Genomic DNA, 133683 nt, shown 5'->3' with positions numbered 1-133683 from the left:
AGCTGTGGTATGAGTTGGTCTGACCCAGTGTATTATTGGGTTGCTGGGCCTGTCTCCAGTATTTCAGCAGGCCCACACACCCATGGGAAGCTGCACTAGGAGAGCTGCCCAGCTAGACATCTCTGCTGGAGGAATTAAACAGATTTCCATGTGCCTTTTCTTTTTTTTTTTTTTTTTTTCACTCTTTCAAAAGTAATCCTTCTCCCCAGCAGCTACTTTTTCTCATCGGAGCCCACCATAACTGATCTTAACTGGAATTGTACTGATTTTAAGCCTATGTAAGACCTGGCAGTTTTTCAGTTATATGTTAACAAGCAAGCATGAAGTAGATTTTCCTTGCACATTATTCACTCACACTATATCTCTGTAGTGAATTTTCTTAGTTTGATTTTTTTCTGAAAGCACTCACTGATGTCTGTATACATTGACTCATGTTTTTGAAGAAGTACTTTAGACTCAAAGCCAAGCAATGCCATGTATACTAATGTTTAGGGTTTCTATTACAGGTTTATCAGTTCAAAAAGTCACAAATATTTTACAGTTTAATTTTGAGCCCACAGAATTATTATCATGCACCCATCATTTAATGCCAAAAGGCAACGAATCTCAAATTCAAACTCCAGATAATACCTTTACAAGGACGATATCCTATGCAGTAATTTTAATCTGAAGAAATAGCTGGGGACTTGCCCACCAAGTTGTCCAGTTAACATTTTGAAGATCTAACTGGTCTCTCAAAATCTATTCCTCAATTCACAGTGATGTCTTTTAAAGCAGATAGCTTAAAACAAAAAACTATGTCTCCCATGTCTCTAATCCCATGGCCAGGAAAAGATATTCCCTCTGTTCAAGTGTAGCAGTTAAGTATTTAAGCCTATAGCAGCATCTTTATTTTGTGCAGTGATCTCCAGTTGTTTCTTGCCAGCTTTCTTGAGTGGATGGAGTGCACACAAGATAGCGATTTCAAGACATAATTATCACTGGCCTTGCAAACGTTGTCTTTCCAACTAAAGAGGAACCCATCTTTGCAAGGGTGGACAGGATCAAAGGCAGAGCTCCCATTCATGGTGGAGGCCTCATCCTAGAGGAATAACATCCTTCGGGGCTTGGCTCTGGATTACCTGCTGATGGAGGGGAACTTGTGTTTTAGCCATCCATGTGTAAACCAATTCACAGGAGTTCTTTGTCATCTACATTCCAGTCCTGTCTTTCCCATCTGGTTTGTCCCAGCAATATACTGCATTAGTCCTGTAAATGGCAACTCCAGGATGCTCCATCCCTTGTTGCCACAGTTTCAGAAGATTGCTACAGATTTCCTCACCTTTCATCTGAATCTGAGAATAAGAAGTTGTTAAATATGTTGCATCCTGAATTTCTAAATGTATCTGACAGCAGGAATCAAGCTACCATTTGTACTGAGATGCAATTTGAAGTGGAAATTGAATGTTATATACCAAAGTGGATTAATGGCACTATTAGCTTTGCCATTAAGTGCTAAAAATAGTGGGCTAGAGACTCATGTATCTGATTTCAAACTTGAACTGACTAAGGACTTTGTAAAAATAGGAAGAAGCTGTGTTTGCACAAAAGACGGCAACGTGTTAGGCCTTATTTTCAGAAAATGTAAGGGGATTTCTCTGCTCAGCATTGGAAAACCTACGTGATCTGAAATTTCACAATATATTTTACAATAGCATATAGTAAGTTGCTGCCCCTCAGCTGTCAGTTGCTGCTTCATTTCCACAGATACAATTAGTGATTGTGTCCATTGCAGTGCAAAATGGACAGGTTGCTCTAAAATCCACCACAGTGTTGCAGTGGATTTGCACCCTGGTAATTGCTACATTACATCTGAGGAGCAGCAATTTATTAAAATGTACTGAAATAACAGAAGATGTTCATATCCTCAGTCTCCTAGATAGTGAAGTCCACTTGTCTTGGGTAGGGGAGCAGAGCTGTGGCAATTGTTGCAACCCAGGGCATATAAAATGAAATGTTATTTGGCTGAGGTCCTCCCTCCACTGGAACCTGGTGAAGAGAAGATTGGAAAGTTAGAGATATGTCTGTGTGTAATCCCTAACACTTGCCTTGTGCATAGCTGTTCCTACCTCTTGTGCCAAAGGCCTCAAGGGAAAGCTTCAAACTGGGATGCCTGGGATATACTCAGGACTGTCATTCAGAGGAGATCCATGATGGCAGTTGTGCAGGTTGAGTGGGACCAGTCAAGGTTTTGGATCCTTGAGCTTTGCTGTGAGTCATGGTGAGCCAGAAAGTTTGTGGCACATCTGAATGTATCATTGGAACTCTGTTAGTGTACAGAAAGTGCCATCTTCTGTTTTAAATCAGTGGGTAAATTACCCTTCTCACCTCTTGTCTTGGGCTCTGCAGTCCATGATTAATGTTACATTTCATAACGTTTTCTGAAAGTGTTGTGAGAGTATGTTTATTTGACACCCAGGGAGCAGTGTCATCTTTCTGCAGTGTTCTCAATTATTCCCTAGACTCAAAAAACCCCAAATCACTGTTGAAAATATTGACATTGTTTTTTTAATCTTATGGTGTGCTGAATGAGAGAAGTCCTTGGTTTCTGTCCCTGTAGTTGCTATGCAACTCTCACCTACTCGCTGTAGTTCCTGATGCCATGTTTAAATCAGAGAGCAGCTGGGGCCATAGGTCAGAGGAGAATAGGTGCACAGGAAGGAAAAACATCTCTTGCAGCATTAAGTTCAGTCCCTTGCTGTATCAGCAATCACTGATAATTATATCACCTCCTTCTTGTATTTTAATATTTCAGCTTCCAGTTCCAAATCTCCAAACTGTATTGTTCCTCATAGATCGAGAGGAATCTTTGTGTTTCACCAATTTGGCATGACTTTGATTCAGTTAGGCTATCATATTTTTCATGATCAAATAGGTAGTAAGAAATCTCTGTGGTTTTGGTCTCCATAATTACCCTTATCTTTCTAAAATTTTGTTAATATATTTCTTATGATGAGCCTTCACACACCCAAAAGTTTATAGAGGCAAGGGGTGATTTTTATGCTTGTTTTAGTGTTTTTACTATAAGAACTTAACCTTCTGTACTCTGATTCTGAATACAGCACTGCTCTTCATCCTTCAGAGTATTTACTAGAGGTGTATTGTGGAAATGCTCTTCAGGGTCTTGCTTAGCCAAGCAATATAAATCTTCTTAAATGCACTTAGAGTGGAAACCTTGTATTGGTTCTGTATACAGATACCAGCACTTGGATAGACTGCTACAGTTAAAACCAGTTCTTTAAACAAATATGACCTAAGACAGTTTTTACTGAGGGAAACACCCTTCTGTGCTTCCATAAACGATAATTTAAAAACCCTTAAAAATGAAAAATTTTAGCAGCTTGAATGCCAGATTGCAAAAATTAACATTGAATTTTATTATGAAAATATTTCCCTAGCTGTGGAGGCATTTGAACTCAGCACCAGAATTTTGACCTTGAAGATTTCTAGTTACTAAATATTTCTGTGTCTCAACCTGTCTCAGGTTTGGCTGATGGAGCTCGCTGTGCCTAAGCCTGACCAGGATCTGTAAGCCAGCTGGACAGACACTGGCAGACACTCTCTCCTCCTACTGCCTGTGACCAGATTCCAAATTTGACAATATTTAGCAGTGGCCACCTCCTTTTAGAAAGGTTTCAGAGGAAAATACATCTTTGCTATTTTGTATTCTGGGCTACTGATTAGAGCTTTTGCTCAGGATGTGCAAGACCTAATTTCCATTCTTTTCTTTGCCTGGAAAGATAAGACATTTTATCTTCAGGTTCATGTTTTCACATATTGCCAGCATAAGACTTGATTTGTCAGGATTTTGCCCTGTACTTTGAGAGCAGCATAGAGCTCTGTGAAGTAGCAGACCATTTCTTTAACAGTATCATCTAATGCACACTTGCCATCATCTTTGCTTATCTGCCAATACTAAGGCTGCCCTTCACTGTCTGAGGCTTCCAAACTTACAGATTCATGGACTAGATCGTAATTTTAATATCGGTAATTAATGTTATGTATGCTTCATTTCAAGCAGATGAATCCTTAGAAGGATCATGAATTCCCCTTCTCAAATGTGAGGGTAACCCACCCCAAGCCCACAAAGATGCAATGGGTAAAATGTGGAAATGAGATCTAACAGGATGTCTCTTACCGAGGAGGCCTTCATTCATGTTCTTTCTCTCATCAATTTACCCTAAAATAACTCCCTTTCTAAGAAAAAAAAAATATGTAAATGAGCGGATATCAACACAATGAAATATTGAATGTGATGAAGTCAAAGAAAAAGATTTATCTGTTTTAACTACCAGCAAAAATAAACTATTTTATTTAGTAAAAACCTCAGTCATATTTTACGAAGTATATAGTATTGGAAGGTTTCTTTTCTTTTAATGTTGTTATTACTCAGTTGTTTCTTCACTAGTTAAACTATTTAGTCTTCAGGGAAAAGTAAAGAGAAAGTAACATCTATTGCTAAATGTGTTGAATGAAAAAACTTGTTTAACATTTGTCATGAGATTCAAGTTGATAAATGCATATAATTTTGCTTTATTTTCCCTATTTTTCAACGATAGTTTGTGCTAGACAAAATTGGAAATTTTAAAGGGAGTTAGAGGGTAATAAACAGATGGTTGTTCCCATGCAGCAGGTAATTACTACTCTCCGGTGGTTCCAAGTAGCCAAAATAGTGAGTGAAATACTCTTGAAGACTTCTCAGTTTTGTTCTTTATAGGAAAGGACTTAACAGAAAAAATATTTTATCTTAGCAAAACAAAGTACACTGTTTTTTAATTCTGTGCTCATTTCTGCAGTGCTCATTACTTTACAGGCTTTGATTTGGAAATATCTGTAAACATGTGCTTGAATTCATCATCTGGTCGCTTCATGACGGTTACTCAGCTCTCTGCTGTCATGCAGAGTTATTCTACTGTGAAGAGCTGCCTTAGTAGAGCTTTAGTTTTTGATAATAGACAAATTACAATACATTAAATTTCATATATTATTCACCAAATGACTTATAGATCATGAGCATCTTGAGTATTGGCTTATTTCAATAAAAAAACTGGTATTTTTCATTGAAATTATGAAGATATCACTAGTCACAATAAAAAGTGGAAAAGGAGTTTGGGCTGTTTTTTACTTGGGGATTATTAAACTGCAACAAAACTGGAAGTAGGAGCCTCACAAGAATATGGCAAAGAGGACATACAATGACACTGCTGTAAACACATGGGTGATTAAGAGCTATATAACTAAAATGCTGTATTATTCTTGAATGTCTTAGGGTAATAGCTTTCCTAAGAGCATTTTTAGTACTGTCACATTCACAGACTGAAGAATCACTTTCAATATTAGATATCAGCTGCAATATTGGAAAGATTTCAGTTGTATTCTCCCAAGAAGTTGTAGTTTGCACACTTCACAGTTATGTCCATAGCTAATAATGTTATTTTATAGTCTGAGGCTTACTATGATCTGAGGCAAGAGGGATTTTGACACCAGCTGAGGTCAGTGGACATTGCATATGTCTGTACCAGATTACTGGCAGAGATTTTAAAATTGGAAGAGTAGATCCTCACCTGATAGAATCAACTGAAACCATGTTGAAGCAGAGCACTAGCAGTTTGAATCATTTAGGATGTGACCCACTGAATTTTCTTTCATCCCTGGCTGGAGCAAAAAGTACTAGTACTGCAAATGAAGAAGTGGCCTGCCAACCCCTGTGATTAGCGAGGAAAAGGAACATGTAATAGTGATTGTGATGAGGTGGCTTTCAGATGAGTGTTTCTATAATTTCAGCCAGTTAGCAGGTTAATTTAAACAGACTCAACTTCTGGACATTATATACAATTTTCCTTCTCATCCAAGGGTAAAAGGAGACAAAGGAGACCTGATTGCAAAACACTTATGAGCACCTGCAGGTGCTTTGTCATATTCAAGGGATTTTAAGTGTTTTAGATTAATAATACTCAGTATCAGTTTTGTCCTCTCATTTACAGAGTAAAAGACAAGCAGATGTGATTGAGCCAGCTGCATTCTGCTGTTCAGCTTCATCAGTGCCACGAATCCCTGGAATATCTTCCTCATCTCCCTGGAAGCTCTTGTCTACACAAATCTCATTACCCTGCGGTGCTGGGGCTGAGCAGTGGGTGCATTTGGCCTTTTAAAGCCTAATAACCTAATGCTGCTGACTGACCTCATTCCTGGCACTATAGATGACTGTAAGACTTTGGAGACTGGCAAGCTTTAAAGATAATTTTACTGAGCCATAAGACGCTGTGGGTGGATGGATATTGCGACAGATTTTTCTGCTGATGCTTAGGTCGCCTCAATTTGCTGCTGTACTTGGAGTTCAGTGTTTCTTCCTTGCAGACAAAATACTCATACAAAAAGGACAGACAACCCCCCACAACCAGAAAATGGAAGCTTTTTCCCCCTTATGCTGCCACACTTTACATGCTAGAGACTGTATGCTGTGCCTCTCACCAGCCACTCCTAGACCTGCAGAAGTAATGGTTTCAGGTTGTTTAACATTATGTCTATTTGTGTGTGTGGCCCCATGTGAAGGCTGCAAAAGGAACATTCTTGTCTGACTAACCCATCTTGCCAAAAAAAAAAAAAAAGAGGAAAAAGAAGGTGGGGGAAAAAATGTCTCACAAGTGTTTACTTGGTTGTTAGCTCACGTTTCAGCATATGGGATTTTCTTGAAACCAGTGGGAAAGGCTATGGGATGGGTGATTTTCTCTTTGTAGCTGCAGAAGAGTGTTCCTGTAAGACTGCTTCTCTCACAAAGACAGTGATAAGAGCTATTAGAATTTATAGTTTAAATTTAGTTCCCTGTGAAAACTAACTTTTATACTGTTAATTTGGTCTATGGATTTCCTTTCATGGTTGGAAGATGCTGTCCTATGGTTGTAAAGAATTCAGCTTCAGTGCTTTTATCTGCACTGCTTTTTGAAAATAACTTCTAGAACAGAGTGAGGTAATCTTAAGGTTTGGGGGTAACTAAGACTAGCAAAAGCCCGTGTCCATCTATTAAACACACTTCACATGCAAAATCATACTGCTGCCCTTGGAGATGTTGCCCTTCAACAGTAAAATGAGACTTAAACACACTTCAGGGTTAGAGATTCCCTTTTCTAGATTCTGAAATTTGCAATATGAGCCAGTTTTTTTCCATCATGCCAAACTACAGTATGAATATAGAATATTTTCTGTTAGAAACAGAATCTTCTTGATTTGGAAAGCAAAATATATTTGAAAGCAAATATGGTTAATTAAACCTTCTATCTATTTATTATGGAAAATAGAAGTGTCAAGTAGTTAGTCTCATATTTCTTCTTGTTCCTTTTTTTTTTTTTTTTTTCTAGTTCAAGTGCATAAGGTTATTTATGCATCCTTGTATTTAATAATGAATATTCAGGTGTTTCTGAATAGCACATTTTCCCATTTAACACAAGAAAACAAGCTGATGTTTAAGTTTTTGTTTGTACTGAATATTGTCTTGACAAGAAAAGGTGTTGTCATTAAAAGGTTACATGTATTGCTCATCCTACACAACTTCTGATGGCAGGAGTAATTAAATTTCAACAGAATTCACCAAGGGCACTTCTGTTGACTTCTTAGAAACTTCTCAAAACATTCTGTAACCTTGCTCTTCTAGGACAGTGCCTTGGAGGACGCAGGTGCCAGAATCCTAAACCAATGAAGCCTGACCTCAGGAGCTCCCTCATTCACAGTTATCTGAAGGATATTGTGTCACTGCCTAACAAACTTTTTCAGAGGGACAGAGTGAACCTTCAGACCCCCTTATGCTTCCCCTGACTCCAGTCACTTCAAATCTGGGCTCTATTATTCCCTTTGTCTTCTGGACTGGTTGTTAATTATTTTTTATATGAATACTTAATAAATGTGTCTACAATATATTAACAATATATAGGCATAATATTACTAAGGATTTTCTTTATGTGAGCCAATGCTGCCTTTCCTCCTCTGATCAATGCCAGCTTGAAAGGCTTGTGTGGACTGTCTGGAGAGACTATGTGCTAACAGCATGTCCAGAGCTCTGTCACTGCTATAAATATATACCCCAGCCTAGTGGGTTATTGTTCTTTCACTAGCTAATTAAATGTCAGAGAAGGAAGGGGAATAAAATACTGCCTTTACCATTTTGCAGTGGAGATATGAGATTCAATGTCAGGGTCCCTCATTCTTGCATCTTAACCACAAGATTTTTTTCTTTTTTTTTTTTTTCCCCCAATATAGTTCTTCTTTCCCTCTGACTTCATGAAAAGCAGAGAAGTAAGCTCATTCAGTCTGTGAGTCTGAGCTTCATGTTTTCTCCTCTATAGCTAGGCAGGTATTTTTCTTGAAATCTCTTTCTTCATTTTCTGTATTAAGTGGGAAGCTATGACTGAATACTACCAAGTTCTGCAGACTTCCCCTTGCTCTTTCCATTGCCCAGCAAATAGCCTTATGATGAATAACTCGGTGGCACTAAGGCTGGAATTTCAAAAAGCTCTTAGTAATAACCTGCCACTGGCAAACATTGGTGGCTAAGGTTTCTAAATAACAGCTATGGCTAAAAATATAGAAGAGAGTGCAGCTGAGTGCTCCCTACATTGTAAAATAGCGGATAATGATGAATACTTCCTGGAGGGAAAATTGGCAGGGCAGGGTCTTGCTTTAGCCCATTTCAATTTTCTGTTGCTGCTGCCACCCAGGACTATGACTGCAGGCCTATTTTCTTGGGGATGCTCTTTCAGATACCATGCCAAAAGAGACTGCTCAAAGGCAAGTTTTATTTCAGTGAAATCCCTCATTCAAATACTAATTTTGTCAATAATTTTTAAAGTCAACAGCTAGGAATCTGGATTGTGTTTGCTGAGTTTAGTGATGTATAATAGGCCCCTCTTCAGAAAAGCTGGGCTTGAAGATGTGCTTGCTAAAGTTTTGGTGGCCTTACTTGAGCTTAAAATTACACCACTGCATGTATAAAGAAGGGTGAGGATTTTAGTGAATGCTTGGTCATTATGTTTGCAACACTCCTGTCTAAAGCCTGCAATGGGATTAATTGTATGTACAGCACAGATGGACAACTGCATGCATAGATTCAGCCAACAATATCACTTATTCGAGACATAGCAGCTGTGTGTGGAAGCCTTTTACTTTGTTCTTACCCTGTGATTTGCTGACCAAGACTGAAAACAGAGGAGGTGAATGCATTAGAGCTATCCTAGTACATGGTGCAGTGGCCAGTATGAAATGGTGGGAAGTGAGGAGACAGCTGCAATCTTCTGTCATATTTTTTTAATATTTGCGTTGGTCAAAAACAAATGATCTGTTTTGATTGATGAAAGGACCACAGTTTCAAAAGGAGATTGCAGGAAAAGAGGCATTCTTTTGTCATAGAGCTGTTTCCAGGATGGAAAGGCCATCCATCCTGGCATATGGAGGACCCTGACTCTTCTACCTGCCCTGCACCTCGTTAAAGGGGTGGTGCAGCCGTGTTCCACAGCCTTCAGAAGAGTGATCTGACTTGCCATTCGAGGCTTTTGAGAGCCAGAATTGCTTTAGCTGTCTCTTTGATTCCACAGGCAATTTCTTGATGTTTCAAATCTTTCAGTATCTACCACTTGCCCCTGCTGTGTCCCAGCCATTCCCATGAGCTGGTGGACACCCTGGACACAATCACTGGAGAGTCCATCCTATTCTGACTCATTTAAACCTGTATATATGGCTCTTCAATTTTAAACTGCTTTGATGATCCACTTTTTTGACAGCCTGAAATTCAGGTTGTGTCTGGTGCCATCTTGTGTCACAGAGGAGTAAATATATAGAGCTGTTATTTTTTAACTTGGAAAAATGTGGTTTTTTAACTTGCTTAGCTTCAGGATGCTTCACTGGATGCAGCATCAGTATTAAAAAGTGACATTCAGAGCTCTAGAATTCTGCATGAAATACATTGTAAGCAGTTGAAAAATCAGTTAAAATATGAATTGCTGTAGTGTCACCAACTTCAGCAAAGCTTTCTTGACTGTAACATGCAGGCTGCAGGGCAAGCAGGTGTGAGCAGTGCTGGCTAAAGGCCATCAAGCTCCAACTAAACTTGAGAGGGGCTTTTCACGGCAAGCACTGCTTGGTTTTATGTTACGTCATCACAGCTGTATGCAGATGGCCTTGCCAGGGCTAGCTCACCCCTTTCAGGCAAGTGATTTTGCCTCCATTCCCCCGTGGCCCTTCGGGGCTGCGGGAGGCGGAGGGGACCCCGGGTGAGGTGGCCCCTCTCCCCTCTCCCCTCTCCCCTCTCCCCTCTCCCTCTCCCTCCTCTCCCTCTCCCTCCTCTCCCTCTCCCTCTCCCTCTCCCTCTCCCTCTCCCTCTCCCTCTCCCTCCTCTCCCTCTCCCTCTCCCTCTCCCTCCTCTCCCTCTCCCTCCTCTCCCTCTCCCTCTCCCTCTCCCTCCTCTCCCTCTCCCTCCTCTCCCTCTCCCTCCTCTCCCTCTCCCTCCTCTCCCTCTCCCTCCTCTACCTCTCCCTCCTCTCCCTCTCCCTCCTCTCCCTCTCCCTCCTCTCCCTCTCCCTCCTCTCCCTCTCCCTCTCCCTCTCCCTCCTCTCCCTCTCCCTCCTCTCCCTCTCCCTCCTCTCCCTCTCCCTCCTCTCCCTCTCCCTCCTCTCCCTCTCCCTCCTCTACCTCTCCCTCCTCTCCCTCTCCCTCCTCTCCCTCTCCCTCTCCCTCTCCCTCTCCCTCCTCTCCCTCTCCCTCTCCCTCTCCCTCCTCTCCCTCTCCCTCCTCTCCCTCTCCCTCCTCTCCCTCTCCCTCCTCTACCTCTCCCTCCTCTCCCTCTCCCTCCTCTCCCTCTCCCTCTCCCCCCTCTCCCTTTCCCTCTCCCTCTCCCTCCTCTCCCTCTCCCCCCTCTCCCTCTCCCTCTCCCTCTCCCTCTCCCTCTCCCTCTCCCTCTCCCTCTCCCTCTCCCTCTCCCTCTCCCTCCACTCCCTCTCCCTCCTCTCCCTCTCCCTCCTCTCCCTCTCCCTCTCCCTCCTCTCCCTCTCCCTCTCCCTAGGTGAGGGGTTTGGGGTCAGTGTCATCATCCCATGGAGCTGAGCAGCCAGCTGGGGTGGCAGGTCCCCTCCTCCCCGCCCAGCAGAGCCTCCAGAAGGACCAGGCCACCACAGGGGTGCATCAGGAGCACTGCTCTGACATTTCCTTTATTAATGTTTGTTGCACACAGTGGGAAGCTCAAAGGAAATTGCTCAAGTAGATGAAGAACCATTATTTTTAGAAAGATGTGGGTTGTTCCTTTTCTTTTCTTTTCTTTTCTTAATGGTGACAATGAACCACTATCAAAGGCAGAAGACTGCTGCAAACATTTTGTTGTTCAAAATCCAGCAACTAAGTAGTTTTAATTATCAATTTACAAAGGAACAGCTAATAGCTCCACTGGTAATCACTGATTTGCTTTATTTGTATACCAAAATGCCTCTATGCTTTGCAGAACGTGTTGTACAAAACAATGAAGAATGAGAAAAGGATATTTGCTTTTACAAAAGAAGCCAAAAAATGACCCCCATCAATTGGATATTGTGTATCTACTTCTTCATTTTAATGAATAGATGTATTATCTCTATCTTCTAGTTCCTTTTTTTTTTTTTTTTTTTTTTTTTCTTTTCTGGATTCTCTAACTATTCATTCAAAATGTGCACATTCAATTAATTACAAATTTAGCTCAAATGATCTGAAAAAATGTAACTCCCACATTTCACAGGAAAATATGTGTTCTACAGTATTTCTGGTGAAACATATGGAAAATGTTTAACTTTGCCACATGTCCAGCCAGTGTGGCTAGCATGGGCTTCCACTGCACCACTCTGGTGCCTCCTTGCATGCTGATTGTCCTCAGGCATCCAAGTGTTCTGATGGGTTGGACATACTGCCACGCTGACTGTCCTGTCCAAGCCACCTCGTCCCTCCCAGCTATCTCCTCTCTCCCTTGGGCTTTATTTCAAAATCACAGTTATAAACTAAATAATAAAAATAAGATGAAATTGTTACGTTCTGGCTCTCTCAGATCTGGAGTGTGCTCTCTCTTGACCCTGCCAGGAAGGGCTGGACTGGGTTTTGGATATGAGTCTGATTTCAATAGGGATTGTTGAACATAAACTGTTAATTTTTCATATTGAAATATGTTATTTATGCTTACAGTTTAAGAAGAAATTTACAGAGACATAAAAGAATCTAAGATGTATGAAGCTGTGTACCTTCGGAAGGATTTATGGGTGAGAATACTGCAAAAATTGGGAGTTTGTGTGAGGATCATGTACTGAGCATCACTAGATGTCACTCTCGACCTGAATTCAGTTTCACAGACTCAATCGTTTGTCGGAAGTTTTAATTTTAATTTGTTCATCTTCTATTCACACTTCCCCCTTTTTTTCCTTGCATTTAATGCACAGAGGATCTTCCATTTCAGTGTAGCATAATCCATTTTGTATAAATATTTTTCTTGCTTAAAACCAAGATTAAAATTAGGTCAAACAGAAATACCTAAAATTTGTGATACCATCAATTTTAGTGTTAGATATTCACTGGGGGAGTGGAAAAGGCAAAACCCCCTGTCATGGGGTTTCCCTCTAACATGTTTGGTTGATTTCCAGTTTTATTTAGAACTTGTTGACAGAGTCATGTTATCCATCATGTGAAATGGAGTGTGTCCATTTCAGCCCAAAAGATCTCCTTTGTTTTAAAATACTGGATTTTTGCTTATGTTAAAAAGCAGAGGTGATATTTACATGATTTATGTGATTTGATTTAATAATGTTCTCTAAGGGTTTCTATTTTGATATTTCTTGGCTTCTTCATTGAGCCAAATTTCTTCAATGAATTTAAAGAACATTGAAAGGGCTCTACTAGTCCTGAAAATCTAAATAGTCCCTGCAATATAGCCCCAAATGTTTGCTGTCTCTTTAAAAATAAAGGTTCATGGAAGACAATTATCACTTTCAGGTGTGAGAAGGACCGGGCTGACCACTCCTCCCTTATCCCCTGTCCTATAAAGCGATTTCCAGTTTTTCTTGTTGGCATCACTGGCTTCAAAGGAGGCCCAGGGGGTCTGGCTGAGGGTGTCTTCAGATGTGGGTGTCTCAGCTGTGGGCTGGAGTATCCTGGCAGAGTAGCTTATGTAATAAATGGAAGATGTCGGACTCCCAGGGTTGCTAAACTGGTGGCCTTAAAATAGCAACTAAAATAAAATTATTGGATAGCCCCCAAACCATGAAATTTCCATGGGAGGAATAGTGAGTGCATGGGAGGATGGATGGATGGACAGACAGGTAGATGAATGGCTGAATGCCAGTGCTTAGCCAGCTAATGACTGCAAACATTTAATGTAAAGCTCAAGCCCAGAATCTTACAGGTTGGTTGCATTTCTGCTGCTCTCCTTTGCACTTAGGAGTGTCTCTCAACTTGCCGTCTCTTCTCACTGTGGAGATCCAGGCTGTGCTGAAGGTATCATTTTTCTCTTTTACTTTTGCAATATAAGGTACAGTCTTTCATTTGGTCACTGAGCAATATGTGTAGCCCTTTATCGTACCAACCTTTAATGTCAGGATGTTTTTTATCCAGTATCTCAGTTAGTTATTTCATGTGCCTATTAGCCTAGTCTAAGAAATGACACAATTGCTATATGCTTCCTTTTGAGTAGACACTCTACCCCTTCTGGTCCTTTCAGCCTTTTCTTCCTTTTTCCACTAGAAAAATGATCTGTTCTCTCCTCAGTTACTCATCTTTATTTCCCCCCCCTTAATTCTTATTTCTTGATTTTCCTTCAGCATGTCTTCCCCCACTACTTTCTGCTGATTAACACCCTTGGTATGCTCACTGTTGTACTAGGTCAAAACCCCACACTACACGATGGAGTCATTAGGAGCTCTGGCTTCCTCTCTTTTTCAGTACTGTTCCACAGAAAAAAGGAAGAACCCATTTATAAAACAGGCTTAGTCTCTAATTTTGTGGTGAAACGTTTCCAGTGTATGGCTTTGTTTTTCAACTCTAAGATATTTTGTGAGAGCATTCTAGCTCTGCTGAAATGTTTGTGCTTGAATGAGAGGCAAAAATATTTCCATGAAAGGAATGCTTTTATAAGCATTAAAAAAAAAAAAAAGTCATTCAAGCTCTCACTCTTTAACATGAAATGACTTATTTCATGATGTCCCTTTCTTGGGAATGAAAATGTTTAATAAAATTCTTTAATGGAATCAAAAAGGGACACACATTTTTTTTTTTTTCACTTTTGCCTATTAAACAAATATTCCATGCTTGTCATAGATTTTTTTTTTTTTAACTTCCACAAAAAGCACAAAATAATGACTTTACACAGGGTTATCCACAATACGCTGTTGCAAAACTCTTGGAGATTTAGCATTTTAAAAAGCAGGTAGGGAAATCTCTGATTTCTGGCATGTGAAGACACTCCGAGGGCTGGGAGGGCCCCAGTGAACAACAGAAGCAAGATAACACAAACCAGGAGGCTGACAAGGAGGTTCACACCTTGTGGTTGGATACAGAAGTGAAGGAAGTTTGGGAAAAAGCTGTTCAGAATTTCTGTCGGTAAATCTGAGTCACCCTAACTGTCTTTTTAGCCTAAAAACCCTCAGGAAAGCATGGTGGATGGGATGGTGGCCAGTGAGTGGGTTGGGCAGCAGCACTCTGAGAGGTGATGGTGTGGCAGGGCACAGTGATTCTCCAGGCAAAAGACCCCCTGCTTGGTAGTAAATACACCTGGTGCAAGTCCTAAAGAAGAGAGAAAAGTGGTTATGAAGTCATTTTTACACCAGCTGTAAAGTTTTCCATGTTGTTCTGAAGTAAAATACACATTGCTGGTACAACACATTTACCTTGTATATCAGTCAGACAATGGACAAATTGTTCTTGTTCTCGAACCATGTTGGTTCAAAACCTTTCTTCCCTGTTCTTTTCATCTTCACTGCAGAGTAGTTTAAGTACTGAATTTTCCCATGTGTTTGCTGCAGCACATGATTCTGGCATATATTTGAATCGATTAACTGAGAAGAAAAAAAGAAAATTACACCAGAGCCTTTATTAAAGGAAGGTGTAATTAACGACTTCAGATTAATTGAAAATGTTTGCTCTAAAAGTATCAATTGAGCTTCATCCTGATTAACTGCTTTCTCACAGACTTTGTAACCTTGCAAAACATGCTGTTCAGCAGGCACTGGATGGGAAAAGACCATCTGATATCTCTGCAGAACCTTTATAAAAGAAACCTGTCATTCTCCCGTTCTAAAGTATTCTGTGGTGCTATAACCACATTATAAAAAGAAGTTCCTCGGGATTCTTTAATTTAAAAAGAAAATCATATTTCCTCAAGGACTGAGGAATCTAAGGGGGAATAGGCCAATACTAGAAATTTGATTCTGAGTGAATTAATTGCTATTTTATTTCAACCAAATGACTTAAGAGAACTGTGAAAGAAACATGTTTTCCATGATTTTTTTTTCCAGTTTAGTGAATATTTTCCATCCTGTTATGTTGGACATAGAATAGATACAATTGAGAGCACTGACAGAAAGACAATCTTTTATTAAACATTTCTTTAGAAGTTGTGGACTTAGTCAGGCCCTGTTACATTATTGGCCTTTGTTAAGCTAACATTCTTTCAAAGAATAGGACTTTTAATCAGTTCAAATGATTAAAACCTGTTTATATTAGCATATATTGACCTTCCTTTTCATTTGTATTGCCTTAAGTAATCTTGAAAGAATTCATTCTTAATCCTTTCCCTCCCACACATTTGCTATTATGGTCTCTCTTGGGTCTATCTACAGAGTTTAACAAGTGTGAGCTTAAAGGCTCTTGACTATGAAGCTGGTGAATCCTGTATGGCTGTCAGAGCCTACTCTTAGGCACAAGTTTCAGATCTATTTCTGGCATGTTGAAGACCTGCCTACAAGGTGATTGGGTTGGCCAACTCTGCACCATGTCACTCTCCACAGCTTGTCTCTGTTTTCCAGCCTGAATTCTGGCTGTCTGTTCTTGCCTATTACTTTTGCAGTGCTGCCTTTGGCTGAGCTCTGGTAGATAAATCAGGTGAGCTCCTCAGCAAAAGGTCCATAACTACATCAGCAGGTGGGATGTATAGTCATGGGTATGTGGGGATGGGCCGGAGAGCCCTGCCCTTGTGCCCAGGGTGGACCACTGAAACCTCGTCTGCACTGAACTTCTCAGCTTCCTCTCCCTGCTTTGCTTCTATTAGAAAACTGCTTCTACATTAGTAGAGGAAGGAGACCTGTTACCAAAACAAGATGTTTCAATTCCTGTCACCTTTTAAAAAAACTATTTTTCAGGAGATATTCAGTGGCTTTTGGTTTTACCTTTTGCCTCTATTCAGAGAAGAAGAAATTTCGAAGTATGAAGAGTTACATCCATGTCTATTCAGAACTTTTAATCACCAAATTAATTTAGATATGTTTTTGTGTTATAATAGAAATCATCATATATAGGTCAGGAAACAGAGGTATATTTTCTCTGTTGTTGCTGAACAATATTTGTTAGAGCTGGAGTTAGATTTCAGGAATTCCGTCTTCTAATCACTAGACTCTTTTCTCCAATATAGGTAGCAAAGACAAAATTTAAAATGCTGCTTATCTTTACAAGAACCTTGTATATTAACCTGCAGGTGGGTGCCTTTGTGCTTTCATCCAATATGCACATATTCATGCTGGAGTTTGAAGACATATGTTAAAGATTGCTGCTGTGCATAAAAACATTGCTGTGAAAACTGAGCATTGTATTTGTAATTCCTCAGGCAAACTTTGTTACATTTAGTATGAAATTTGTTTTGGTAACTAGCATGGGTGTTCAGATAGATCCAATATACAGTAATAAATCATAATTTCAGCATTCATGGCTTGGTGGTTTCAGGAAGTCACTAGAACTTCACTTCAGGAAAAGCAAACAACTATTTTTTTTTTGGTTTTTCACAGAGCTGCCATAAGGAAGCAAAGCATCATTATTGTTTCTTTCAGTTCTCAGCATAAAAGGAAGTAACACTTAATAAAAACCATTGGCTGCAAGATTTCATAAGAGAGAGCAGCAGAGAGAAAGAACGAGAACCGTGCTGTGGAAAAGCAGGTGTGATTCATGAATAAACTATAGTTTGCAACCCTATGGGATACTGATGAAACAAATAGAATTTTCACAGACATGGATAGTACAAGAACACAAGACACCTTTTCACAGGTAAAGGCAGAAACTCTTATGGCTTGTGTGAAAGTGCTATTTGTTGTGTGTAACTGAAGAGATAGCATATCAGAAACTGAAAGTGACTTTGTATTTTATTGGTAAGGAATTTGCAGTAGATTGTTTAATGTAATTGATTATTATGCAATATGGGCTCAGATTGGTCTAATATATCAGAAAGTGTTTGCAGAAGATGTGTATGAAGCAATATTTTCCTTTGCTTTATTCTTAAGAAAGTTGAAATGTGTGAGGTTCTCCTGATACAAAGAAATGGACAAAGAAAGAAAATCAGTCTTTCTAGTGCTAGAGAAGATTTATTAATACTATATATTTTCTGTGTTAAAAATTTCCATAAGGTAATTGAAGGGGAAAAAAAAAGTGGTTTATATTATAGACAAATGCTGTCTTTTGATAATCATACCGGAATTTGAAGTGATTGATATGCCAGAATTGAATATACATCAGTTTGCAGCACTATTGAATTTGTCTGAGAATGCCTGCCAGATATATAGTCTTTGTAGCATTCAGCTTGTTTCAGTACTTACATGTTTGGAAGTGTGTTACCTGGATAATTAAGCAGTGGAAAACTCCTCTCTAACTAGGATAGCTGATGGCACGTATTGGTGGAGGTTCCCTGGTGTGTGACCTGGAGTAAAGAGCAGTTAGGAGAAAGAATGGCTGTGTAGGCTGAGAAGGTGTGATGGGGTGGTCTGAGTTAGTCCTGGGCAGCTACCGAGGGTGGCTGGGCTAGCAAAACATGAGAGCTGGGGAGAATCCAGCCCTGCCTGCATGATTCTGCTTTTTCACTGAGAAGTATGCAATGTTCATTGTAAAGATTTCCTAGGCAAAGCTCCAGACAAACCCAGAGCAATTGTATATACTAGGGTGAAACCTTTTAATTGCTCTTTGCTTCGTCAAAGAAAAAGCACAGGACAAATTGCTGCCTTTGGTTACCTCCATACAACATCAACCTCCCTGGCCTTTGAAGATTTTTGTGGAGGGCAGTGTAACAGGTGATTCAAAGACTGAGTCGTTTAGCTTGACAGATATTAATTGCTTCACCTGAAGTAATAGCACCTGAAATGTAATAAAATTGCAGGTCCTGTCTGGCACTATTCAGTGTAACAACATGCTGAGGTGCTGGGATCTGTTTGGAGAAGCTGTTGATGACAGTGGTGTTGAAAAGGCACAAATCCAGTCTGGAAGTGTTTTCCCTTTATCTGCTGTTTACAGATTGTATGTTTATTGCTTGGCACTGACGCGCAGGCCTGAGTTGCAGCTTATGAGTCATTGCTCTTATTTCTTACTTCAGGTACCTCTGGGGAGGTCAGGGGAAGCACAGATGTGGAAATAACCAAATGTTTGCTACCAGAAAAGGGCTTACATGAATGAGAATCAGAAAACAGGAAACCATAACCAGATGGTGCCACTTTTCCCTTTCTTTCATTCCCTAAGGCCTGCAATAAAGTATATGCACAAAGCTCAGGTTGTACAGTCACCAAAATATTTGCAGAACTAAACTGCACCTGAGAAAAATGTGTGCTAAACTTTTTGTGAATTTTTAAAACCTGACTGTATGGCTTCCTGAGGCTTTTCATCTAAGTATTCTGAGAGCTGATAAGATCACGGTGCAGGGTGGACTGGTTGTCAGACCTTTTGCTTTTCTACCCTGCTATACTTTAATCAACTACTTTGGAGTACTTTATCCCTATGGCTTTCCCATGCAATTTTCGTCAGACTTTTTTGTTAAAGGCCATCTCTCTTAGATGATTGACTTCCATACCACCCATACTCCCTTCCCCCCAGTCGTTTCCAAGATAGCTTAAAGCAGATTTTCACTGTATATTTACCAAGGGATCAATTCCATTTAAATGAGGCCAAATGATTCCATATCTTCTGATATATATATTCATGAACACGTACCCAGTCTCAGGAGCAGCTTTTGTAGCTTCTGAGATGGGCTATTGTTAAACTACAAATCAGAAATCTGATCTTCTGCTGCTCTGTTGGGGCTTCTAATGACTTGATTGTTGGTTGGTCAGTCCAGCGTAGATGTGGAGTCAGAACAATCTGCTCCTTGCAGTTAACGTCAAATGTCAGCCAGGGCAGAGGACTTGTGAAACAGTTCAGTTTCCTTGGTCCTGCTGGTGTTTTGAACCTGGGTGTTTATGGGTTCTGCAGAAGTGCTGGATGAGATATGCTATATTGGTGCTTATTACGTTGGGACTGCACCTATAGTTAAAGCCAGAATCACTTGTACGTATACTAAAGCATCAGTATAGAAACAGTCTGTGTGGGAATCAGAGCTCACCTTTCCCTGATCCATCTAAAACCACCTCAGAGCCTGGGAATGTGTTTCTTGTATAAGACACAATCAAAAGACCCAGGGAGGCTGAACTGGATTTTCATAAGTTTGCTACTTAGCAGGAAGTAGCCCATTGAACAGAGGATAAAAAATACCTGTGGGACAGGGATGAAGTATGTCCTGAGGTATATCTTCATCACCCATAGAAAGGTGATTTCCCTAAGCTAAATTTTCTGCTACTGAGCCATTTGGAGCTCCATCTATCATGTTTAATTCTCAATATTGTCCAAGTTCCTGAAACTGGGAGCACAGTGAATATTGGCAAGCCTCTTTTTGAAAGGAGATTATTTTCTTAGTTTAAGAAAGGACTTAAAGACCCAGCATAAATAAATGTCCAACTAACTGATCTCGAGGAAGCTGACCTTGTTTGGAAAATGTAGTGTACTTTTGTAGGGAAGTATTAAAAATGTAACAAAACATTTATACATACAAGGATTATATTCTCATAAATCTGTCATAGTTTAAGAGAAGTGGCAAGGAGAAATAGCCCCTTTTTAACTAAATATTTTGCTAGGATGATGTATTAGGAAACAAGAATCCTGGTGGAAAAAAAAAAAAGGTCAGAAATGATACAGCAGCAGATGGATGCTCATTGGGGTTTTTCCTAAAGCTCTCAGACCATGTTTTGATTAGAACATAATGAAGAGTTTGTTCATTAAATGTTCCAGCTAATTAATGAAAAATTAATGGAGACCCTGGATTCTCAGTTAAACATGCATGTAATCAGTGTTGCGTTCTCTATGTTGCGCTTCATACTTTTTGCTTAGCAGGTGTTAACTAATATGATCTAATAAACCTCAACTATAATGAAATGAGTCTTGTTCAGCATTTAATAATTTGAACAGCCCAATTCTTTCTTGATATGTATCTTTCCCTTTACAAGACGTTAGGGCACAAGATGAGGTTGTAAGCCTGTGAACAGGAAGATGCACACTTTTCTCCAAAATAATTAGATGTCACTGTTAAATAGTCTGGCAACTTTTTTTTCTTCACAAGATTAATTGGACTAACATGTTAATAAGAAAATATGATAATCCTCAATAGTTCTTATCACTGTGGGTTGTTTTAATTACTGTAACTAAAAGCATAGAACATTGTTATTTTAGTAACAAACTGAAACAATTATATATGAACCCTTCTTTATTCTATTTCAGTCCATTTAATAGTACAGTGGTTAAGTAATATCTCAATATACCAAGAAATGACTAGGTAAATTCGCACCTAAATATTGTTTTGAAATCAAATATAATTTAATATATTCAGGACATATACTGTGTGTTTCTGCAGTGGCATGTGTCATGGTTTGAGCCTGGTTGGCAGCCAAACACCACGCACTGAAATCAATGTGAGCTTTACTCTTGCACTGAATGTGTCTAGCGCAAAACTATCCCTGAGTGCTTTTGAAAGTCTTCCCATAGTAGCTTCTTCAAAGCTTAACTGCCTCTGTTTAGGTAGTTCAGATTGCACTCACTTAATTTCAACTGACAACAATGTTCAGAAAGTCAGTCTCTTATAATATAATTTTTTTTTTTAAAGATTCACTTTATTTACATTTATTAATGTAATTTGTTTTCCTGGAGGCCAATGTTTGGAGGAAAACAAAGTGACGGTAGAAGAACATATAAACCTGATTTAATAATGGCTTAAGCATGACACAAAAAAATGAAAACTGAACATGTTGGCCATTTATTCCACAAACTGTTAGTACAAGTTGGAAACTCATTCACACTGGGAAGTCCTGCACTTTTGTTGTGGTGTTTGCCTCCAGACTTTGTAATACTAATTACAGTGTAAAGCTTCCTATATATGTTTTCTCTACCCATTCACTGCAGCATTCCGATCAGGTGTACTTCTAGCATGAATGGGGCAGTTGACATCTTAATCATTTCAATTTATAGGAGAAATTGAAAGATTTCACTGTTCATTGTGTAGTGCATACATGGAGGTGTCTCCTTGTACATACATTCATATGTATACAGGAATCTCACAATGTGTCTCAGTGCATGACTGTAGCCATGTCATCACTTCAGTTGTGCACCTTTTAGACATGGAAGACTTACAATTATGACTAAAAATTTTGCAATCTCAATTTTTGAGTACTACTTGCAAAAATATTTTGGTAGTTATTTGGAAAAAATTACTAGCAGGTAATTAAAATACCATGTTAAGATTAATTCATTTAATATTGCACTTGCTTAACATGAAATAAGCAAAGCAGCAAAATCACAAAATCCATTAATTTTAGCAAAACATCATGCTTTTAGATAGCCAAAGTTCTCATTTATATTTGTAAGCAACTGGACTGAGAAATAAAGGAAGTGTGAGTGGAAAACCCATCAGAGACTGCTGTGAATTTTTATTTGAAGATGTAGAGTGTATAACTATGTCTTTGTACTCCAAGATCATCCCTTGGAAACATCCACCTTAGCTTTAGTTGTCTATTGAGTTTATTTAGTACTGACAATTGGCATCAAATGGGTGTGGAATGGAAATAAGAATAGCTGTCAATGTGCTGATCATATTTGATCTCCATCAGTATTGAAGAACTGAGCAGCGTAGGCTTGGCTCCGCACAGCTGACACCATCTCCTTTCCTGCCTCCGATTGCCCACACCATCAGTACAAGCCTGGCTGAAACAGCACCTAGGATGTGAGAGTTACGATTTGGAAGACATCATTGTATTTTGTATGAGGTCAGGCTTGTTGCAAAAGGTTTCTTTGTAGGTCTTACTCTTTGGTACTTCATCACAATGGTAATGCTGAGGCTGCGTGACATCCAACCAAGCACTGTCAGTTCTGATGAAGTAGCACGCAGCCTCCTGAAAGGAGGGGGCTTTAAGGAATATCTCTGCATTGGAAATAAACTCTCTCTGGATGAAGTTTTCTAAAATCTTTTACATCTATGCCTGCCACTTTCTCTGAAAGTGATGCTTTGAAAAGCAATGAAACGATCTGTTCTTTGCACTCAGGCTTGAACTTAATTAAAATGCAAAGCAAGTGTGGAAAATATGGGTCAAATAAGAAGGAGGTTAGGTTTGGCACAAACCTAGTAAGGCATCTATCAAAGCACAGTGCAAGAACTTTGCATCCCACAGTGTCCATAAAGATTTTTGTTTAATTCTTCTTAAAGATGCTCAGTAATGGGAGATTCCACAACCTTCCCTAGGCAGCCGAGTGCTCAGTGTTATCCTTGCTGTTTTCCAGATGACTAAGCAGAACCTCTTTTGTTGTAATTTAAATTGTATTTCCTCTTATCCCACCACACAGTGAGCAACCTGCTCCTTTCCTTTTTGCAGCACCTGTTTAGTACTATGATTCCCCCAGCCTTCTCTAGGCTGTGAAATCCCAGTCCTTTCTTTCCTTGTAAATTGTGTTTTTCCAAAGCTCTAGTTATTCTCATTGCCCTGATCTGGACTCCTCCAACATGTCCACTTCTTTTCTGGAGACGTGGAAAACTTCACCCACTATTCCAGTGGAAGCTTTTATCAGTGCCGAGTACTTGTGTTTTGCAGACTATGCTGCTGTCTGTAACCTCCCAGTGGGATGTTCTCTTTTATTGCAACATCATGACGGTATTAACTAGTGTCAGTTTGTAACTGCTACAAATTCTGGGTCTTTTTTTTTTCGGAAGAAAGTAAGTTCCTCAGCCAGTCCTTGTGAAGATGGTAACTCCTGCCGAACTTTTAAAAGATTTTTTTTTTTCCACTTGTTGAATTGCATATTGTTGCTATTCTCATTTGTCAAGCTTGTTTTGAATTTGAATTCCCTTTGCAACCCACTTTCAGTTCTTTCCCCTTTCTTGTCAAAATCTGAAAATTTAATAAGCAAAATCTCTAGTCCATCACCAGATCATTAATGAAAACAGTGAATAGTACAAAAAGTCAGCCTACTTCACAACACCACTCAAATTATTGTTTCAGTTTCCACAGTGAAACTCTGGTAATTACTTTCTGAGTGTTGTTTCTTGACAAGTTCTGCATGCTGTTAGAGCTAGAGTGTCCATGCTGGTCTGTTAAGTGTTGATCAAGGGGAAACTCTAGAGTATTTGCTTCATGTGAGACCTATAAATTGTTAGTTTTTCAAAGGGAACTTTAAGAAATGTTTAGGTATTATTCCTCAATATGATGATGTTTTAAAAACTGGAAGTAGGTGGACTAGCTTGTATTGTAATGCTGTACTATATACATGTCACTAGGCACCAGTTTATATTTTAGGTTCCTAAATGTTTCTGAGACTAGCTCTCTGAGATTTTTTTGTTGTTGTACTTAATCACTATGTAACTTTATATCAATAAAAAAATAAATTATAATAAAATAACTTTGGGCTCTTCCAGCTCCTACTGAAAGTGGCAGAATTTCCAGTATTTTCAAGGAAATCAAGCTACGGTTTGATGAATACCTTCTTCTTTGAATAAATGTTGACAGATATTATTCAGCCAGATATAGATCTGAACAAATAATGCAAAACATTATTACAGATGGATAATTTATTTGATGAATAGCAGCTCTGTTTGACAAATAATATTAGTCTCTCTCTGCGACTGGCTACAAAAGATGGCATTGCCACATAAAAATATCACATCAGTCATCTCTATTGATATTTCATGTAAATTACTAGTGAAGGGTTTTCAGATACCCCAATCATAGAAGACAACCACTCCCCTGTAAATATATGGGAGCACTTGGTACGCTTTGGGCCAAATGTAAACCTGGTATAAGTGAATATATTAGGAAGTGAAACTGGAACTTTTAAGGCAACCCACATTGCCTCTGCTGTCTTTAAAATCACTTAGATGACATGTTTGACATGCAGGCAGAGTGCAGCTTGGCATAATATTGTGAGGAAGACAAATATTCATAGTAAACTAAGCTGGTACCTTTCATTAAAAAAAAAAAAAAAAGAAAAAAGGTGTTTTATTTAAAAGCACACCTTGGAAAAGGGAGTTGATACTTGAAATTTCATCACAGGTCAATCACTGCATTATATCCCAGCACTTATTTTTAAGCTTCTACACTGTACTTTGCAGGAAGTGTTGTGCACTGTAGCTGGAAGGCACTGAGTCAATAGAAAATCCCCAGAAGGCTTTAACTCAAAGTCATTTTATCCTGCTGTTCTGGATAGAAAACAAAATCTTCTACTATTAAAAGATATATTTGAAAAACTGGACTCTGAAACGAATGAAAATGTGACCCAATGCCAGATAAAAATGTCAGGCATGTATATTAAAACAGCATATTTCTTTTTGTGTGGACAACACTAGCATTCAGTCAGATTTATGCCCAGAAATGCATGAGATTTCTGTAAAGCAATGTGTTGCCACTACTTGGCTCTTTCCTCTTGGCTTGAGCCCCCTTGTCCCTTGGAGCACTGATCCTAGCAGTGCTAAAAGGGAGATGCTGCTGTGGAGTGCAGAGGATGAGGAAGAAGCCCTCCTGGTCCAGTCTTCCCTTCTGGGCCCTGCAGCAGCCAGGAACTGGTTTGTCTCTTACTCTTTACAGCAAGCAGATGAGAATGTTTAACACTGTTAATGTTTAATAAGGACAAGTGTAAGGAATGCTTAACAGTGAAAAGCTTGACTAGACTTGAATAAAAATTTCTCCTCATTTGTTCCGGGAGCAGGATTTCTGCATGACTTGGTTTTGTTGTCACAGGAAATGATAGAGCTCGGTGCATATTAGCTTTGATCTTCACCTAAGTAAACCTGAAATAATGTCTCACTGAATCGTGCTAGTATTTGTAATAATTGAGATCATATATATAGCTGACTGACAGCCAGATTTCTTGCTCTACGTCTCCGTGGGTATACGTGCACACATTCCAGGAGTCTTTTTGCATTAGATTGCTGTCATATTATGATGATTCAGGTAGGATGGTCCACAGAATAAGAATAAGCCGAGCAAAAGCCATGTAGCTCAAATTCCTCTGTAGGTAATGGAGAGAAAGAGTTGCCAGATAATGAGAGGCAGGTCTTGCATGTGGTGAATTGCTATTTAGAGAAGACCAGGTATCTCCACTGACTGTGTAGGAGTCACAGCAACCCTGTGGTCACTTGGGGAAAGTGAACCAGTGCCCGTTAGAGGCTGAGAGTCAGAAAGAAGAGACACAGGAAGACAACCTGTCTTATCCTTGAATGGTTACCCAAGTTCTGCATATCTTCCACTGCTTTTCTTAATCAACTGTAAATGATTCAGATGACATGGCTTTAACCCCTCTTTCTTGGTTGATGCTCAGAAGGTCTGGGGGCTTTTCTGGAGTCATTAGAATAATATTTCCCCAGCGTGAAGACTACATGTAAAACCTTCCATGCTTCTTAGGGCCTTCTGTGAGAATGTGCTGGGTAAACAGAGGGTGGCAGGAAGCTCTGGAAGGGGTCATGTACAGTACGGTGTTGGCAGTTGGCCAAGAATAAGCCAGAAATCTCATATCTCACCATTAAACACTTTATATCGTGTCTAGGCCAAAAATACAAAAACCTCACCCTGCAGAGTAATGGATATATGGAGAATGCCTGGAGCCCCACACTCTTCCTTCAATTGTGAGCGTGATTTTTCTTTCAAATCACTTACGTGGCTATACTGAATTTTGGGTAGGTGAAGAAAATTTAATCTGTATTGAACAAGATTCTTTAACCTGGCAGGTAAACAAATGCATTATTAACACAATCTCATGTACTTCCTTAATGTGCATTCTTTATAATAGAATCATTTAATTTTTTCAAAGTTATGTTATCCAACCTTGTATAAAAACATTCTGTTTGGTTGCACCAGTCACATTCTATTAGGTAATACAACACAGTCTGTCTTAGTGGCATTTCAGTGGATAATATGACAAAAATGGTTTCTTTTTTAAGAAAAAAATATAACCAAACCAAACACAAGAATAAGCATTACAAAAATTGTGATGTGCTGAGAGAAAAGTCCCACAGATACAAAATGATAAAGGTCAAGGCATGTTACTCAAGTCTTGTTTGCAAGTAAAAATACCATGCTAACATGTGGCTGTCAAAAACCTAAGCGAACCAGACAGACTTCTGACAAATAATTCTGACAGTTCTCATAAGCTGAAAAGTGCCTTTTTTGCCTCTTTTGTCTTTTGAAATATTTTCCTTCTGCTTACAGATGTACAGAGAGAGAGTTAACAGAGACATTAAAACAACAGGGCACTGTTAAAAATAACCTGTACCAAGCACTGTCTTTTGTGTGCTCTCTGGGGAATGCAATAACTGTCAGTAGTCTAACTTACTAACTAACCTTCCTGAATTTGCAATATGCAAAATGATTTGCTTCTCTTTTGCAAACACTGTTCTTCATACATTATTAAGGAAATTAAGACATGTTCCCTGTTGTTTTCATGTCTTGGGCAGAATTTCATTCTAGTCTAAAGGAGACATTGGTGAAGTAAGCAGAATGAAGGGTTGAATACTTCATAGAGCCAAAAATGCATTCCCTTCTGTAATTTTCCGGTAAAAAGTTAAAAAAAAAAAACCAACCCAAAACCAAAACCAGTTTTGAAAATGTTCAGCAATGCAAAAGAGTAACACAGTGAATGACAAGAAAATGTCTTGATTTTGGTAGAGATGTTGTGACAAGGTTTCTTAGCCCTAGATAGAAAATTTGGCCAGAAAGACAGAACTTAAAATACACAGTACTTGGGGCACTGTAGAGTATGGAGCCTGAGTGCGTGAGAACAAGGCTGGTGACCCCAATCACATATATCCTAGAAAAAAATTCCAAGCTGATATTTTTCAAGTTGAAAGTCTTGTTTTCTTGGGTACTCTTTGGAAGCATCCCTGCAGATATGCATGATATATTGTGTAGCTGGAGAACACCATGAGATTCAAATGAGAACTGAGCTTGTTCATTGAGTTATATGTGTACTGAAGTGAAGGAAATAAATAATGCTTCTCTTGTTTATGTTAATCAGACTGTGTCTTCCACATAAGGCCATGATGTTACCATTATGTTATCATTGTTATCCTGCTGCAAAATCTTAGACACTTCTCATACAAAAGGGCTTAACAATTGCAAAAATACTGTGCAACTTCCTATCAAGAATTGCTATCCTGTATAAATAGGATCTTGCACTTTAAAGCTGGCAGAGTTTAGCCTTAAAGAAACTATATTTTTCAATTCAAACATATCCATATTCTTGTTTGCTTACACAGAGCCTGTTCAGTGGGGAATTATCTTGTTAAGATCTAATCGTATACAGTGTATGTGTGGTGTAAATATATGGCTATTTAAAATTCAAATACAGAGTGTGGAGGTCATTGTAGGAACCTTCTGTGCCTCAGCAAGTGTGAATGAATTATCAGACTGCTTTCATTCTTTCCTCACTGTTCACATTACTGTTTGCAGCTGGGAGCTATGCCATAAGTTACCTTTATATTAGCATTGAAAATTCCAAGGCTTTAAAAACAAAATATTTCTTCTTCTTTTACTCCCGGTTTTATTTGTAGGCTGTAAAAACATACAACGTGTCTGTTGATCAGAAACTGGTTGAGATGTTAGAAATTTGGTAAACTAAAGTGTGATCTCTATAGTGTGATTTGGAAAAAGAGAGAACCTGGGGATTTACCAGTCCCTGACCTCTGTGGTGTGACTGGTTATTTTTATGTTGCCCACCAGACTTGTGCCAGGTGACTGTGGTGCACGGATGGGTGAAGAGGATTTTTTTTTCTGTTGCAAGGCTGTGTTGCTGGGTTTTTTAGCAGAGAAGCTCTGTGGAGAGCTGCAGGCGTGGGCGAAGCGAGCGGTCGGTTAGGGCAGGAAGGGGCCGGGGGGAGCAGAGCAGCCGCAGCGCCGCTGCCCGCTCGGCCGGGCTCAGCAGCCGGGGCTGCGGTTTGGTGGGTGCTGCGGAGGGTAGCGATCACGAGTGTCCGCAGGCGGAAAAACTGGCATCTCTCAGGAGCCCCAATTTCTGCCCACCCTCGCCCGCCCCGGGGAGGCAGCCCTGGCTCTCTAGGGATACCCGTCTTTAGCTCTTCACCTTCTTTTTCCTACAGCAGGAACAGCAAAACCCACTCCAGGTCTTGGTGCCTCCTCCTTGGGGTAGCCAAGTTCAGGTTTGCTTGCGATGCTGAGATGCTTTGAGCTGCCTTGCTCTGCTGAATGTATTAGTCTGCCAGCAGCTCTAGCTACAGGGGTGCAGGGGAGGCCCCCTTCCCATGCCCCGACACAGCTCTCCTGCCCCTTCCCCTGGCTCCTGCCCCTTCCCCTGGCTCCTGCTCCGCCTGGGCAGCGCTCCTGGGCTCTTCGCCTGGGTGTCCACATGGAAGAGCTTGAAAAGGATGGTTGGAAAGAAAGATTTTACTGTAGTAACTTACCTCCTGGTGGTGAAGTGATTCTCCAGGAAGGGTAGGAAGTTCTATATTGTACCTAGTTAAATATTGTAACTAAGTTCTGGATAAAAAAAATCACAAGTTCCTGAGCTGTGGTGGTAAAACCTACACACTTCTTCCAAATTCCCAATTATGCCACTGTTGAGGAATGGATATCACACAAGGGAACTCTATGGTCTGTCTCAACGGGAGGTTGTTTATTCCTTTTACAAAGTCTGTGAAAGAGCTGTACCAACAGCATAAGCTGCTGTAGTTCTGTGTCCCTGGTTACTCCACTTGCCTTTTGTCTTTGCTTGATTCCTGTTTGGCATTGTAATCCCCACCTGGTTCACTTAAGAATGACATAAATTTTTGCGTAAGCTTATTGACAGTGCAACATCGTTTTTTTGAAGAAGAAAGTGGAAGTGTAATGCTGGCTTGTTAATGTGTTTAGGTAAGTTCATGTGACAGCGGTACTGGGTACCAATATCAATTTTTCCCCCTTCACCCTGAAAATTTCGAATGGTCCTGATTTTGCTTTCATGTTGTCTGTATGCAGTACTTTACACTAAGGGTAAGACACAAGCAAGCATGCAAAATTGATGTTTTCACTTCTTGCTAGATTTTCTAAATAAAAAAATTTCCTCTTGGCAGTTCTATCTCCAGATATTACCACCCCATCTTCTAAAAATGTAAAAGCACCTGTATATTTGATATCTTGTGGACTCTCAACAGGTTTCAAAGGGAGATTATACTTTCTGGGCATGTTGTCGATAGAACATAAAATAGGAATGAAATTATAATTTTATGGCAGATACCATAGCTGTAACTGTCCCAAGCACTCTGTATCCTTAATAGCCAGATGAAAAAAGTCTCTAAAAATATTTGATTGACTTTTTTTCCAGTTAAGCCAGGAAAAAATCCTCAAAATTATGAATATGGTGAAAAATAAAGAAGTGAGCATTGAAGGAGCTTTGCATTTGGCACAGAAAGAGGTGTATGCTGGAAAGGTAAGGTCACTCCTTTGATCTATTTTGCAAGACATTCAAATGTATGAGCGTGTTTTGGAAAGCCTGAATGAGCATTAGGAGCATGTCTGTATTTCTTTCAAAGATGCAGGTCCAACTTGTGCAACCATATATACTCCAGTTTATAACCAAATATGTTAGGTATTAATGGCTAATGTTACCCATATCCCATGTAGATGCTGTAGCTACATGGATGTCATTACCTGGATTAAATAATTTAAATCTAGAACATTTAGAATAACAAGTTTTGTTATTCTGAGTGCAGCATCAAGTACTGTAACAATAAATATAGGGCAAAATCCTTGGTCTGATACCATGAAGCACCTCAGGAAAATGATGGATGTAATCTGAGGTGTCTTCTAGTGTTGGGTTGTCCCCAGGGCATGACTGGTCAACATAAGAGGATCTGACAACTCGGTGTTATTCATGGCCACAGGAACGTCTGGCTGCAAGGTACAAAGCCTTGGCCAGTGTGACTTCAGGTCTGACATTGCCTATGGTTGCCTCTGACCTTCCATCAGGCAAAAGTAGAATCAGCGTAAAGATGGCTTAAAATTGTTTTTAGGTCCTACAACAACATAGCTTTGCTGAGCATAGATCAATGAGACCAAGAGGTCTAGTTCAGACATTTCATCAGGTTCAGATTGAGACACCAGAATTTAATTTCTCTGTTGTTAAAACCTTCATCTCTTCACTGACAAGCAGAGTGGATCATTAGCATTTTTCCATTTTATAGAAAGCATGGAACTTCTTTCCTGAGAAAAGTAGAAGTTGATAATGGTGGGTGAAAATGGTTTGGGAATGAGGAGTACATTAATTGTGTACATTAGTACATCAACCTTGTACTCCTCTTTGTAAGCCCTGTCCAGTATCTCTGTCATTGCAGTCTCTGTCCATCATCACCACAGAGGTGCCAGCAGAGAATTCCTTGCAGAAATTTTCACTATTTCGCCTTCTGCTCTGGATTTTTGAACCACCCTCCCTATGGGAGCATCTCCAGGAAACAGTAAAATCTTATGATGTGCTGACACCTGACACAATCGACACAATTTGAAATATTTTTGCACTGTGGGAGCTGCTAGTGATTTTGAGATAAACTTGGTGCTTTTTGGAATTTTAAAAAATAACTTTCTGAAGTGCTTCTTAACTTGTTGGCTGGAAAGAAGTAGAAGGAGGAACAAAAAGAAATCCTAATAAAAAAGCAGTGCAAGTTTTGCAGAAAGGCTGCAGTCAACAAAAATACTAAACTCAGCAGTGTAAGACTACATGAAAATATATTCTCAGAGTAAGAAGAGAAAGGGTTCCTTTTCTACTTCCACCATGATAAAGTTTTTGTGATAGCTAATTATTAGAAGTAAATAAAATTTAATATAGGTGGATCATGACCTTCACTTTCCTGCATTTTCCTGAAGATTATAAAATTAGTAATTTTCCATGAACAGAGTATAGCTACTGTAAGGGACCAGAAAACAAATTGTAAACGTTAATATAAAACCAAGGAACAAAGATCTTCCATTTTACTGCACTGCATTCAAGGGTCTGTAAATATTTTTTTTTCTTTAAAGTCACATATGGTTCTTGTTTGTGACTTAGCCCATTCAATAGACTGCTTGTACTTATGTGTTTTGAGATGTGTTTAGTCCAGTTCCATGGGCTCTGCTCTTCCCATCTTCCTGCTTTCTGCCCTATCTTTCACCTTCCATCCCAATTTATGATCCCTTCATTAGTTCAGCAGGATTTATGGATACCTTGTGCTTGTGAAAATCAGGTCAGGAGGATGCTTCCATGTATATCCATGTGGAGTTCTTCTGCAAAGCCTCCAGCACTGTTTGAACACTGTTCACTGAGGGAGATTTCATCCGAGAACATGAGTGGATCTGGGTGGACAAAAATTAACAGTGTTGGATATATTGCTGATTTTTGTTCTATTTTTCAGGATTCACAGGATTTGCTAACTGGCTCACAATTTAACTTCATTATCTACAAATACAAACACTATCGGTGGCAGAAAAGAATTTTGCAGGTGACTAAAAATTCTCACTTTTGAAGTGATATATAAAGAAATACAGGATGTGTAGGTTGCTCGGTAAATGTTATGAGGTAGTTTAAAAAAAAAAAAAACTTGTGGTTCAGCAACTTATCAGAGAAGTATGAGATATTGAACAAAATTTGATAATATGAAGTCCAAGTCATACATGCTAGAGGGTGGGTTTTTGTTTACTACATCTTAATTGTACAAGGTATAATCTTGTTATTTATCTCAAGATCTACTGGCTTTTGAAATTAAAATATTATTTGTTTACACATAAAGCTGATGGAAAAATGGAGAAAGCAATATTAGATGTGGAAGTTATCAGTGTGGGAATCTGGACTAGTTCAATTCCAGTTCTCTAGTTATCAGTAGCCTTCAAAAGTCAAAGATGATAATGAGAATAGTTCTGCTTTGGAGATTTTCTGCTATAAACAGAATGGAGGGAAAGGCCAACGTGTTAACATTTGGTTGGTGTGGTCTGCACAATAGGAATGAGAAGTGCCAAGAATCATTTATAACCGAAGGTAAATATCTAACTCAAGTGAGACTCTGAGGGTCTTCTGAGTTTGTCTTCTCTGAGGGCCACCTTCACTGAAGCTGGGCAGTCAGATAATATTCACATCTTATTGTATCAACAAAGCTGTTTCTGCGCAGCAGGGACTGACACATAGAACATACTGGAATCTGTCTGTACCAGTTTTTAGTACTTCAGATATAGATTGTGCAGTGAAAGAAGAATAATCTTATTTTAAAGCAAGCAATCTTTAATTATTATAGCTGTGAAACATCAATAAGATAACTTAATTGGCTATTATCATTGCTCCCTTCACCTATATGTACACATATATGTGTGTAGATACATACAGACAAAAAAAAAAAAAATCTGTGTAGATAAGATCTAAACCAAAACGCAGTACTATTTATATCAGAAAGTAATCTCTCAGTACTATCCTCTTTTCCTGGCACAGAAGTGACTGTTGTAAAAATAACCATCTTCATTTTAGTACTGGGGCATAGGTTGAACCAGTTAGTAATTGAATCTCTGCTGAGGTGGTTATGCCATTAGTTTGTGCTACCACTACTGCTGAATGGGAAGTTTTTGCACTGCATTGTATAAGACAAGGAGAATTTAAAAATAAATAATATTTAAAATTGATAAATCAATGCATATTCATCAAAAGAGATAGGGAAACACAGTTACAATGAATATCTGTTTGTTTTGTAACTAAAACAAATATAGTACAGTATCTTGATGATGGAACGTAATTTTTTATTCTATTCATCAGCAAGATAGATACATATTCCAAACTGGTCCTTTATCTCAATGCCCTTGCATGGTAATATTTGGGATGCTGTCTTTCCCTTTCAATGCAGAGAAAGGATGTAGTCAAGTAATGAAGAACTTTCTATTCCAGATTGATTTCAACACAAAGACCATTTTTAACATTGAAAAAGGAATTATTAAGAAACAGTTCCCTTTCTCACAAGTCAAAGCCTGTGAAGATACTGAAAGGAGGCGCTTCAGCATTGTGTTTCATGGGCGGCAAGATTATGAGCTGGAAGCAGTGTCTCTTGATGATAAAAAGAAGGTAAGTTTTTACAATGTCATAGACACATTGCTATAAATAACAGCTAATGTTATGGTAGTACCCAGCAGGTCCCAATAATAAATGGGAATTGTTATGTTGTGCATTGTGCAAGCAAAGAGGTAGATATGTCTTTATTCTGTGTATGTTCATACATAGAACAAAGGGAATGAGAGTTCAGGATGGTTTGGCCTCAGGATTTTGCCAGAGTTCACTAGGACTGAAGATGTAAAGCCAGCTCAAGACGTGATAAGGAAGTGGATGCATTTCTTCAACTACACCTTGAATGTAACTGTCCTGAGACTGTATTAAAACAAGCAAACAAAATTGACAACATATACAGTTGAATTTTAATTGAAATTTTCTAAGCAGTTTTTTTTCTATATATATTTATTAAAATACATGCTTTTAGAGAAGAATGAATGAGGCCATCGTGATGCTGTGAAAAGAAAAAGATCTAGTAGTTCATCTTTTACCATCAAAATACACTGAAATGATAAAATTATCAGAGGAAGACAGCCTAGGTACAACTAGATATTTGCATCCAAACTTCTGCTGTGACCCATTTTTAAGGGGCTTTTGCAAAGGGATTCATTCCTCGTGAAACTTAATGGTTCACTCTATGTGCAGAAACTTTTATTCCAGATGAACAGTACATGGTCAATTATCTTAATTTTCAAAATAAATTGCCTTTAGCAGAAGATCTCAAAAAGATACACGTATTCTATAGTAAGAACGCTGTTGTGGTTTGAGCCCTGAAGGCAGCTGAGCACCACGCAGTCATTCACTCACCCTTTCCCCCTCAGGAATGGGAAGGAGAAAATAAAGTAAAAGGCTTAGGAACTGAGGTTAGGACAGGGAAGGGTGGCTCACCCATTGTGGTCACGGGCAAATGACAAACTGGTTAGGGGAAGAAAAAAAGAACATCACTTTAATTCAAACACTAACAAAACCAACACTTAACAGACAAGGTGAGACAGTGAGAAGCGTCACCATATCCAAAATCACCTCTCCCACCCCCCTCTTCTTCGCAGGCTCAGCTCTGCTCCTGATCTCTCTGCCTCCTCCCCCAACAGCACAGGGGGCAAGGGATGGGGGTTACAGTCAGCTCACCACTCCTTCTTCCTTGGGGGGTGGGCTGAACGCCGCACATCCCTCCCCTGCTCCACGTGGCTCCCCTCTCACTGGGGACAGTCCTCCACAAACCTCCTCCAGTGCGAGTCCTCCCCACGGGATGCAGCTCTTCCCATGCTGATCTGGTTGTGGGTCACCCTCGCATGTTGCAGTTCTCCCAGCTCCGACCTACAACAGCAGGGGCCACTTCTTCCCTCAGAGTCCCCGCTTCCTTTAGTTATACTTGCCGGTCCTGCTGTGGGCTCCCCCACAGGCTGTAGGTCCTCCTCTGCTCCACCACAGACCTCCGCTGGCGGCAGGGCATGGCCCTGCCATCCCATCTCACCACGGGACACAGGGGGGCCTCTGCTCTGGTGAACCTCCCCCCCTGTTCCTCCTCCTTCCTTCCACTGACCTCGGTGTTCACACCGGTGTCCTTCTAATTCCTCCTCACAAGTCCCAGCCCCCTCTCAGGTTCCCCTTATTAAATACGTTATTGCAGAGGTGCAGCCACTATTGCTAATTGGCTTGGCCTTGGCCAGAGGTGGATCCAACTTTGAGCTGGGGCAGCTCCCAGAAGCTTCTCATAGGGCCCACTGCTGTAGCCCATTCCCTGATACCAAAACTCCCACCATGTAAACCCAGCACAAAAACTCGAATATGGCCCTGTATAACAAAAAGAGCGCTTTAAATTCACACCCATGCTAACCCACTCTATTTTCAACTGTAGGCAACCCTTCATTTTTCTGCTGGGTTTGTTTGAGATTTCAAGCTATATCAATCAAGTACTACTTGGGCTTGAACTGAGTTGTACTTTGTCCTAGATTGCTTTGTATATGAATTAAAAAAATAAAATTATGTTTTACAGTAACCCCTCCATAATAAAATTATGTTCTTTTTACACTGACAGGTTTAGAACTGTGGGTATAAAATCAAATAGCAGTTAAGTAGTTTAGCATCACAGAAAGACCCTATTTATTTTACTTTAATTTATTTTACCTATTTGACTGCTGCTTATAGTGTTGTCTATCATTTTTATACTTGAAAAATCCACCTATTAATGTCTTATTAAAGGGAATTAACATGGATAATATACTCTCTCTGCTGCCACCTATTATATAGATAACATACCTTCTGAGCAGAGTTATACAAAGCAATTCATGCAAGAGACCAGCAGACTCCTGCTCTGGAAGACCTGCAGAATGTGATGTGATACACGAAGGACTGCTGGATTTGCAGCAAAAGACTTTTATATCTACTGAATGGGTGAAGTATGAACTGCACTTTCATATATATCTGGGTTGTGGATTTTGTTAAAATTTCTGATTAATACTTTAAGATTTTAATTTGCTGATAATAAGTTAAGTAACTGCTTTTTAAAGTTAAAACTTAGATGCCCAATCTACATAAGTTGAAAACATTTAAATTAACTGTTAGTACAATAGTGATACACAACAAAATGAAGTTCTGGTGTGTGCTAGAGACCACTGTGTGCATTATTAACACAAATATATAATGTTGATGGTGCGCAGAGTGATTTTAATGGTGGGACTTCATTATGTTTGCCTTTTTATTCCATTTTCCATCATAAGGAAAGAGGGAAAAAGAGTATAGGAGTCCTGCTAGAGAACATTGACTCACACTGACCAAATGGCTGTCCTAAAATTCATAATTCATTCTCATAATGTTCTTAACTTCCCTCTTGTGCGGGTGACCAACCATGGTGTCCTAATGGCCGGGTGGTTTCAAAGACAGGAATCATTATTCAATAGGAAATGGGTAGTCACCACCATTTCATTCACCACCCTAACACATCACAGATAAGCATGTCTTCTGCTTCTGCTTATTCTATTACTGAACTAATGAACCACCCACAATGATTTTACACAATTTTCTACCCATCCTACAAACAACCCACCCTTCCCCTGAGCCAGCTCCTAAAATACCTGGAAATTGCTTATACTATCAATGTATAATCTGTATTATAATCAAAGCATATATATTTGTATTATATCAAAGTATATATATTTGTATTATAATCAAAGTGTATCTAGCTAACTATATAAAATACTTGGGAATTGCTTGTAATACCAAATGAGAGAAACAAAAATCTGTCTAGCAAAAACTAATGAAAAAAAATTTAACATTGTAATTATCTGCACAGGGCAATTACTTCAAAAGACTTCACAGTTCACAGAAAATGATTTTAATTGTTTTTAAAAGGCTACCACTGTATGTCTTGTAAATACTATCCTCAAGTGTGTCCCAGGATTTGTTACCTTGCAACATTTAATAAGTGTGTTAGCAAACAAAAATTGATTTTTATTTATCTTGTGAAGCAAAGCCCTTGTTGCTTTCTTCTTGATATTAATCCTCACTTTTTTTGGCAAAGTAAATAATGGTGGAAACATCTGGAGATCCGATTAAACTGTAAGTCCCTGCTTTAAAGAAAGGAAAGATCAATATAACTGCCAGCTCCATTAAACAATTCTTATCACTTTGACTGTTTATGTGGGAATAGATGCAATTTATATTTTATGTTTAATTCTTCTGGAGCAGCTAAACTTATTTAAATTCCTCATAGAACACCTTAATCAACTAGCCACACCTTGAAGAGAGAGTGGAGGAAAAGAAAGGTCTGATAGAACTGTCAGAATGATAAAGAAATGCAGTAACCCTCAATAAAAATGAGAATGCAAATGCTTAAATAAGAATAAAAACCACATACAGTAAAGACCCACTTGTTGAATGTGGGACCTTTGTTATATGCAGCAGAGCAGGATCCTAGAGGAGAGGCTGAAGCAGAAGATTCTGTTGTAGTAGAAGCTGTGTATGGTCAGGTAGTTTCTGCCAGGATTAGTTTATCATTTAAATAGGTAGTACCTCAAATTTGGCACAGTCACTTCTGATAGAAGCGCTTGAGAGCAGAATACTTTGACCTTTTCCTGCTGAGAAAATTGTGGGAATAAGGGGGGACCAGGTTCAATCCTCATGGAGTAAGAGTATGTGCAGTGGTGTTTCCAAGAGGGAGAGTTATTGAATTATAAGGTTGGGCACTAACTTTTATTATGGTGACTTGTTTATAGATTGGTGGCAGTGAAACCAGGAAGACACAGAAACTCCGAAGCCTTGCCATATTATTCACTGCTCTGTCACATAATGAATTCCTTTAAAAGCTTGTAGTACAAAGACTCACCATCCCAAACAAATGGGAGGAATAAATGGAGAGGGAGGGACAGAGTGTGGCTAACAAATTAACAGGATTTGGGTGATTTTTAGTCGATATTCAGATCTTCTTAGTTTTAGCTCTTTCATTAGGCATGGCAGGCTGGAAATTCATATTTTATGTTGCAGTTTACTCACGTGTCAGGTGAGAATAAGACACCCGTATCTCAAAGGTTTTATGCTTTAGTATTGATACTTTTTGATTGTTTCATGGAAGATATAAACATTTGGCGACTTAATTGACATTAGGAAATACTTTAACAAAGGCAAGTCTTGTGTAAATAAGTATTCAGCGAAGAATGAACTGTATCTCTATTCCTTGTCCTTCAGGTACTTGGTACAACTACGTGAAGGAGAATTGACTTTATATTGCATAGGTCTGGGAGGACAGAACAAGACTGCAGGCCCTATAACAAATACAATTAATTTGTCAGGTGGTAATGTGAGTGTCAGCAAGGAGAATGGATGCAGTACCTTTTCAGTCCAGACCAGAGAACACAATTATTTGTAAGTATAGTTAGTAATTAATAATTTGTTAAAGTAGAACAACTGAAAACAAAGTCAAGCAACAGATAATCTCAATATCTCACAACAAAATACAACAGTGGAGAAATGAGGCCGTCAGAATTATATAGATAACCCCTCCCATTGCTAGGCACTGATTTGATGAGTATTTTAAAGAGGAATCAAAGGCACCGAATTGTGGAATTGAGAAGATACTTTGAAATACTGCCCACAAAGACTTGCCCAGTTGTCATGTCTGGAGCCAGTGAAGAGATGTATCTTTTGGCTTGATAGGAAAGATGCGTGAACAGGTTCTGACTAGTTTGTGCAACAAGCACGGTAAGAGGCAGCTCACTGTTCACCTTCGCCCAAGGTGGAGAAGAGGAATTACGAGGTAACTGCACCACAAAGTCAATATATGGCAAAACTTCAGCTCTCTAACCTTAGACACGTAAGCAATTAACTCTGTCTGAAAAGGTCAGAGTCAGCAGCTCTGGTCTCCTTTGACAAGTAAAGCTGCTAAACATCATTCTGCTTAAATAAGAAATATCTGTGGCTGTATTAGTCAGCATGTTCTTTACACTTCCTTGCTTTTATATATGACATTCTTAAATTTCAGGTTTCGAATACCCTTTACCATCCAAAATAATAGGACAGAGGATGTTATCAAGCTCCAGAATGAATGGGTGTCTCTCATAGAAAAGTACTGTTCACTGTGCAAGGGCACCTCACTGCCTCAGGAGGGATCTCAAGGATGCATCTCCTCTGAAGCGGATTATGAGGATTTTACTGTACCTTTGAATGAACAGAAAGAGGAGGCCCTCCACTTTGGTGTGAGTTCTGCAACAACCAGTCTGAACAAGTCTTCAAGCTCCCAGATGAAGCCTGCAGAGGGGGAATCAACCCCTGCATTACCATTCCTTCCACTTCCCACAAATAAGGCAGAGGTACCACCAGCCCCACCTGCATTCCCGCAGCCCTGCAGTGTCTCTCCATCAACAAAGAGAACAAAAGCCTTTCACTGGGATGTTGTTCCTTGTGATAAGGTGAGGACAAAAGTGGTGGTAGCTGTTAAAGAAAAAATAAAATTGTAGCCTATATTACCTGTATAGTTATCATAAAAGTACAGATGTGCCACAAAACAACCTGGATGTCCTTCTGTATGTTTTGATGGAACAAAGTGACTCTGTTCTTTTCCATTTTTGTTTACCCTGTCACTCCTATATTTTTAGATTCATAAATCTGTCTGGGGATCATGTGACCCATGCAAGAGAAAGATAGACGTATTCAGACTCTGTGATCAGTTCCAGATCCAGGACATGGCAGTATTTTCAGGCAATGAGCCTTCAACGAATCAACACATCATGTTAGATCGAAAAGTTGCACATAACTTCAGTAAGTGTAATAAGAACTGTACTCCTGTCTGGAAGCTTGGGATGAGCACTGCATGCATTTTCTATTTGTACATTCTGCTGTTCAACAGGCTAAGGAGACAAGCTTGTATCGAAATCATCTTCTAATTCAGTGCCCCTTTACATATTTATAAAAATAGACCTCATGGCTCAGTTGCTCTAAATGTGGTCCTTAATGATGCAGAGTAGAAGCACCAAGCTTCTGCTCCTCATGTACCAAACACGTGAATGTGCCATTGAGCTGTGATGCTGTTGTCTCAGGGCAGAAATGTAAAACTACGTATGATGCCTGTGAAATAAATGTTCATGACTGACTTCAAATACTTCTCAGATTTTGTGGGCTGGCCAGGTAAAAGGAGTTAACAGAAAGAGCTTGATAGCTAGCATGCCGAGTACTGTGCTCAGTCTCTCTCCTACAGCGAGTTCAAGACTATTCATGTAAGTGTAGAGGGGTTGGTGTAAGAAGCCTTTGAGACAGCTACAAGCAAGGTCATAGGAACTCTCTTGGCCTTTCTCTGGCCAAGACTGTGAATGACTGTCCTGAATGATTATGAACAGGATCCTTCCCTCTCATATCCCAGGTATGATTCTTCAAAAAGCCTGACCGAGAATAGTCTTTCACAGCTAATGAAGCAGTTCAACACATAGTTCTGGTCTTACTAATAAAATGATGCAAAGGTCTTTTAGTTACTTTGATGAGAAGTGGTAGATATTAAAGGAGTAAGAGTAATTGTTATTCAAAGACGGCTCTGATTTCTATTACAGAAATGGCTTTCCGAAAATGTTCTATAACCTAGCGCTCTTTTAAGAAATGTCACATGTGTAAAGAATTTGGGGCAGTTAGTTTTGAAGTTTTAATGATTTCATCTTTACAAACATTGATAGGAAAGAATATACTTTGGAGATCATGTAAACTTTAATTGGGAACTAAATGGAAATAACTTGTTGGAATTATTGCGTTCATTGACCAACAATTTGAAGGGTTAAAAGGAAGGGAGTGACATGAAAGTGATGTTGCAGATAAGAATCATGTAATAGCACTTTTATCTACTAAATTATTGCAATTTCTTTGAGGAAATTTATTTCTTTCAGTTTGCAAATAGCACCATTCTTTCTTTTGATCCTACTCCTCTTACAACTTTTTCATTGAGACATTCTGCATCAGTTTCTTAATCTTAAAGTCCCATCAGTGAGATTTTGGCATATACTTAGATCAAAAGTTAATTTGATCCTGAGAATTCTGATTAATCTTCCTGCAAGTGCTGCAAACCACAGTTCTTAAATTAATGAATAAAAAGATGAAGCTCTAAAACACCAGTAGGTTAAAATTTCTTGAGAATTTGAGTGGGTTTCTAAACACAAGAGAAAAATGAGAGTTCTGAGATAAGATCTACACACTAAATTCAAGACCAATGTATGAGAAAATGCAAATAAAAGCTAAGTTATGTCATGGCTTCTTGTAGACAAAATAAATTTCTGCTATACGGAGAACAGGTATCAGAGAAACAAGAAAAATATCTTCAGATTTCTGATGAAAAAGTTTTGGGAGACACTATAATGTATATATTAATCCATGAATGTGGGACCCAGTGAGTGAAAAACTGACTTAGGAGTCAAAATACCAGCTTCTGTGACTTGACTGTTTCTCTCTGAGACAGTTTTCCATACATGCCATGTTTATCTTGTCTGGGAAAATACTTTGGCAAAGTCTGATGTCTCGAATTTATTCAGTGGCTAATTTCAACTACTGAAAACGTTCAGGAAAATATTAAATGTTTTGTAGACATGTTCTGAAAATTTTAAACCCAGGTTTTTACTATGAGTTATTCAATCTGCTACGGTCCGTAGACATGAGCCCACCTGAAGAGATACATGGTTTAAAAGGCATAGGGAAGCAAAAGATATAAGGGATAAAAAAGCTTAAGAAGGAAAAAGGGAAGATTCTTCCAGGCTTAACGCTAAAGCTAGATCTTATAACAAAATTAAAAGGGCGGAAATTGTGTCAGAGGAAGAATAAATGCTATATACTCCATTGGCCAACAGTCTCCTGAGAACCATTAATAGTTGATTTGGGCCATACCAAATTCCTATAACCTGAAAAACTCTGTTCCTTTTTAGAATTGGAGAAAAAAAAATAAAAAGGTAAATCATGCACATCCTTCCTGATTTCTCCTTCCCAATCCCTTTGTGCTTCTTGAAGGACTTTTGTTGTAGCAGAGACTCTAGGACAAGTTTCATGCCAACACTGAGAAGCATTAAAACCTTTTTGCTTTCCATGCTGATGCTTTCTGTTGACTTTCCTGTCTTTCTTTTTTTACCTTCATCCTTTGGTAATGATGATGGAGACAGTAAAGAATAACTGGCAAGACAAAGTAGGTTTTTTGTGGAGCAACAGCCTTAGAAATTGTTCTTCACCTTTTTGGGGAAGAGACACCTTATTTCCATTTTCCTATCATAATGAGTATTATGAGCCAGCCCCATGTCAGCACAGAAGTCTTAAACATTAAAAAAAATCTTAGCCATATTTTAGAATATCAGGCAGCGTGGAAGAAGTGAGCACTTCTATTTCCTAGGTTGCCTTCATCTGGGAGTAATTTTTCTTGGATGGACTCTAACTACCTTCTTTTGAATCCTGGAAATTAAACAAAGCAAGTAAACAAAATCAAAACAAATGTAAAATTTAATTTCTTTAATCCTCAAAATATTATAATAATCCAATACACAATACATTGTATTGTTATTTGGAAAAAAATATTTTGACTATTGAGATGAGTACAAGAGAAATATATATGAGCAAGTACTTGAGTACCTTCTGATAGCAGTAACTTGATAGATCTCTCAAACATTGACTATGTTCTGACAGAAATCTATTTTTTCTTGACTACTGCTATGTATATTTAAAGAAAATACGAAGGCTGAGCTTTTGTGCCTTAGCATTAACAGTTAAGTGGTGAGGGTTTTTTGTTTGTTTTTGTTTTCCTTTTTTAAAAGCTGGGAATTAAATATTAAATGTTTTGGTGATTTTTCTTCTTTTGAGTATTTTCTTCCAAGTAATCTAAGAATCATTTTTCTCCAGACATTTTTCTTAAAAGTTTCCGTATAAAACCAAGTGAACTGAAAGAAAAACTATACATTATACATGAAGAGAGTGGTGGACTTACAGATGAGCAGATTACAGCACTAAGAAGGTAATCTTTGGAGTTCAATTGTTTGTTTATAATATATGCTACCTTTTGGAGAAGGCATAATCTTCTGCAAATAATGTGAAGTTCAGGGAAGATGGTACAGTGACATTGGAGCAATCCTGACTGTGAATAGAATATTAGGGTTGCACACAGAAATCTCAGTCCTTGACACCGAGATTTTTGGAATAAGTACCAAAAATATCACTATTCCCCACATTGTATAGGAAAGGGGATTGCAAGAAATGACAGAAAATCTGACATGACTTTGTGAACTGGTTACAAGGAGGTGAGTTAGTAAAAGAGTAAGTTATGACAGTGAGCAGGTGTAACTTAATGAGAAAACTTTAGAACATGTCTTACTATAGCCTTACTATTTATTGTGGGATTGGAAATGAAAGAAACAAAAGGAATCTTGTGCCCTATTTAAAATTGGTTTAGAGAAGAGGAAGCCAGAGAAGTGTTAAAGGATTTTAATGGGATAATGGGATATTAAGAATATCACTATTTCTGAGTAGCAGAGATCTGTGGGTTTAAAGCAGAATGCAAATTTCAGTATCTTTAAAATAATTGAATTACTATATGGAGAGAAATAGATTTCAAAAGTGTAAGCAAACTATTGGCATGTGAAATTTGTAGGAACTGGATTGTATGTCCCTGAACAATTTAAGACATAGAAAGAAAGGAAAGGAGTGGGATCCTAGAGCAGTGTCCATTATACATCCCAGTCCCCATGTGATACCTGTACCATTTTATTAGACACATTCATATGAAAATTTGATGTGAAATATTTTCTTGCTTCAAAATGGGAAAACACTTGAGTTTTTTGCTAGAGTGACCCTGGAAAAAGATGATGCTGGCAAAGAAAGTGAGGAAGTAATTAATCAGTTTTGCTGCCAATGTGTCTACTTCTTGTGGAATGAGTTTAGTTATGGCCTCAAAATCCTGATCTTAATCAGTACACCAACAGTAATTTTAAAGTCTGCAGAATCGTGTCTGTAGTGATGTGAACAGGAAGAACAGACAGGTAATGTATGGAATTAATGTAATGTGCTATTGGTTGTATGAAGCTTGCCTGAAGTACAAAGGGATATGGACAAGACACTGAATATTTAAATGGTTTAGAATCATAGAATAGTTTGGGTTGGATGGGACATACAATGATCACCTAGTCCAACTTTCCTGCAATGTTCAGGGACATCTTCAACTAGATCAGGTTGCTCAGAACCCTGTCCAACCTGACCTTGAATGTTTCCAGGGATGGGGCATCTTCTGCCTCTCTGGGCAACCTGTGCCAGTGTTTCACCACCCTCATTGTAAAAAAATGTCTTCCTTATATCTAGTCTGAATCTACCCTCTTTCAGTTTAAAACCATTACCTCTTGTCCTATCACAACAGGCCCTACTAAAATGTTTGTTCCCATCTTCCTTATAAGCCCCCTTTAAGAACTGGAAGGCTGCTATAAGATCTCCCTGGAGCCTTGTCTTCTCCAGTCTGAACAATCCCAATTCTCTCAGCCTGTCCTCATAGGAGAGGTTCCATCCCTCTGATCACCTTTGTGTCCCTCCTCTGGACCAGCTCCAACAGGTCCATATCTTTCTTTTGCTGAGGACACCAGAGGTGGACTAAATGTACCAGTGTTCTAGTGAAAGTATCCATGCTGCCCCAGTGCTTCACCGGTTATACCCCACACTGGTGCACAGCAGATTAGGAGTTGGTGAAAGGTGTACAGCCCCACTGAAGGCAATGGAGCTCCACTGACTTTCAAATGCTGACCTTAAAGGCTTCATTCAAAAAAGAAAGGTCTTACTGAAGTACTACAGTTTCTAATTGCAGTGGTGAAATTGGTCAGAAGACAACTGCAGTGAAATGTCTTGGACATTGAAAGAGCTCTCCAGTAAACACACGTCTGTCTCTGGGGAAACTAATGGATGGAGCTGGCAGAAGTGAGGAAATGCTTCCAGTCCTGCAGCCCAGCAGAGTGCTTGGGGTCTGGCCATCCCCATTTGGAAGTGCAGCCTCTGCTCACATCCCTGTTTGAAGGAAACCACTGAACACACTCTGTTGTTCAAGCCCTAATACAGCACTTCAGATTCAGTCCAGGATCTCCACACTGTTGTACAGCATCTGGGTTCTTTATCATCAGACAATAACACCAATAATGATGGCAATGAAACTTGAAATATTTTATGTTTTTTTTTTTTTTTTCCTTGAAGATTCCAGAATCTTCCTTTGGTAGCAATAATGCTCAGGAAATTTTTCTAGCAATGGAATGTGTAAGAGATATTGGAGGCTGCATTGCTATGTGCTGTATAGGATCAAGGATTCTGTTCCTGGCATTCTTATTGCCAAAATCTAGGAATGCATGTACAAATCCTGTGGTGAAAGCAAGCTTTTTTTTTTCCCATCCTAACAGTTTTCAAAATGTTACTGAAATAGATGAGATGCATTGCAGAATCGAGGATTGGATTTCCAAGGCACTTCAGTGTCTTACTGCTCCCATTCAGACATCTCATTGAAGGGGCAGATGCTTATCTTGAAACTTCAGCACACAGAAGTTTCTTTTGCACAACGCACTGTAATGGAGTTGGCATAATAAAGCAGCAGTATACTTAGCACTTTTGAAGATCTTGCCACTTGATTTAGGTGCCATCATGGAAAATTTTACTATTGAAAACTGTGGCCTCCAGTTAACTGAGAACCTGTGGTTATGTGAGTTTAAACAGGATAGTCAGGGACTGGAAAATTCATCTCTGCAAATTATACCTGTTATATTGTTTAAGCCTGAGCAGGAGGTCTAAATTCTACTATTGTAAAATGGAAAATATTTAAAGCCAAAACCAGTATTACATTTTCAAAACTGGGACCAGTGAGCAAAATGTTCTGCTCAGGTATCCAGTGAAGGTTAGTGGAGGTGGTGGAATATTATTAGAAACTTCAGGACTGATTTTGATACAAAACCCTTCCATAGTTCTCTAAATGATTCTTTATCTTGACATCTTAAAATCAATAGCAAAGCACTCTTTGTCTCTATAAACTTAATGTTTCATAACAATGTGAGATTTTTCATTGCACATATTGCTTTAGGGTTCCATTCATGTAAAAAGATATTTATGGAAAACATTCACATATTCTCTTGCTTCCTTTTCCACAGCTTTCATTGTTTAGTGCTTTAAGAGTTAAACCTCCTAGTTAATCTGTTAGTTTTGTTTCATACACATAATAAATTAAAATAATTTGATGGAATATCAGACTTCTGATTAAATGAAGATATTTTCTCTCAGCTGCAACAAAAAGGTTCTTTGAATTTGCTTAAAAAGTTAAGCTATTTTTAATGATAAATAAAAAAGATTTCATTTGCCAACGGATAACTGTTATTTTTAAATGAAAAATCATTTTTTTCTTGATGATGAAGGGTGATGAATGGAATATTTTGTAATCTGCTTTAAGATAGATTTAATAATTTAAAACCCAGCAATTATTCAATTGAAATGTCATATTAAATTATTGGCAACAGTTAAAAAAAATCTTATTGTTTGTCTTCTACTTAACATGCTAAAATATTTGCTTTATTTTTCCATCTTTGAATAAATTTCTTTACTTTTAATGAAAACATGTATCTCTCCCCATGAATGTTTAATCACACTTGCTACAAATTTAGTACGTTTTTTGCAGAGAAAAAAGAGAAGAGAGTAGACCTGAATACTTACTTAAGATTCTTAACATTCCTTCTCATATGTTAGCTATAACACTGATTTAATTTTTCTTCTTTAAGATATGGTAAGAATTCCCATAGTGTATCAGTCAGACAGTCAGTGAAATCTCCAAAGGAGAAGAATGGAGCTGTGGTGGTGTGAGTTTATTTTTCCAAGTGGAGGCATGTTTAAAGACATCAGTTTTCTGAAAATCTGCAGCTCTAGAATACTGTGGGAGAATATTCTGTTACTTTATGCAGAAGGACAAAAGTTGCGGGTCTGTGTTATGTGCTATTACAACAAAAATTAGAAATGGATCTAGGATATGATCCAGCACTTAGACAGAAACACCATTGCCTGCTTTTGTTTCATTAGCAATTAAAAAAGTTTTTGAGGTAGGAGTTGACCAGAGCGTGTGGCCCACTGGGTAATCACACCACAGCATGAGTCGACTCTGCTTTTGTGCTTATTTTTCTAAAGAGATGATGCCAGAGACAAGCTGAGCCAACATGGCCATAACTGCTCAAAAAGTGTATATTGTTTCTAGGTGCTTTTGGAAGACTCATCCAATGTATCTGCAGTTCATTTTTGATTTCTATTGCAAAGTTGGCTTAAATGTCTATAAAGTTCCAATGGTTAAGTAATAAATATGCAATACGTAAAACACACTAAATAGTAAGAAATTCTGATGCATGGAGTGGTGTGATTGTTTTATGTTACAACAATACAGAATGAAGAGGAAAAGGACATCTAATTTTAATTTTTTATTTTACAGATACATGCCAACACCAAAAGATGCAGAAAGGTACCAGACATTCAAGGGGTCTCCTTCAGAGCTGCATGTTGTTGATCAGTTTATGCTAGAGGTAAGAAGGCACAGCATTGACAACACATGATATTTCTAGCACACTCTTTTCTAGATAAAACCACTACAAGAAGCTGTTTGAAACTTAAATTTACAGTCTCAGCCAGAATCAGTATAAGAGGATTTATCCGATAAAGAGTTGAGACAGGTAGATATTATGAAGGGAACTGTATGGATCTCTGCTTCTCCAAGTCACATGCCCGCCCCTTCCTCCAAAGTAGATGCTGATTTATTTTGAGTTAGATTTTTATAATCTTTAAGTGTAAAATTACATGCATTTAGCTATTCTTGTTCACAAGAAATGAGTATCATTTATTCTAATAGTGTCTGGCCCTGGTAGCATACAGTGTTTTCCTGAATTTGCAAATGCAAATGATGCATATTCAGGTATGTGATTTTTATATTTTCCACAGTGTATCTACAGACTTAAGGCCTAGAATAAAATTAATAAATGAGCTCAGAAATTAGGAAAACTATAGTGCAGATAAATTAGTCAATAAACTATGAAAGATATATGTGCGTGCTTTGGTATAAACATGGGGTTTGAGTCCTTTTCTGTTCAATTCTATGCAGATGTGTAAAATCCCCCACTTAGGCCAGAGGTTGGATCTCCTGCTTACCATACGTGAGCTCCCTGTGAGCATGAGAGACTTGGAGCCTGTAAGTAATGTGCCTCCTTCATAGTGTGTTTGTGACCAAAATCTACCAGTTAGATAGTAGAGGGTCAAGTGGCCTCAATGCATTTCAAAATGCTGTAGTTGGGGAGGTTTTGTTGTTTATTCTTTTTTTTTTTTTTTTTCTTATAGCAAAATGTCTCACGGGCCATAATGTGAGCAATTCATAGTGTAATAATCCAGGCAGCCTAGCGTATAAAAAAGATTTCATGGCAATGTTCAAAAGTAACAAGTAAAAAGGTTAAAAAAATTAAAAAAAATCTCTATAGGTCATGACTTTGATAGCCAAGGAATTGTAAATGACATCAAACTGTTAGATACAGGCTACATTTGAAATACAGTGGCCCTATCAGCTGGTGCATCTGCAGTGCTTTTGGGAATTCAATTAATTTTACTGTGTTTTGTTAGTGAAAGTATTCCATAGTACTTGTTCAAAACAAAACACACTAAAAAAGAATGGAGACAAATGAGGGCTATGATATGCACGTATATACTTGTATGTGCATTTGATATCATCCTTATTCAATTAAGGTTCAAGAAGCAGTTGCTAATGGCTCTAGCAGTGGAATAGACATCCATGAAGGAGGGAGAAAAGAACAAGAAAGGATTTCAAATTTTTATTTGGGGTTGTTAAACTTTCTTCTTTCTTTGCCCAGTGATAAGACAGAAGCAAATTTTCCCATTAAATTAATTACTTTTCTGGGGCAGTTCTTGCCCCACAAGATGAATGAATCAATCTAAAGTCATAGATACTTAGAACAAGTTTATTTGACCAGTATCTCATAGACATCTGCTATTTTCAGAAGACCGAAGGAAGCTATTCACCCTAAGGATTACAGCACTGAATTGAAATGTTGTAAAACAGAGTTCAAGTCCCTTTCTGCCTTTTTCAGGATGACCTAGGGGTGGGGTGGGGGAATGCAAATAAACAGTGTTCCAGTCTCATGGACTACATCTTCCTGTTCCAAAGCACTGCCTTACCTGCCAATGTTTGTATATGCTTTGATTCAAAACGAATTATTTCAACGTGATTCTGTTTTTATGAAAATGTTTCAAAGGTTTTGCTCTCATGCATGGGAATGAAAACAAAATTTGAAACTTGAAACTTTGGCTGTGATTAAAACCATAGTAACAGTGAACAAAACTCAGAAGAGGAACAGATGGAAAACACTGGGGCGATGCACAGATTGCTGACCCTGCCTGGTACAATGCTTCACCTTTGCTGTCCTCCACTGAAACCAAATATTTGAATATTTGGAAGCTATTATATTATATATACTGTTAGCTTTGAAGGTTATTTAATGTTCACCAAAGAGCTGGTTAGTTGTATTTACTTATTTGTGTATGCTAACACGTTTGTGAACCATAGATTATAAACCTCAAATTCTATAGAACTATCTGATTCTTGGCTTTCACCACCCTCTGGCCCTGTGATGTGTTATAAATGTTTTAACAATGGCTTTCAGATCTCCCGCATGTTTCATCCTTTCCCTGTTTTTGAATTTTTGTGATGATGACTGATGAAGAGAGGTGTGGTGCTAAATAAATATAATTTCCTAATTTAAAACAAAACCACCTCTTATGTCGATAGTCATAGAAGGGAGGTGGCTTCCCCAGGAAAACAGAAATTGATACTGAGTTTGATTACAGGAAATTATTGTTCTTTCTTGTGGGGAAACTGTGCTAAGAATTTTGATAAGATAACAGTCTTCAGCTGGCATAAACAGAAGGGAGGGAGGTGAAGGATGGAGAACCTTATACTGTGCTTCAGGCTATCTGCTTCCCCTGATGCCTGACATTTGGTGCAATCTGGTGCATTCAAACAGCAAAATACTTTTTCTTCAGAAGCATTTTTAAGAGATGAGGTTGAAGTTGTTTTGGCAGGACTGGTTTGGCAGTCAGAAATGATGTGACCTCCATCAGGGGCAGGGTGACTGTGCTAACACTAGCTTTATCTTGGTGGGAGACTTTTGACTGGTCCTTCCTGGAACCCCCTGGCCTGTTCCCCAGGGAAGTTGAACAGGTAGGTATCCATCAGCTAGAGCGTGACTTGCTTCAGGTGGGGACAATGAGGCTTTTGGCAAAGGGAAGGTATAGCCACCATTGATTTACTCACATTTTCAGTTTGAACTGGAGGAAGATTTGTGTGTTTCAGCTAATAAACCAGAAAATCCAAGCTAGTAAGCAGCTGCAATCCAGCCAGAAATTTGTCGCTGTCTTGGAATACATTCTATCCATTGGGAACCATTTAAATGAAAGGGCTGGAAAAGAGAAGGCTAAAGGATTTCGATTGTCGTCTTTGACCAAAGTGAGTAAATATTTTTCTTGTCATTAAAATTATCATGTTATAAGGTATGTTAGTCATTAATATTAACTCAGTTTTGCCCTGAATGTGAGGAAAGGCAATCATTTTTAATGAGTAGCTAACATTTCAACATCTGGTCTTGGTTACACTAGAAATAAAATCCTGTTTAACAAAGTATTCTTTAATGTGTGTTATAACAAGATGCATTTCCCCATTTTAGACAGCAGCACTGGCTAGATGTGGGCATTCTGGTGTTGAACACATTGTATTTCTAATGAGGTAGAACATCAAAATGCTGACTGCCCTGATATTAAGATCCCATAGCTAGAAGAAGCATCTGAGCTGCAGGCCCCTGGTTAGATAGAAGTTTAGATAAATTATATTTTGCAGTTTAGTGTGGAGCACTGTTGTATGGATCCTCTTCATTTCACTGTGGTCAGAGGCTGTACCTACGGCATTTCTTCCATGGTAGTTGCACTTTTATGACACTGGAGTAATTTCTTAGCGCTTCGTTTTACTCCAGTGCAAAGGTCTTTTGCAACAAGTGTTACAATGACATTTTAAGGTAAAATTTCAAAAGTAAAATGTAAATAAATTAATAAATTGAAAGAGAGTGAAATTTGCCTGCAGCAGTTTTAACCCCTCCATCATTGCTCTACTGGATGATTGAATAGGTGATGAAAGTGGCAGTTGTGACAGAGATCTGCTATACAAGAAGCATCATCTAGCTCTTAGTTCTCTAACTGTCTCTTCACTGACCCACCACTTGTGTGACATTAGGCTGAGTTCTCCATTAGTTTTAAGGAAACTGTTTTTCCCTCTTCATCAGAATTTGCCACCAGAAAATGCTGCTACTGAGCATGGTTTTTTTTCCCCCTCCTCCACCCGACAGTGGGGGAGCATCATATTCTTATCCTAAAAAGTAAGAAAAAGATATAAATTTCCTAAACTGCCTTGTACCTTTAATACTATTGTGAGATTATGCCTGATCTGTAAATAAAGAAGAGAAGGATTTTTATTTTGTTTTTGTAAGGTATCTTTCCCATCTGGAGATTAATATATGAGTGAGTGATTTATAACTCTAGTGACAATTCTGAGACTCAACTTGCATTCTTTTTATATATATATATATGTATATATATATATATACAATGGCTGTAATACCACATCTATCATAATGAAAAATGCCTACAAAATCATTTTCTGCCACAGAGCATCTTCCCAGATTCTATTAAGGAATTTTGCCATCTTTGTGAACACAGAATACTGCTTTTAAGTAGAAAGGAATAATAACCACGTTTGGAAGTCCAAAATCAGTTGCAATCAGTTAGGATACCTTAAGTTTAAAAGGCCTGTGTGAATAAAAAGACAGAAAAGAACAAGGAAGGTCAACGGATATGAAAGTGTAAAGCTGATCTTAATCAAGAATGTCTATGAAATGGCAGATTGAGAAAGAGAAGTTTAATTTCATTGTGTTTTCTATTCTTGTCAAATTTACCTGGGAGCTATCAACATCCTTGCTGTTCCTTTTTTCCCTTTTTTTTTTTTTTTTAAGTATAATAGCTCGGTCTGTCAGTTATTGCTCTACTCTGTTTGCAGTTACCTCTGTTGCGGGGTAAAGAGAGGACATTCACCTTGCTTCATGCCCTTGTGGAACAGATCTTCTTACATGAGCCTGATCTGGCCAAATTTTCTCAGGAGTTGACAGAATTTGAAGCTGTTCCTGATGGTAAGAAGTTGGAGGGGGGAAAAATCATCAACAAATAAAAAATTGAGTGCTTCAACTTCTGTGGAAACTCCCATCCTCACAATAAGAACGATACTTATTAGCATGTTTTTCTGTCTCTCTTTCTTTCCAGCTTCCATGAAGGGCCTCAGTGCTGAAGTTGATGGTATGTAAATGTGGTTTCTAAATTCAGAGAAAGATTTTCATATGTTGTGCAGTCATTTGGAACAGGTTTTCATTGCACTTCTATAGTTTGTAATGAGAAGTAAAGGTTCAAAACATTGAGGTAAAGTGTTGCTATAGTGATACTTAACTTGCCATGTTACTGTAAAGGATTTTAAAAAAATAAATGTTAAAGTGTGTCCAGGTGGTTTAGAAATATAAAAAATATACTGCCCATGGTAAATAGAGTTGTATCGCTTAACATCTGCAGTTTGTGATAAAGTGCTCTGTCAAAGTTACAGCTGTAATGGAGTCTCCAGGAGCAAGCAATGCAGCAGGAGAAAACTTCTTACAGCTCAGTCCTGAAGTTCAAGAACTTCTTTGAACCAAACTAGTCTCCTTCTCTAGAGTCCAAAACTAGTGAAGTCGACAGAAAGAAACAGAATAAGGTTTTTCAGGTGTAAGATAGTAAGTTGTAAATGTCTCCCCAAACCTATTGAATAGTATCATAAGGTAACCAGTGAATTCAATGGATTTTAGACTGAATGATTTGAGAGCTGATAGCAAAGGCGTATAAGTGGATGATAATGACTTGTATTATGTTGAAAGTTTATAAAAATCTAACTTTTGAAAATGTGGCATGGGTGTTGACTGTAACTACAGACAAATGGATCGTATTTCAGCCTCTGATAACATACTAGAATGATAGTTGTTCTCAGTTTTTGTTCTGAAAAAACATTGTGCCTATTTTGCTGGGCTTTGGGAATCAGTTAGGCATGTAGCTTGAGTCTACTAAAGTGTGTTTTTATTCTGTTCCAAGAAACTCCAATCAACTTTTTAAAAAACATAAGAAACTAAAAACAAAACTATTTACCTTCAGTCACTTGTGTCCTTAGGGGATGATGTTGGTAGCAATTCAAAATCACTAAATATTTTAAAGACAGTTTTGGAAACTCATGGGTAAAGTAGTACAATGGACACAGTACCAGAAAATGTTGGGAGTTGTCAAGGAGGTGAATCATGGGAATGGGAGGATATTGACTGGCTTCTTCCTTCCATGGATTCCTGATGGGCCCAGCACAGTCACTGTTATCTTCTGAGTCCCATTCACCAGGGCAGAGAGGGAAAGAGACGGACCAAATGCCACTGAACCAGCTTTTCTCACCAAGGCACGTCCTGGGGCTCATCTGCTGCAAGTATTCCATGAGCACAGGGGGAGGAAGATGTTCAGCTGCAGCCTGGGTCAGTTCAGGACTGAGCCCCTGGAGCCAAGGCTGTATCCTCTTCTCCCCCCATTTCACACCGTGAGAGCTCCCACGGTAGCAGTCTGATACAGCGCTTAGTGCCAACTGACAAGATTTCTTACTGTTACATAGAGTAGAATTTTTGTTCTTTTATCTTTAAAGGAACCCTGAGCTTTCTACACAAAAATGTAGGTTTGAAGAATGTTATTTTCATTGTTAATCCCAAAGCTTAAAGCTAGGAAAGGTCAGATTTATGGCTGCTGCATAACCATACTATCGACCTCTTCATTATTCTGCAGTTGCTGTGATGTGATCACATACTATTTTTTTTATAAGAACCATGCCTCTTTCAGGATTTCTATTTCAAAACAAGAAGTTAATATTCCTAGATGAATGTATTATAGACCCATATTCTAAATTTTCTGTGTGTCCTAAATTAGACATTTACAGTCCTTTGGACACAACTGCATGCCAGTTAAATTTCTCATTTTCTTTCTCTTTTGTTAGTTTTAAAAAAAGAATTGGAAAACGTTATTCAGTGCAGGCGGCTTATTAAACCCAAGACAACCAAGGCAACACCCCAGGAGTCACAGTTCTGCAAGGAACTAAAGGTAACATTATCACAACCTTATTGTGGGCTGGAGGTAAAAGATGAGTAATCTGCTTAGCTTGTGCTGACACCTGCCCTGACAAGGGAGTCAGGAGTAGTTGATGGAAAGTGGCCTTTTATTTCCCTCTGGTAGTGTTTCATACTCTAAGCTGAAGCATGGGAAAGGCTTTTCAGAACTTCTGCATTTCCTGCTTTTGCTTTATGGGGCTGGAGTGGATGAGGAACAGGTCGCCCCATGGATGCCTACGATAAGCACTTTGGAATGATAGCAATTTTAGAGCATATATGAATCTGTAATAATTTCCTCTGCCTTCAGAAGGGAAAATAGCATATAGAATTATTTAGGTTGGAAAAGACCTTTAAGATCACTGAGTCCAACTGTTAACCTAACACTGCCAATCTCACCACTAATCGAAGTCCTTAAGTGCCACGTCTACAGGTCTTTTAAATACCTCGAGGGACTGTGACTCAAACACTTCCCTGGGCAGCCTTTGCCAGTGCTCAAGAACCCTTTTTGTTAGAAAAATTTTGTTAGAGAAATTTGGAAGAAGTTTTTCCTAATATCCAATCTAAACCTCCCCTGGCACAGTTTAAGGCCGTTTCCTCTTGTCCTATCACTTTTTACTTGGGAGAAGAGACCATACAAGAAACATCATCCAAGGGCATGCCTAAATTGTGGGTATAGGTTGATATAAGATGATTCTGCCTATGGTAGTGGCAGAACAAGATGGTTTGGAGGACACAATGGAGAGGCAGCTGAGTAGACTGTAGGGAGCCCAGTTCTGGCCAGGAGTCAGAAGAGTCAAACACAGGTCTTAGTAGCTCAGGTACAGGGAAGTTAATTAACTCTCAAGAGCACTGTTGCTCTAGCTGTGAACAGGGCTACTTCCAGTGATGGTGTTTCTCACTCTATAGTGTGGACATATTTATCTCTGCTGTCCCAGATATCTTTGTGTGGGGTAGTGTCAGCACTTGTTCAATCCATATATTTCCCTCTCCCTTGGGACAGCTCAGTGGTGTTCTACAATACGTATTAAATTGTTGAAAATGTATATGTTACAAAGGAACCATGATTAAGAAATTTTATTTCAAAAGTTAAGTTTCTAAGACCCTGTTTCTGCTTCCCTAAGAACTAGCAACTGAGAGTGTTTGCTTCACAGATAAAAAGGCTAGTCTATCCCAAATATGGGTGGAAAATAGGACCTTATGATGCTTATCTACTCCTACCAATTTGAATAGATTTAGGTAGTGTCATTGGATGATACAGTAAAAAAAATCTCTAACTTTGTTTCTTTTTTTTTTGTCTTTGATGTCTTAATATTTGCAAGGAAATGTGTGTGCTTGATGTATGCTTATCATTTGTGAAATGTGAAATTTTTGTGATGTGAAAATTTTGACTTGAATTATCTTGTTTTCACTGCTATTTAATTCCTTCTTTAATATTATGCTGTTATACCAAATTAAGAATTTTTATTGTATTACAGGATTTAATTCAGAAATATGAAGGGGATCTATCCCAGCTGTCAAAAAGATGTGATGAAATGAAGAAGCTTTATAGCAACATACTGGTACATATCTTATTAAAACGCAATGAAAATAAATCCGTATTTCTTTTAAAAAAGGCAGAGGAGAAAGAAGTGCAAGAAGTTCTCATACTTCCAGATGCTTTATAGTTATACTGTTCAAGGAAACTGGAAAAAAAAAAAAAATAGAAAATCATATCTAACAGTGGTGGAATGTTATGAATGAAAATCTGGTTTTTATTCTTGAGGTCTTACAGCCCAGTTTTTAGAAGGCTTGTGGCCCAGATATCAAAAAGGAAAGGAGACGTTCAGCAACTTTATAAATTCAGTGAGTTTAACTGTTGAGTGTTTTCAATATGTTACAGAGAACCTGTTATGGAAAACTTCATTTTTCCTGGCTCCTACCAGCAATTATGTCTTTGGCTGATAGGCAGCTGCAAATCTTCTGTTACTTGGGCTGAGGGTTTTTTCTAGTGACAAGTTTATAGTCCAGGGCATTGATTTAGCTTCTGTTATTCGAGTGAGAGGGAGGCTGAGATAGAGATGTTAGTAGTAGCACAGATCTAAAAATGAGCAGAGCAGAAAAGAAGCTCCACAGGCAGAAGATTTCTGATAAAGAAACTGTCTGTTTGGTCCTATTATTTTCATCCACACTTGCACCAGAGAAGCACCTAATTTTCTCAATCATTTTTTCCTTCTGAACAGAACCAACTCATTCCAGTCCAATATGCCAGAAAATGTTTTTTGGGTCAGAGGGTCACACAAGAAGGAATGATACAAATTCCACGCTGCAATTTTTAACAACGTAGCGTGTAGATTCCTCATTTAGTACAATGTTCTTGGAGTGTGATAGAAATTCAGGAGGTCTCTGATATGGTATTCTCTGGCAGAATAGTCACACTAGGAGGTTATAAGGAAAAGGACAGATTTTCCAAAATGCAGTGCTAATCTCTGAAACTGGAATAACTTCCTGGTCCTGGGATTAGGACATGGCTTTGTCTGGTGGTGTTGGGTTGTGGTGTTTGGTTGGTTGTTTGTGTTTTTTTTCATTTTTTCCTTGTTTTCTCCCCTTTTTAATGAGGGGAGGGATTAGAGTAGAGATGTTTTATGGCAGGCAAAAGCTACGCAGAAGATGCAGCCAGGAAGACCTTTGGGGACCTGTTTGAACAGACATTGAAGATTAGCGAGATGTTTGACCAAGGAAATTTAATTAGTAATGTTTTACTAAAAGTAATATTGTAACAATGTGCAAAGGTTTCTTTGTGTTCTCTTGCAGCCTTCCACAAATGGGAAAAATGCCTTAGTGTAGGCTAGCAAGCCAAATTTGGATGTAGCACATAGACAAAGAACTCTGTCCCAAGCCTTCAAAAAAGGTTGAAGGAGTGAGATATAGCAAGAAAAAAAAAAGGGCAGAAAAAATAGTGGAAATGGGAGGATTAACAACTGAGTAACATGAGTGGAAATGGTTGAAAAATATTCAGTAAAAGTGGTGAGATTTGTGCTGTAGAACCTTTGGGGGGACACTTCTTTCATGGGATATGGAAGAATTTGACCCATTTTATCTAAAAGCCATCTTCTGAAAGAGTTAGTGTCATGTGGCCTGTCCTGCCTGCAGAGCTGTGTCATACCCAGGGAGTGCTGGATGTGCCCTCTTGCATGTGCACACTCGGTCATACTCCTCCTGCACGGATGTTGTTTCTCTCCAGCTGTGTACATGCAGCCAGGAGGCATTACACATATGATGCTGTGCTATAGATACATGTATGAGCCTCTCTGCTTTCCTTTCTTGTATTGGAAGCTCTCATCTGAGACTCTTATTTGCATCAGAAGCGGATTTCATTTTCCATGTAGCTGGAAGTTTCCTTAAGTTTTTCACCCAGCTGCTTTTTGCCCTCCCTTCCCTGTTATTCTCTAAAGTTAGGCATTTGATATATTTCTCTCTCTTAGAATGGATTTTTTTTTTTCTTCTGAATAATGTTATTGCTAGGCAGATCTTTTTGCATATTTATAAAGCAGCAAAAATGTAAAGCAAATATAAAATAGGATGGGTGATCAAAGACCAAGCTATCATCTCAACAGTACTAGGAAGGAATAGTCCAGTTTACCTGGGGGGATATCTAATCTGGGAATGTGTTGTAGGTAGCCATGGAAATCATGTTGCAGATAAAACAAAAATCCACAGGCCTACCTTTATGATTTTATATTCTGCTTATAAAATCAATAATGACCTTGTCATGTGACACTTCTATGGAATGCACAATAAATTGGGGATAACTGCCTGTAGTATAGCTGTGGGCTATCAACTTCCCACAGATGGTCATTAGCTCCAGGAAATGTCTCTCTCATTATGGTTTAACTGATGGTACACCATGGGTGAGTGGAGAGGCATGCCAAAGATCAAGGGCTTGGAGCACCCAGGAGGTGCAATTAGGAACACAACAGGCAAAACTATTAATCAGGTGTCACTGGTTAACGTTAAAGTTTTTGTGACTGGATTATATGTGTTTTTTTTTTTTTTTTCCACTGTGTTTCTGATTGCCAGGTGGAGGGTTTGCTCCTAAGAATGTGTTAGATGATGTCCAGCTGAACATGTTTAGATAATGACAGATACCTGTCCAAACCTTTCCATGTATTTCTGTTGCAGTCTGAAATAATGAAATACAACTTCATTGCGGCTCAGTGTTGGGAGATCTGTATCCCCCAATTACGGAGTAGTTCTTAATTACAGCCAAGATTAGAATTTGTAGCAACACAAGATGCCTTTTAAAACTTTCTGATGAAGCCTTTGGAGCATGTTCTCTAGATTTGTTCTGCTCTATTAGAAAGCCGTTGCAGGCAGAGCTATGTTCTTTAACTCACTGATCCTATTAAGTGGGAATCTTTGAAAATTATGACAAACCTCTTGAATTAAACTTTAGCAACAGATTTAGTATGAAAAATCCTTTCTTATCCTAGAACTGGAGAATGTATGTGGAAGTGATTTTAGTTAATGCAGGAATCACTCTCCTAGTACTGAACTTTGTAGTATGACTGCCTTTCACCTCTTGTTTTATAGCAGAGCAGACACAATGTAAATATTGTTCATGTCTTTTTCAAAAACTTTCCATCTGTTCACCTTTTTCAGGTAAAGGAAAGAAGAGAATGTGGAAAGGTGGCTCTTTGATAAATTGCTTTTTCTCCCCAAAATGTCTGCTTCCCTATGAATATTTTTGCTTGTTTGCAAAGCAAAATGACAGAAAATGAAACCTTTGCTGCTACCATGCCCACTGTGGGTTTTATACCATTTCCCTAATGTACGCATTTTCTTTTATGAATGAGTTCATCTAACAAAGTGTAGAGTCGGGAATCTTCATGATTTACTGATTTTTCTCCTCTTCAGCTGGAGATCTATAGTCCAGCCAGAGACTGGGTTATACAGAAACCCAGGTTACCGAGGTAATTCAGTGACAGCTCCCAGGGCCACTTTTACTTGGGATGTTTTGGATCTCAGCTTGCTGGAGATTTTAGCCAGCTCTAAGTTTTATAATGACGATGATGATTATTAATAATAATAATAACAACAAAGGTATTTAACTTTTCTCTCGCATTTTAAATTTAATTAAGTTCCTCAACATGGTTTAGTTTACTTGAATGTACTAATGTTAAATATTTTTCTCTTTCAAATTTACAGGTAAAATTTGGGGAGCCACAAGACCTAGACTCTCAGGAACTATTTGGATGGATATCTTCATTCATTAGTGAGTTTAGGAAGGCCTGTGCTGAAGTCGTGCCATAAGGACAACACAAGTCTTATAAAGAGGTGAGGGAAAGAGAAGCCCAGGAAACAATGTTTAAATTAATTGGTTTGAAAGTTTCTCTACTAATAAGTAGCATATAGTCAGTATATAGTCTGTACAGCAGTATACCTTGATTTTGAGAGATATTGAATTGATAATGTGTAATTTTTAAGTGATATTTGACCTGTAGGATCACAGATCACCTATGAGCCTCTCCTTCATTTTTTCTGATGTATGTGCTTTTGTAAATTGAGGTGGCTGTATGTTTAGAAAGGAGACACTATTGACATTTTATAATTTTTCTTTTTAATCTTTTCCTTTGATACCCAGTCTTCTGGCTGAATTTTAACTATTTCTTTAAATGAGTAAGTTCCTGCATGGTGATCTAATTTTTAATGATTTTTTCCATAGTTTTCTAAATAATATTTCACAAGCTTTATAATGAAGTGGGGACCTATTACCTGCAGAGGAGAATATTTAGCAAAAATTCTTGTTTGTCTGTCTTCTATTAAAGCATTCCAGCCTTAGTATGTAATGGAGAAAGTATCTTCCTGGGTGTTTGTTTTTGTTCCACTCCTCCCCTCCCCCCGCCCCGGCCTGCCCCACCTCAAACTAATGCAATACAATAGTGCTTTTTATGGTTAATGTTATGTATTCAGGTAACATACTATAGAATTCAATCAATATGTGAGATTTGCATTGGCAAGAAGAGAAAAATATCAGAGTAGCAAAATAAAAATGTGTCATGAGGCATCTAAGTAATGGATACGGGAGATAATTATCCATGGTTTTCAAAAGAGAAAATACTTCTGCTGCATTTGTTGGCTTTTACATGTTTTAAATTAGAATAATTATCTGGAGCTCAAATATATGAGAAGAAAAGGAGGCCTATAAATGCAAAGACAAAATGGATGTGTTTAACATTGAAAGCAGAAAATAGTCCTAAAAGGTCATTGTTAAAATTTGGCATTTTCTCTACCAGTTTTGCAGTGTTGTCTGAGAAAAAAATGTATTACCTGACTTATTTTAGGTCTGACTGCGCAAGTCTCACAGTGTTTGGGCTTTGATAGAAGTGCTGAATACTCTCCCTGACTTCAGTGCTAAAAGCAGTTCGGGCTAACCCCTCTGAAAGGCTTAGATGCACTTACATCTGAAAATTACATTATCACAACCCTGTCTCATCTGGCATATAAAATTTCTCTCTATCCAGCGTTTCATTTGCTGGTTTAGATATGACCACTGTGGAACATCTTGGTATTTAGAGAAAGGTCCGGTAAAGAGTCTGGGCACCCACCAGCTAGGTGCTGCAATACTTAGATTTTTAGTGCTGGTTGTGTCAGACAGTACAGGACAATCACCAGGAATACAGAGACACTCGGACACTGTCTGGAAAGTGGAGATAAAAGAAACCCAAGGTTTTTCTCTTGTCTTGGCCTCAGTATCTAAAGGGCATCGCAGGCTGCAGTTCCTGGGAGCTTACAGCTTCTGATGTGCCATGACTAGCAGCATGCCCCTATGTGAAAAGGCAGAAAAGCATTCCTGCAGTTAATGTGCCTGTCACCAAAGGCAAGGGTTTCATTTCACATCGACCTTGATAACCTGCAGTGGGAAGGGGATGCTGCTGAACCCCTGCCACCCGCTGGGGCTCCTGTTTGGAAGCTGAATCTTCTCCTGAGGGCAGGTGCACACAACTACTGTTTCGAAAAAATGAGCAGGGATCATAAGTGCTCTTTTAAAATGATAGTTCCTACCTCTATTTTGAGGAGTCAGTGGGGAAGTGGAGTCCTGCCCTGAAGGATTCAAATCCTTATAATCTTCCACTTAGAGAAGTGCTCTGGCCAAAAAGTGTGCTGAAGAGACAGTATCTCATTCCTGACCACTGAGTAATAACTCCAGGGAAATGTCTTCCACAAGAGGCATCAGGTGTTAAGCAAAGATGATGAGCAAAGCAGCAACTGCTCTTCCATCTTTGTGAGAAGCAAACTTGGCACCAGCTGTGAATGCCAATGGGCCTCACTGCTTAACTTCTCTGCCTTAAACCCATCCCTCGTCTTAGAGGATGTCTAAAAAGAACTTTGAGGAAGAGGCTTAACAGACTATGTATTTGGTATTCTTAATATCATCTTCCTGGCACCTACCTATTGTATATAGAAACTATCTCACATGAGGTAGAGGATGCCTAAACTAGAGCTCTGCATTCCAGAAACAGAAAAGTACCCAGTGGGTCCCCTCAGTTTTGTGCTGTCAGTGTTGCTGACATCCGTAAGCTCTTACATGTCTGCACTGACAAAATGCATCATTTTGGCTTCTCAACAGCCTTGTAAGGACTATGCTTCCAGTTAAAACCTGCAGTCATGTTTCTCTGAGGCAAAAGGAATAAAATGAAAAAGCAAATAGCAAAATTAGTACCCCTGACATTTATTTTACAGAAAATTATTTACAGAAACAAATAAAGGGATTTAATTTTATGGAAAATCTATTTGCTATACTTGCCTCAAATCAGCATCAGAGCAGTGACATCTGGTTGATCCTGAAGTCAGTGGCATCTATCTATGTATCAGGTGCTACAGTTTATATCACTCATTTCTGATTGAAGGAGGAAAATGAAATTCCTTTTAAATTTCTTGCATCTTTATACCACAATGCCCTATACGGTGCATATACATGCATTGTTAACAACACTTGCAGATTTTGATGTGTGTTGTTACTGCTTCAAAATCTGAACCATCTTCATTTATATGTGAATCATGTAAGATAATCCTGAATACAAGTGCCATTTCCATGGTATCAAGATCCCTGCATCCCTGAACAGCATTCGTGATGGTCATGATAAGTTTAATGTTTTTCTATCATTACGTTAGCTTAGGAGTCCTGGGAAGTCTCTTTTAACTAAATAGTTTTTTCTCTTTTTTTTTTTCATGACTTTTTTCCCCTAGTCTTTTTTCTCTATTATTATATCTAACAGCTTGTACTTGTTTTATAGCTCAGCTGGCATGGCCTCTTCCAATTAAAAATATATTCTGCACAGTAGTCAATATCTGTGTCTTTATGTGAATATCCTGGAGCATTAATTTAAAAAATTAATGTCCAAATATCTTCTTGGCAAGAAGTTCTAGCCCCTTCAGAGAGCAGGAAGCTTTCCTATGGAGTGGGAGTTTACTGAGGAGACATGTTTCAGTTTTCTCAAACAAGCCATTTCTTCAGTGCCTGTGAGTTTCAGAGACCTCCTGATTTATATGAAAAAATAAATAGACCTTGTTCCCGATCTCATTCTTTTTTCCCAAGTGTTATTTTGCATAGGACTGGGTTTTTCAAGTCTCTTAGAGTCAACTGTATTACCAAGTTTTAGTGGTATAAATAATAGTTGCTATGCTGCAACATTTATTTGGAATTATGTAGACAAGCTCTAAGTCTCTGTGTGGGTAATGTCCTTGGAATCCTTCCTTAGCAGCTGACAGTTTTATCCTGCAAACCTGTAGTCATAAAAGTCAAAGCATTGTGTGAGCCTTCTGTTTGTGGCAACTGGTACAATTGGGAGCACTCCGACAAGCAGTAATCTGCAAGAACTGTAGTATTTTCACACCTGGGTTATTTGTTTCCCTACAAAACCCACAAATCTGACATTTCGCATATTATGAAATATGAAAGCTTAATGATGATGTTATGTAACTAGTTCTGCTCAGTAAAATTCGTCTTTATTCGGTTCTGTGAAGTAAGGCTGTGGGTCAAATGCTGTACTGATTTTTTTTTTATGACAGCTCAGCTGTGTATGAACTGCTTGCTCCAGAAGGAAATCGAGATCTCTGTTGATAGTTTGTTTCCTTAAAATGTATACTACTGGTAGTATGTGCAGTACTTCAGCAAGAACAGGAAAGATAATTTCAGGATCTCACATTAGACATTAGTTGTCTTCAGCAAAAACATGATGGAGAAGCCCCACACTACAGGATTGGAGCTCCCGATAGAAATCCCTGACTTTATCTCCATGCCCCGTGTCTCAGTGTATTCAAATATGCCCCGAGAAAAGCTGTAAGAAATGGAGCTCATAGATGCACAGGTCACTGAATTGACTAGAGCTCCCAGAGGGGCCAGTGGTACATGTGTACCAGCACTCACAAGGGTTTTCCAAGAATTTACAGTTTGACATACAAATACCTTTCCCTAGAGGCAGAAATATCCCAGAGTTTCCTCAAACCAAAAATAGATGTGAAAAGCTGAGATTATCTAACACTTGACTCAGTGGAAAAAATTTATCTTCTAAAACTGGACAATTGTATTCTAGGACAGTGGCTGAACTTTGCTTTTCAGTTTTCCTATTTCTTTCCTATTTGAATTGTCAGAAGACCAGGTGACAGGCAGGGTGTGCCTTCTAATTCATATAAATGAACAGTGAAGCAAAAATAAAAATTGTGGTCACTTTGAAAGTGTTCTGTGCATAAAAGCTTTCAAGTCACTTATGTATGCTGGTCTTCTGTGTTGAATTAATGCTTTTCAAATGCAAACACCTATTGTAGGAGAAAAAAAAATGTGTTAGAGTGAATAAAAACATGGGGCCTCTAAAAGGGAACCTGTTGGGCACCCACTGTACAACAGCTAAAGCCTGAAAGTATACTTAGAAAATACTCACTCCTGTGCTTAAGAAGTTGCTGCTAATGATGACTCAGAAGCACAAACAAATTTCAAGCTGCTTGCCTTAAATAAGAATATATTAAAAAACTCAAACTGAGGGACTGCTTTAACGAAGTGCTGAGGTGCTCTGACTTAAACAGGGACTCCAAAAGCTCTTGGTAAGATCCTTCCCTGCATCATTTGCAGAAGTTATTCTGTGGATATTCATAGAACCAAGATTTTATTCACTGATTTGAAAGACATTTTCAGACTGCCAAAATGCTCAACTGTTAATTTTTGTCACCAAACTAAATGCAAATAATAATTTTTCCACTGTTGTTGCTCACTACCCAAGTAGAATGCGTCAAAAGTTGATCTGTCTACTTTATTCCCAGTGTAACAAAGAAAGGGAGAGCCTTTTAATGACAACTCTAACTCAGACTCATGGAGGTGTGAATACTTTTTGCAAATAACATTTTATTTAGCATTAACTTGAGTATTTCTCATCACAACATATTACTGCAGGACATGTGATACATCTAAGCAGCAGACTGCACTTTTGTGGGTATACACTGAAATGATTATAGGGGTTGCTAAATGTGCTTAAGCCTTATGCTTGCTGCCTGTTTACCCAAGGATGAATTTTGCCCATTGAGAATATTTTAGTCAAGGACAGTCAGCAGTAATTAAACAACAGAAAGCTACAAAGTAGGTAAATATTGCTTTAAGCTCATTTTACAAATAAGACATTTGAAACAAAAGGTTTCAGATGCAGATTTTAAGTCTCTCAATGCAATTTAAAAATGCTGCAATGTGTTTTGAAACAAATAACTGACACACTTTTGCATAAGGATAAATTAACTGGTGATGTATGTTATGGTGACATCATTTGCTCATGAGCATTGAACTAAAAAAAGAAAATAACTCCAAAGGTTATGGCCCATAAAGATCAAGTACTGATGAACATACTAAAACTCTTCTTGTAGCTCCTAGAAATTTTCCTGAACAAGCTCTTATAGGACTTCTTCTGGAATGATGCAATTATACATAGAAATTTACTCAACTCAGTTTCAAAACAGAAACTTTTCTCAGCCAGTAAATAATTCCCAGATAATGCCCTAAGTTGCTGTCATTAATGCTTAAATTGAAGTTTGTTATTTGGAATCCTGCCATTTAAAACAATCTGATGTCTCACTTTGTTGTCAGGAATTAAGCTGATTAGGAAAATTAAAAACAAACAGAATCCTTTTGATTACGGATTTACTGAACTTGCCCTGCAAAAGGACAACCCAGCTGTGATGACTCTGCTCTCCAAGCTGAAGTACAGCTCTGGCTGCATTTGGTGAAACCGCCACACGGAGCCAGCCTGGAGTGTGCAGAGCTGACAGGCGCTCCTCTGGCTCTCGTGACTTCTCATTTAGGGTCACTGATTGTACCATGTGCTGTGAAAAAGAGACATTTCAGGGAATGAAATTTAGAAAACATTTTTGATTCATTTCAGTCATTCCCACCTCTTCTCCTTGCAGCTGTGGAAAAACTAAGTTGTTGAGCTGCTCATAGAATATGACTGTCTTGAGATTGACACAGTCGGAAGGAGGAAACCTAAGTGCCAGTCACTGTTTCAAGAATCACAGAGTGGTTTGGGTTGGAAGGGACCTTAAAGAACATCTAGTTCCAACCCTCCTGCCACGGGCAGGGACACCTTCCACCAGCCCAGGTTGCTCCAAGCCCCGTCCAACCTGGCCTTGAACCTTTCCAGGGAGGGGGCAGCCACAGCTGCTCTGGGCACCCTGGGCCAGTGTCTCACCATCCTCATAATGAAGTACTTCTTCCTTATATCTAATTTAAATCTACCGTCTTCACCAAAGGCCACCAAATTTGTCAGGAATGATTTTCCCTTTGTTAAGCCATGCTGGCTGTCACCAATCACCTCCTTATGTTCCATGTACCCCAGCAGAGTTTCCAGGAGGATTCGCTCCATGATCTTGCTGGGCACAGAGGCAAGACTGGCTGGCCTGTAGTTCCCCAGGTCTTCTTTTTTTCACCTTTTAAAAATGGGGGCTATGTTTCCCCTTCTTCAGTCAGTGGGAACTTCAGTGGGCTGCCACAACTTCTCAAAGATGATGGATAGTGGCTTAGCCACTTCATCCACCACTTCCCTCAGGACCTGCAGATGCATCTCATCAGGTCCCATGGACTTGTGCACCTTCAGGTTCCTTAGATGGTTTCAAACCTGATTTTCTCCTACAGTGGGTGGTTCTACATTCTCCCAGTCCCCGCCTTTGCCTTCTGCATCTTTGACGATGTGTCTGGAGCCCTGGCCAGTGAAGACTGAGGCAAAAAAGTCATTGAGTACCTCAGCCTTCTACATATCCTGGGTGACCATATCTTCTGTTTCCTTTTAGAGAGGGCCCACATTTTCCCTAGTCTTCCTTTTATCACCAATGTATCTAAAGAAACTTTTCTTGTTGCCCTTGATGTCCCTGGCCAGATTTATTCCTATCAGGGCTTTAGCTTTCCTAACCTGATCACTGGCTGCTCGGACAGTTTCTCTGTATCTCTCCCAGGCTACCTGTCCTTGCTTCCACCCTCTGTTGGCTTCTTTTTTGTGCTTGAGCTTGTCCAGGAGCTCTTTGTTCATCCATGCAGGCCTCCTGGTGTTCTTACCTGACTTGCTCTTTGTTGAGATCCATCAATCCTGAACTTGGAGGAGATAAAATGTTTGTATATTTTTATATCGAAAATCCATTGGTTAAAATAAAGACCCACCATTGGTACAGCGGCCAGAGCTCCCATCTACCGCTCTTCAAGACAAAGCTGTGGGCTATAGACTGAGGAGCTGAAACCCCTAAAGTCTGATTTCTGTGAACGAGATGACTACGCTTAGATCTTGGATCCAGTTCTGGGGAGCAAATGCACAAAAGTTACGCAGAGCCTGTGTTTTAGGTGTGTAAATCCTTTCTATTAATTTTTCTCTCCATTTCTGCAAGCAGGAAGGCTGTTCTGACACCATCCTCAAAGGACTGGAATATATGCAAAAAATAGCTTCTGTGTTAAAGCTTTTTTATCTGAATCCTTTGAGACTCAGCTAAATGCTTATTAGCATTCATCTTGATGAACTCATCCCATAGAAAAACCTTGAGCAACCACAGAGAAAGCTCAATGTAAAGCAGTCAGTGAAATTTTGTTACCTGCTGAAAGAGAGGTAATGTTTCAAGATGAAAATCCCATAGATTTGGATTGATGTAACACTGGGAAGCAAGGCACAGCATGTTAAGAATGGAAGTCTCAGAGAAGGACACCCTTGTCAAGTACTCTGACCCCAAAGTGGTTACTGAATACTATCTGCTCTTCAGAAGCTCTTACTGCTTGGACATTTGTTTAATTTTCTTTCTGTTTTGCCTAGTATTGTTTTTGGTTTTTTTTTTTTTTTTTTTTTTTTTTTTACATATTTTGATAGCTTAATTGGAGAGAGAAAAAAAAAAAAATGTGTTTTAGCAGAATCACGGAATAGTGGAGACTGGAAGGTACCTCTGGAGGTCATTTAGTCCAGAGCAGGGTGCCCAAGACCAGTGTGGTTTTTGAATACCTCTGATGAAGGTGAAGATTTCACAATTTGTTGGTGAGTTTACCATTTCTAGAAGTTATTAGCTGACAGTGACCAAAAGAAAAAAAGAATATGAGCTCAGGACCCTCATTTCCTTAAGAAAAAATGTTAAAAAAATGTCAACAAATTGCCACTTGGGAAAGATACCTACCAGCCAAGGGAGAGAACCTGGTGGGTTTGATAGACTTGATTCCTTAGCTGTGAAATATATGTATTGCTTTCTTCCCTGCATCTTTTTAAAGCATTCACTACCACAAAGGTAGATAATAGATATTTATTGCTCTTGACAGCTTTGCTTGGACAGTACCAGAAATGTCTGGTAAAAATTACTCAGTGACACATCCAAGAAATTATTCAAACTTAATGGAGAAATGCTTTTAAAAGACTTGAATTTTTTCTACCCCAGAGGTGGCTGCAGTTCATCTATAAGGAGTTCTAGATTACATATGGTTAATTATACAATGTTGGCATCCTCTGGGATGAAATTGCTTTCCTTAGAAAGTTTAGAGGGGAATTGAAGGAAGGCTTCTACCCCAGCTCCTGCAGTGCTGTGTGTTTCCCATGCACTGGCTGATAATCTTCAATAGTATTGTCTTGTTTGGCCCTCAATGGTAAATGCATGGTTTCCAGGATATTTTCTGTGGACACGGTTTGTAAAGTATCACATATGCTTACAAATAATACTGAAAAGTGCTATTCATGAGCAATTATGAGAATTTACCTTTTGGATTAATGGACAAGCGTTGCAGGACACATTTGGAATGTGTTTTATCCTTCATGTCACTGGCACAATTTTCAGATTAAGAAATGTTGGAAGGCTGGAAGATGGAAAAACTAATTTAATGTTTCTGTACTGCAGTAGCGATGTATGCACAGCACAGAGGAACGCTGCAAATGTGGTGTCAAGCTTTTTAGAGGGTTGAGATGTATCTAACATGATCTTACTATTTCAATCAAACTTCAGGGTTTGAGGATTTTTTGTCCTTATCCATATATGATACTTCAACAGGCATATTTGGAGGAGTCTAGTATCAACATCTGAGGAATGACTGCTTATGCATGGCTGTCTCTTGCAAAAAACTAAAACAAACAAAAAATAACAAAGCAAAACACTGTAATCCCCACTGCTTTTCTTGCCACGTAATTTCTGTGACATCAGTTTTAAACATTTATAGGGACATGTGATCAGAATGCTCAAATGTGAAATCATTTAAACTATGATTTAAATCCAGACCAAGAAGCAAAATGCTTTTCTGCTAGCATTCCATTTTAAACAGATGCAGGAGAAGCACTGTTTAGACTTGCTGGAGGCAAATAAGCCTTAGAGAAAGTCTTGCATTGCTTTGCTTTGATTAGAAATCATCACAATATTTAACCAGATTAATCAATTCCCACCTGCTATAAAGTCAGGCTACTCATACTTTATGTTCATCTCTAAATACGTTGCTAACTTATAGATGAAAATTATTACACCAACTAATGACGTCAGAAATAACTTAAAAAAACAAAACCAAGCATCCTTTCTTCTAAAATTGCCTATTAAGCTTTACTTCCAGACCACTTCAGGTAATGGTACAAATATACAAGAAAGTGAAATTTGGTCCTGAATCCTCAAGCAGGTAAACAAGAGAGACACATACGGTAAAAGACTTACTATTCCAGCTGCTGGAATAGTGGGGTAAGTTATACAGTATTATTTCTTTTCTCTGATTTAAAAGCTCATGTATTCATTTTGTAACCCATTATTGATTTCTAACCCACAATTGTGAACTGCAAATATTAGAACCAAATAGACACTTGATGTTAAATATTTTGCAGGTTTAAGTTACATAAATTATATGCACTCCCTAAGTTATCCCCACAATTTGTAGAAGAAAATGTACATTAAGGTTATAATATCTGCCATCAAAATGATCTGTTAACAAATCTGTAGACAAAATTACATGTTGGTTTTAAAAGATGTACGCTTTTGGGAGAACAGCAGAAACAAGGTTTGAGATACTGTGTTTTGCTTCTGAAAGACTGAAGTAAAATTTAGACACTTTGAGGTTTTTTGCACATTTGAAGTCACAAATAATTTCTGGAAAGGTCAAATTTCTAGAGGAAATTTCTAGAAGAATTGGGGTCAAATTTTCTCCTCTCCTGTTAGCTCTGCTGAACCCTAGCAAAACAATTGAAAAAGAAAGGAAAAAAGTAAAAGGGAATGAAAGGCAAGTGGAAATGTTGAAACTCCCACAACAAAACAATTGCCAAGATTTTTCTCTGGAAGTTTGTTCTTCAGAAGTTAGCCAGCGTTTAATCATAAAAAGTCTGTAGACAAAACAAACTTCTCTCCTTTTCTCAAGAAGGGATTCATTTGGCCTAAGACCATTTCTTTCTTTGAAGTGAAAAGTACACTTTTGGGGGTTGATCCCCAAATAGTTTTGTTCCATTAAACCTTTTATTTGGTTAATTAATTTTAAAGAAATGATTTATTCAGTCAGCTTTGCTCGGTCAGACCTCTCCCTATGGAGCACTCCTGTGGTTGTTGCACTACTGTGCCGTCCCAACTTGCTGCAACATGGCAACTGCAAGCAGCTTGACCGCTGCAGAAAGGTTAAAAAAACCTGTTGGAGGAGTGGAGAATAATTGTTGGAAGCCATATACTGGGGAGAAGAAGTAAAAAAAAAATGCCATGGCACATTTCTGTCCCAGTCGCCAAGATGTTTCTAGAGATTTGGAGGGCTGTGCCCAGCTTTGGAGATTTGCTTTTATGATACTTATTCTAAAATGAGAGGAGAGGAACCAGATACTTGGAGGTACCACGCTCCGATTTTTATATGTTTCCCAATAGTATGTGGATGTAGCAGGACCATCTGATATGATCCATGCTGCAAGGAGGTTGGAAACTAGTTTGAGCAGCAAACGGATGCAATGAAAGTTGGTAAGTTAAAAAATGGAACTTACGATATATAAAAAAAAATTAGTTTTTTTCTTCTGTTGGCACATCTCAATAGATGGCACTAAAAATCCTAATGCAAAGCCATTCCCTGTGGCTTCCTCCCTGAATATCATCATGTCTTCCAGTCAATCCACTCCCTTTAAATATCAAACAAGCAATACAGCCAATGGCTAGTCTCTTAATTCGCTACCTTAGACACTTCTTTTAATGCAAATTATTCCCTCAGCAACGCTATTTTTAGTTTTTCATTGGCCCTTGCTATGAAAACCACTTAGTGAGAAATTTATCTGGGACAAATTCTCCTGAGAGGAAGTAATCTGTGTACCTCAATTGATGTAGAAGGAGATGCACTAAATTACACCACTTCAGGATCTAATTTTTCTGTGGTTTCCTTGACACCAAATTAGAAAACTATATCCACAAAATTTATTCAACTGTTTTAGCTAAATTGACTGCCAGCAGATTGCTGAATCCTTTGCAAACTCCATCCTGAGTTCACTGTAACCACCTTGCTCGTGAAACAGGCTCTGAAGATTGGAGCAAGTAACAAACCATGTTCCTTCCCTTTCCCTTCTGCTAAAAGGGAAAGATTTTACTGCAAGGCTATTTTTCTGATTTTCTGACCGTATCATCTGATATTATTCCATTTGGGTAAAAATCACACTTCTTGCCTCATTAAAATGCAATTGAAAATCTGAGGCCATTGCATTTTGTGTTTCACAAAATTATTTATTTCATCAAATTGCACAAATGTATCAAGTAAATTAGTTGGAAACATGAAAAGAACAGCTTTTTTTTATCTTTTCTAGACATGAACTGAAATGCAATAGTAAAACAAGAATTAAATTTTACTTTACAACATGTTATGTAGCTGCAAGTACCTCCTATAAAGGCAGTTAATGTATGGAAGTTGATTTTACGGTCATAGTCCACCAAAGCCCTGTTTTTACAAGAGGGTTAAACATGTACATTAGAAAGAGACTTACTGTAAATATTTTGAATAAACACAAGAAATGTTAAATTACTTGTGGATAGCCCAGCCAAGATTAATGATGAAATCTACTGGCCTATTGATGTTGCAAACAACTGACTCCTACCTAGGATCTATGAAGGAATAAAAAGAACTTACAGCGTCAAATTTTGCTCTCAGTTTTACACTGATGTAAAGCCAGACTAAGTCTGTTGGACTCAGTGTAACTGTGGAATATTTCCAGGTGTCTATCAGAGAGGAACTGCAGAAACATGCTGCTGTAAGGGAGTTGTGGAATCTGCCCATGAGCATTTCAAACCTTGATTTTCACTTTGTGCTTGGGCCTGAAGTGTGCTCAGGTTTGCAGTATTGGCCAAATAGAAGGTTTGACTGTGTAAGAAATGCTGAATAAAGACCTCAAATGCCAATGCTGTCAGCATATCTGAACAGTTTTACCTTTACACACATGCCCCCATCCTGCTGACTTCAATTTCCTAATCGCCTCTAAAATTCATACAGAATTTTAAAATCCTGTTTTCTAAAATAGCCATCAAAATACAAATGTGTTATATCAGAGCGTCAGGAAAATTAAAGAATCACAGTATGAGTAGACAACTGTTTTTCACTTGTTTCTCTGTTATGCTACTTTAGAAAGTTTAAAAAAGTAATTGAAGATGGAGTGGAATGAAGAGAGGTACATTAAAACAGGTAAACACACAGAAAGTTTACTTAAAAAGCCATGCAGGATTGGCTTTTAGGTGAAAATAAAACAAGGAAAATCTAGGCTTGATTCTGCATCTGTCTGAATTAAATTGCAAAACCTTTTGTTCATTTTAATCATTCCAGCTATATGCATATGTATGATTGAAAATTTTATTATATTCCTATAGGATCTCTTTGCATTATATGCCTAAATAAATGAAGTGAAATTTACTTTGTAAAATATTTGCGGAATCTTCTTAAGAACCATTAAGCTCATTAGCCAGGTGAATTCGTTTTGGATTCATCCAACAAACTGTGTAACTAGCTGAGAGCCACAGGGCCAGCTGTCTAAAAGACAAGTTAGTCTGTACGGGAGCCAACAGCCAGATGGAGATGACAGCCAACTCAGGAAATACAATATGAATGTCAAAAGACGGTAAAAAGTCTGACCACTGAGCTCCATAAACACAGGTTTGAATTGTCATCAGTATTCTGCCTTTGATTTCAGCCTTTCTGCCCCGCTCCCCCCCCCCCCCCCGCACTGGTTCACCTCCCGCGTCCTCATTAGGATGAGTTCAGCAAAAAGCCAAGTAGAGCAGCACTGGAGCTGGGGATTTAATCCTACGAGGAGGCTGATGGGTGCTCAACCAGCTCACTACAAAACCGTGTTACACACTCAGCAAACAGAAAGCTCAGCTTGACAGAAGGGAAATATAATTAGGATAAAGAAAAAAGAAAAGCAGAGGAAGGAGGGCTCCCATTACTGAGGGGTTAGTAGAATTCATAAGGCCTCTAGACACAAGCAAGAAGCTCAAAAGCAAGAGAGGAAGTCTGAGGCAGATTATTTCTCCCTTTTGTAAGTCAAATGACTAATTATACAAAGGAAGATGTTTTTTTTGAAAAAGAGATTTGAAAGGTATCATGCAATATTGATACAGAAATTGTATTTAATGCAGGTTTACAAGCTAAGAGGTAAAAGAAAATGTAAATGTAAACATGGTGTTTTCTCCTTATTCTCCCTGAGGTTCTTCCTTCTGTCAGAAAGACACCTAGCTCCCCTGCCTTGGTGCAGAAAATTCCCTGTGCAAGGGCAAAATACTTCCAACTGGGGACAGTTTTAGACTTCCACAGTATGTGTCCAGAAAGGTAAAGAAACCGTGAGCTTAATCTAACTGAATTTCCATTCTTGAACAGTGTTGCTATTTATTTTACTCATTTTTCTTTCAAAGGAAGAAAAAAAAAAAATCTCTGTTAGAAGGAGCTGGATCAATACTAAGAAATTCTTTGTCAGATAAAATAAGAATGATCATTAACCTTGCTGCTTATGAATTAAATGCAAACTTTGCTTTTCAGCTCGTCTTTCCCACAGCATCCCCAGCAAACTTCCCTCATTTTGTACAGAAACAACCCAGCCCAACCACCCAAACAAACACTGTTACTAACATTTTTCAAGCCCTCTTCCTGCTGTGTGGGTGGGAAAAAAAGGAAGAGGTATTGTGTGATATGGTTCAGGTATTCTGGTGACAGGGGCTTTTCAGTCTGTTTACTTAGGCATGGATTTGAGGCTGGATTATGTATATTATTTATAGATCAAATCTCTCTGGGAGTGTCATGTGAATAAAGTTCCTGGCCGTGCCAGCAGCTCTGCACTGGTCGATGAGTGGGCTCCCCCTGGCCATGACCAGGCCCTGCCTTCTTCATGGAGCTGGCTGTGGCATCAGCCGTAACAGCTCAGTTATCAACTGGGAAATTATTGATAGCAGGCTCTGGTCTCTATTTAAGGGCTTGATCCATTTCCTCCAAGAATTTGTTTTAACTGCCACCATTACTCCTTGGACTGTGATCTGGTGCCACATCTGAGCAGTGAAAAGAAACTTTATCTACAGCATCGTTGAGTGCGATGTTTTACTTTTGAATGTCTGAGAATGGTAACTTTATTGCAGGTTATATTAATTTTATTTACAGGAAGAATTCAATTTGTATTTTCAGTTCAGCTCTTTTCCCCTCAAAATACACTTTCTCTGATGGTGTCTGTTTTGCTTTCCTTTTCCTAGATCAGAGGAAATTTATCAGGATTTCATCTGTGCTGTAGGACTTGGCTGTTAACTCGTGATCTTTGTGTTGCATTTTGCTTATCCTGTTATTCTGCTGCCTCCTCTCCATCCTGCAAATGGCTTACTGCTAAGGAAAAGTTTGGATAGTCTTATTCATCTCTTGACTTCACATTGTTAATAAATGTCATCTGAAATCTCAATACCAGTTACCCTTCAGGGAAAAGAATACCCTACTGAAACATAGTGCCTTTCAGTTCCAAGCATGGAGTAAAATTTCTGATTGACCATTGCTGCTGGTCTCCATAAGGGAAGGAGCTCTGCCATCCCCCGGCACGTACCAGCTGGTGCAGACAAGGGCCAGTGCTGCTGTACAGCCTTGTGCAGTCCCATTCCATCAACCCCATAAGAGTTGCTAATTTTACTGAGCTATAATCAAGCCAGAAACACATCAGAGTCACTGATACTCTAGAATATGTTTTAGACATGGGAAAGAAAATGACAAAAAGGTGAAAAGGGGTTGCCCATCCCCTTTTGTAAATAAGAAAAAATGTCCTAAGTCAAAGGCACCAAGACAGGAATAAGATCCCCAACTGTCTGCGATTTTCCCCCCTCCAACACCACAGTTCAAAAGGTCTTTCAAGTAAAATAGTCTCAGACCGGAACCCCCTACAAGCATTTGCCCAGCATAGATATGGGCTAAATACAGGGGCAGAATCCACTCCTTTCTTCATGTTATCTTTATTAATTAGCGGCTTCATTTTATTGGACTTCCTTCAGATTAGGGTACCACTGATGTCAAAATGCAATGCCATCTTTTTCTGGAAATTGTTGACATTTCTGAAAATGTAATCCGTGCTGCAGGACAGGGTCCCTTCAGTCTCCTTTCGTAGGTGATGAGAAGTATGATGTTAATCATTGATGTATGTGTTATGTTATCTGCACAGACTGACAAGTAGTTCTAAGAGAATTTTTGTTATATTTTCTGATTTTTCCAGAATAGGTTGTATGAGGTGAGGAGCATTTAGCTTCTGCAGACTGTAAGCTCAGAAGAAGGTTTATAACTGCATGCAAAATGTGTGTGCAAATTTGTTCCTAACTTGCATTTAACTTTATCACAACTGAGCTCTGAAATTAAGTAACTGCGTTCACAAATGGCTGTAATTAACTGCATACTTACTAATTTGTTCGCACAGCTAAAGTAACCTCCCTGCACAGAAATGTCTGCACAACTCTGGGAGAAAAGCACAGGAGTGAGAGATGCTTCTCATCTTGACTTTGTCTGCACTTCTGTGTCTGCTCTGTGCAAACCAGGTCCTTAGATATTCAAGTGAGAGAAGTGGAACAGGAAAATGGTGTTGTCAGGCCAGACTTAGCAGGTGCCTGCACCTGCAGACAAGGAAAAAGGAAGGTCAACTTTTGAAAAATACGATTCAGCTTACACCTTGTCTTACTGATCAGTCAGGTTTTTGACGTTACTTTCCTTTTTTCTGGCTTCTTCAGGAATTTTGGCTATTTTCTTGTTTTTCCATTCTTTCCCCACTGTAGAGACAGTTCACTTCATTGTCCACAACAAAATGAAATTAAATCAATTTGTCTGAAATTATTATAAAGTTTTTAATCTCTGACAAATGATTGATCTTTCAAAATTGTCAGCAGTTTCAAATTTCAATCTAAATTTATGTACATGTTATAAATATATTTGCTGTTATTTGTGCAGTGTTAAAAGGCTACTCAGCAGCATGAGGTACAGAAGAGTTTTTAAGAATGAGACGATGAAATAGTGTGGAATAATTTATACATTTGTATTTATTTACAAAATATTCTGGCACAAAATCTTTTCCTGTTTTCATGCAGATTGTTTTGCGAGGGACCTCCAGACAGGTGCTCCTGGGCATTGGCATAAATCTTTCAATCTGCAGATCCAATTTCTACAAAAGGGACAAAGACTTTGCTGAGTTCTGCAGACCTAATGCTTCACCTCCACTTTTCCACATCAACTGAAAAACAGTCCCAGCTCACATTTGCCTGCAGAAAGCCTTAGTGTTCACTAGAGTGGGGTTTGGTGCTTTTTATTCCTCCTCTTGGTTTCCCATTGCTTCTTTAATTTCTTTTGTCTGTTAGTGTCCAGATTTATGGCCGGCATTTGTCGGTGCATGGAGCTGAGATGCTGTGTGAGCTGTCTGTATCCCACACCTCCTCTTCTACAGAATGGGAGGCAGCGAGATGTGCTGGCATTCACAGCTCCAAAACAGATCAGCACCTTTCCCAGCTGGGTTTGAAAGGTAGAAAAGCTGCACGCAGACAGGGATGCCTCTGGGCAAGAAGTGAATGAAAGCTGCTGGTGGTTAATAGTTGACATGGGACATACTTGTGGCAAAGTTGTTACAGGCACACAGAAAAATGTTGTATTGAAAGGTATCTATCTAAAAATCACATGCTCAATTTCTTAAAAGCTATTGGCACTTTGTTGTTGGCTTGGACGGAAACCTGTTTAGCCAATTCTGCTTCTGGGAGCTCTGCATCATTTCTGCCAGTACCTGAAGATGGTTTAGGTTTCACCATGAGACTATTTCAAATGGGACCAGGCGATGCAGGAAAGATCTCCTCTGGAAGCCGTCAGCAGCACCAAACCAGTCATGTTTTTAATAATCTTGAAATACACGGGAATACTAAGCTGAGGTACCTGCTCAGCCTTCCAATCCTTTCAGCACACATGAAAAAAAGAAACTAATACTAGACAGAGGTGTCTAATCAAACCATTACCAGAAGCTGCCATTTGGCAGCATTGCGAGGTGGTACCTGGTAACATTAATCCTCAACGAGCAGTCAGTACAGTCCTACCAGTGATTCGAGTGTCCGAGTGATGGGCTTTGAGGAGGGCTGCTTCCCTCCTGGCTGCCTAACGGGGAACCGACGGCGGCGTGCGCAGGGCCGGGGGGTCATGCCCAAATGTGAGCTGCAAACACAAGCACAGGAGGTCTGTGCCCTGGGAGACTTCTCCAGGTTTAGATGCTGCCTCTCAACCAGGCTGCAGTTCCTTCTCCCTCCTCCTTTTGAAACTAGGGGATGTTGTAATGTTTTGTTGCTTTCTCTTTGGCTTTGCAGCTGCTTAAAAAGTTGCCTGGGAATACAAGCATGTGTGTCTGCGTAGGGGGCAATTCCAAGAGGAGGGTCTCCAGTAAGGAAGCTTCGTATCTGCCTAGTTAGGTGAGAGCTGGGCAGGTTTGTTATGACATAACTCTTTGGGGGGGTTGTGGCAGAGGCGGGGTGGGGTGGGGGTTGTGAGAGAGAGAGAAGTGGCGTCTGCAGCACCCCGGTAGTGAGATCAGACACAGGATCTGGCAGCTTTGGGGTAAGCTACCACCCCTCCACTCCACCACTCAGAGCACCTTGGATCTCCAGCTCGCAGGGGAGAGAAAACCAGCAGCGGCAATCATGGCAACATCAAATGGTTTTATTTCTTCATGACCTCTCTCTTCTCCTCTCTCTCATCAATAATTCACCTGAGGGTTTTTTTTTTTTTTTCCCCACTCACCCCCCCTCCTTCTCCCTCTCTTTTTTGATGTGAAGAGAGGAGAGAAAAGGGGGCACCGGAAAGTGTTTATTTTGTTCGGCAGCTTTTTGCAGCGTGTTTTAAAGAGCTTGCGAAAGGACCCGGGTAAAGAAAAAGGGAAAAAAAAAAAAAAAAAAAAAAAAGGCACAAAGTGGTGGCCGGGGAGGGGGGGAGGGGGGGTTAAGGAGAAGAAAAGAAGAAGGAGAGGAAAAAAAGAGATAGAGGGAAGAAGCCGGAGGAAAGAAGACTTTTAGTGCGGCGTTGCCGGGAGGTGCGGGTGTGCGTTGTGCGGGTGTGTGTGTGCGTGGGTGTGGGTGGGTGTGGGGGGGTGGGGGTGTGCGGGGGGAGCGGCTGCCGCTGCTGCCGGCGCTGCCTCCCGCGGGTGCGCGGCGCGGTGGCCGGAGCGGGGCGCGGAGCGGCGGCGCGGGCGGCCGCGGGTGCGGACCATGGGCTGGCGGCTGCTGCCCGCCGTCCTGCTGGCCCTGGCGCTGGGCGGCCCCGCGGCGCGGGCGCAGAACGACACGGAGCCCATCGTCCTGGAGGGCAAGTGCCTGGTGGTCTGCGACTCCAACCCGGCCACCGACGCCAAGGGCTCGTCCTCCTCGCCGCTGGGCATCTCCGTGCGGGCGGCCAACTCCAAGGTCGCCTTCTCGGCCGTGCGGAGCACCAACCACGAACCCTCCGAGATGAGCAACAAGACGCGCATCATCTACTTCGACCAGGTAAGCGGCGGGGCCGGGGCGGGGTGGGGGGGATCCCCGTGGGGCCGGGGTGCCTGGCCGTCCGTGTCCCCCACCCCCCCCCCCCCGCGCCGGGACGCGGCCGGGCGCGATCAACAAGTGCCGCCCCGCGGGTCCCCCTTCCCCCCGCGCCCCTACTTCGCCCATTCCCTTCATTCCGGCAAAAAGTTGGGGGGCGGCTGCCTGCGGGGAGTCCCCGCCGAGCCCCCGCACCCTAAATCTGGAAAAACGCAGGGGCCGGGCGGGTCGCAGCTGGAGGCTCGATTTGGGGTGTGTGTGTGTGTGGGTGGGGGGGGGGTGTAGCCGCGGCCAGCCGCCCCCGCGGAGGGCATGTCACGACCCGCAGGAGTTTCCCACTTGCCCCCCGGGGCTGAGGCCGGCGGTGCGCGGTGTGTGTGTGTGTGTGTGGGGTGGGGGCTCCGCGGTGGATGGGTCCGGGTAAGTTATTTTGGCTGAAGCGCAGCCCGAGCCCGGCGGAGCTGCGCGGGTCCCCGAGCGGCCTCCGCGGGTCTGCGCGGCGGGCGGGCGGGCGGGCGAGGCGGGGGCAGCCGGTTGGCCCGGGAGGCTGCGGGGGGAGAGGGTTTCTCAGGTGCAAGGAGCCTGCGTAGATTTTTAGACGGCTTGCGCAGCCTTTGGGGGGGGTGGGGGGAAGGAAGGGCGAATTTTACAGAAAAATCGTTTAACTTTTCTATAACAATCACAGGCTTATAGGACAGCCCCTCTCATCTCAGTCACTAATATTAACGTACAGATGCCAGCACACATTTCATGTACCTGCCCCTGTCCTACGGCAAGTCTAAAGTAATTGAGACTGATGGTTATTTTTCTTGCTATACCGTATTATAATGAACAGTAAATTGTAGTGACAGCTGAAGCCAGATATGTTACATAGCTTGGTGCTGGCAGTGTAAATTAGCCTAACTTCACGGACATGGCTTTCTAGGGCTGAGCCTGGCAAAAAGGAGCCTGAAAATATCAATCAAAAATAAAGCATAACTAAGTGGAAAGAAAGAAACATTTAGTCATTAAAGAAGTTATTTAGCATATGGAGGATTCACTCATGTAATATGTTCCCCTCTGTTAGTTGTCTCTGCTTAAATAAACCCAAATTATTATTAGTGCTTACAAAAATAAATAAAGCAGCAAAGGCTCACAGCCAGTTTTTGCTCAGATGAGCCAGGTATGTCAGGAGCTCTGTCTGTCTATAAACTGGTGAATGAATTGTATCATTCATGAACATCCTTCCTCACAGCTACTTTGAGGAAGATGGTGTTGACTTGCCCATTGCTTTTTAGCCAAAAGCAGTATGCCACTCCCTGAATTAGTGTTTTGATGTCATTTGGGGGGAATGATGAACAAAAACGCCTTTTCTTAATCTCCTCTAAACATGTATGGAACAAAACTCTTGAAGGTATGATATTTTAGCAAAGTAAGAAATATTTTCCACCCTAGTTTATTTGTAGTAAAGTTGTACTACAAATATAACTAAATATCCATTTTATTAGTAATATTCCAACTTAATTGAGAGAACAATGAATAAAACAGCACAGACGTAGATAAAAATATATCCATGGGTGGTTTCTAAAGTTAATAGTCTGTATTTTTTACTTAGCACTGAATACCTGTACTAATTCCCATGCTATATTTTTTGTTTGTAGATCCTAGTAAATGTGGGCAATTTTTTCACGTTGGAGTCTGTCTTTGTAGCACCAAGAAAAGGAATTTACAGTTTCAGTTTTCACGTAATTAAAGTCTATCAGAGTCAAACAATTCAGGTACGTTGATCAAATATGATTATAAAATCTTTTACTTAAATTGTTTATTTAGAATAGGATCTTGACCAAACACCGGAGTATTTAACACACTTTCAAGTAAAAATAGCTTAGTTTAAAGCAACCTGTGGTGTAGAGTTCCTATCAGTAGAGTGAATACATTTAAACGGAACAGCTGTAAGAAGGCAGGATCCTTACCTCAGATGAATTGCCATAGCTTCACTTCTATACCAGAAGAACTGAGTATCTGGGGTGACGTAAAGTATTCAATAGAATGAATCATCCAAGAGTAAAATAGAGCCCTATATTTAACTTAATTGCATAAATACTATTGAAGAGTTGTATTTTGCTACAGGTTAAACTCACTGTCTTGAATACAGGTGTTCTGGGGATACATACCAGATTTGCCTATTTGTGTAGCACTCTGTGACCTGGCTGACAGCTCAGGATGCCAGGTATTTGTTTATGACATCAGTCTGCTGTGGACCAAGGTTAGTTAAGGTGGTCTACTTGTTCTACAACTATACCAAAATGTTATACCTCTAGAGGGATGTCTTCTAGGAAACCCTATTAGCAGTTTAAACTTTTTTTTTCAGCATATAATACATAAAAGATATGCTGTATATTTAAAAAAAAGAAAGGAGTGATTCTGCACTTTTTTTCTGTAGCTTAACAGCAGCTGAACTACCTAATTAAATACAAGTATGTAGTGGCTTAGAGGAAAAGCCTCTAAGTTTCTGAATATCCTCTTGCTCAGCCAACAGTAAATTTCTTAAAGTACATTCCTTAATCTTCATGCCAGGTCATGCAATGGTTGTGACATACATCCTGAATTTCTAGATCTGGAGTAACATCTGTGGCTTCCCTTTTTTCCACCTGTGAGACCACCAGATTTACAGAAGCAGCTGATGCTTTTCCCCTGATCTGGCTTGCTCCTGAATATGGTTTTCAGTGTACAAGGCTGACATGAAACAGATTTCTGCAGGACTGATCAGCCATTTCTTTGGGGCAGCTCTGGCTTTGGGTTCCTGCTAAAGCTCCTCAGAAAAGTGTAAATGGTAGAGATGGTAGAGGAAGCTCATGCGAGACACATTCACATCCCTGTTGAAGTTCACCTTCAGTTTACAACATGGAATCATGGTTCTGTTCAGGTCAATGGCAAAGGTCTTACATGAGATAGTGACCTCATGAAAATCTCTATAATGAGCTTATAAGCTATTTAATATGCTCAAACTTTGTTCCTTTCACTCTCTTAAATGCTGAAGATTGAAATGGCCTAGAATAACTGTATGTTAGTCAGCTTCATTGGATTTAAAGTACATATTGCCAAGAAAAATGTTGAGGCTTGGATTCTGGAAGGCCAATGCAGACTTTGGTGTTTTACATACCAGCTACTCAAACCTGGGAGTCTGGGGCTCGTAACAGGGAATGTTACAACGTGTGACAAGGCCTGAAATCTTTCACAGATCAAGAGTTTCTGAAGTGATGGATGGGTTTGGCCGGCTCATTTTTGGCATAGTTAACATGACACCATCCAGTGCAAACCTGTGATGTGTCTTCTGCTGTGATTAAAATAGCTGTAAGATGATCTGCAGGGGAACCTGACCCAGAGAGATGGTAGAGAAGGAAGGAGAGAAACCAAAAGCAAGCAATGAGTAAACTCCTGATGCTCTTTTTTCTGCATGTATGCTAACTAGGGGGGAGGACCAAAAGCCGTTGCAGTGGAGCAAACCAGCTTGAGTCTCAGCCACATGCAGACTTAAACACCACTAAATCACCTGAAGGCTTCCTACATAAGTGATATTACTATGCTCCTGGAACATCTGTTAGTGCCATTAAATATCATTAAACTGAAATTGGTTCCCTGGGGACATCTGATTAAGTGGATTTCCCAGATAGGCGAATCCCAAATCAGGGCCAGATTCTGCTGCCCTGATTTATGCTGAGTACTAATTTATTCTGTGGCAACTCCCATTAAAATTAATGGGAGCATATGCAAGGCCAGCATACTCGATATGTATAAGCATATCATAATTCACCCCTCGGTGACTGCATTATAGCTGCTTAAAAAGAAAAAGCAGAAGAAAGCTAATAGTTTGCCATGGGGGAAATGAAAAATGCCTGGATCTGTCCATTCCCCCAGCCCCTGCCCATCTTTATTTACAGAGTGTCTGTGTGATGTTGCTTTCAGAGCAGTGGCTGTGCTGACTTTCAGAAGTGTTTTACAGAAAAATGGGTTCAGTACCAAAACACAGTGCGGTTGTTCATGAAGCCAAAGGTCTGTTCTAGACTTAACTAAGGCGCTGTCAGCAATGGAAGAGGCATATATTTTGCCCTTGATGACGTGTAAGCTCTCAGCCTACTGCAGTATCTTTGACATCTCATCAAGTGCCTGTATCGCACCTCTGGGTGCCCAGGTTTCTTGAAATTGTCATCTTTGCTACTGTGTGTCTGAATAACCTGTGAGGTGGGCAAAGTGAAACAAACTGAGGTAACAGCTCACAGTTCCCTACTACCAGAGAGTCGCAACAATTAATGTGCCCAAGCAGCAGATGAAAGCAATGTCGTGTCACCCTTCACACGGACCGAGCCGGGACCGTGGCACCCCGTGGACAGTGTCCCACTGACTTCACTCAGCTGCAGGTCAAGCCCATGAAAGATGAATGTGCTTGTACACTCCTGATTAATTATTAGCTTAACACAAACAAACAACAAGCAGTGCTGACTGGGACTTTAGCAGACCTCTCACACTGTAGTTAATATTCAGTGATAGTTCTTGATGTTCTTCTGTTAATTAAAGCTTCTCAGTGGTTTTTCTCTCGTAGGTTAATTTGATGCTAAATGGAAAGCCAGTCATATCTGCTTTTGCCGGGGACAAGGATGTCACACGTGAAGCTGCCACTAATGGAGTGCTGCTCTATCTAGACAAGGAGGATAAGGTTTACCTGAAATTGGAGAAAGGTAATCTGGTCGGTGGATGGCAGTATTCTACGTTTTCTGGCTTTCTGGTCTTTCCCCTGTAAAGTCCATTTTCCTGTGACATTCATCCAGGTGTGGACTCATCATTGCCTCTGTTACATGAAGATCATTTTATCATCATGGGATTGATGTTTCTTTATTGGTTTTTCATGGGTGAATATGGATTCTCTTTATGGATTTTGGCCCCATCTGGACTACTCAGAAGTTTCACAGAATTTTGTGTGTTTGTTTAAATACAATATATTTGGACTGAGACTAAAGCAGACAATAAATATCTATGCTTAATGTTACAGTCTAAAGCTGCCTGCAAGATTTATTCAGATTTAATTTACTGGACTTACTGGATTCGTGGGAGAAGTGGATTTTCTTTAATTATGAAAAGACTGGCAACCAGGTCTATAATTTAGGAGAGTTTGAGTTCAGACTTCAATCAAGAGTTAGTGTGTTGCTGCCAAAGAACTGTATATTGATATATTGGTCATACATGTTTCTGTCATTGGGACTTAACTGACATGATCTGTTCCATTGTCTTGAGAAAGGTAATTATTATTGATAAGTGGTTGACTTTAATTCTCCTCTGCGTGTAGTGTGTTGGATGATTCACCCATATATTTATGCTCTGTCACTGGTCACAATCAAGTCTAGCTTACATAAAGCTAAGAGGTTATGGCTGTATTTTAATTGGATATGTAAGGTATTCCTCTTTTCCCTGTGTTGTTTTCTAAAAAGAAAAGCAGATTATAAACATTAAGAAAAATATTCTTACCAGGGTTAAAGGTGATCATTCAGGCACAACTTTGCAAAAGAGCTTTGCCCTGCAGGAAGTCTCACACTTGTTCTTCAATTTTAATTAACATGATTGATAATAACTGCTTTATTAAAAACCTAAGGGATTCCTTCCTTAGACACAACCACTTTATTAGCTGGAGATGAGATCCCCTTGTTTGTAATTATGTCTATTTTTCAAACCTTCTGTTGTGTTAAAGGTATCATCTGGTTTTGCCTTAACTCCACAACTGTATATAATTTTAGATCATATGTTTAGCAAATATTAAACCCAAATAGCCGGTACCTAATTTGGTGCAATATCTTTTCGGCTTTTTGTACAGATCATATGAATTCATAAACTTATTTATTATATCATTGTTACATAATAAAAATTAATACATGTTAGTTGAATTTTTGACCTTTGGATTTTGGAAGTCACTTCATGATATTTTTTTATTGGATATAATTATTATATGCAAAGTGTAAGCTTTTGGGATTCACAGAAACTGTCCTGGGAGACAGGCAAACTGTCATAATTTAGCCTGGCAGAATCCTAGAGGTAATCAGAATGAGCTAGAAATAACCTATGCATTTTATTTAAAAAACCATTTAGGCAGAAATCCTGGCTTCACTGAAGTTAGTGTTAAGAATCACATTGATTCCAAAGGATTTTGGATGAGACCTGTGCTTTAGGTTTTGCTGTCAGCATTAAACTCCAGTGCCATCAATCTGAATATCAATTAAAAATGATTTTCACATGAACTGCTAATGAAACCTTCATCCCTCATGCCCAAAATGCACAATGAATTCAATGGATATTTGTGCCTTGCATATCATGAAGGATATAGTTCTAAATTAAAAAAATACTATGTACTTGAGAATGTTTCTAGATGGAAGCATATCCAGCAATCTGGGACCTTCTCTAAAAGCCAGCTTAGGCTTGGATTTGCTGTTTTAGGTAATCTGTTTCCAATTTCTTCACTTGTTAGCCAAGTGCAGTGTATCATATTGCTCTAACTGCTGTAAATGGATACTTCTCTGATTTAAAGACTTGTGCATGGCTGGCTGATGCTCCTGATAAAGGGAATCAGTGTCACAGAATTGTGCTGAAATTCCTTATTTCTCTGGACCCAACATACAGGATTTTTTTGGGGAATTTCAGGAGGATAGTTGGGTATGTTTGCACCCCAGTGAAATAGATCAGATGAGGAGGTCATTTGTTAGATACGGTATTGTTTCTGCACAGAACACTGCAGTTTGGGAGAAAGTGGAAAGACACAGCAAGAAGGCAAATTATTTACATCACTGAAAAATAAAGTTTTCCATTCTGACTAATCAAAATGTATCACTATTGTACCCCAAAAATGTGTGTGTGTGTATATATATGTATGTGTATATCTAAAAAACCTGGGGATTGCAGCACATAATGTACATGATATTATAAAAAGTTTTTTTGTCATAAGAGTTTATTTCAGAGGGGAATATCAATATTTTGTATAAAACTGGTAAAATCTGAAAGTTCACCTTACCCACTGATATATATGTATGTAAGGAAACATTGTTCCTACACAGATAGAAGAAAAATGGCATTAAAGGTGTCAGTATGCTTTTCAGAATGATCAAATGTACCTAACTTCTTTTGTTTGTAAACATACGACCTTTAAAAGCTGCCTTTAGCATTCAGCAATAATACTGAGCTATTTTAATGTACTGTTGATTTCCCCTTGGCAAAAGATTTGTGTTTACTTCAGCGTCATTAACAGTTATTTAAACTTTAACTAGAGAGTCTAGCAAGTTATTCAATTAAGGAAATATATTTTGATGGAAATGTCCTAAATATTTCTCCTCAGTCTCTAAAATCAGAATTACTAACTAAATAGTTTGCTAGTTAAAGGAAAACAGAAAGTTTCACAGAAGTCACTGTAAAGCAGCTTGTGTTACCTTCACACAACGCTGAGCAGTGACTCCACTCAGAGGCGGCCTCTGGAGATGGGCAGTTCTCTTAGCTCACATTTAAACATTTAAATAAGAACAAACTATGGTTTTTAAACTACAATTCGAGCTACTTTCCAGATCTTGAGCTCATTTTCATTGTATTGTCCCACACTTCAGTTATGTCAGTAGGAGTTTCTCCTAGAAGAGTTAAGATAAGCTAGCCTAGATGGAGCTGGGCCTGGTAACTACGGTTTTTCTCCTCTTTCTTTCGTCATTCCTTTTCCTTCTGTCTTCCCATGTCACTGCTACAGTAGTTTTCTTGTCCCGAAGCAATGGCTCAGGAGACACTTCAAATTTCAAAGGGTATTTAAGATTAGAGGTTTGATTTAAAAAAAAAAATAACTTAAATCTCCATTGAGCTGCAATGTAAAGTTTAGAGCCGAATTTATGATCCTGTTGTATTCGATTAAGCTAGCCTTATTGACTCTGGTGAGGGCAGAATTTCCCACTCTGTGCATATCCCTGCTGTAGAACATGCTGAGGCTCTATACCCACATCCTTCAACATACACCCACTTTGTAGTCAACTCTGTAGCTTTCAAAGGTTGGTCGTGCAAGAAAATGTTTTGGCCATGGGTGGTAAAGATAAAAGAAAAAAGTTACTGTCTGAGAATAACATACATATTGTTATTATCAGTGATCTCTTTACAAAGGAGATCAATATTTTTACCTTTTTGTGTTTTATTTATATTATATCCATATTTTATTATAAAACTAAGGGGAAAAAAACCCTATATTGTCCTCCTCAGGTGATGTAAATGTTTTTGGTAGAGCCAGGAATACCCTGGTCTCCTAGATTAATCTGGTGTAGAAATCTGCTCTGTTGTGTTGAATCCTACTTGCTATGATGAAAATGACTGCAGAGCCAAAAAAGATACCGTTCAAAAGAGCCTGGGTAACAGAAGTGTTTTTGGAAAAGGCACTGAGGTAGCTTTGAAAATTTCACAAGCAGTTTTTTCTTTACATAACAAGGAAAAACTAGCTCTGAAGCATAGAGAAGGAAATCAGATTTTTTTTTTTTTTTCTTAAGCAACATTTTGTATTTGCTTTGTATGTAATTTTCTAGTAGTACCTGAACATTTTCTGAGTGTAAATTAAATTGCTTTGGCCAGGTCATGACAGAATAAGTATTGCAACCTCAGTGTTACTACTGAGAAAATGGAGAGAGGGTTTGGGAAATGACCAGTGCCATACCCAGAGTGCCATCTCATCCACTGCTGGTGCTTGGTCCTGTTCAGTTGCTGGATTGATCCTTTTTCTGATACAAGACAATTTTTTAAAACACAGAATGGTTTTGGAGTAAATGGCATACTGCTGTATTTCCTTTTCCATATTATTTAGATGTCTATTTCCAGAAGGATGAATGCAGTGAAACAGGACAGTTTTAAATGTTCTGAGAATTTCATAATTAGCTATCAACTCTGTCTTCCTTTTTTTTTTTTTTTTTTTTCCCAAGCCCCCAAAGGAGCACATCTACAGTACGTATAGTATTTTTACAAGCAGGTTTTAGGATAGAGAAGATAAATGCAAGAAGCAGTATGTCATAATCACAACAAGGAAGCTGAACCATTAACATGAAATATGGGCTGAAGCAGAGAAGCAGATATATGTTCTCCTCCTTTTATAAGGGTTTCTGAGTTGGTAACATGTTTTACCTTAGCTATTCATTACAGCTGGCCTTCATATTGTAAGAGCTCTTTATAATATTCAAACTCTTTGTCTTCTAAAGACAATGTTAACCAGATGACTCAATGTTAATAAATGTAGATCCCCAGTGACAGAATTTATTGGCTGGCACATGCCACAACAGCATATTTTTTGTACTATTGCTGTCCAGACGGAAAAGGCTCCTTTGAGAAAAGACATTGTCTTAGGCACTGAGCTAAAGTTATTTATCTGTTGCTGGTTAGGAATGGGGAGGGGGGGGGGGAAACCTTTCCTACCATAAAGCACTAAGGGGAATGAATACAAAGAATAATGATAAAATCAGTCAGTTATATAAGTGATGATGAGAATAATGGAAATGTGGCTTGAATAGTCTGTTTAGTGAAAGCTGTGATCTAAGGCGTTTGATGGAAGCAATCACTATTTTAATCCTCACAGTTTGGGGGAAGGGAAAAAGCCAGTTGCATCATTTTTAACAGGTTCTTTTCCTTTTTTTTTTCCACCCCTTTTTTCCTGTTTTTTTTTTTTTTTTTTTTTTTTTTTTTTTTTTTTTTCATCCTGCCTTGTGGTTCTGCTTAGCTGCAAAAAGATGTGATCAGGAATGATCTAAGAAAAGTTCATTTCTGAAGACAGATGGGGGAGGGTATTACTTTTTTTTTTTTTTTTTTTTCTGGTATCTGATGTGGGGGAATAAAACAAGCAGGAGAGGAAGGAAAATGACAAACTTGACTTAACCTAAATACGTTCTTGACCTATCGTCCAGTTCAGTGAATTGCCTAAATATGTTCTGCTTATATGCGTAATACTTTTCTACAATGCATGATACTGACCCATCTTGTCAAGGCCACCATATTGTAATCTGATGGCTTTTAATCCTGCTGGAGGAAACTAGATGTAGAAGTGTAGTGCAGAGCACTGGAGATTGGCAAATAAAACAGCTTTATCTCTGTACTTACACGTGTGCTTGGATTTACTCCCACAAAGCAGATCTGTCATTCCTGGGGCATTTTGGTGCAAAAGGTAAATGTGTGTATGAACATTGACACACTTGAAAACAAGCTGTGAATCTAGATATTTCTGAATTACTGCTGACACAAGGAAAAAACTGTACCCTAAGCTCATGGTGAGGATATTTAAATGTGCTGTATGGTCCTAATGCTGAAAGGTGGCAGATCTTGTCACCTGGGCAGTGACCGAAGCTCTGCTGAGGGGACAAGACCTGCCCACAGATGGAGGGTCTGTATTGACCCAAGAGTTGGGGGCCTCTGTCAGAGCAGTGTTAGGACAGGCAGGCATGCTGTCAGCTGTCCTGGAGTTTTACTCAATTTAAAAATCAATGTTTGGGGTTTTATTTTATCCCTTTCTTTGCAAACGAAGGTCTATTTACAGTGAACATATGGGACTCTCAAACAAAGGCAGTCTTTAAAATTAACACTGTCTGAAAATAAATTTAAGAGAAAGTTCTTCTAAGTATATAGCAAGGCTAAATTTCTCTTAAGTTGAAGGTATGCAATTAAGTAGCAAAGCAAATTAAAGATACATCTGTGCTCTACTACACAACTAAACATAAAGGAGCAAAATTGATTCTGGCGTGTATCCCACGTACCTGCAAAACAGCTCAGAAGCTCAATACAACAGAATTACAACTCATTATGCCGGCTATTCCCACTGTGCAGTCACAGAAACAGCCACTGGGCAGCCTCACCCGGCAGTGCTGCTGCGGCGCCCGCTGATGAGATGCATTTTCAGGAGAGGAAGGTTAGTACTGGTGTCGGAGCATTTTCCTGGAACAACAGGGCTGGATGCGGCTCCTCCAGAGGCTCTCAAGCACCCAGGCAGACCTGACCAGCTCTCACAATGCTCCGGTCTACAGCAGGTTGCAAAATTTTACTTGAAACAATTCCCTACCAGGAAACAACATTTGAATTCAATTATTGTTTGCAGAAAGCAGATGCATTAGAAGTAATTTTTTTTTTTTTTTGCTAATAAAAGGAGAGAATTGGTTTGAATCAAGAAGCTTTTTTACTCAATTTTAAACTCTTTATTTGAAAGATTACATTAGTTTAAATAGAAAAGGGAAAGAATTAAAACTGAAATAAAACATTTGAACGTTTGAAATAAGTATTTACAAATAAAACATTTAGACTGCTCTAAAATTATTTTTGTCACTAGGGTTTCATTTGGGTAAAAGGATACAATTTTGGAAGTTCACTTAGATTTTATGGATGACTATATTTCCAAATCTCTACCTTTCCTTTATTTTTTTTAACAGAAAGCAAATGTTTTCTCACAAGCTTTATTTTAATCCTATTAACTGATTTTCTAAATCATATAAAACTGTCTGTTGAAAAGTCTGCACAAAGATTTCATAAACTGTGCTTCTATTTTTTTTTTTTTATCTTTCAGAATGTATCTTTAATGTCATGGGGACAGCTGTTTTGATCTTCAGGGATGATCAAACACTGCAGATTTCCTCTGCTGAGAAAACCTGAATCACGTTAAACGCACCTGGCTTAAGGATTTCACTGGAGGCTCATATTAGTAGTCAAGTTCAGTGAAATTTTCATGAAGACCTTTGACACCTTAGGGTCAGGGTGTAGAAGAAGGGATCCAGCTTTCACATAAAAGGTGATTTTCTCTGTGCCTGCAACCTGACTCCACCTTCACCCTCAGTTACAACTTCCTAATATGATGGTGGCCAGTCCATTTTATTTGTCTATTTAAGCTTTTTCATAGATTCAAATTCTGATAGTCTTGATAGATGCTCAGAACTGGCTGAGCATTGAGTGTCTGGCCAAGGAGTGCAATAAGTCCCTTTAAAGCTTACGAAAAGGGACATTTGTCCTTTCATCCTTTGCGTATCAGGCAACATACCCCCTGCATTCCTTTCCTCTCTGTGGCCTGTGGCCAGCCAGAAATATTGAAATCACTGTTGATATTGAAATATTGATAAACGTGTTGGCTTAGTTCAGCAGTTATTTGTACAGGTGTGCTCAGTTCACCAACCACTATGTGATTTGGTCCTGTTGGACAAATTTTAATATTTATTTATTTTTCAATAAGGTAAGACAACCAGAAGCCTTTATGGGCACTGAAGAAAGACAGTAACCAACTGCCTGAGAAGGCATTCAACACCAGCATGGGAACTGCAAAAAGTAATAGAGAGCAGTTTTAGTCAATAGTGTATAGGTGGAACTACTCAATGCATGAAGATTTATAGCTAGAACAGAAGAAGATAACCTGATGTATATGTAACCTGTTTAATGACACCTAATTTCTCACTTCTTTGGGAGAAATAAGTTCTGGTTCATTTCTAGAAAGCAAAACTGTGATCCAAATAATGAAACTATTTGAAGAATGAATATCTAAACCACAGGAATATTAAGAAATATCACTGTTGTATAAGAGAAAAGAATTCTGCAGTGGCAACGTGTTTTAGTATTTGTGGACTGTTTAAAGGGATTCCTACAAAAATAACAAAGGCTTCTGAAGAAGAAAAGTCCAAGACTTCTATCTTAGTTGTCTTGAACTCAGTACAGGTTAAGTAAGATAGTCTAGGCTTAGTCTGTTGTAAACAGTGATTCACTGGGCATGATTCAGCTGTCACGTACTTTTTGTACAGGAATTACTTAACTGAATGAGTATGGAAGATGCTTTTCGTCAGGTCCCTGAGAGACAGCTGAGGATATATAACTTTGATCGAGTAACAATGTTAGAAACAGAAAATATGTTGAGTTTAAAATTCCGACTTGCAGACTGCAATCTAAGTCCCCAGTTTATATAAGCTGTATTGAATACTATGCACATATATCTGATGGAAAAGGCTGTGAGGTTTTTTTGTGCTTGTCAGTGTCAGTTCTGGCTAAGACACAGGTTGGCTTAAATGGGGTTTCCAGTAATGATGGCATGCAAGATAACAATTGTGAGCATTTCTAAACTCTGATGATTTGTCAAAAACTCACCCTGAGATGAGAAATTTTACTGAGCACATAGTCTGAGGGTTTCAAGATGAAAGACTGCTTAAAAGAGCTGGACAAAATTTAGCAAATACATTTTATGGAGAAAAAAAATTGGTGGCTCACAATATTGTTTTCCTTTAGATGCAGGAAAAAAACCCCTGATATAAACCAGTACCTGCAAAACTTGAAAAATAACATAGAAAAAGCCTTTTAAAAAACACCTCTGCCTCTCTGAACATCATGATATTGCTCAACACTTAGGGCCACCCAACTGATATATGGAAGAATCAGGTCAAATTTCCACTTTGCCCTGATTTTTTGTCTTCCAGACCTCAAATGTATTCTTAAAGCCACTAGGTTATTTGGTGGTAGACAACAAGGGGAAAATCTTCAGAGAAGTATTGTCTGTCCAGCTCAGTGGAACATTCACCCCAGAGTGGTATGAAATAAAGTTACAGCCTTTCCTGGTGCTCCTCTTGGCTATTAAAGCATATGCTTTGCTGGAGGTTTCCGCTGAAGGCAAGAAAGCTGGCTGCCTTCCCCTGTTATGGATGACTGTCAATAGAAACATCCTCTCTCATACATTGTTTGTGACAATAGGAACATACTGTTTAACTAGCAAATAAATCAGTAACTGTTTAAGCACTGTAGAGTTGTGCAACTTCAGGGGCAAGCCAGGGTTGCCTATAAGCTTAGTCCTTTTCTCTCTAGTAAATCTGAGTTTAAGGTGTTCAAAAGGCATAGTTAGATTTTTTTTCTGTTTTCTTCTGGAAAGCTCAGCTAAGGAATTTGGTTTTCATGATGCCCCTTAGGGTCTCCACAAAGTAATAAGTCAGCATCATTTTCTAGCTGCAGTTGATAACATTTATTGCTAATTCTTTAAACCCTTTCTTAAAAGAAAACAAGTCTGCAACCTGCATTGCACCCACAGGAATAATCTTTCTTTTCCTCAGTTTGGTAATTCAATTGTGACTTGTAAACTTGTGCAGTTGTAGCAAAAAAAGTATACAGTCAACTCTAATCTATCTTGAGGAAAGTAAAAAGTGCTTACCACTACTGGTGTAGTAAATCCTGGCCGCTTTATTAAATAAATGTAGAATTTCACTCAGAGGCCTCAAGGAAAAAGAGTTTTAGAATATCGGAACAATTTAGCACATTTTGAAGGTGAATAAAGATTGATTCAATTTTGGAGTGAGATTTAAACTGATGGCATACCAAATCCAACTTAAATTAACTTGAAAAGTATAGGCATTATTTATGTCTTCTGAATTGTGAAAGGCAAACCAGTCTACTGAAGAAATGCTTGAGTATCATGATCTTTCTGGTACTGGAAAAATAAAGACTCTAAAAAAGATCCCTTAGCTATTTATAATTGTAAGTCAGATCTTGAATAGTCTTTACATAATCGTTACATGTGTAAGCAGGACAAGATCCAGTAGACAGTTAAGCACATGTGTAATGCTAAAAGCTGAAGCGATTTCACAGATTTTTATATACTTGCTTCCACATCTAAAGTTTTGTGTTTGCTTAATTCTTTGTTGCACCAACAGAATAGACATTACAGGAATAGATAATGCTTTAAAAAATAATTTGACATTCAATCAACCAACCAAATTTCTCATTCTGTACTAAGCTAAGGCCATTGCTCAAAGATGAAATCTCCTCCCCTCTTTCAGGAGTCTCTGACTGAACTGTAATAGTGTGGGTGGATTTGGGCACCAGAGCCCTCCTCCAGAGAAGGACAAAGTCAAGATGACTCACATTAGTATTCATAAAAAAAATCTGCTGTCTTCTAGCAAAGGGATATGACAAGATAATAAATATTAAAAACACTCCCCCCCCCTTTAGCCCAGCTGGGGTTACGGGAACAGATGTTGCTTTAGCTGCTACGCTGCAGCCACCCACCTCCCAGCCTCACCTGGCCTCTCGTTGGGAAGAGGAGCAATGCCCGGGATGGGACTCGTGGCAGTTCCCTGCCCTTTCGCTGGACTAAAGTCAATGTCAGCTCTCCCAAGGTTGTTTTCACAGGGTAGGGTTTCTTTCTCTTAAGCACCAAAGGAGCTGATCTCCAGAGGACTGTCTTCCAGTCAGCATTGGTGACCCCTGCCTCATTTGGGAGTACTCCTGTTGCCCACCTGGTGGGAAGATGGGCCCCAAAGAATTTCTCTTTGCTTTATTGTGAGGCCATTTAATCTCTCTTTCAGATTTCAAGAAAACTACAGTGAGAATTTTTTTCCAGAGCACTCGGTCTCTTAGATGTACCATGCCTAGAGACTTTTCCTGGGACACTCTTAAATCACTTTGGGTGCTCTTGAAAAGACCTGTTTCTAGGTGGTCTAAGAACTGGGTTTGATCCTGTCGCATGTTCCTGCAGCAACAGGATCATCGCATTGGCCTGGCTAGGCAGAGAGCTGCCAGGTTAATGGCTGCCACCCTGCTTTTGTGTTCTGGCAAAGCATTGTGAAATGAACCCCTATAAACTCATAGAAGCCAGACTGTTTTGTTCAAAAAAATAAAGGGTGAAAGCAAAGATTCAAAAAGATTTCCTACAAGCAGAATTTACTATTATTTCTTCCTTCGTATTATTGGAAAGAGATGGAGAAGTTCTACAAAACAGCCTTCCTATTCTTTGAATGAGTCATGGTAATAATATGACATTTTATACTGCTTTCTCCATCTGTGGAACTTCTCTTATCTCAAAATAGTCTAACACTGCAAAACTGTCCTTATCACAGCTGTAGAGAAAGAGAAACTGAGTCATAGATAATTTATTTGCTTGGTTTGTCCCCAATCACTCAGGGAACAATTTTCAGACAGGAACACAGAACTCAGGTTCCCAAATCTGTCCCCCAGCTCTAACCAATTTCTCTGTCTTTAGTAATTAGAACTATTTTAAACAATGATCTTCACTGTGATCTCACATAGCTTGGTGTAAAGAAGGGAAAGTTCAATTTAAATCAAGAGTTATACAGTCACATAGATGCAAAAATGCAGCTGAGATCTGAGCAGGGTCACAGCTTGGAAAAAATGTATTTATATCACATAGGAGCATGCAAGAAAACATCCAGAGAAACAGGAGTGCAAAGCCTGTCTGGTCAGTTGAATCTGACCTCCTGAAAATTCACCAAGATGGGTTTTCAGTACCTTTTGTTGATGGAGCATGATCCAGGTGATGAAGCAGAGTTTTGTCATATACATACTGGGATTGCCTGGACTCTGCAAGAGTGGGAGTCTACAGTTCAATCCTTCCTGTACAGACTAGTCCTGTGTTTTCTACAGAGACACACTAGATTTGATACATCTCAGTCATTTTATAGGTTTTGGAAATCTATACTTGTTTTATCATCTATAAACACTCCACATATTTTTAGTCTGCAAATAACCAGGGTTATTGCCAGTGCAGAAGTACCAGCATGGAGTTGCTGTGCTGGTTTTGGCTGGTGTAGGGTTAATTTTCTTCATAGGAGCTAGTATGGGGCTGTGTTTTGGATTTCTGCTGAAAACTGTTGATAACACAGGGATGTTTGTGTTACTGCTGATCAGTGCTTACACAGGGCCAAGGCCTTTTCTGCTTCTCAGCCCCCCACTAGCGAATGGCTGGGGGTGCACAAGAAGTCAGGAGGGGACACAGGCGGGACAGCTGACCCCAGCTGACCCCAGGGACATCCCAGTGTGTCCCAGAGATGGTTGAACCTGCCTGACGGGAAGTGGGGAATTAATTCCTTGTTTTGCTTTTTTGCTTTACCTATTAAACTGTCTTTATCTCAACCCACAAGTTTTCTCTCTTTCACTCTCCCAATTCTTGTCCCTACCCCACCAAGGGGAGTGAGCAAGTAGCTCTGAGGGGCTTAGTTGTCAGCTGGGGTTAAACCATGACAGTGGGTTACAAATATATTATCCTTTAAAGTATTAAAGATGCTTTCTCAAAATTCTTACTGTCATTGGGAATACAGAAATTCCCTTTGGCATTCCGTCTGATGTTGTCTACACAGATTGAGGCAAGTGGTTGGCATTTATCTTTGAAATGGTTAGGAACTGGATTATTTATGTATTTATGCATCATGGTTTCTAGATGCTTATTTTTTACCAACAGATAAGGAGTCCCAGTTTAGACTTATAAAAGTTAGTCTGGGTGAAGATGCAGTTCTGCAGTCTGACTATACTACTAGGAACTGTTTTGTAAGCAAGATTAATTTATGTGGCAATGAGCTGCCAGGTCACTGGCCTTGAACATAGCACTGTGGTTAAAATGTAGTTAAAACAGTGCTTCAGAGACAATTATGAATGACTTTCAGTACTGGTCATATGACTGCATTTAATTCGCCTGCAACATGAATTTTTGATGGGAAGAGGCTGGATATCCTTGTTAGCTACATAAGTGAAAACCAGAAATGAGGATCTGAAATGAAAGAGGATTAAATCACCTTAATTTATGGCCAGACTCTAAATTAAAATCTCCACATCTGTAGGAGTTGTAGTAAAACAATGCCTGCCCTTTAAACATTGAGTAATGTGTTCAAAGGCAAGACAAAATGTAGTACACTAGCAATATTTTTTTTTTTTCTCTTTGAAGTTGGAGAATTTTGGAATTGGTCACAGAGAAAGAAAGAACCAGACAGCACAGGGACATTTCTTTGCTTCCATCTTTCTTCCCAGCTACTATTTTACAAAAATATTACAGAATTGAACAGTGCAGTTTAGCAAAGTTTTTCTTAGTGCTGTGCTCATTGCTATGGTTCTGTAGGCTACAGAAATATCTGTAAGGCACACAAATAAATTAATGCACTAAGTGAGGGTCAGAGCTCAGTGCTGAAAACCTGGTTCTACTTCAGTCCAAATCAGCTCACAGGTAGGGGACTGATGGCTACAAAAGCCACTGGTGTGAGGGGAACTGGACAAGGGACAGTTCAAGCTGTGAACAGAGGGATACATTCAGACTCACCTTGGTTACTTAATTTGCAAGCTTTGGAGGACTTTTGGCCATAAAAGGAGCACAACTGACTGCTGAGTCTGGGATTGGAAGTAAAGCAAGCTAAAGAACTACATGAAAGAGGTGACAACAGCCTCCACTACTGTTTTTTATTTATTTTTTATTTTTTTTAAATTTTGTATTATGGCCTCAAGCACACAAAAATAGGAAAACATATGCTTTATTTCAGTGTTCTGGCCAGAATTGATCTACTCAACAGATGATCTATGTGCCCAACCAATCTTTAAAATGCAATGGTCTTAGCTGATACAGGAAACTCCCCCCAGAAAGTGGTATGTATTGCAGAGTGATATGCAAAGAGAGTTCTATGTTGCAATCTTGAATTTCATATTTCTAGGGATGGGGAACTGAATTCAACACACTGAGTCCTAATTTACCCCTGTGATTTTAGTAAAAGTCATATCCAAACCCAAAATGGAATTACTTCTACAGAAATTGTGGGAAAAAATCATACATATTTCATACTGGGGCTTCAGCTTGATTCATTCTTATTCTAGTTTCTGCATATTTACAACTTTGCAAAGCTCTCAGGGTGGACTGGATGATTTGTCTTGAAATATGAAGGATTTGTCAGCAACTATGTGTAGTTGAGACACTAGTATGGATGTCCACTTACACTGCCTTATGCATCCTGTGTCTTTATTGTGAAGTGGCATGTTAAATTCTCAATACGAATGCTCTGTTTAGGGGTAAAATAACCTTAGATGAATGTAGATGAATTTCAGAGGAGTGTCTGGGAGGATGTTTATGCTATCTCATACTTAGCGTACTTTTTTCCTGAGCATTAAATATTTTTAGCGCACTCCTAATTTTATACACTTTATAACTTTTGTTGAGTCTCAGACTGTTTCTTTGGGGAAGAAAAAGGTAATAAGCTAGCAGCAGCAATGCAACTGCCTTTCTGTTTTGCATCAACCTGTTGTGCAGTGGTGCAGGGTGGTCCCTGGTGTGCGGAGCTACAGGATGAGCAAGTCTTACTCTAAGGAGCAGAAGTCAGGGGCAGAAAGCAAACAACCCCCATAGTTAGCGTGGCCAGTAAAGCACGAGTGCTGTGACTGAATCCAGCTATTTGGCTCCTTTCCAGATCAACAGCTAGCTTCTTCATGATAGTTGTTCACCTCTTTTAAATGCAAGACATATTTGCAAATATAGAGGCTGGTTCACAAGAATCTATCTTGCTGATCTGTGAACTGGGCCAGTTCTGCTTATTTCTGCTTTCCATTTGACATGGCTAAAATCATCTTACTTGCTTTCATCAGACTTTGGCTAAAGCCTTGCATTTACTGGGTCTGCTGTTTTGCAGGCAGAGTGTGAGATACTTTCTACTGAATTTGGATCAGAGACCTATATATACTCAGCCTACTCCTAACCTTGAACTGAACTGTATTTTCTTTCTCCAGACCTAGATTTGATGACATTTCAGCCTGTACAATGGAATACAAAATTAACAGGCTTCAAACAAGGACACAGAGAACTATCTTCTAATAGGGCATTTCTGTTTAGGTGGGCTGGCACTTGTTTTCATTGCATAGTGATAACAAAGCTGTTTGCCTTGTCCTTTTTGGATACTTCAGGCATTCAGTATGTTGCCACATCTTAGAAAAGCCACACTTGAAGGAACTCAGTTGGTAATTCTTCACTCTCCAACACAAAGAAAGCACAGGAACAAAATTAGTCCTGATTGTTAACAAAGATATATCGAGTCACTGATGAGCTCAGCATCCCCCTTGCATCCTGCTGACTGATTTCATAAAGTTCTACTCAGTGCCGTCTGCCAAGGTTTTCTGAATGGGTTGTGTAGGCACAGATAATACAGTCTTAAATAAATAGAAGATTACTGTGATAATCTTCAGCCTGTTTACTAAGGCCACCCTCATTCAGAGCTGCACACTGAAGGAAGCAGTGGGGGTAAAGAGTAAGTGAAGATAAAGAGCATGATGTACAGGACAGGAAAAGGGTTACAGAAAGTCAGCTCCAACTAAGAATCCAGCTTGTTTCTCTACTTCCATCAGCTCATCGCTCAGTGTCTTCAATGGCTAAAGTTAAACCATAGGTAAGCACATCGCTATATGCTTGAGTTCAGTTGATAGAGACATAACTACTACCACATGCCTGACAGTCAGTAATTGAGGCTAAGGTAACTTACAAATGACTCTACTTACTTATGGGAATATATATTTTCATATTTGAGAGGGATTGTAAGTGCTGTAAGGACTATGAACAGAGAGAGACCTTATGCGACTAGAAAAGTTGGTACTGATAAAGTATTAGGAAAAATATCTTATTGTTAATGGAAATCATAATGTTGGATCATAATCTGCACGTAGTCCAGATGCAAGCAGACAGATTAAAGGTCAAAATAGAAGACTAAAAGGAGAAAAACAAACCAAAAATTAGTAAGCAGCTAAAATCTTTTACTGAGAACAGTTCAAGGATGTAGGTAGTTTCTGTAAAAATCTCTGATGAAATCAAGATTGCTAGAAGTCTTCAAGCCAGTGTTTGAAAAATACCAGCCAGCAAGAATCTGGAAATCTGAGTCCTCTGGAAGTAATTTGTTCAGTTAAATGCTTAAGTTCTCACCCATCTTCTCCCTGTCCTCACCAGTGCCTACAGATTTAGCTGAGTAAGGTTTTTAGGATTCAGCCCCCTGTTCAAAGCCGCAGACTGTCTCAATTTAGTTAAAAATAAACCATGTCTTATTGTCTTTTATGAAGCAGAGCAGCAGCAGCAACATCTGGCAAAACAGACACCAGTGTGTGTTATGTTGCAGCTTTTTCACGTGGTGCTATCTTACCCTTCTGTAAGGTGCAGAGAGAAGTTTGTTAACATGTAAACTCTTCTGTGAAAATCTGACAAAATCTTTTTTGCCTTCCAGTGCCGTAAACTGGGCTGTAACCGAGTCCATCCATGCAGCTGCCTAATAACATTTAATTGCTTTATAACTCAGAAGCAAATTGTGTTGATTTAACTGTGTTATAAAAGAAGGCTTTGCTATTATTTCTTGCAAAGTGCAAAATGCTGGCTTGCTTTTTGGAGCATTTACTCAATTTTTTAAATTTCAAGTTAATAGCTCTCCTGACAAATGTGAAAGAAATGTATTGATGACATTATCATCTCAGTTCTTATATACCTAAATCTTGGAATATGTCATCACTTTTATTCAAGTGTTAGCTTTTGTTGTAAGTTTTCCTTATTCTAGTTTTAATGAAATTTTTAAGAACATAATGAAAATATAATCGTGATGCTTAATTATGGCATAAGCGTAGTAGAGTTTATGCATAACAGAAATGTCAAGGCCCATATATTCTGCTAGAAGCCCTTACTTTTAAGCAATGCAATTAATTATACTTGAACATGCTGGAGGTTTATTGCTCCAGATAAAAGCGTTCAGACCACCTTTTTAACTCTGATTTCTAGGAGAAAAACAATGTAAAATAAAGATAATTGAAATATATTTGACAGAAAGGTGTTTTTTTTTTTTTTGTTTTTTTTTTTTTTTTTTAAAGGAACTGTGTTGCTTTAATGAAGAACCTCCTTAAATTTATGAGAAACTACTTTGCATACAGAATTTTGGTTTATGTCAGACTAGGTCATAATTTACTTTATTCTATGTCTTTAAATATACCATTGTACATTTACATTGGTTATCTGGATGCCAGTTTAATTATATAATGTCAGTTTCTATAAGACTGATAAAACTATTAAAACAGAAACTCGGTGCTAGGGTGGAATGGTGCTACTAAAATTGAAAAATAGCCCTTTAGTTCTGTCAGCAATACTGGCACCACTAAATTTCCTTTGAATATAAAAGGTGTTTGGTGTAAGTACTGCTGAATGAAAGACCATGATCATATTATGAAGACATACAGAGCTAAATCTGAGGGCTGTGCCTTCAAGAATTGTACTAAGATGGCTATTTTATTGTGGTTAGGATTTTGACACTAATTTGATTGACTGCTGTATGCATCTTCTGGAAGAGGAAAAAAAAATCCATTAAAATGTTACATTTAAATAAAAGGCCCCAGCAAATTGCTTGCCACAGAGAGCTGTTTGCATGAGAAAGAAGCAAGGACATAAGCTTTTTCAAACTAGTGGCATATGTTTTCTTGATAAAATGTGTAATTCTCTGCTTCTCATCGTGTATTTTAGTCATCATGTCTAGCTATAAGAAACTCACACTGATTTTTATCAGTTTGATTTAAAAACAATGTATTTTTCCAACAGCCAGATTTAGTAATAGTTTCATATGGAGCACCTTTTATTTTGTTAAATCAATGATATTGATTTCCCTTTAAATATAAAGATTGCACAGTTCAACACTGGATGCGACAACAGTATTTTAAAGATGAAGTGACTGCCTGGTTTGTTAAGGTCTCTTCGCAATAAATCACCCTTTGTTTAACAAATTTGTTTAGAATTAGTCTTCATGAATTACTGGCTTTTGACCCTTCATAGCAAAAGCTTTACTGTATGTTAAAACAAAGGTCTTATCAGTGTTCAAGGTCCCCTATATTCATTCTGGATTAATTTTTCTAATTCACTTTCATTTAAATAAAATACCACTGTATAGATTTAATTTCATGTGCATATCACCAAACCCTAATCTTCATCTCTTTACCCTGAATTGCATTTGTCATCATCTTGGGCTCGCTGGGTGTGTAAACACTTCTCAGACTGATTAAGGGTTATGGAATCTGGCTCATTGCTACGTGTATAAATAACAGATATTGGGTTGAAGGAGAGTAGGTACTGCTGGGCAAGGCTGGATCGAGTGCCAGGCACCAGCATCCCCCTGGGGAGCAGCCCCCAGCCCCATGTGGGCAAGCAGGGGGTGCAGGCTGCTGGGGGCATGGGGTTGTGATCCCAGATGGAACACAGCACTCTTCAATCAACTACTTTTTGAGCATAAATAGTGGTTTTGAAGATTTTGCTCTCATCAGCCCTTTTCCAGGCTAATCAAGAGAAGTATCTATTGCATTCCATTGTGACATGTTTTTTTGTTTTGTGTTTTTTTTGTTTGTTTGTTTTGTTTTGTTTTTGTTTGTTTGGTTGTTTGGTTTTTTGTTTGTTTGTTTGTTGGGTTTTTTTGGTTAATTTTCTTTTGGTTTGTTTTATAAAAGCTATGATCTGGAATTCATGGGCTTTGGATTTGCTTCTCCTATTCTTCTAAAACACTCCCTCTTTCCTTCCTTCTATTCTTGATGGAACTATGAACAATTAAGAGCTCCTCCTTGTCTTACTTCTAAGTCTTTTCCACAGAAAATGTTGCAGAAAAAGATCTAAAGTGAGTAAACTCCAAAAAACTCCAAACCCATCTTCTTATTATGTTAAGTGTTTTCATTCAAATTGTTTCAAAATATAAATAAGAATGCATTCTTAGCCAGCCCCAGTTCCTCATCCCCTTTTTTCTTTCTGCCAAGTTATTCCTGCAGTAAAAGAAGACAAAAAAAAAAAAAAAAAGAGAAAAATATCTTTACACTCTCCTTGTTTCTCTTTGTTACAAATTTCTTTAAAAGAATTTAAGAAATGTTAGACAGTGAGGGTGAGGGGAATCTGTTCCCCAAATAACTCCCATTTTCCTATGTGAGAAATTGAAAGGACCCAAGTTTTAAATTCAAATTATTAGACTGGCATCCAGCTGAAAGAAGAATGTCTATTTCATTCCGGATTGAAACTTTTGAGAAAACTTTAATGGAAAATTTCTGAATGGATTTTGAACACCAAAAAGAATTATAGGAAAAAGAAAGCGAAGCATTTGACCATCTGCAGCATGAAATGTTGATGTTTGATCTTTTTATCCTCTGCAAAGAAAGGCTGATGTCTCCTGAGGTCAGGTGTTTCTTGGTGTCTGCTGTTCACTGTTTCCATGTGCTGCTTCTACCTGAACGCAGAAATCTGGAAAGCTGGTGAGACTCATTCTTAAAAACTTTAATATTTATTAAATGCAATTAATGCTCTCGCACACCAATAACACCTAATAGAAAATATCCCTAAACTTGCCGCAATGTGTGAAATGCATTGATTTATAGTATCCAAAAGTATTCTAATTTCTTTCTTGGCTATTCTACATAGTCGATGCCAGAAAAAAGAAGCTGTAAGAAACCAAAAAGCCCCTTCCCAAAACTCTTGAATGAAGTTCACTCCTGTACAGAGGGGTGGGTTATCTGGGGCTTCAGAGACACAAAATCCTTACACTGGTGCTATGCAAGGGGTAAAATTCATGATAGGAGAATTGAGAGGAAAGCCGTAACACAAATTGAACTAATACATAGGAAATTATGCTGCTACATGTCATGGAACATTTAAACTCCAAATGATACTTCTAACATAAAAACCCCCAAATGAGCCAAAACATCTGTTTCTGACAGAAATACATACTAACAAATTATCATGGCAATGTGAATTACTGAGTATTTTTGCTGGAGATAAGACAGGACAGGTACAGAGGCTGGTCCACAGGTTATCATCCTTTCTCTTGTAGATATTTGTCTTTGCTCAATATGCTTTCTCTCAGTCCCTTTGCTCCATGTTGTCCTATATAAAGCTGAGCTGATTACATACATCCAAGAATCCCTAGTACCTGCTAACAGTAAGACCTGAAGTGGGAGCTGGAAAAGTTAGATCTCCATACTCCTTGATTTGAGAATATCTTCAAGGTGATGACTGTCTGCAAGTGCTGTGCTTTTGGTCCCAGTCATCATGAAACACACACAGTGATGACAGCAGACTTACAGGATGAATGGCATATACTTATTAGGACAATTAAGCATGCCTCCTTCCACATTTAGCGTTCTGCCCATTTTTATGAATTCAGTGAAGCCACACAGATTTATACCATCTGGAGACCTGGGACCATATGCTGTTGTACAGTCTCAGGAAAGAGAGAAAGATCCTGTAGCTCAGGAGTTTCTCTAGCTCTCAATTCATACTTGTGGCTTCGCATCTTCCTACTTCATCCTGAGACCCTCAAAATTGTCTTTCCAACGCCATCAAACCCTATTAGTATTGCCTCTAGAGCATAACATATTTGATATCCTATAATGCAATAAAAGTCAGCTGGTCTACATTTGACATCTGAATTGTATTAAGAAAGGAAAATCATTATAAAACAAATATGGTGAGACTCCAGTACTCTGGATGACACCCTGCTGAAGGCTGCTCATGTGCCACTGAAGCCAAGGAGAAAGAAAGGACATCATAAATGCCATAAAGGGTTTTTATTTTCACAGTCACAGTGCTGGAATATGAGCAAATTCTTATTTACTTTGTTCAGTGCCACAATTAGTGAAAATCAAAGTGTCTGCAGCTGCATTTTATACTGTAAATTATTAGGTAATTAACCTTAATGCACCCTGCTCAGAATCTCCAGCTTTCCAACATAGCTGAGAGCATCTTTCAAATGCAACAATACATATGACTGCATCACTGCTTAATTATAAATAAAATGAGCCTCTAATGCAGTGTGAGGGATTTGGATGGTGCTAATGGAGAGTGTGCAGGAGGAAGAGGGAAAAAGAGAGATAAAGAAATCATCTTTCATCAGAGCAGAAAGACAAAGATTCATATCAGAAAGAGGCAAATAAAAGAGCATCCAACCAAGGGATGCTTTACTTGCACACTGATTCATTTTATTATGTTTATTGTCTTCCACAAGGGACTGCGTTTGTTCTCTTTCACAACCAAAAATGTTATATGTTTATAAAAACAGGATAATGAATGAATAAACCAGATTACCTAGAAATAAAACTGAGATAGCTGGAATCTATGTCAGGGCTACCCATTTCTGGTTTTATGGCAGAAATGGGCCCTAGCAATGTCAGGGACCGTAAGACTGAAACTGATGCTTTCACTTGTATTTTCGCAGAGTGACAGCTAATGTGATTAGCTTGCAAGGCTCGATAGAGGATCCTGCCTCCCAACAGATGGGGTTTGCACAAAGCAATGGACCACTTAGCCTTCCCACAGTAACAGAGTGGTCATGTACTCCTGGAGCCCTAAATATTTTCCACCAAAGTATACCGACTGTGTTAAACAGGAGAAAGACAATATTAATTATAACTACTGGAACATGTAGATGCATGTATTAAATAAAATATTATCCTCTATGTTTGAGGATATGAAGGGGAGAGAGCTTTTACATCGCTGCTGGCTATAGAAACTTGATTTAGGTTTGAGGCCCTGAAGTCGTAGAACCAACACTTTACCCTCCGCACCAGAAAGCTCAGGCAGACCAGAAAGCTTAAAGCAGCTTTGCTGGTAGCAAATTTCCCCCCTCCTGGGACAAGACGGGGTTTGACCCCTAGACCGTTTCCCTTTGCATTTCCCATCTGTGATATTTGGAGCGCTAGACTGATGATGCAGAATAACCCAGACGGGATGCATAACATCCATAGGACAAAAGTGTTACAGATGAGGTTAGATGAGCTCTAGATTAGGCAGCAAATCACCGTCAGAGGCAGAGTCCAGGAGAGCAGAGCCACATTCTCTGACTGCAACCAATTTACCTTACCTTAGACATGTGCTGCACCTTGTCTATGAAAAATCTCATTTGGTTTTATCAAAAGTGAGTGTGTTACCTTTTGGCTTCAACCTCGCAGCTGCAGCTGTTAGCAGAAAGTAGATAAATTACAACTTACTCCCCCAATAATATTAATGCAAGAAATACATTATTTTCAGTGACTGAAATTGCTGTGACATTGTATTTGTATGAAAAAAAAAGAGAAGGAAAAAAGGAAAAGGACATATCTAGAAAAGCAGCTATGGGTTTCAGAAAAGCAGCTATGGGTTGTTTTCACATCATCTGAAACAGGAGGAAGGAGGAACAGATCTGATGACACAAATGAGATCTGTCGTTAAATTGCAGCATTAAAATAATACTTCAAGATTTCTGTGAGCACAAAAAGAACTGAAAGGGCTATTTGTCTCTTCATGGGTGTGAATAACTCCTATTGACATTAATGTGATAGGTTTGATATATGTTGAGCACAGCTCAAGGGATGAGGTTTGTTTATACTGAGTAAAAGTGGTGAAGCTTATTGGAGGAATATGAATAATCTGAGAAAAGCTTTTAGGTTTAGCAGAAACCTTCAACTCCTGTGTGCTGCTAGCAATGATGTGCTATATTAGCTCTCCAAAGCAAGTGAGGACTGCAGACTTCTTAAAACAAAGGAGTTGTGGCTGTAGTTCCCCCACTGTGAGAGCAAGTGTCAAGACAAGAGTACAGGGTACGAGAAAACAGAAGGGAACAAGTCTTTGTACAACGGATTATTCAACTCCTGTACTGCAGCTTTCTACCGTGTGCTGGCATATAACATGACTGCAAATATTGCACAGTCCATGCTTGAAAAATACACTGAATAACCCTTATAAAATTGTAGGCACTGAGAAACAGAAAGGATTAGGGATAAAGCTCAAGGCTGCTGGATGTGGATCTGCTCTACACATGGATGATGTTGCAGATGTTGGTGCTCTACATGACAAGAAAAGGAATGCAGGCTGGTGTCCCAGTACCAAATAACAGAAGGGATGAAGGCTCCAATTTTCAGTGAGATTTTTTGAAGTTCCAGGAATGTTTTGACCCAAAACAAGCACTGTTGGAAGGGGAGAGGGAGAAGTAGGGTGGAGGAGTTTTGCCAGTTCAAACAACCAAAACCACCACAAGCTTGCAGGAAGTCTGCTACATTTCAATAAGAAGTGATCATTTTCCTCTGTCAGTTGTCACTAAAAAGCCAAACTCAACAAGCAGAAGCACCCTGTGAGTCACAACTTTAAAAATGGCTTATTACAAAACAGCTATTCCTCTAAAAGCTGAGCAGCATAGGTCATATCAAAACATTGTCCAGGGCTTTTCATCAGAAGGCAAGGAAGAAGGAAAGAAGCTTTTTCCTTGTGATCTTGATCCAGAGTCAGCTGGATTTTTGCTCTGCAGAAAAGAAGGTACCAGACATACAACCTTTCCCCTCTCCTGGCCCTTCCTCAGGGGCTTAGCACTATCCTCAGTATCAAACACAGCACCCTCCTGCCTCTGAAGGGAGCAACTTTGTCCACCTATCTACTCCACTCAAAACAGTTATATTTCTAGAACTGCTGCACCAAGACCAACAGCTAATATTTAATTTAGAGGTAAACAGGCAGAGGTTTACAACTGGCAGGCTATGCAGCTCTTAGAGTTATGTCATTTTACATCCATGGAATGTCTCATTTTCCCTGATCTGAGGTCACTGACTTTTAGCACATGTAAAGGGAATAGATTTTTTTCCTATCTTTTTTTTTTTTTTTTACTTGCAAATGAAATGTGGCTAAAAATGTCCATATTAATGAATGACAGCATTTATTATACATTTCAGCAGAAATGTATAATATTTTGTATCAACAGTAGATTACAAATCATTATGAGGTAGTATCCTCCATTCAAAACAAGGAGCATAGTAACTCTCATCAAGATGAGTCACACAAAAAAAAGAAGCTACAGAACTTCAAAAGTAAAACACACATATTTCTGAGAATAATCACTGCTTCATGTTTGCTTATAATTATAATTTAATTATGAACCCAATTTTGCAACAATTTTTTAAAGTACGTAGTTAGCATTAAAGTACTTTATATGCAATTATCTGCTATTGAGCTTCCTAATTATACAGCAATTGCTACATAAATTTTCCTGTTGTTTAAACATGGTTTTTGCCATTTGCAGATTTTACTTGTAATCTAATAATACCAATCATTTGATCCAAGATCAACGGTCCTGTTTTACATGTCAGTTTCCAAGAAATGGTTGTTAAATATTTGCTGTATTACATATTGACAGAGAAGCCTTCTTATTCTTTCCTCTTGCAGGCAAATTTACAAATAGCAAAACTTTACATATTGTAATAATCTTGGCCACTCCCATAACCATCCATCTAAAAAAAAAAAAAAATCTATTTAATAAATCAGAGGTTCACCCCATCTGAGGTCCCCTACTCTTGAGTTAAACTTCTACCCCAGCTGAGCAGAGGGGAATCCTGGGTTAAGGACGGGGTAGATTGGAATAAATGATCTCCATTTCATGTGCTTCCCAACCAGTATAAATCATTGAACTGACTTCAGCAGAACCAGGGCAATTGATGTCATATGAAGATCTGTCACCTAACTTCTAGAAAGGAAACAAATTTCTGCCTATCTCACAGGTTGAACAACTGAGCCTCCAAAGTCAGCAGTGGATATCCCTTTGGGAGAAACATTGCCTTCCTGAGCTGTAGGTGATGTTCTGGTACGTAATGTAGTGGATTCAATATGTAGGAAGTTTCGTGTGAGATCTCTAAGATTAATATTGTGTAAGGACTTTCCTATGATTACATATTTACTCTGTCACAATATGATAGAGGAAACTTTCATTTGAGCTCACTGAGAGAATGTGGAGGAGGTAGAAGGTGGATTTTTCTATCAGGCTTTCCCGAGAAGTCTCTGATTTTTTATTGTGTATGTGGTAATAGATTTGGACAATTTTAGAAAATGGCATGAGGTGCATCTTTTGAGAAAAAGGAGGAAGACATGCTTTCACAAAGAAAATCAGAACACACCAAGATATAAGTGTTTGGGGATAGTTGTGAGCATGTTTTAAAATTAGGTGCCATTTGCCTGAAACTGCCACACTGTGATTTACAGCTCTGGAAGCTGCAGTGGTCATGCTAGGACCAAGCAGTTCAGAGGCTGAGCTGTGCCAGCCAGTGCAGGGCTGTCAGGACGTAGTTGAGCTGCACTAGACTATGGAGAAATTCCTCATGCCTTCCCAGACATTCAGCTGTGCTGGGAGAGGCGTTTGGCGAAGCTCCCAGACATGTCTTCAGTTCTGTGGGAAGATCCAGGTAACCTGCGACAACAAACGTTGCCAAATCAATTATATTTGCAAGCAGAGAACAGCAGGGAGAAGGGAAGGACTGGGCTTCCATGTGGCATATGCTCTTCAGGTTTCCTTCTCTAAACTGTCATGCAGAGTGATCTAACACTATTGCAAAGACTAAAAGAAATTGATTTAGCCATTAAAAAAATAAGAAGAGCTCTCAGTGCTGTATCAGCTGTAGTTGGAAGGAGAGTTCAGGCTGGCACTATAAAATTTATTAAATTGTTAGAGTTCACAGAGAAGATGAACTTACAAAAACTCAGTGGTTGATCTATTTTAGTATTTTTGGAGAGCAGCAGAGTGCTCATCTCCTGAAGTATCAGCAAAGTATTCACAGAGATTTTTATATAACCATAGTTCTGCATTGGCAAGGTGATTAGTACTGATTATACAGTTCTACAATTTTCTTTAATCCAGCCTATGAAAGGCATGATTATCCTGGTCCCAGACTGAGCATCATCCTTTGACTTCCTAGAGTGGAGCTGGAATTTCTCCTACATTCCACCAGGATCAATAAGAGAACAAATCTTTAAGTTTTTAATGAAAATGTTCTCTGTTCAATATGTTTGCATTTAATACAAGTAAAATGCTCCCATGACTATACTAAGCTAGGGTACATGAACCTCAGTGAATAATATGTAAATCTTTGAAGTGAGCATTCCACTCAGTTTTTATACCTATTTACACTGATATATTAAATAATAGTAAGTTATTCATAATCATAGAGATTTGGTGGCTAAACTTTTAAGTATTCTGAAAAAGGCAAAAATATTAAATAAAAAGAGATGCAAATTTTCTTGTAGCTTGAACTAATTTCTATTAATAATTTCACTTGAATGTAAAACATCGCACAAACCTAGCTAGCCAATAAATTAACAGCTGGTAAACATACAGTCCTGTTACATCAGGAAAAAATATGTAGTTGTTACATAGCATCAGAAAACCATACTAACAACCCAATAAACTTCACTGCCATATTAGTAAACATAGAAATGTTATTATAACAGCATTATAAAGTATTCCTAGATGAAATCTGAACAGGTAGGATGGATGGAAGTCGGTATGAGTCAGTGGTTCCCTGATTTCTTATGTACTTGAGTCACACCTGAAAATGGAATACAAGCAGAGATTTCTTCAACTTCTGCATCTTTAGACACTTTTAATGCTTTCCACTCTAAAAAGCCCCAAAGAAAAAAGCTTTGCCTTCTGTATTTCCCATTCTGAACACAAGTGGTTTTCCCTTGGATTGATAACTTATTGATACAATTACCTTGCTATCTTGTGAAGCCATGTCAGCTGAGTTAATTAAACAATGCTGTTCACTAAACCCCTCTGATCTCAGAGAGAAAACAGGGCTTGAAGAAATTATAAGGTAGCAAAAGCATCCAAATTAGAGAGCAGCTGAACTATGGATGATGAATGTCCTCCTGGATCCATCTTGAGCAATGGAAGACATAGACTTGACTCTGATTGTCTGAATAAATGACCACCATGGGGTTTTTGCTTCAGGAATAGCTCCAGCCATTTTATAATCACGTACTACAGATTTATGAGGCAGAATAATATGGTTGATACAATCATCTTCCCATAGCTTTGTTCTCTCATATTTAAAAGCACAGCTGGAAACTTTCTGGGGATGAAATAGATATATAGAACAAAGTACAAGAAACTTAAAGATATGAACTAATATTGCATATATCATAGAACAGTCACTGGCCCCAGATTAGATAATTCAAGAGACAGACTCCTATGAAGTTAAGCTATGCAGTTCCTAAAATGCATGTGTAATTGCTCTCCTAAACTGATTTAAAAATTCCCATGTCTGTGCATCCCAATCAGGTAATTGCAGACCTAAATATCCATTTGCATATTTTCTGTCACCTAATTGGCACATACAATTACTGTGCATGGAAACTAGTAACATTATTTTGCATCCTAACAGTCTGAGAATCAAACCTCTAGGTCTTTTTCTTATCTTACCTTTGTAATACATTTCACATTGTTATATTTAAAGCGGATGTTAGCCATTCCTCATTCAGAACAAATAATGTAAGTTTTTCACTGTAAACTGAGATAATGAATTAGTTTCTGAAGGGGTTTCAGATAAGTATCTCATGTAATTAATAAAGCTAAAAGAACACACACTGATCTGGTTTCTTCTTGTCCACCACTGATAATGGTAAAATATAAAGTTTGTGAGGAAAATCGAATATTTATGTAGGAAATTAATAGAAATATAATATAATACAACTTTCCTTGTTTCTCATTCTTTTCATGTCTACCACCTCTCCCTCTACTGCACTCTTGCTTGGATTTATTGGCCCCTTTTTTTACCGAATTAATTATTAATTATCTGTTTTTTTTATAACCTAATCCCTCAACTGTACTTGCTCTAAACTGCTTGCAGACAAAAAGGAGGTGGAAGCAGAACTGCTCTCTTCAGTGTAAGATTTTACACTATTCCATGTAAGCATTAAATTATTCTCTCTTTCTGAAATGTGAACAGCTTCAACAGGGAGAGTGAGACAAGCACTGGCCTGTGAATGAGGGCACATTCCTGAGGGGTCTGTCTTGGTTCCCCAGGCAGAGGGTGGAACTGAGCTGGGTGGGCGTGCTCCGTCCAAAACGAACTGTGGCTCTGCTTCCCCTTTTTTATTACAGCAAATAATTGACCCTCACTTCCTTTTAAGGAGAAAACAGGAAAGAGTTTTATGAGACAATTCCTCCGGTGATGACAGAGTAACAAGAAAGATGTGCAAGTGCTGGTTGTTCCCTTTTCAGCCCTTACTAACGTACTACACCTTGTGAAACTCACTCTGACCTGTTTCGTAGCGTCCCAGCATCACAAAGGAATGTATGCACAAATCCACAGGGGACAGACACTGACAGACCAGATGCTGCAATGCTTTGTGGTAGCAATGCCAGTGTGGATGTAGGTATTTTTTTGCCTTTTCAAAAGCAATAAGGAGAATTGCTCTACTCCAAAATTATCGCGGTAGTTCAAGATGCAGATAAAGATGACAGTGTTTTCTGGTCTCTAGGAAAAGATCCAAATTTGAGATCCCGATCCAAAAGTGTTGTTAAGATGTTGTAGGTGTTATTAAGCTTCAGCATCACCCATCATACACATAGGCAGGAGTCAGGTTACCACCCTTACCATCATCAATCTAATGGACAAGACTCTGAACCAACATCAATTGAAGCTGCAGGAGATTTTTATACATTTCTAATTTTACCAAGTCAGACTTTATGGATAGAAGAAACAAATAGCATAATCTTTAAAGGGGTCTATATCTCCAAGATAGGAAATGCATAAGCCATATTAGTGTTAATGGAAGTAGCGTGCATGCATGCATAGCAGAATAAACACATTAAGTGCTGTTAATCATCACCTAAACACAGAAATCTGTCTGAGTAAGAACCATGCTGGCAGCTCCCCTGACTAGAATGGTTTGGGGTGCAGAGCCAGAAATGTCTTTCACTTCTTAATGATTACTGAAAATATGTTATATTTTTATGGATTAAACTCTTAGAAGGTATGAACTGACAAAAGCGGCATTAACTTCTATGGAGTAGTGCCAATTCATTCCTTAAAGCAATCTGTCTCTATATAAGAACAAGAGGTAAGATTAAATATAGTTAATATAACTTTTTTCTAGATTTGTTAAAAATACACATATCTTCTCACCATTTTAATGAGACAGTAGCCTTTTGTGGAAAAAAAATGTAGACATTTTTTCAAAAAGTTGATTTTATTATGTCATAATCAGAATTAAGACTGCTGAAAAAAAAAGCTTTTTATATCTTTGAAAATAGCTGCCATCTTGAGTGTTCTTGTTTGGACAGAAAAGTTCCTATGGACAACATTTACATCTGTCCAAAGGTCCATTTAATTGAAAATAGTCTAGTTAATCCAAAATTAACCTCATGAACCACAAACCAGAAGCACCACAGATCTAGCAGTTATATTAACCGTGAGCTACATACAAGGAGGAAACGTCTCAAGCCAGTACAAGAAGAGGAGGGACTTGATAACTGCTGGCAGCCTTGAATTCTCTCCAAAGCCATATCCCAATATATGAATTTATGCTTCTTATCAATCTTTTTGCACCATAAAGAATCCTTATGTGAACAACTGACAGAAGTGACAGTGCTTCAGATCCAGTGACCAGCATCAGACACCAGAGTACGCGCTGGTTCACATAGGTTGCCAACATCCCACCACATATTAATGTCCTTTGAAAAGCTGGGGCTTTCAATATACCTATGGTGATGGCTAGCAAAAAGTCAGAGTTGGTAGGTCCAGTAATAGATTCTGCATGGATTCATATATCAAATATTATTTTCCACCAAGGCCCAAAGTATGGAGACAGAGTTAACTTCAGCATCTTGCCTATGTCCATGCTGCAATCTGGTTCGCACAGCCTAGCAGAAAAGGACATTCTTGAAAACCCCCTAGAACCACTTTTAAAAATGCTTTGTTTAGTAGCTTACTTATCTACTGGACATATACTTTCTCCTGGTTTCACAACAGTTGCTGGCTAGAGTGCTAGAAAGGCACAAGACACAGTCCACAGAACTATTCATCCAGCTCAGCCTGAATCTTGTCTGTTCTTGAACTATTTCTGGGTGGCTTACTGAAATACGTGACAGCACAATAACTTTGGTGCCCAGCCTATGTTTTCGAACCCAAGAAATTATACTATTTTGCTATATTAATTATACTCTTCTGGGTGAAAAGGTGATACTGTAATTAAGTCATTCATACCAAACTGAGAAAGTCCAAATTACACAGATATTTCAGACATATTTCTCCCTGTGTGAAGTTCTCCAAATTTAAAATCATTAATGTGGTCAGTGGTAATTGATTCAGACACTGCTGAAAGAGAATAAAAACACTGATCTTCTGAAACATTAATAACATCTGGAAGCACCAGTGTCACTGAAGGAAATACACTGCCAGATAAAACATTTGATTCAGCCTTACCACAGCCTGCCACGTTGAGAGCTAGCTCATTCCTGATGAAATATTTCTGTATTCTGTGACGTTATCAACCTCCAGCTCTTTGAATGAAATTCATATCAGACTGAGACTTTGTCAAATGTGGAGAAATAAATGGAGTTTCAAACTCAGCCTTTCTAATACAGCCCTGGACTTGTCACTGCTAGTGCTGAATGCTGCCATTTCCTCCTGCAAGTCAAACTGTCTCATGTCTAGTCTTGGAGGATGCTTTTCTTTGAGGTCAATCCATATTCGGAGTATAGCCAGGCACCTTCTAGGGATTTAATAATCATTGATGGTTTCTGAGTTAAAAATACAGCCTTAATAAGCTCTTGGGTTTTCTTTTGCTCAAAAGATAAGCTCAGCTACAAGATTTTATATGCAGAGATAGTAAATAATTTTTATGTTCCTTTTCCTCTGATGCCTTTGGCGATTCTCATGAGCAGAGCCCTGCCAGGGCCGCTGTTGTGATTCTGTCTCCAGCAATATGAGATGAACATACCTTTGATACACTCACTGTTTGGAGCATGCTTTATTGCTAGTCTGCACTGTGTATATGCTTGCCAGAGAAGTTATAACACAACTGGGAGCACCAGATTGACTGTTTTATGAGCAACCAGAATTCAAATATGGTTCCGTTCCATTGGGCTACTAAGGAAAGAAAGAGAACTAAATGCTTGCTGGAGTGGAGAGCCAGCATTTCTTGTCTTATACAATCTATTTATTTCTGTATCATTTGTAGAAGGTATTTTAAAAGGACAAATATTTTTAAAGCCACAGTCAGTATTTTATTGCATTCTCATAACTTATTTAGTGCCTCAAATCAAATGCTTTACTCTACTACTTTACAAAAAATATGCAGAACACAGCTATATATCATCTGTAAAAATGTCACCCACTATTAGTTTCTTCTATTAAAATGCATCTTTATTACCTACTGTAATTATGAGAAAGTTAGACTGGTTCATATATTTCCCAAGGTACGGAAATTAACAGCATCTTATTTTTCCAGTAGACAGCAATGCAATGTGCCTTTCTCATGACTAAGTCTATCATTATATACTAAGACTACCCAGTCAAACACAGAATATAATTTTAATGAGATTCTTCTAATTTTATTATTAACGGCTTGAATGATCACAGGAAATTCCAGAAGATGTGTGGTAGTAACTACCTTTCTGGTTCACATCTGAACCATTGCTTAGCCTAAAAATTCCTTGCAGCTCAACTGTGATTATACATACAGAAGCAGAGAAAATAGTACTTCTATTAGAATTAGTGACAAGCTGGCATAAGTCATTGAGACACAGGAGCGAAGATCACTCATATGAGTAAAAGCTTTCTGGATTGAGTCCTAAATCTTTAGGATGAAATTCTAGCCCCGCTAAAGTCAAGAATTGACCCAAATTGCACCTACATAGTACAAAGCAGCTTCTCACAAAAAAGGTATTTCTATGAAACCTCCTTTGTTTAAAAGTCTATGTGCATTTTGTCAACTCCATGGAACAGACTGAAAAGACTTTTAAAAATTAAACTACTAAACTTTTAAATGTTTCTAGACCTTATGCAAAGAGAGAAAAATATAAATAAAACAAGATCTCAGTAATGCTGAACTTTATAATAAAATGACTTTCACTGTGTTCACAAGCCCAAGGCAAAACAGTACTTTCAGTGATGTAAATAGGAATTCTTTCAATATCCATAAAAGGTACTGACCAGGACCTAAACTCATGTTTTTCATTGGACAAATCTGATCAAAAAAAGTTGGTTTTAAACCTCACAAGATTAGACATGACCATCACGGAGCTGTCCCCTGATAATCTAAAAATATTTATGAGAGTTCTGCCTCCCATGCTAGTACTGCAGAAGTATCCCCCCAAAAGTTCTCAAATTTTTAATTTAAAAAATGCTTGAAAAACTATTTTTCTTTACTGTGACTTTGCCATATTTACCTGCTGTCTTTTCATCAGCAACAATGTCTCTGAGCGGACAGTGTTCAAAGTGTCTGACACACTTGTGCAAGCGCTCAGGGATCGCTCAGCACCACCGTGCAGCTCATCCTGGCCCACAGCAGAGGAGGAGGAACACTGCCCACATCCCTGGTGGGTCTGACTGCTTCATAAACATTTAAGGTAGGAGGAAGGGACAGGAGGAATCTATAGTACTTCACCTAAGCCTAAATAAAGCCACAGATAGTTGCTGAAGCAGGGAACTAATATTAGTATTTTATCACTTTTGACTGCACTTGTGTATTCCTATACTGTTTAGTAAACATTTCATAAGTTTAGACATGTAGGCACACTGGGATCCCATTTTTGGTGTCTCAGTTATGTGCTCTCACTGCCAGGTATCCCAGACAGATCAACACCCAACCAGAGCTCCCACTGGGCTCAATCGGTGAGAGATGGGAGTGGATCTGGATGAGATTTGGACAGGCTGGTTGCGGGTCTGGGACCACCAGGCATAGTCTTACTCCAGGACACAAGCCAGAGAGATGGGAGTCACAAAGCCTGTTAGACCAGCAGACATTTAAATGAACAAGGGATCAAACTGTGTATCCAAACAGAATCACCTGGTTAGTATCCAGAGAGGAATCTGACTGCAGCTCTGACAATTTACTAAATCCTTAATTACTTCTATGATTATTTGGTGATTAATTTGATTAATTCAGTCCATCTGAAATCAAAGTGCTATACTCTAACTTTTTTCCTGGAATCAAACTAAGCTGTAATAGATTCTTCCACTTTGCACTTCTAGCTCATAGCATTCAATTTAACAGAGAGAGGCAAACATTATATTAAAGCAAATCAGCTATAGCCCTGATTTTCATTTTCACTTTTTCAGCTACAGAGAAAAAAATGTTTCTAATCAACAGGAAATGCAATTTTGACTGCATGAAAACTGCCTTTTGCAATTTTAGGCAATTATAACAAGTCTACTGAAACATTTGAGCTCTTGTGATACTGTTGAAACACTGATATTTTTCAAGTTACACACTAGATACAAATACTGTATTGAGCCGCCTTTTCCCAGTACCTTGGGATGGACTCTTATGCCCTTATCCTTGCTGAATAGGTATTTTCTCCAAGAGCAATGCTATTGACTTCAGAGGTGCTATTTATGGTATCAAGTTTTAAGAAACTCAAAATATCACCCTTAAACTATTTTCTCCCATTGGTTTCAGCTGGCTATTAGGCAGAACTGAGAAGGGGCCCAAGATCATAACACCCCAAACAGTATCTAGAGCTCCCTCAGCTTTTGCCTTTGCTAATTCAGAAAGTATTTCAGTCAGCAAAACCTAATTCTTTTCACTTTTCTAAAGTCAGTATGAAAGCTTTCACACCGGCTTAGCAGTTAAACTTCCTCGGTTGTGGTTCAGTAGGTACCAGAAACTGGTGCCTGGCTGGTTTTCAGTGCTGGGGGTACTGGCACAGGTCATGCTGTAGGCATTAAGAAGCAGGAGGAAGCCTGTGATCACTGTGCTCTGACACACCAGCACTGAAAGAGAGGAACCAAACTTCTTCCTGCTTTGCCTATAAAACAGTCTCTTCAGGTCCAAAATGGTGGGAGCAAAAGCTACACGGCTCTCCTCCCTGTGAATAAATTTATTGATTTTTAAAAAGTTCATTTCCAGTGAGATTAATTTTAAGAATATGTTCAACTCTCATTGCATTCAGTGGGTGCTAAGTGCATATTCATGGCTTTCTGGATAAAGACGGACTTTACCACTGCATAAGAGCTTTGCTAAATTAGAGGATTTCCCACAGTCTCACTGCCAATCTCACTCCAAGTTCAACAAGCATCAAATTAGGCATTGCTTTTGCATGCAACGTGCACACACTGCTCAGTGAACACACATCAGCTACTGCTACATTTCCCAGCTATGAATCACACACGTTAAAGCGGATGCTTGGTTTCTCCTACTGATTGGGTCGGTAGGTTATTGGTGCTGGAATAGGATAGTATGTCTTATAGATGATTAAAACAATGTGATTAGGCTGGGAATGAAAACCAGAAACAGGAACAGGAGCTGAAGTCCTGTACTCAAAATTTACGGGATTAAGTTTAAAGGGATATATCTCACATAAGGTCGAGGATCTTTAGAATATGCCAGGGGAAGCAGCCCGTCCAGCTCAAATGTGAAGGTCCATAAACAGGCAACAAATCACGAGCAGAACCGTTGGTGGACAGCAGGCAACGTGCAATAGTGTGCAACCACCGTACACATAGTGTCTGTCCTCAACATCCTCTGTCCGAAAATACTATTTAGGCTTTATCACTCAACTTTTTTATTCACAGAAGAATGTATGCAAGCTGTACTGGTTTCTAGTTTAGAGATTTAGAAGTTTAATACAGGACTGGTTTGGGTAGCAAAACTATGGTGTTTTTTTTTCCCAGTATGTAAAGAGTGGTATTCGATTTCAGAATACCCTTTCAATTAAAGGAATACTTGGATATAACCCAGAATCTTATAATACAATTCAGGACTCCTTAATCCTCCCCACGTTCTTTTTTCTGGCTTTTTCAAACAATTGTTTTAGTCTCGTTTCTTATATTTTTCCTTTAATTTTCAGTCTTATTAATTTTTATTCTGATTAAGCTCTGAAAAGTCTTTCTTCATATCATATTCAGATTGATAATTAGTTTGAAGGTATTCGTCAGCCTACAATAGCTTTTGTTATTGTGCAGTTTTTATAAAAAATAATTAAAATATTGCTACCTCCTCACTCCTGAGAAGCTTTTAATCCCACTTCCACAGATAACAGGGAGTAGAGTATGAGTTCTGCTTTTATATCTTTTGTGCCTTGGACTCCAGAATAAAAAGATATGTAGATTATTATATAAACATCTGTTTAGTCAAATACTGACATGGATTTAGCAGAAAACAAGAGTATTTCTAATTGCATTCACTTACTCTGTGATAGTTAATATTAACTTCCTTTCTTACTTCTGTTTCCATGATCATAAATGGATGATCCAGGAAGGATACAAAAAGTTTTCTCCCAGTGTGCTAGTGTTAGTGTCAGGTTATTTGACTTTCCCTCAGCCTTCAGAGAGAGATTCCCCCAAAGTTATATGGATAGAAGTGGACCCTTGGCAGGATTGCTAAATTTGGTAATCCACCAGTCTCATATATAGTGGCTCAGGTATTCTTTTGTACGTATTTATTACCTTAACAGAGCTTGCCAGAAGACTATTACTAAGGGAGATACTAGAGCTGTTCAGGTCAGTGTGAGGAGGCCAGTGTGAGCACTGTTTCAGGAGGGTTAGATGAAGTTCTGTGCAGTATCAATCAATGTCTACCACCTTCTAAATCCCTTTATATGCTGCCATTCATGCAGTTCCAACTGACTGTCTCGCAAGAGAAACTCCTCATAGGTACAGGATGAGGATTTGGTATTTTCTAGATAGAAAGTACTAGTGCTGAAGCAGATGGTAGAGGGGGAAAGTATCAAGAGAGATTACTGAGTTTTTATCTTGCAATCTGCCAATAATCACGGATTGGTGCCCTGGGATGAAGACAATGAAAGAAACCGGAAAAAGAAAGAATAGCAGGTGAAGTCAGATCTATGAAAGCAGAAAGGATAAAAAGGAATAATAAAAAAGGTGCTTTCCACTCCTCTACTTGACACTTTAGGAATTGACTCGTTACTCTGTTTCATTAAGGAAAAGACATAGCAAAAACCAATTTGCAATTAACTTTCCTCATAAGAAACTTTATAAAAAGTTCCTTCTAGCCATTCATTTTATCAGCTTTATGAATTAACAGTTAAGTGTCGCTTTGCCCTGGTTTCATACAGTGTCCTGCGTTGAGTGAGTGGTGGAGTTTTTTTGGTGGCAGGGGAGGGGGCTATCGGGGCGGCCCCCTGTGAGAAGCTTCTTGAAGCTCCTCCAGCTCCACGTCAGCTCCACTTCTGTTTGGGAAATTGAACCAATCGGCTGCGCCTCTGCGATAACGTATTTAAGAAGGGACGTGGTGACGGGCAGTGGGACTTGTGAGGAGGAGTTGCTGCAGCTGCATGAACACCAAGGTCAGTGGAGGAATGGAGGAAGAAAGGAGGGGGGAGGTGTGCCGGAGCAGAGACCCCCCTGTATCCTGTGGGGAGACGGCAGGGCGGCCCCCCCTGCCACCCACGAAGATCTACGGTGGAGCAGACATTGATTTATGGCCTGTGGCTTCTGCTTGCCTGATCAAGGTGCTGTGCCCGATCAAGGTGCTGTGCCCGAAGAAGGCCGGGGTCTCATGGGAAAAGGTAGCCCCGCTGCTGTAATTCAGTGCTGGGAGGATTGCAGCATGCGGGGGAGTCCCACGCCGGAGCAGCTCGGGAAGGGCTGCAGCCGTGGGAGGGAATCCAGTCGGAGGAAGTTAGTGACCCATGACAGAGCAGTGTGGGGAACGCTGCGGCCCATGGGAGGAACTCATGTCAGAGAAAGTTTGTGGAGGACTGTCTCCTGTGAGAGGGGGACCACGATGGAGCAGGAGAAACAAGTTCCAGACACTCCCCTCACCAAAGATGAAGAAAGTGGCAGCGCTGACTGCACCCCCCATTCCCTGCCCCTGCGCCTCTGGGGGAGGAGGTAGAGATATCGGGAGCGGAGCTGAGCCCGGGAAGAAGGGAGGGGTGGGGGAAAGGTGTTCTCAAGATGTGGCAATGCTTCTCACTGTCCTACTCTGTTATGTGTTGTTAGTGTCTGTAATAAATGTATGTTCTTTTTTTTTTTCCTTCCCCTAACGAGTCTGCCTTTTGCTCATGATCATAAAGGGGAATTTTTCCCCATCCCAGTCCTATCTTGAACCCCAAGCCTGGCTCTCTGTCCCTTCTCATTGCCGGAGGGGAAGGGAGAGAGAGCTGCTGCCTTGTGGTTGGCTGCCAACCAGGCCTAAACCACAACAATACAGCTGCTGTGGTTAATGCTGAGGACCCAGCTTTGCTCCCAAGGAGATGCCTGCACCATGCTCCTGCTCTGCCAAGTCATCCAAGTACTGGTGGACACTGAAGCTTCCTTCCTGTACTTTGATTTTGTCCCAGGGGGAGGAAGGGCTTTACAAGCCTGGGTTCCCTCTCCTCATCCTGGCACGGGGGTGGCCACAAGGCAGGACTGCTGCCTGGAGCCCAGCAGGCTGCAGCTTAGACACCAACAAGTGGATCCACTTGTAGGTATTAATGAAAGAATCTGACTCATATGAAGCTAAGAAAAAAACAGCCTGTAGATTTCATCCTTCCCAATGCTGGCACAGAAACTCAGAGCCTGCTATGATCATGTAGTAGGGAAACTTGTTTGAAAGTAATTATTGCCTGGCCTCTTGAAAGATCAGGGAATAAGACAGAGAAATACACTTTGGCTCTGAACATACATTTTATAAGAGCCAAACAAAATTCTAACTTCAAAAGGTTTGGGATGTACTCTAAATCTAGAATAGAGGGTCTGTGTTTTTGCCTTCATGAGAAGCAGCTTCTTAAATCCAGCCTGAATGACAGAAAATGAGAAAAATACAGAGGTTGCTGAGTACAAGAACTAATGAATTCAGATTCCTATGGATTTGTGTTGCCTGCTTAACTAATTCTGCCTGAATTCTACTAAGGTTTCCTGTCATCTGCATCTACTGGTTTCTGCATATAGTTCCCATCTCCTGAGTTAGATATATTGATATATATTGATTCTCTGCAATATTTTCTAGCATAGACAACCCCCTGAAGCCTGGTGCTGCTACGCTTACAGAGTCCTGAGCAGCCTAGCTTTACCCAGCCTCTCCTAAGTCCCTATCAATAGCAATTTCTGAATGCTAAGGACTAAAGCAATCCACCATCTCTTCCTTCCCTCCAGTCCCACCAGCCCCAAGCATTGAACAGTCCCCAGACCCACTGGTTAAGGACCTTACCTAGCCTCAGGTGTGCCTCCTGATTGATGCCTGGTGTGTTTAGTGTTTCAAAGCTTTTTTCTCCCAGGCCACACATTTCCCCATGTGGATTTTTAGAGCTCGAGAAGTTGCATGCCCCCGGTAAAGCTTTTTCATCATTTTCAATCTTTAAATGTTTATAATGCTGCTGGCTGGTGTAGATTCTCTGGTGTCTAATAAGCTCAGAAGTGCCACTGCAGCTTTTCTCACTTGCTTGTTTGCCTGAGAAAACTGAAATCAAACAGTGGGAAAATTTAGAAGGGACACAGAAGGACAGATGTACATACATAAACCTCCCACCCACGCCCAAAACATGAGGATTTCCTTAGGGAACCAGGTTAAAAGTGAGAGAAAAATATCCCTAAGAAAACTCCCAGTGTTTGTATATCTCTGCAAGAGACTGTGCTGCCTTGAATACAAAATGGATGTCTACCTTGAAAGCCAGAGGATTCCTTAGAGATTTAAAGGTATAACATACAGTGAAGGAATTTGTAGTAGTTATCCAGCTCAATACAACTTTCAAGCATTTTTGGCAGAATGAGCTCTTCTATTTCTGCTATAAAAGCCATTGGAGAGCAGAACAATCCTTCAGCAAATGTCAGTGGCAAAAAATATATATTCCACTTTTTATTAAGCTACCCTGTGTTAATCTGTTTTAGACACTGGTTTCAAATTGTGTAGCCAGCCTTTTTTTCATGTTGAGAATGGGTTGATTTGACATGCCAGGTGCAGAAATGCCTTTTGCATACTCAGACACAGTCTGAATCTCTGCCAGCACTTAAAGAAGGTCCTGCTGAGACTGTACTACAGAAAACTGCTTCTGAAACTGGGGAGTTTCTCTTCCACAGCTCATACAGATGGTTAGGGCTCACCTACTTGACTTGTCAGCACCAGGTGTTGTCAGCTGTGCACTCACCTGGAGTTTCCCAAAAATCAGTAAAGGTTGATTGACTATTTGGCTCAAGACTGAATATAAAAGGAAAATTCTGAACAACATTACCCCACTACCACCTCATTCCCCTTCTTGATGCGTGCATTTTTTTCAGGGAAAGGAGTTCTCATGCCAACAGGCACAGTTAGCAGCAGGCAAGAACTCTCCTCTCTACAGTGCTGGCAGCAAAATAACTGGAGATCACAGCCTCCATGGAGCCAAGCAGTTGGGTCAAAAAGACTGGGACTGCACTCCCTGGGAAGCTGGCATAGGTTAAAATGGCAAGGGGTCCCTACTTCTGTATAGTTTAATAAATAAATCTGGGCAGTCTTGATGAAAAAGTTTGTGATGCTTCCTTTTCTGATCAGGGAGGATGATGATGGGGAGAGCTTAGAGGCATTCCTCCATAAAAGGCCCATTTGCTCTCTATGTGACACCAGGCAAACCATCAGATACAAGACCTTTGTGCAGCTCTGAGACTTAACGTATGTGGTTCTTCATATAGATGAGATAGTTTGGCACATTGATATAGCTGCCAGTCCAATAGATCTCACCTGCTGTGAATATGCTAGACTTTACTAAAAGATTCACAGAAATAACTGTATGGTTTCACAGCTTAATACATGAAACAGTCATTCTAAGTAGTCAATACAGAGAATGTTTTTAAAAAAAGTATCAGCCCAAAGCAATGATTTTGGAAATAAATGTAAAAACCCTTTAGCTTCTGTCAGATTAAAGTAGTTTACACTGTGATAGCAAGCATTTCTCAAATGCACCAAAAAATGCCAACTGTGACACAATCTGACTAATTACAATTACTCACATTTGCAAAATCAGAGATGATAAATCATGTCTAAAAAAAGAAAACCCATACATTTGCTGGTTGCAGTATTCCCTGAGTACTGTTTTTAAAAACTGAAGAATGGCTCATGAAACAACTAGCCAAGAACTGACACTCCTAAATGACAGTACTTTTGGACCTGCACCCACATTTCACCCCAACTTTTAAAAAATAGTTATTTGCATCAAATTTTCATTTCAACCTTAATGCCTATAGTTGGGAGACCACTACGTATTGCTGAGACCTGTGTGTATCTCTGGAGCCTGCTTGCCATGCAGAGTGAGATGCAGTAGTGGTAGGTATGCACCACCAAGCCTGCAGATAATGGTATTTTGTGTCTGTGATATAAAAACTTGTTGTAATTAGTGCTCGTTATATTTGAGTTGTAGCCCAATTCAGGGGAACTGTGCATACTCAACAAGTCAGTTATTTAATACTTTTGGTAACGTTGAGTGCTTATTTTGGGATGGAGAAGCAGCACATCAATGTATTTGTGTGTGTGTGCAACTTGTGCAGGGATGATGCAACCCATGAATGATTTGCAGGTTCTCATCAGTTCAAAAGCAGTTCCCATGCTTGGCTTACAGCATCTGATTGCATGCAGAACTATGCTGTGCAAGAAGCTGGTAAGCACCCTGGATTTCTGGTGAGGATAGAAAATAGCAGTTGGGGCTGCTGCATTTTCTGGGACCCAGATATAACTCTACCCCAGTTCCATCCCTCAGTGGGAAAACTGAGCATCACGAGAAACTCTTGTTCCCTGCCTGTGAGTCACTTGTGCTCCCCTTAAGCTGCCTGAAGCACAGGGACTGTATTTTGTTAGCTGTCACCTATGTAAGTCTATAGTGCCAGGAAGGTAGATAACCTGATCAGTGGTGTTTCAGAAATGCCAGGGTAGCCAGTGATTGCCCATCCCAATATGTGTATCTTTAGTTACCTAAATGCCCTTGTGCCTCTCAGTCCTGTTCTTTCTTCAAAGTCGGTTGCTTTTTTTTTTTTTTTTTGCCTAGGGACTAAGTAGAGAAATTTGGACTTTACATTACAAGCATCCAACAGTCAAATACTTGAAAGGACTCAAGTCCTGTACAAAACCACACGATACGGACAGATTTTCAAAGACACTGATTTTAGGGCATTTCCAAAATCCCAGGGTCACCTACATTGTGCTTTAATTTATTTTGTATTCTCCTGCATAAATCATAAATGATGCCACTGGGGGTCAGGAATAGCAACGGTTTAAAAGCAGCATTAAAGGACTAAGGACTGTAAGGTTACATGGAAGCACATTCTTGATGGCAAATGTAACTTGAATTTGGAACAAACCCTTACATAATACACACCATGAGAATCAAACTATTGAGATTACTTCATTCTCTTTTCTAAAGCATTGTCTAACAAACTATATTGGGAATGGTTAGGCTTATCAGCAGATGTCCCAGAAGACATTAACATATATTCTTAAAGGTCTTTCGGAGATCAGCTCACTTTTGGTAATATTTTTTCCATAGATCTGAGGGGGCTAGGTCTGACAATATTAAGTAATATTAATGCTTTAAAATGATCCTTCAAATGTAGTCAGTGTCTTATTCCATGGAAGTTTATGCAAGAAGAGGGAGCAAAAACATAAAGACAGCCAGGAATTTTCACTGAGAAAGTGGTTTAAAACTCAGTATTTTATCTGAGAAAATATCATTACATCAGAGGAGTTCAAATGATGCATCTGGCATCCAGATCTCTTCCAGTAAGATGGGAAAACCAGAAGCCAAAATATGCATTTGAAGTCTCCAGAAACAATTGGCTTTTTTTTTGGCTGGAAAATTGGAAAGATTTCTGTTTGTTTGGGAAGGGGTTGCTCTGTGTTCTGTTTTTGTGGTTGGTTGTTTTCAATCCCATATTAAAAACAAGATAAAAGTTATGTTTTCTGGCCATCAGTACTGGCTGACTTTCTTAGGTATCTTATTTATTTTTCTGATTCTACATTCTTTATTTTATTGCCAATATAGACACTTCCATTACTGCTGAATACAAACTAAATGAAAATCTGTGGTCCATTGTACATTCCCTTTTCATTGCCTAGGAAACCATGAAAGATTAGCAAGGCAAACTTGTGAAGACACATAATATTCATCATCTGTATGGCTGTAGGAAAATGTATCTCAGGTATTAATACCACTATGACAGTAAGACAGTAGATTTTTGTATCCAAGGCACAAAGGTGTCAGCAAATCACTTCTGAAACTGCAAAAGTGAATAGTTCAGGTGACAGGGCCTTGGATCTGGCCTTTATTCCCAGCCTTGCTTCTACTACATTATCCATGGCAAACTGTCGTATCATCCTATAGATGATCATTTTCCGCTAGATTTCTTTTTATCAGAACTTTCAGTCGCAGGGCCGTTTGCTGTCATGCACCTGTTTGCCGCTAGTGCAGGTAGACCCTGATTACAGTTGAGTCATCTGGAATATCAGAGTGTAATACTGTGTCATGCAAAGTATTTTTTTTCCTACTGATTTCCTTAAAACTTCCCCCCATCAACACAGGCATCATTTCACATAAATTCCAGTTCATCTGTCTCAACCCAGCCTCCCAATCTCACTGAACTCCTTTGTTGTGCAGAGGATTGGACTGACCAGGGGTCTGTCCCAGAACAGCACTTCTCTGCTTTGTTCTAGACCTGCCTACACTGAAACATGCCACGGGAGCTGTTAAAATCTCCTAAGTTGCAGTATCTCCCTTTTTAAGTATAGGAATGTGTTACAATTACCACAAATGCCTAAGGCAATGAATTCTGAGCTTTTAGCAGCACCCATTGTATTCACATCTTATAGGCCTTTTTTGCAAGCCAAATATTTGATGGAATTATAGTTCTGGCATCATGAAAGGGAATGGTTATCTGTTACTTTTTCAGTGTTTCCCAGCCTGGGGCATCTGTCTTTGCAGATGACAGCCATAACACAAAGCATACTTATCCCAGTAACCTGAAGTGCTCTGGATTTCAGACACATTACAGATTTACATTTACACTTTGTTGGTACCCTGGATGAAAAGAACTGCAAACTCATCATTATAAAGAGATATACAAATCCCTCTTTTGTTTTCAAAGAAACCATTTAATTGTCTATTTTTCATCCTCAGATTTTCCCCAGCAGTTTCATTAGCTGACATGAAAAAATGCCAGCTCATTTCATATTTAAATATAGGACCAATCTGAAATCATATGTCTTTACTTTGGGAGTAAATTCATCTATTATTATTCTATGAATAATGTCCAAAAGAAAGAACTTAAGCCCTTTTCTCCTATTTGCAACGTTGACAGAAAATTTGTATTTTCTGTAATAAAATAAGGTGCTTTTGGTTGTTTTCAATTTTCTGCAACTGTAGATTCTTAAAAAATGATCAGAAACTTGAAAGAATCATACAAAATCTAGCACCTACATTGACCGACTGCTTCAATGATCTATGTGAAATGTAGACATAACTTAAACCTTAAATTTGGGGCCATGGCTCACTTGAGGATGTAGGTAGGTCCCTTCCTCTATCTCCTTTGCTCCTTAACCAAAAATCCCCTTCAGAGGCCCTTGCTACAATAAAAGCAGGTCTCAATATTTCATTTTTAATAACTACTTCAGATCAGCCACCAATTCAGTCTTTGACCCAGACTTCTGTACAAAGATACTACTCCACAGTGCACATCCACAATAACCTGGTCAGTGTTCTGGCACTCACTTTTGTCCATGCAATTGACTACAGCTGCAAAAATGTCTCCACACGTTGGGACTGAGAGTACTTGGGCTTGAAAACAGATGTTGGCAACTGGTTCCCCATCAGTGCAGAAGAGTAAGTGAACACACACAGTCTCCCATGGGAGCCTGCAACTCCTAACGGCTGCTTACAAGTCATCTGCTTTTTCCCAGACTCTTTCCCTATGTCTTCTTCTTCCTGGCTCATAAAAAATTGGTGGAAGCTCTGCTACAGTTTGGAAAGGTTTTGGATCCTCCACTGTTGGAAATGTTTAATTCACTCATTCTCCCAGCTTTAAATGTTTTTTTTCTCTAACAGCTCCCACAAATATAGGGGGTGTGGATGCTTGTGCTTCTCCCTGCAGAATCACCTTCCCTTCCTATTTGCAGATTTTACTGTCCTTTAATGTAAGTCTCCCCCTTGCATGCATGCAAAAAAAGGAGAAAAGAAATGTAATTATATACATCACTACTGATATTTCTATTGAAATAATGGATTTTTGCTAATAATAGACAATAAATGAACACAGTAACAATGGATCCCATCTGAATTCTCACTTACACTAAACTGATAAAAGCAAATTCCAATTCCTTTACTATTTTTATCAGATATTGTCAGTATAAGTGACTCATGGTGGATAATGGTTTCCCATCCCTGCTAGAAGATTAATGCCTTATCAAAGTCCATGAATTTATAGAGAACATATTTGTAATGTTTGAAGCCTGGATTTATTCCTTAGAGGAGACACAGAGAGGTACTTCTAGGCTCATTCACACTTCTAGCATTAAATAAGAACTTAGAAATTTGTTTCAAAAGAGTTAAAAAGGAACCTGGCAAGCAAACAGGAAGCCTATGTCCTGTCTGTCTTACTATGAAATTTATCCTGAGACAGATCTGCAAAATGGCTGCAGGAATTGTTTAAACTCTGGTTTAAGTACCTAGAATAACAGGAGTAAGGGTCTCTGTGTGGCAGCATTGCCATTCCTTTCAAAAACCAGGGTTTCCAGCCCTGACTTATACCCCATGTAAATCCATGAAAGTCCCGTTACATGACTTCTACAAGGAGCACAGTGCAGACATCATCCTTTCATATTCCCTTCTAAGCTAAGCAGGTTTTTCCAGGGAAACACAGGTCAAAGTATGGTAAAAAGTATGGAAAGATGTTGCCTTGGTTTTGAAAAATCACACACTGGATACCGCAAGGCTAGTTCACCCAGGACCTAAAGATGAGAATTTTCTGTGGGAAGTGAAAGTCCCTTTTTCTCCCCATCAGAACATGTTGACTCACTGAAATAGGAACATTTTCTAAGTTCAAAGTAAAATTTGTAATCAAAACATGAGAGAAAAAGAACTTACATAAGACATGGAAAATCTGAGGTCATATCCCACTCTGTCTGATGATGCCCAAATTAATGTCCTAACCTCGCAGCTTTGGGTATCTGGGGAAGAACTCATACTCTTTCCTGAACAATTTCAAAAGATCTGAGTTTCCTCCTCCCACATAACAAAGTCTATGTCAGACCTCCTAGTATATTACAAAATACATATTCCTATAGATATTCCTAATGTCTGAAATCAGGGAGCTTCAATTCTTCAAGGAGGACTTTAAAATACAAATACCACTCCATACAATCTCCTCAGTTGCAAAGACAAACAGCACCAATGCCTCCAGTCCAACCCCTCATGCACATCTGGCCATTGCTGTGTACATCACATAGGGTTTTTTTGGTTGTGGTTTTGTTTGTTTGTTGGTTTTGTTTTCTTTTTTTTTTTTTTTAATTGTCAAACCCTGATAGAAAGGCAGGATTTCATGCTGGAAACCCCTATATTTAGGCAAGATAGACCTGGTCTTCAAAAGCATTTGGTGACAAATGCTATTAAAGGATATATCAGGCAGTGGTTTGTTTGGTGCTGTTACTCACTGGCCTAGCTCTAACACTGTGGGTTTTTTCATACCTTCAGTAAATTTCTGGGAAATGTCTTTCCAGACTAGTTTAGCCTATGGTTGGGGAATGACAAAGAAAAGAGTGCAAAAATTCTTATGGGAACTGTAGAGTAATGGCAGTAACACTTGGGGAGAAATCAAATGGGATATAGCACATGCAACGTAATGAAAATACAAGGTCTGTAGTAACACAGCAACAAACCATGGTAAATCCCTGGAAGGATTTGAGGGAAAGCCCTGCCTTTGTGAGAGGCAGGTATACGGCATGTGGTTTTGCACAGCTGAACATCATTCTTACCTATTCTATGGTGTATCAGGTCTTGCTTTGGCAGGTCACTGAAGAACTGGCTTCAGGCAGATCATACATTCACACACTTCATTGAATGAAAGCCAAATCTTCCCTGACCTAGTAGTTTTGTACCTGAAGGGCTTTTTTTTCTACCCAGAAATTATGTTCATTTGTGATGCAGTCTCAAACATTTTAATTGTTCTCTTTGGTTCTTGTTCTGCCTTTAATCCCAAAACTGCATTTCCCATTGTCATTACCTCAAGTGCCTTTCACAATGCCCTTAACCTTGGGTACATATCATTGTCAAAAAAAAAGTATTTCTGTAAAACTGCTTTGTCAGGAAAAAAAAAAAAGTGCAGCTGTTTTCATAAATATCTGTATCACGTTACTCCTGACAAGGACTGACAAGAATTCCTCTCACTGAGTCTAGAAGCAGGGCAACAACATTTTACATGGATTATGGGAAGTAACATTATCCCACGGTTTGACCCAAAGAATTTAGTATTTGACCAAGTATCTTTCTAAAGTATACCCTTTATTTTTTGTGGGAAGGGAGCTCTTTTGGGATTGCATGCATTGAAATTCACAGCTCATAACTGGTAATGTAATCACAGCACTGCATTAATTGATCTTACTCAAGATGACTGCTGCATGTCATGCAGACTATCCCAGAGCTAAAGTAGACAGTAGGATGTTCCTTGATATATTATTTAGGGCAGGAGTATTCACTTCTGACAATACAAGTTTTTATTCTACCCAAGCTTCAGAAGCTCTTGTTTGGGAGATATTCAACAATAAGGCAAAGCTTTGATCTCTTTTCTCATGAATGATGGAAGAATTCTTAGATTTATTGCCTAAAATTTCCACTTTATTAAGCTGTCAAGTTTTGCTTGGTGGCCTACTACAGAGTGAAATACTAAATTTGATTTAAAGGTCAGAGGAGATGTGTGGCACCTACAATCTGCCTTTGAATTGTTTTTGTAACACTAAATAGAGTTTACAAGGAGAGAAAATTGGAACTGGTCAGCATAAGTCATTCCAATCACAGTGTCTTTGAAAAGACAGCTCTACTTTTAACTACACTAAAAGATAAAGGAAATGGATACATTAGTGTTTTACTCTGGGATTTATGAAACTGCAAGCAGGGTTCTGGGACTGCAATTGTAACAGCTAAACAAGGGAAAAGCTTCAGGAAAATGTTTCTGTTTCTAATGTTAATGCAGCAGCCACAATTATAAGAAACCTTAATTTGGGGAGACATTTTAATCTGAATTTACTAGAGGTCTAAATAAACTTCCAACAATAGGCTCTGACCACTCTCCCAACTGACCTTGTTATTATTTCTGCATCTCTACATCTTTTAATTCACAACCCAAATAAGGCCCCAGAAGAAATTACTTTCTTTTAAAATAATTTTACAACTGCAGCCAAATATATTATAATTTTAATTAAATATATGAAGTATAACAAGGGCCAAGATATAAATTTCTAGGAGACTGAAGCCTAATTTAATTTCCACATTTAATATATAAAAATTGTGACATATAAAAACTCCTAATATCCTCATTTGCCTCTTCGTACAGTCCTTGATCATGTCCATTTCATTAGTCACATAGATAAAAGAAAACAATTACAAACTAACTGTTAAGTCTATATGAGACATTGCTTGGTAACAAAATTTGGTATTATACTAAGTGGAAACTTGTGTCTTAGGGAAAAAAGGATTTAGGCAATTTCCCTTTGCCTCATTAAAGAAAACAGAAGTTCATTCATTATCACCATCTAATTCTCTAAAGGTGTCAGACTGGTTTCTGATTTTCTTGCTTGGAAATTTAGAAAAGAGTAGCTCTTCCCTTAAGAATCCTGAAGAAGAACTAAACCTTCAAGAAATCATGCTGTGACATTGTTCCTCTCTATATGGAAAAAGAACTTAAACCCTGGACAAGACTTAAACAAATGAAAATACTGACGTTCAGCTGAGAAAGTAGCTGGCAAGTAAAGTTGTCCCATACTTGCTAATTCTACCTCCTGACAGAGAGATAGTGAAGAAACCTGGGCTGACTTCCTGGCAGCACATTGCTTGGATTCAGCATAATCCAACCGTAGAGTAAGCAGAAACACACTGAGGCTGTTCTCTATTTTTTGACCTGACAGCTGCCATTTGGGCTGTGCATATAATACCTCATTTTGGAAAGCTCATGCATACCCTCTCCCCCACTATTTCCCATAGCTTTCATTAAAAATGCCTGTATCTACATTTTTTTTTTGGCATTTACTCTTATATTAAGGGTCACTGTGAATTAAAAATAGAGTTTGAAGGGAGAAAGTGGCCATGGTTTCCAAGTTATAGCTTTTGACTTTTTCTTTGAGGTTTCACATAAAACCCTTACGCTGAAAGCAAACCTGAGCCTTTGATCCAAAAAAGATCTGAGTATAGTTCTCGTTCAGGTCTGTTCAAGAAATACGACATTTCAGAGATCAAGTCAGACAAAATTTATGAATTCCTTAAACCAAATAGATTTTGCATTTTTTATTTTTTTTTTCCTGTTTTATGAAGGTTCTTTATGGACTGTCTGTCAGATTAAGACAAGAAGTAAAATATCTGAAAGAATTCAGAAATTTTGCATTGAATGTCTTGGTCTGGAAATACAGCCTTTGCACTGATTCTTGTTGCTAGGTTTGTCCTAAGTCCTAACCATGGATCAGGACATGGGTAAGAGATTGCAATCCTTTCTGACCCAGCTCTTTGCAGACACAATGCCCATAGACCACTCGGTCCTACTGATTCTGACAGTGAGTATCAGCATGGGCTTGAGCTTTCCATCTTGGCCCTTCTGTATTTTCTCCAAACTCAAACATGGGCTCCTGTCCACACAAGAAGCAGGTGCAGGTCTGGGCACAGGGTTGGCAGTACAAATACAAAACACACGTGACTAAGATGGGGTGTTGCCTGAGGAGGTACAATCAGGAAAGGAGGAAATCCTGTCAACTCCGTGAAACTGGCAAGCTATTAATGGTTTTCAGCACAGAATTATAGTGTTGCAAAAAACCCACAAAATGAGATTTTCTGAAGGTGGTATTGCAGCTGAAAGAGGTCACTCTACTCAGTCTGTGTGACCAAAGAGGCTTTTTCTACATACTTTGTGTCAAATCCAAGAGACCTTTCAATTGGGTTAAAACACCTCCATTCCACCCCTATTTGTAAATATGACCTGCTGACCATTACCTATCAGTAAAAGCATTTCACATCCATACTTAATAAGTAAGCTACAGGGAAATGAACCACTCAGGACTGGTAGAGAGCTCTCAGTAAAAAAATAAACCACCCCACATTCAAATGAAATGTGGAAAACTTGAACATGACTACAACATGGCATGTACTGGTGGGGTCTGAACTTCAAACAGTAAAGTGGCTGTCTGACAAGTATTGCAAATTGCTGAGAAAGAAAAAAAGTACAAATATATCCTTTTGGTTGATCTCCTGATCACTTGGGATTCTCCCCTGAAGCAGCAAATTCTGTATACAATACATAGAGGGTCTACAAGCATTTAACAGATACTGAGTGCCCTCCATTTCTGTTGATCACAGTTCTGCATCTTTGTAGAATATAAATGATGAATTACCTGATTCAACACCTTTAAACAAAAGAAGAGCCTAGATGGAAAATGTTTAGGAGGACCCATTTAATAAGATAGCGCAGAAAAGATGGCAAGGCTTTCTTCCTACAAATACTTTCAGCTGTAATCATAGAAGCATATCCATGGATTTACAAACGTTCATTATTTTGATGTATTGCTGCATTTCTGCCTAAAAATAAAACAAAATGTGTTAAGTTTGGCCTGAGATGAAATACTGAGTTTCCAGTACTAAAATGTTTCAATTATTCATACTGAAAGATCAGGAAACTAGCAAGAAGATAAACATTGTTGTTCGTATACTGACAAAGTGTGCCAACTGTTAGAAACATGTGCTTCTATTTCAGAATAATCTAATTAACATTAGCATGAGTGTCAAGTCATTAACATATTCTTCTGAACAAAGTTATCAGGCTCTAATTTAAACTTCACTTTCGCTCAATTAAATGTATAGCCACTTCTCCCATCATTCAAGAATATTTTATTTTTTTTAAAAAAAGAAAAAGAAAATAAAAGAAAGATATAGCGATAGTCACCCAGTAACTAACTGACAACTTCAGCTATCTATGTGATTAATCTGTTTGGATAGGCAGG

At 39.1% G+C, this 133683-nt stretch overlaps 2 protein-coding genes across 3 annotated transcripts; both read left to right on the top strand.

Moving 5' to 3' along the window:
* Positions 1-17118: 17118 nt before the first annotated feature.
* On the top strand, positions 17119-78173 carry LOC104369575 (delphilin). Of its 2 annotated transcripts, XM_032993581.2 has the most exons (18): positions 17119-17277; positions 29866-29970; positions 31925-32011; positions 33436-33609; positions 35842-35990; positions 38275-38451; positions 39068-39494; positions 39681-39843; positions 42937-43048; positions 47513-47603; positions 48176-48262; positions 50432-50584; positions 52181-52310; positions 52441-52473; positions 54221-54324; positions 55808-55891; positions 59517-59645; positions 76359-78173. In XM_032993581.2, the coding sequence occupies exons 1-17, from the start codon at positions 17242-17244 to the stop codon at positions 59619-59621; spliced, it is 2217 nt and encodes a 738-aa protein (XP_032849472.1). In that variant the 5' UTR covers positions 17119-17241; the 3' UTR covers positions 59622-59645; positions 76359-78173. The 2 variants fall into 2 exon arrangements, with proteins under 2 accessions (XP_032849472.1, XP_032849471.1); XM_032993580.1 differs by lacking the exon at positions 76359-78173 and having other exon boundaries at positions 59517-60168.
* Positions 78174-78398: 225 nt separating this feature from the next.
* CBLN4 (cerebellin 4 precursor) lies at positions 78399-85935 on the top strand. The gene is made up of 3 exons (XM_032993582.2): positions 78399-78779; positions 80456-80572; positions 83395-85935. The coding sequence occupies exons 1-3, from the start codon at positions 78504-78506 to the stop codon at positions 83590-83592; spliced, it is 591 nt and encodes a 196-aa protein (XP_032849473.1). The 5' UTR covers positions 78399-78503; the 3' UTR covers positions 83593-85935.
* Positions 85936-133683: the final 47748 nt, after the last annotated feature.

This window comes from Tyto alba, unplaced genomic scaffold (assembly GCF_018691265.1).
Source record: "Tyto alba isolate M040663 unplaced genomic scaffold, T.alba_DEE_v4.0 Super-Scaffold_33, whole genome shotgun sequence".
Classification (NCBI taxonomy): Eukaryota; Metazoa; Chordata; class Aves; order Strigiformes; family Tytonidae; genus Tyto; species Tyto alba.
Note: the sequence above shows the minus strand (reverse complement) of the source record. Positions and strands in the feature narration are given on the sequence as shown.

Coding starts and splice junctions, on each gene's coding strand:
- LOC104369575 (XM_032993581.2), top strand. CDS start 17,242: ATGGATAGTACAAGAACACAAGACACCTTTTCACAG. Junction 48,263..50,431: donor GCATGAGAGACTTGGAGCCT/GTAAGTAATGTG, acceptor TGTGTGTTTCAG/CTAATAAACCAGAAAATCCA. Junction 52,474..54,220: donor CCTCAGTGCTGAAGTTGATG/GTATGTAAATGT, acceptor CTCTTTTGTTAG/TTTTAAAAAAAGAATTGGAA.
- CBLN4 (XM_032993582.2), top strand. CDS start 78,504: ATGGGCTGGCGGCTGCTGCCCGCCGTCCTGCTGGCCCTGGCGCTGGGC. Junction 78,780..80,455: donor GCATCATCTACTTCGACCAG/GTAAGCGGCGGG, acceptor TTTTGTTTGTAG/ATCCTAGTAAATGTGGGCAA. Junction 80,573..83,394: donor ATCAGAGTCAAACAATTCAG/GTACGTTGATCA, acceptor TTTCTCTCGTAG/GTTAATTTGATGCTAAATGG.